Source organism: Taudactylus pleione, unplaced genomic scaffold (genome assembly GCF_031769625.1).
Source record: "Taudactylus pleione unplaced genomic scaffold, aTauple2 ptg000019l, whole genome shotgun sequence".
In the NCBI taxonomy this organism is placed as follows: Eukaryota; Metazoa; Chordata; class Amphibia; order Anura; family Myobatrachidae; genus Taudactylus; species Taudactylus pleione.
In genome coordinates, this window is record NW_028284421.1 from 22,531,126 (window position 1) to 22,653,021 (window position 121,896).

General features: G+C 46.0%; 1 protein-coding gene across 2 annotated transcripts; it reads left to right on the top strand.

Annotated features, from left to right (window-relative positions):
- Positions 1–31,734: 31,734 nt before the first annotated feature.
- TRIP4 (thyroid hormone receptor interactor 4) lies at positions 31,735–121,520 on the top strand. 2 transcript variants are annotated; one of them, XM_088446053.1, is made up of 13 exons: positions 31,735–31,905; positions 36,859–37,025; positions 38,841–38,989; positions 53,719–53,937; positions 54,618–54,696; positions 65,825–65,930; positions 66,209–66,424; positions 81,172–81,292; positions 90,551–90,732; positions 107,343–107,467; positions 117,018–117,109; positions 119,307–119,409; positions 121,210–121,520. In XM_088446053.1, the coding sequence occupies exons 1-13, from the start codon at positions 31,826–31,828 to the stop codon at positions 121,323–121,325; spliced, it is 1,755 nt and encodes a 584-aa protein (XP_088302179.1). In that variant the 5' UTR covers positions 31,735–31,825; the 3' UTR covers positions 121,326–121,520. The 2 variants fall into 2 exon arrangements, with proteins under 2 accessions (XP_088302179.1, XP_088302188.1); XM_088446062.1 differs by lacking the exon at positions 31,735–31,905 and adding an exon at positions 32,522–32,625.
- Positions 121,521–121,896: the final 376 nt, after the last annotated feature.

A 121,896-nucleotide genomic window follows, 5' to 3' on the forward strand; every position in this document is an offset into this window, starting at 1 on the left:
CCCCTTCCTGTGCCCCCAGTAGTAATCCCCTTCAAGTGCCCCCAGTAGTAATCCCCCTTCAAGTGCCCCAGTAGTAATCCTCCCTTCTAGTGCCCCCTGTAATCCCCCTTCAAAGTTCCCCCAGTAGTAATCCCCCCTTCAAGTACCCCCAGTAGTAATCCCCCCTTCAAGTACCCCCAGTAGTAATCCCCCCTTCAAGTGCCCCAGTAGTAATCCCCCCTTCAAGTGCCCCCAGTAGTAATCCCCCCCTTCAAGTGCCCCCAGTAGTAATCCCCCCTTCAAGTACCCCCAGTAGTAATCCCCCCTTCAAGTGCCCCCAGTAGTAATCCCCCCTTCAAGTGCCCCCAGTAGTAATCCCCCCCTTCAAGTGCCCCCAGTAGTAATCCCCCCTTCAAGTGCCCCCAGTAGTAATCCCCCCTTGTAGCCCCCCCCAGTAGAGACACACTTTATAAAAAACAAAACAAAAAAAAACCACTTACCAGAACCCCCGGCTCCTGCTCCCGCCGCCGATATCCGCTACTCCCGACCATTCTCCAGGGCCGCTTTGCATTATGGGAGAGACATCATCATGACGACGTCTCTCCCATTACCCACTGCGGGAGCCGGAAGATGGCTCCCGCAGTGGGAGCTACAGTAGCCGATGAGAGTCTGACAGACTCTCATCAGCTGCTGAAACAAACACACAGTTGCCGGCTCCGGCGGCTGTGTGTTTGGCACTGTGTAGCGCTGACCGAACTCCGTCCGGTCAGCGCTACACGCGCGGTGCAGACTGTGTCACAGAGACACAGTCTGCACCACTGAAATCTGCATGGTCGCGGCCGCGGCGCCCTTCACTACGTGGCGCCTTACGCGGCCGCGTACCATGCGTAACCATAGAACCGGCCCTGCCTGTTCAGATAAACTCGCCTTTGAACGCCCGTTTTCCATGCAAGAAATAGAGCTAGCTATATCCTCTTCACCCACAGGCAAAAGCCCTGGTGGCCTAACAATAGCTTACTACAAGACAAATTGACCCCTATGATGTAAAACACCTCTAACAATGTATCTGCGGAATCCTGATTGTCAAAACATTTTTTGGAGGCACATATTTCAGTAATTCCCAAAGCGGGTAAGGACCCCTCCCTGTGTCCAAGCTACAGACCCATCTCATTATTAAACGTGGACCTTAAACTATATGCCAAATTAATAGCCAATAGGCTAAATTCGCTTCTTCCTCAATTGATCCACGATGATCAAGTTGGATTTGTCAAGGGTCGTGAAGCACGTGATAACACCACGAAAGTCCTCAATCTGGTACAGTTTGATACTTCCCAGGCGAAGACCTCAATTATCCTCCTCTCGACCGACGCAGAAAAAGCATTCGATAGAATCAGTTGGTCTTTTATGAGGTCTGTGCTTGTTCATATGGGACTGGGGGCCTGATTCAGACCCGCTCGCAAGCGCTCGCAAGCGGGTCAATGTTGGCCCAGTGCACATGCGCACGACGGAGGTTGCTCCTTCGTGCGCATGCGCGATACCCGGATAGCGACGGGCAAGCCGTCGCTCCGGGTCTCGCTACAAAGGGGGCGTGCTGTCGATGTTGAGTGAGGGTCAATAGCGAACTATCTGGATCCTTTTCCATAAACAATGGCACGTGACAGGGGTGCCTTTTGTCGCCATTAATTTTTGTCCTTTGCATGGAAGCACTAGCGAGATCTATTCGAGCTAACCCTTATATTTCTGGGATCCTGGTGTCACGATCTGGTGCAAGTGAGCCTCTGTGGAGAACGGTGAGCCGGGGGGGTTCGGGTGACTAGGGGAGTGACTGGACTAGGTCTCCTAGTTGCGGCCAAACCCAGGTTTGGCGAGACCTGCCCAGAGGCGCGGGGTCTAACTCGCTTGGTGGTTTTCTCCAGTGACCCCTCCAATTGGGATTTGGTTTTTGCTGCACCAAGTGAGCAGGTCGCGGCCCTCTGGACAGGTACCTGGGAACATAGGAAAGCTGCAATAGAATTAGCAGCACATATACAAAGAGACATGAAACACTGAAGTACTGTGAGAGAGCTAAAGTCTCAGACTAAGGGTTAGCATGGAAGCTAATACAGGAAACTGGAGAACTGTGAGCAGGCTGAAGCAACATGCTGAAGGAATTAGCACAGAGCAACAGTGGGAGTATCACAGGCACTGGAATAACGAAGTTGAACAGCAGTTACTTGTTCCTGGAGTCAGACTTAAATACCCCTGGGTGGCTGATCATTGGATCAGAGGATCAGCTGAGTGACCACAGGACTATCATTGGGAGAGACTAGTCAGGTGATATGAGCCAACATGGCTGCGCCCATGCCCGGCACCCCAGAAACCAGGACGCACGCATGGAAGTCCTAGCGGACCCCAGGGAGAATACTCAGTCACCACTCACCTCCACTCCCAGTGTCTGGACACCTAAACCTAAGCAGAGGTGAGTAGAGGCCGATCCCAGGCTGCATCCTGACAGTACCCCCACTTTTAGGGTGGACTCAGGACACCAAAAATGTGCACAAAATTTCCTTCCAGAAATACAAGAAAGCTTCCAAAAAACTTGAAACACCAGGACAAACTTGAAAAACTTCTAAAATCTTGACTGAACCTGTCAGATATCTTCAGGAACTTGAAACTTTGAGGACTGTAAAAGGTGCTGGAATATTGTTTCCTGAGGCGATTTGCTCATAAAATAATTCCTTGGAGAACAAGATGTCAAGTTGCCATAGAAAGGTTGGTCACCAAGAAGTCATCGATTCTTCTTCTTTTTCCTAGATTTTTTCGAACCACTTGAAGAAGACTTAAGTTAAAAAGGGTCTTCCACCGGAACTACCGAAAACCGTTTTTCATCGTGCTCAAGATCGTAGTCAGAATCTGTATTATAATCCATCATTCTAATACCTCTCTGAGTTTTCTCCTTCTGAACTGGCTGTCCTTGTGCCGGATTATTTTGGGAAAGACTCAAAGAAGTGCATCTGAGTTTAACATCTGAAGGTGCTGAAATAAATCTAGAATTTTTATCAGAAAAGGTTTCTGAAGACAGACGCATAGGAGCGAATTCTTTAAGCAGAGCTGTACTGAAAGCTATTACGTCTTGTAGAATTGGATCCTTGGACTCAATGAGTGGGTTAGCCCACTCCAAGGCTTTACCTCTAAAGTGCATAAAAAGAAACATGACGATGTTGGTGGGAGTAATACCACAAGTTGGATCGGTTCTCATTAGGGCATCATAATGCTTAAGCAATATGGTGTACTGGGACACATCATCATCGAAGGTCATGGACACTATAGCATCCTGAGTTACAGCATTCTTTTCAGGAACTGAGAAGGAACCACTTAGAGATTCTTTAACGCGATGATTAGATGATTCAGCCAAAGTTGATTGATGTTCTTTCTTAGACAGGACAGTGGAAACTTCCACCAAGAGTGTGGAACTTAAAATCTGCTCCTGGGGAACGGGACTTGAAACCCCCTCCTGGGGTATGAGACTTGGAACCCCCTCTTGGGGCATGAGACTTGGAACCCCCTCCTAGGGCATGAGACTTGGGACCCCCTCCTGGGGTGCGAAACTTGGGACCCCCTCCTGGAGTGCGAGACTTGGGACCCCCTCCTGGGGTGCGAGACTTGGGACCTCCTGCTGGGGTGCGAGACTTGAGGCCCCCTGCTGGGGTGTGAGACTTGGGACCCCCTGCTGGGGTGCGAGACTTGGGACCCCCTGCTGGGGTGCGAGACTTGAAACACTCACTTGGGGTAAGGAAGTTGGGACCCCTTCTGGGGCTACTGACTGGAGTCCCGTATTGGGAAAACAATCCGGGCTGGGACCGGAACAGGCAGAATCCGGGCTGGGACCGGAACAGGCAGAATCCGGGCTGGGACCGGAACAGGCAAAATCTGGGCTGGGACCGGAACAGGCAGAGTCCGGGCTGGGACCGGAACAAGCAAGAGTCCGGGCTGGGACCGGAACGAGCAGAATCCGGGCTGGGACCAGTAGAAATGGAATGAGTAGTGTCCCTGACTTTAGAAGGTTGAAATATCCTCCCAATATTTCTTAGACGAGGGTTGAAGCATCTTGTAACAGGACCCCAATCGAAAACTTGAACTTTCTTTTGCTTAGTGGACATCACCTCCTTATCTGTAACTGAAGAAACGGAAATCACTGATGGATGATGGGGAGAATTGAAAGCGCAGATGTTGGGAGTCACACACTTGCCACCACTTCTCGGTGGGCGCAGAGGGCCTGATTCAGACCCGGACGCTATTTGCGGACGGTCGTTCCAAAAAGGGGGCCGGCTATTTAAATTGAGCGCTCGCTCTTTGCGGTTTGTTGATGCCTCTATGTCTGAGCGAGCGAATGAAAAATGCACTCGCTATTTTGTAAAGACGCCCCTTTGCCGTTCACATCACACGTCATCTCCGGTATTTATTAGATTAATCGGGAACATCGAAAGGCATCTGAACTGCTCGCAGTGCTTGTGGTAGCTTTTTCCTACCGCTATCACTGCAAGCAGTTCAGGCTAAAGGACAACCAAGTGACATGGTCGATGACGCTCCTTTACTAATTATGCACTCCCATTAAATGCTCTTTTGAACGTTAGGCACGCCTGCGCTCGGATCTCCACTCCCCCGTTTTCAAGCACCTTCCCCTGTTACCACCCACAAATGGTACATTCTGTCAATCAAATTAGCAGCCCCTCGCTGTTTTGCGAGTGCACGATTTCCGACCGCAATGACTAGTTTGCGCATGCGCATTACGACCCATATGCATGCACAGATGTGCGAACATCACTCAGAGCGAACGAGCGGCCGCTTATGAGCGGCTCTGAATCAGGCCCAGAGTACAGCCTTAAGAAAGTGATCGTCATAACCGCAATATAAACACAGATGCAGTTCCCGGCGTCACTGACGTTCAACCTCAGTAAGTTTAGGGCGCAGGAAACTTTGATGCTTTACTGTAGTTTGCTTGGAAGGGCTGTTAGTTAAGTCAGGAGTAACACTAGGAAGCTTGGGAATAACTTGAAAAATTTTGGGACGAAGACTTTGTAGTTGTTCTAGAAGCCAGTAGAAACTCTTGAAAGGTTCAGGGTCACAAATACCAGATAATTGGGGAACCAGAGGACACTTGAGAGGTTTACTAGCATACACAGAAAATTTTTCATTAGTAGGGGTAATAGGAACTTCAGAACGAAACCCTGGAACCCAGCGGCTTGCATATTTTTTGGCTGTTCAAACTGTCACGATCCGGTGCAAGTGTTCCTCTGTGGAGGACGGTGAGCCGGGGGGTTCGAGTGACTAGGGGAGTGACTGGACTAGGTCTCCTAGTTGCAGCCAAGCCCAGGTTTGGCGAGTCCTGCCAAGAGGCGCGGAGTCTAACTCACTTGGTAGTTTTCTCCAGTGACCCCTCCAATTGGGATTTGGTTTTTGCTGCACCAAGTGAGCAGGTCGCGGCCCTCTGGACAGGTACCTGGGAATGGCAGAAGACCGAGACCGACACTGGAGGTGAATGGAATGAATGGACTCTGGAGATCGATCTGAATGCTAGAAAACGGGAAGAATCTGGATGCTAGAACACAGCATGGACTGGAAACAGTTAAATATCTAGGTGCTGATTAGTGCAGAAAAACACAGAGTAGCATGGACAAAGGCTAATACTGGGAAAGCTAGAAATGCTGGTACTGATTGTGCTGGCTACACAGGCAAGCACAGAGCAGACTGGACACATGCATATACTGGGAATAATTACATATGCAGGTGCAAATTGCACAGACAAGACACAGAGAAAAGACAGACATTTACTGGGAAAGCTAGAAATGCTGGCACTGGACAAAGGTAAATACTGGGAGAGTGCTGGGAGGTCCAGCTGTGAGCTAATTAGTACTAGCAGGTAATCTGACACCTCAGTGACACGGTAATAGCTACAGGAAATCTGCAATAGAATTAGCAGCACATATACCAAGACACACAGGAAAGAGACATGAAACACTGAAGTACTGTGAGAGAGCTAAAGTCTCAGACTAAGGGTTAGCATGTAAGCTAATACAGGAAACTGGAGAACTGTGAGCAGGCTGAAGCAACACGCTGAAGGAATTAGCACAGAGCAACAGTGGGAGTATCAAAGGCACTAGAATAATGAAGTTGAACAGCAGTTACTTGTTCCTGGAGTCAGACTTAAATACCCCTGGGTGGCTGATCATTGGATCAGAGGATCAGTTGAGTGACCACAGGACTATCATTGGGAGAGACTAGTCAGATGATATGAGCCAACATGGCTGCGCCCATGCCCGGAAACCAGGACGCACGCATGGAAGCCCTAGCGGACCCCAGGGAGAATACTCAGTCACCACTCACCTCCACTCCCAGCGTCTGGACACCTAAGCCCAAAGACACCAGCGCAGAGGTGAGTAGCGGCCGATCCCAGGCCGCATCCTGACACCTGGCAGGCGATAAAGAACATAAACTGGCCCTTTTCGCAGACGACCTACTAGCTATTGTTTCCCACCCAGTGACATCCCTGCCTCATTTAATGCATGAATTTAAATATTTTGGACAACTGTCCAATTTCAAGATTAATTTTTCAAAATCTTGGGCCTTGAATTTATCCGCTCAAACTTCTGTAATTTCAGGACTACAGTCTGCATTCCCTTTCTTTTGGCACCCCTCTTATATCACTTACTTAGGGGTCAAAATCACTAAAAACATGTCAACTTTTTTCCACTAATTTTTCTTCCCTCCTCTCATCTATTCGGACAGATTATTCCCATTGGCATTTAAAACATCTTTCGTGGTTGGGGAGAGTTAATGTAGTGAAAATGAATATGCCCAAATTGCTTTACCTCTTTCAGTCCCTGTCCATTCAGGTTCCAGACTCTTGGTTTCGTTCGCTGAATTCTTTAATCCTTCAATTTATCTGGTCCTGGAAACAGACTCGGATTAGACGTGATATTTTAGTGCGACCTAAACATTTGGGTGGTCTCCAACTTCCTGATATCAAATCATGCTATACATCTTAATAGAGTCCTTGAGTGGACTAGATACAAAGAGGTCAAGCAATGGGTTGCACTGTAAAGTCGCTTCATGAAACTTCCCCCTGAAATCGTACCTTGGCTTTCTTCTATTCTTAAACTAGACACTCCTCATCCGACAATTTCTCCCTCTCTCTTTATTTGGAAGTCCTTAAGACAAATGCCCCACATTTCCTCACGCTTTGGCCCCCTTACTTCTTTTTTAGCTAACCCAGATTTCCATCCTGGTATTAATCTTTCACATTTCCCTAACTGGTACGAGAAGGCCTTTTTAGAGCTGGCCAGATGGTGAACAAGTCGGGTGCTAAATCCTTTACTGAACTCCAGGGAAATGGGCAATCCCACATCCTGACTTCTGGAGATATTTACAGGTTCGTCACTTTCTGACTACCACAGATAGATTAACAGCTTCTAAAAGAGACCTAATTCCGTTCGAGAAAATGTGTGTATCACCAACTACCCCTTCCCATACAATCTCTGCCATATACCAGCTGCTCTTATCCAATCCTTCCTCTCCAATTCCTCCATGGGCTAAAAAATGGGAACTAGATTTGGGTATTTCTCTAACAGAACAAGAATGGCAAACTATATTCCTTAAAACAGTCTGTAGCTCAGTTTGCACAACGTTAAAGGAAACTCAATATAAGATTTTAATGAGATGGTACAGACACCCTACTCTACTACATGCCATGTTCCCAACGATATCCAGCTCTTGCTGGAGATGTCTTAAAGCACCTGGGTCCCTGCGACATATATGGTGGGATTGCCCCCAGTTATCTAAATTTTGGTCAGAAGTTATCTCCACGTCGCGACAAATACTAGACTCCCCTGTCCCTACTGACCCGGCATTGTGGTTACTTAACCATTCTCCTACCCCATTGGGAAGCTACAAAAAATCTTTACTGCCCGTCTCAGTAATGCAGCAAGGGCTGTGTCGAAGCCAGATAATTGGCTGAGACAGAATCTGTTTAAAATTAAATCTGCACGATGCCATTTTGCGAATGGCAACAAGACGCCATTTTGCGACTGGCCACCTAGCTCCATTTTAGCGAATCTCACCCATTATAAGTACATACGGCGATGCTATTATTTAGCGTTGTACGATTCCTACGCAATAGAAAGATGTTAAAAGTCCTCATTATATAAATACAGACAGTTACTAAAACATATAATTGATCAACCCTGCAAAACACGTACCACGGTGTACTCCACAAAACATGTAGTTGCACAACACTAACTAGCGTCTTTTCTCAATACCCCAATACTTACACTCTGCAAACTTACATAAAAAGGTTCCCTAGGATTAAGGTTAATATTTAAGGTTTTATTCATAATCAGTAATGTTGTGAAATACATGTTATTTGATATCTAAGGTTTAGTGTATGATAAGGAGACCGTGTTTGGTGTCATTCTAAACTACTGTGTCTTTGCAGATTTCCGGTTCCATCGGGGAAGAAGTCGCAACATGTGTCTGCAAGTTATGGATCATAGAGATTTGGCATTAAAATTTATCCTGTAATGCAGCCAGTCTAATTTGTTATACAGCGGGAAAATGGACACAAAGAGGTGTTGGAGGCTGGAATGTGACCATACGAATTGACCTATGAACTGTACTGTATCAGAAGAACCAGGAAGAAGAACCAATGGAATCATGCCAAACTGTTCTATTGTATTGCCTACCCCTGTAAGAGTTTATATGCAGGCTCTCTGAAACTAGATGCTAGTCTTCTTGCTTTGCTGTTGACGGAGGTTTCATCTTTGATGCCGGGATCTGGACCCAGATCACGTGTGTATGTAACGACTGTACCGTGTGTCTGTATAATTTGTTTGCACTAATTGTATTTAGATCACAGCATGTAACTATCTGTTTTATGGTGAATAAAAACTTTTTGTGCTTTGGAACCACAATCAAAGTCTGAAAGCAATTATTTCTTGTGCGACTCATAACGCTAAACAACGACAATTTTAGAGTGGAGTGTATAGATAGGTAGGAATCCATAGTCGGGGGCTTCATCGAGTGAGATCACGCTACTACTCACACGATAGACACACGGTTAATGATCTCTCACCAAAAAGGTGGAAAGGTGCCATAAGCAGGGAATAACGCTTTGCATTTTAAAATCTGCTACCACTTGGTTGCTGAGAGACTGCTATCCGTATATTGTGTGAGTTCAAGGAGCGCTGATTAGAATCCAGGGACAAGGGAGGAAAAAGTTTGTTTTCCTTCGTTGATACAATTCCATGTTAAAAGGGGAAGTCGCACAATAGCATAAGGGTAATAATACGTTTTGTGTAGCAATCGCATTATTGTGTATACGACTAGTCGCACAATAGCGTATATGTATTTCCTTTATTGCTGCCACGTGTTTTAAACAAAGCCGTTGAGATTGCATTGTGATATTGATAGAGTGATACCATTGTTGTAAATATATTAGTCGATGTTGCCGAAATCTGGGAGAACGTTTATTTTTCTGCGCAGGAAAAGAGTGTGTAACAGTGAACGTGTGTTGGTAGGGGTAACATGTTCCCTAGTTAAGGGTATCGTAGGACCCTTAAGTGCTAGGTGCCTGGTGTCGGCCTAGTGGCTCGGTAGTAGATACCGCAGTCTATACACATAAGCAGGTGTAGTTGTTGTCTTTGTTGTAGGTATTGGCTCTCAGTGTGATTGCAGCATTCAGTGATCAGTTAGGGTTATTGAGCATTGTAATTGAACAGTTGTGGCAAATTGTGATTGTGAACTGAGAAGAGGGTGGACGAAAGCACTGAAAAGGGTAGGTGTTATTGGAATACCTAAATGCTAGCAGTGAAAGGTATTCAAAAAGGGATTAGTTGCGTGGAAGCAGCCTGGTTATTCTTCCATAGGTGTGTGGGCGCATCCTGTTAATATCATCCACAGGTAAGTGAAAGTAGCCTTGACATTCTTTCACCAGTCTAAATCTCTATTGAAAAGTTTGGCGTTCTTTTCCCAAAGATGGGAGCCAACCAAACAGTAGAGATGTTAGATGATGTGCTGCTGTTGGAAGCGCCGCTTGGGTCGGCACGGCATATTATGCATACTAGGTACGGTGCTTATGCAACTAGGTACTGTTATGTATGGTTTAAAATGACGAGGGAGAGTGTGAAACCGTGTCCCAGAATTGGTAGCTTTGATAAGGAGGTATTGAACAATGTCCAAGATAGCATCTGTATGGTGCACTCTCGAATGAAAAAGATAAAGTATAACGATTGTTTAAAACTATGGCAGCATGAAGGAGATACGTGGCTTAAGGGTGTGCATGTGACGCAAACCAGCATCGCGTGCACGATACAGGGGAGAGAGCACGCAGCGCTAAACTGTGGTACTTGCGTGCCGCGAAATAGCGCGCACGCGCAGCAAGGTAGCGTTGCGGAAGGTAATGTCAGTGGTTCACGCGCACCATCACCGCCCTGTGCAGATGGGGGTGGAGGTGTAGTCAATATAAAAACTCATAAAAATGTAACAGGTAACTTGTACCCTCTCTTGAGTAATCACAAGGAAAATGTTTCTGATGCGGATGATGAACCTGTTGTTATGTCTGCCATTTCCCATGCTGTATACATGTTAGATGCTCCATCACAACAAGCACGAGTGGTGGCCCCATCTTCATCAATGGTAGTACAGGAAGTGTTAACATCCACTGCACCCATAGAGGAATTTTTTTAACCCTATATGTAGCAGTAATAGGCTAAATCCCCAGCCAGGTAACAAGGTCAAAGGTAACAGTGTGGCTGGTATCCATCCCATCTGGACAATAACTGTTCCAAATGGGAATGCGGATGCGAATGATGTAGTGCCCACAAGGGATGTAGCAATGCATTGTCCTTGAACAAGAGCTGAGCTAAATTCCATAATGAATGATTTCCCTGACCCTAAGAAGGGAATTAGCAAAATGCCAAAGATTTTTGAAAAATTTGGGTAATGCTCACGAGCCAACCAATAAGGATTGGCGAGTGGTATTAAGGGCTTGTCTTCCACACAATACCGACGTGAAAAAGTTTATCACGGATTGCGTATTGGATGGAGATGGTCCCTTAACAGACAAGGGTAACCAAGGTAACATAATAACTCAATTGGGTGTATATTTTCCAGTAGTAGTTAACTGGAATAAAATTTTCACCATAAAACAAAAGGAGAGTGAATCTGCAGAGGATTACTGTACCTGAGCTCTGCAGGCTATCACCCAGTACACTGGGATAGAAGATATTAAAGATAGCACTCACCATAGGGAAATGATCATCACGGTGCTTATGGATGGTCTTAAAGACAATCTAAAAACACGAGTCCAGACCTCGTTACCTGGCTGGAGAGGAGGTACTGTAGACATACTTAGGAAGTCCGCTATTGAGCATGATAAAAACATCCACAAGAAGAGAGAGACCCAGAGCGAGAAGCTAATGGCTGTTAGTATTCAAGCTCTAGAAGGAATGAATGTAACATCACAGTCACCAGACACACATGCACCTGCACAGCTACACGCCCTCACCAATCCTGCACCACCACAAACACAACCCTACCCCACTTATCACACACAGCCACAAAACCCATACTATCCACAGCCACCATATTACCCTCAAAATTCCTATCCACACCCACAGTCTTTCCCTACCGCTTAGAGCAAAAAAAGAAAAGATACTCAATCTTTTTCAAGAGATGAAAAGGTCCTCGTACAAATCACTTTCTGTGGATAGTCCTTAGGGTCTCCAGGGATTAGTCCAGTTGGACGTCATTGGTCCCGGGACCCACCCTGCACGGAGAGAGGTTACACCATATGGGGCTAAATCCCAAGAATCTTCCGGGGGACTATTGAAAGAAACCCTTATACGCAGAACATTACGTCTGTAATACGTAAGTAGGGTATGCATTATTCTACTGCCTTTACCAATGACGTGTGATTATAGGAGACTTATTTGGAATCACTGAGTGGGCGGGAAGAATAAAGAAACCTTGTTGGGATTTCTATTATATGTTCTGATGTGAGTTGGGGTACGCACTGACTGAATTTGACTAATTGACGGAATTATGCCATCTGCCCTTATGTTTGATACATAATTATTATTTGGAATATTATGTTAGACCATTAAGACGGTCTCTCCCGTTTTTGTATTTTTTCCTTTATATGTGCCAACTGGACTAATCCCTGGAGACCCTAAGGACTATCCACAGAAAGTGATTTGTGCGAGGACCTTTTCATCTCTTGAAAAAGATTGAGTATCTTTTCTTCTTTTTTTGTATATCCAGCGCCACCTGGCAACACAATAATCTTCTTGTTACAATTGTATATTGGAATATAGTGAGTTTCCATTTTTTGTGTTATACCGGAGGCAGCAGGTTTTGCGCACCATTTATAATAGTACCTTTTTGTTCCTTTCCCTACCGCTTAACCCACACAGAAACCCTTTCACCCACCCCACTCATGAAGGTGCTTTAACTGCAACCAAGTGACATGTAAGTAGGAACTGTAAGGTGAAGAAGGTAGGACCCCCTAACCAGGGAGTACCTGGATATCCACATAAGGGATATATACAGAGTGCAGGAAATTTCCAACAGTCACCAGCTCCAATTGTGGCCTTAAATGCTGTACTGGAGAGTGAGAGTCAACGCTAGGGGTAAGGTCATACCTGTAGTCTACAGATAGTCAGATTAACGGGAAGTACTAGTGAAGAACCGGTGGTGACGGTCGATGTAGCTGGTACTAAATATCCTTTTCTTGTAGACACAGGGGCGACCAGATCAGTGATAAAATCTCCAGCTAATTTACAGGTGACCAGCGAGACAGTACTAACAATGGGTGTAACGGGTAAAGTGCAACATTATCCTTTAACCAAATCCACAGAGGTTACTATCGGGCCATTGTATACCAGGCATTCTTTTCTCCTGGCAGCAGCGGCTCCTACTAACCTACTGGGAAGGGATTTGTTATGTAAGATGGGATGTGTCATATATTGTACCCCTGATGGTATATTCTTAGATATCCAAGAGAGAGTTGTGCACAAGGTGAGGGATATGTTGGATACTCCCCAAAGGTTAATGTATCACTCTACTGGTTCAGGTAAAAATCCATCTCAGGTAGACCAAATGTTATCCCAAATACCAGATTCACTTTGGACCAAGGATGGACAGGACACTGGATTAATGGCAAATGTAGCTCCCGTAATGGTAAATCTAAAAAGCGGTAGGCAAGCTCCAAAAATTCCCCAGTAACCATTAAAACAGGAGGTAGAGATAGGGGTTTACCCCATAATTGAGTGGTTATTACAGCAGGGAATTTTAGTCCGTACAGCAAGTGTAGCTAACAGTCCCATCTTCCCTGTGAAGAAAAGTGGTGGGAGGGGTTACAGGCTGGTACGAGACCTTAGAGGGGTTAATAAGGTAGTAGAGAGCCAATTTCCTGTAGTGCCGAATCCAGCTGTCATTCTTATGCAGATCCCACCAAATGCAACCCATTTCACTGTCATTGACCTCTGCTCTGCTTTCTTCTCTGTACCTCTTCATCCTGACTGTCTGTACCTATTCGCTTTTACATACAGGGGTGTACAATACATATGGACACGATTGCCCCAGGGCTTCATAGACAGCCCCAGTATCTTCTCCCAGGCCTTACATGACTGTTTACAATCTCTTCAACCTGCCAATGGATCTGTTCTAATACAATATGTGGACGATTTATTGTTATGTTCTGATTTGTTTATGTCATGTTTAAATGATACTAAACTTTTGTTGCTTCATCTCTCGCAAACAGGACACAAGGTTGCTAAGGACAAACTATAGCCATGCCAGTCCAGGCTTAAATACTTGGGACATTGCCTAACTCAGGGGTTACAACATCTGACAAATGACAGAATCCAAGCCATACAGACCATGACACTGCCGCAGAACTAACAGGAAATCCGTTCCTTCTTGGGAATGTGTGGATACTGCAAAACGTGGATCCCAGGTTTTTCTATTTTGGCCTTGCCATTACAGGACTTAGGGGGTCATTCAGACCCAGTCGTTAGTGCCGATGCGCTCGGACCAGGTCGATGGCCCCCACAGAGCATGCGCACGACGGCGCCGTCGTGCACATGCGTGAGACCCGCTACGACCGACAGCGCCGGTCGTAGCGGGTCTCGATCCAAAGGGGGCGAGCTGTCGATGTTGATTGACAGCTCGCCCTGTTTGGAAGGCGGGCCAGGGGGGTGCCAGCCCAAATGGGGGCGTTCCCATGGGAACGCCTACCATTTGGGGGCGGCTCCACTGACATCACCAGTGATGTCAGTGGAGAGCTTCCGGCTCAGACAGAGCCGAAAGCTTTCTGGGGCTTACGACAAGGGAGACCCTACCCTAGGGTCTCGTCGTAAGCCCCGATGGTCGCGATGGTCTTGACCATCGTGACCATCACCTTAGGCGGTCGTAAGGCTGTGGGTGTTAACCCACAGCCTTACCACCGCAAAGGAGGATGTCTTGAAAATTCAAGACGTCCTCCCCTCATTCAGACCGACCGCACGCTCTGTGCGACCGGCTCTGAATGAGGTCAGTCTCTTCCTCAAAGCCAGAAGAAACAGAGCAGGCTTTCCTTAACCTTAAAGATAGTCTGACAAGAGCACCTGCATTGGGAATACCTGATTATGAAAAACCTTTCGATTTGTATTGTACGGAAGCTGATGGTTGTGCAGCAGGTGTCCTCACACAAAAACATGATGATGCCAGTAAGCCCGTAGCATACTACAGTGCACAATTGGACACTATGGCAAGATCACTCCCAATGTGTTTAAGAAGTGTAGCAGCAACTGCTCTATTGGTCAGTAAGAGTGAGGATGTGGTATTAGGCCATGATATGATTCTCTATACTCCCCATGCTGTATCTGCTTTGCTAAACTCTGCCCAAATCAGACATGTATCCTAGCTAGATTCACAAAATGGGAACAAGCCCTAATAGCACCTGCAAACATCACCATCAAAAGGTGCAGTACGTTAAATTCAGCAACGTATTTACCATATGTGCAACATGATGCACAAAGGGCGGAGAGAGGTGAGTCGCTGGCAAAAGGTGAGTTCTGCAGGTATATTGATGCACATGATTGTATGGAATATCTGAATCAAACCTTTACTGCAAGACCTGACATACGGGATACTCCTTTAGAAAATGTAGATGTGACATTTTACACGGATGGGAGTTGTCATAGACAAACTGACACTGGAGAGTTATGTACATGTTATGCTGTGGGAAATGACGAAGATATCATAGAGGCCGAACCTTTAGGTCCACCTCATTCAGATCAAGTGGCAGAGCTGGTGGCATTAAGGAGAGCGTGTGAATTAGCAGAAGGTAAATCTGCTAATATCTACACTGACTCTAGGTACGCCTTCGGGGTGGTACATGATTTCGGGGCTCTATGGCGTCTGAGAAATTTTATGACAGCAGCAGGCACACCAATCGCACATTCCAGACATATAAAAGGACTACTGACAGCAATCCAATTGCCTAAGACAGTGACGGTCATTAAGTGTAAAGCCCATACATGTGAGGATGATCTGGTGTCACTGGGCAACAACAGGGCAGAAGAAAGCTGCCAAATGGGCGGCAGGGTTAAAAGTAAATGTGTCAATTAACCAAATGATGTTTCAAACAATTGACATGCTGAAATTAATTGAGATGCAAAATTTGTGTTCCATTCAGGAAAAGGCAGTCTGGAAGTCCAAGGGAGGTGGGCAAGAGTCCTCTGGACTCTGGAGAGATGGACAAGGTAAGCCAGTGGCTCCCAAGGCGTACTACCCAAGCCAGGCTGAGGCAGCACACGGTCTGACTCACTTGGGAAAGCAAGGTATGTGCAAATTGGTGAGAGCATACTGGTGTTCACTAGGTTTTTCTTCTCAAGCAGAAAAGAGAGCAATGTCCTGTCTGACCTGCTTCAGGTAAAACATTGTGAAAACGATCCCTACCGAACCATCCCACATTCCTCCGACCGACGGACCTTTTCAGGTAATACAAATTGATTTTATCCAATTACCACCCTGCAGGAATCTCAAGTATGTATTAGTGTGCACTGATGTGTTTTATACCCAGTTGCCACTAATACTGCTGCGTTTACTGCTAAGAAAATTGTTCAGGAGTTTGTATGCAGATACGGTATCCCTAGAATTATTGAAAGTGATAGGGGTACTTATTTAACAGGTGATGTCTTCCAAAACATGTGTAAGTTGATGGGTATTAATAGTAGACTTCACACCACCTACCGACCGCAAGCCAGTGCCAAGGTGGAGAGGTTGAATGGTACTGTTAAAAATAAATTAAGTAAAATCATGGCGGAAACTGGACTGGGTTGCCAGAGGCACTACCACTTGTCCTTCATAGTATCAGGACAACTCCTAGACCCTCTCTCAATCTGTCCCCCTTTGAAATACTGTTTGGTAGACAACCTCATTTCACTATAAGTCCGCAGGAAGATTTGAAAAGTAACAACGAGGTAACTGTAAGGTATCTTATAACAATGAGTAAACAGTTAAAACAGCAACAGCAGAAACTGAAATTGTTGTCACATGATATGCCAGAAACAAACTGTCATGATGTTGAACCTGGAGAATTTGTTATGATCAGAAATTTCTTGCATTCAGGTTGTTTGACAGATCGGTGGGATGGTCCGTATCTGGTGTTGCTGACGAGTACAACTTCATTGAAAGTGGCGGAGAGAGATACCTGGGTCCATTCCACTCACTGTAAGAAGGTCAATCAACCGGTGGAGAGACAAGGCGGAATCGAGACAGATAACGTAGACCTGTCAATTGAAAGCCTGTTCCGGGAGGATTAAAGGTTACAATGAGATACCTGATCTAAAGAAATTTGTAGATCCTTGTTTTCAGTAATGGATTGGTCTGCTGTGGTTATCTTTGTGTTTTCTCCCAGAGTTCTCATAATCTTGGGGTGTTTCGGGATCTTTGGTTTCTGTGATGGAGGACAGAGGATGGAGAGGGGAGCAGATGGTGATATCAATGGAGTGGAGTCGGGAGAAGGAGTGCTAAACCAACCGGGGGAGTATCTGAACAAACTCAGTACAGTAATTGTTAAGAGATCTGCTATTGTAGAAACTCGGAGACAGTGTGAAGGTCTATCGTCTGAAGATTATTGTATGTGCGTGTTTTGTGGGTCCTCAGTTGATGAGAATTGCATCCAGCAGTGCCAACCTAAGTATAACCAGTATTAGGGTGGGTATCCTTTAGAGGATTATCATACCATGGTGGGCAAAGTTTTAAACCAAACCGACTGTTGGGTGTGCTCCACATGCCTCAAGGACAGCATAATGTAGGGTTAGTGCCATTCCCATTGAATGTTTCTGAAATGTTCAAATCGCAAAGAGGGCATGTACTGGATGGAAAATTTCTTAAGTCCAAACCACCTCATTTCAAACTCCACCAGTACCAAGTAAATAAATCACTGTTATGTTTAAACATCACCAACTACAATGACCCAGGAAGTTGGGAGGTGACTGGGAATAACCAGACGATGACCTTCTCACTAAGAGCTGATCATGAGCCTATAAATTATGAACTGTTACGCACAATTAGGTCGGGTGGAAGACACTTCCGGTATAAATATACACTAAGATCCACCGAAGAAATGGTTGGCAGAGTACCAGAAGGGTATTGTGCCAGGGTGATACAACCAGAAACGTGTATTAGCCAGATGGGAGAACCTGAGATAGGGTCATTTGTTAGGGAAATGTGTTGGATGATCATTATGCATTATATTTCTTATGTTCTCCCCGATTATGTATATTTTATATGTGGAAGGAAAGCGTATAAGTGGCTCTCCGAGTTCCGAAGGCTTGTGTTACCTGGGAAGAGTAGTCCCAGAGGTTATGACCCTTACACATGGTGAAATGCTTGGTATTCCTATAAACACACCATCGCCATATCTTCACAAACAGTATGAACACAGAGACAAAATAAATATGATACCTGGTGATGTACATACAGCCACACAGTTGATTAGTGAAACAACTGGCTTTGAAGTTTTAGTAGCATTTGATCCCACCAGGATCGCTCGGGGTACTTTAAATTTTAGATACATCCAAGATCTTGCTAAATTAATAGATAATATCACGAGATGTATGATGACACGTTTAGGTACACAGGTAAGGAGTTACAGGCCTACAAAAAAGAACTTGTGCAACATAGACTAGTGTTAAATTATTTAACAGCTGTCACTGGAGGGTACTGTGTGACCTTGGCCACCCAATTTGGTGTAAAGTGTTGCACGTACATCACAAATAATACTGTAACCCCAAGGAGGTGATAGACCGGAAGATGGATGAAATTCTGCAGCTGAAATGGGAATTTCGGAAGAACCATAGTGCTTCAGTAGCTGAAGTAGAGGAAAAGGTAGAAGAGTGGTTCTCAAGGTTGAACCCTGTAAAATGGTTCTCCGGTCTAGGAGAGTGGGTCCAGGAAATGGTTGCTAGTGTAGGTAAACTTCTGATCCTCATATTGGTTGACATCTTAGTAATTGGCTTATGTGCCAGATGTGTTCCTGTAGTGTTGAAGTGTGGAAAATGTAATGCTAAGGTAAACTGAGAGAATGAAATTATGATGGTGGTTAGTAGTAATAATATGCATACTAAGGTAAATGAAGAACTGCATTACAATCCTGAACTAGAATGTGCAATCAGATGATGTATAGATTGAGCCGTGCATGAAATTTATTATTAAATGTTATTCTAAACATCCTAAATAATGTAAGTCCCTATCCCCTTCAAGACTTCCTTTATAGGTTAGATGCAACCTCACATCTTTCCCATGATCTTCCAAGATCCGCAGTGTGCGTATAAGGGTAGTTTTATGTCCCTCCCAGGGACACATTATTGATGGTTTAATGACCACATTGTGCCATCCCATAACATAACATTAGATAATACTTCATAGTGTAAGACTAAAAATAAATTTAAGACCAGAGTGTGATAGCATGTTGTTTCCTATAAAAGGGTGGACTGTTGAAGCCGGATGGTTGGCTGAGACCTAAATTGTAAAAATAATATCTGCACGATGCCGTTTTGCGTTGTCTGCATGACGCCATTTTGCGTTTTCTGCACGATGCTATCTTGCGGCACCTACATGATACCTCCGTGTACGGCGCTATATTATGATTATTAGCATTGTGCGTCTGCCACTGCCCTACATTAAAAGTCCTCATGATACCATACGTACATTTATTATACACATAATATGAACAACTCCGCAAAGAAAGCACCATAGTGTACTCCACAAACATGTAGATGCACTAAGCATACTAGTGTCTTTACTTAATATCCCTACACCCACACATTGCACACTTACACTGAAAGGTTCCCTAGCATTAAGGTTAATATTAGAGGTTTTATTCATTATCAATTATGTTGTGAATTGAATGTATTTGATATCTAAGGTTTAGTACATGATAAGCAGACCATGTTTGGTGCCATTCTAAACCACTGTTTATTTACAGATCTCCGGTTCCATCGGCAAGGAGATCGCAACATGCGTCTGCAAGTTATGAATTATAGAGGATTAGGTGATAGAATGTACTTTGTATGTAGTGTCTATTGATTAGTTATTCGGCGGGAAAACACGCACAAAGTGCCATTGTAGGGCTGAACCACTACTGTACAAATTGACCTATGAACTGTATCATAACAGAAGAACCAAGAGGAAGAACCAATGGGATTATGCCAACTCATTTCTATTGTATTGCCTACTCTCTGTAAGGGTATATATTCATGCGCTCTATATTCAGTAGTTATGGAGCATACACACGGTCAGATTTGTCAGACTTGTCAGATTTGTCAGATGAACGACTGAACGATTGAAGGATTTGAACGATTTGAACGATTTTACCAAAGTTTTGAACGATTTGAACGATTGAACGATTTTTGACTGCATTAAAATGAATGGAATCGTCCAAGTCTGACTGCAAACCCATCAGATGTCAGATATCGTTATCTGACAAACAGGAACGCGCATCGTTGATCGTCCATCGTTCAGGCATGTCAGATATGAACGATTTTCCTTCAGATATGAACGACTGAATGATTTTTAAATCGTTATCGTTCATATCTGAAGGAAAAATCTGATCGTGTGTATGCACCATAAGTCATCATATTCTTTCTTTTGACGGAGGCTTCACCTTTGATGCCGGAAAATCTGGATCCAAAGCACCTGTGTATGTATTGACTGTACCTTGTGAATGTATAATCTTTTGCGCTAAACTGTATTTAGATCACAGCGTGTAACTGAATGCTTTTAATGTGAATAATAACTTTTTGTGCTTTGGAACCACACTCAAAGTCTGGAAAGCAATTATTTCTTGTGCGACTTACAACGCTAAATAGTGACATTAGGGTATAAAGATTATTAGGTATCCATACTAAGATGTGTGCCCCTTGTGCCTGTTTACCCAGAAAAGGAGGTAGGAGTACCTTGGTTACAGTAAGGGCAGGGCCATAACTAGGGTGGTGCATTCTATGCCATGGCACAGAGCACCTCAGGGCAGGGGGCGCTGTTTGAGCCTGTCAATTTTCCTGTCTATAATAATTCTCACTTATAGCTTCCTCTTCTTTTATCCCCAGCATCTCCTGGCCTCCCCATCTCTTCCCTGGCCCTTCCCCATGAGGCCATGGCCCTTTTTCAGGTGCACTATATTATGTCCCTATTTAAAAAATGGGGGGGGGCACCAATGCTCTCTCTGGCACAGGGCACCAAAAAGTCTAGTTACGGCTCTGAGTAAGGACATGTATAGGATAAGACTAGCATGCTCCTGAAATGCAACCTAGACTTGGCATCATGCACCAAATGTCAGCCACTTACCTCCTGTCTATCCTGCTGCCACCCATGCCATTACTTAATTAATATCTTTAGAAATATGGCGCCGTCATCATATTTCGGAAGTAATCACAGAAATATTGCACTGGCATCATATTTTCGAAGATTATGCCGAATTACTGCACACGCACAGACGACTCTATCACAGCACCATGCATGTGCCATCGCCATTTTATATTCCACCTACACACAGACCCCCTCCTTTCTTAAACTGTCCTTGTGCCAGAAGTCTGAATTAAAGATATGTGCCGACGATGATGACACCAGCAGGTCTATCTAGGGCAGTGATTTTCAACCTTTTTCAACTCGTGGCACACCGAACTCTATTTTTAAATTGCCAAGGCACACCATCAGTCCCCCATAGGGAAAAACACGCACATTGGGACCCATAGGGGGACAGGACAGGACGACACATACACTGGCCCCAGCAAAAGAAAATAATCACATTGGTTCCCACAGAATTCAAAATAAAACACATTGGGAGCATACACACTAGACGATATGCTCCCTGAGTGAAATCGTATAGTGTGTACCTGGCAGGGTATGCTGCTCAATGTCGTTCACGGCATTGAGCACACCCGCTGCATGATATCATTAACGATATCGTTCAGCGCCGTGCTCTCTCCCCCATTCCAATATCGTCAGGTTGGCTTGCATGTTTGCCCGATGAGCGATAAAGACGAACGACCTGTGGGAGCGCGCATCGTTATCGTTCATCATTTAGGTAAAAAAATAGACGATGAAGTGGACGACTGAACGATAGCTATATCGTTATCGTTCAATTGTCCACTTTAATCGCCCAGTGTGTACGCACCTATTGGCATTCATTGAAAACAAAATAAACATATTGGCCCCAAAGAAAACAAAAATAAAACACATTGCCCACTACTCAAAAAAATAAAATAAAAATCACTCTGGCCCCCATAGAAAGCAACACATTATATTAGCCCCCACATAAAAAAAAAACAATCACACTGGCCCCCTCAGAAAGTAAAGTATTATAAATTGTCCCCACAAAAGGAAAAATAATACATTGTCCCCACATAAAAAAAAAAAAAACATTGCAGTGTTACCACAGAAGGTAAAACAATTAATTCTCCCCACATAAAAAACATCTACAGAAAATAAAATATTTTTCTATTGGCCCTACCTGTCCGTGGAAGAGAAAGGTGCTCCCTGCTCCTCGGCAGCGCCAGCCTATCAAACTTACGGTTGTTGCTAGATCCAATGGAGCACCTCTCAATGCTCAGCAGTGAGCACTGTGCAGACGGGACTGCGACGAGGCATGTGTGACCTATGATATCATGCTGCAGTGTCTCCATTGGTCACAGCCCAGGCAGCGGCTGAGCCACCCGGAAGAGCCCAGCGCTGCCCGGACACAAAGTTAGGAGTTTATTGCGGGCACAGGATCTCTGGCGCCGCTTCTCCAGCAGCACACCTGGAATCCGCTCATGGCTCACTAGGGGAAAAAGATTAAGGAAAATGATTAAAGGGTGGAGGAAAATAGTGTTAAATCATCGCATAAAATAAATAAGGGGGGAGGAGAGGGACAGAAAATGGGACAAAATCACTAATATAATATATAAGGGTGTGTATAAGAATATGGGACAAATAATAAATGTAAACTTTAAAAGCGATGTAGCCCATGTACTTGTCCTTGTGTGGCCCTTATGGCTTCAAACCTTTGAGACCACTGATCTACCTGTTTCAGATTGGATTTTTGAATATTGACCGTTTCAGGTAACAGCAATTAATTCATTAGCATAAGCACATTAGCTAATTGTAGTTCCCTGTCTGATTTATTTGTCATTTCTATTTGGTCTACTGCAGGACTCAGAATTGCGTGGAGCTTTAGATACTCAACCACTACACTCCCATGGCACTACCACAAGTCATAGCGGTTCCATGCACTTGCATTGTTGATGCCCTGAAACGTTCAATTTCATGGAAAGACATATCCAGCCAAGGGCCTGATTCAGAGGCGCACTCTATTTGCGTGCACTCGCTCTGATCAGGGCGTCCCTATTTTTTTAAAATTCCGGCCTCCAGGCTGCTAGCACAGCTTTGGTTGTCCACCCACAGCTTGTGCGAGCGGCCTGGCGATGGTCGCGATTATCGCGACGATTGGCATTGCGAGGAGACCCTTGTACTAGGGTCTCAGCACCGCAATGCCAAGTGGACTTCCAGCTCTAATAGAGCCGGAAGCCCACTACTGACATCACGAGTGATGTCAGTAGGGCCACCCACAAACGGCAGGCGTTCCTTTGGGAACACCTCCGTTTGTTCAGCCACCCCCCCTACCCGCCTACAAAACGGGGCGAGCTGTCGATCAACATCGACGGCCACCCCGTTTTGCTGCGAGCTCCAGAGCGAGTGAAGGGCTCACTCGCTCCGGGGCTCACGCACGCGCATTGCTCATGCCACACATGCGCGCTGGCCCACCATCGACCCGCTTGCGAGCGCTATGCGCTCGCTCGCGGGTCTGAATCAGGCCCCAAGTTCCATACAAATAGGAAGAAGATAAACAAATATTTGTAAATTTGCATCTGGGAAACCATGTGGACTTCTCCAAGCAGAGTCCTGTGCATGAGAAAAAACATCAGGTCTCCCCTCTCTGCTACCACTACTGGAGCCACATAAACTGAATTAATGATGCATACACACGGTATGATCATAGGCGAAACTAAGGGATAGTCCGGGGGTGCACCGGATAACCCATTAGCCTCTGCCATCGATTTGCAGTGTTTTTTAATTACCACTCAGTCAGACTGTTACATAGCCCGCACCTGACCAGGCTATGGGCCTGATTCAGACCCGCTCGCGAGCGCTATGTGCTCACAAGCGGGTCGATGGTGGGCCATTGCGCACGTGCGTGCGGGAGAAATCACTCGCTCCAGGGCTCGCTACAAGACGGGGCGGCTGTCGATGTTGATTGACGGCTCGCCACGTTTTATAGGCGGGGAGGGGGGGTGGCTGCACAAACGGAGGCGTTTGTGGTCAGGTCCAGAACTGCTGCTGCTGTGTGCTGACCAGAACTGCGGAGGGAAAGGGAGGGGAAGGGGAGTTACTGCGCTGCTGTGAGGATGAAGAAGCCTCTTTCTACTCAGACCCTCCCGTCTGAGACTCCGCCCCTTCATCCCCTTTAAGCCCCGCCCCTTTTCCACTCTAACCTGTGATTAGCCTTCTCCTCCCCTAGCCTCCACCCACCACCCAGTCCTCTCTCATCGAGTCCCCTGTCTGTGTAAGTGCAGCCTGTCTCTCTCCTCCTCCGGAGCCCTGCAGTGAGACCAGGAAACCATCTACCTACTGAGGTAAGTACACGGTGTAAAAGGTGTAGGGGCATATTAATGCAGTCTGGGGGTGGGGTGCATTAATGTTATCTGTGGGGGATGTGTTAATGGGATGGGGGATGTATTAATATTATGAGGTGTATATTATGGGGTATATGCATTAATGTTATCTGTGGGGGGTAGTGTTAATGGGATGGGGGTGTATTAATATGAAGGGGGGTACAGTACTTATATTATGGGGGGGTGTATGCATTAATGTTATCTGGGGGGTATTTTTAATGGGATGGGGTGTATTAATATGAAGGGGGGTACATTACTTATTTTATGGGTTTATGCATTAATGTTATCTGTGGGGGGTAGTGTTAATGGGGATCGGTATGATTTACTGCCGGCCGCATCCCGACAGAGGAAGCCCGGCAGAGGTGAAGATCCCGACTGCTCTACAGGTAAGTATAAAGTAACCTACCCCCTTACTCCTCCCTTGGAGGGGAGGTTAGGGTTAGGCACCCCTAAGTACCCAACAATAACCCCCCTCTAAGTGCCTAAACCTAACCCCCCTTTCCCTGCTGCCTAAACCTAAGTCTCCCGGGGGGGTGCCTAACCCTAACCTCCCCTTGGGGGTTCCTAACCCTAACCCCCCTTCCCCTAGCCTAAACCTAACCCTCTCGTGGTGCCTAACCATAAGTCCCCCCCGGGAGCCCCTAACCTAACCTTCCCCCCCGCCGCTGTCCGCGCCCGGCGCCTGGTTAACCTTCGATCGGAAAGCCAGGCGACGGTCTCCCGACGTAGGTAAAATGACAGGCGTCGGTATCTCGACACCTGTCATTTAACCCTTGCCGGGATTAGACATCGGGAAGTAGCCGGGCGGGATTCCGTCCGTCGGCTTCCCGACTGCTTCTCGTGTTAATGGGATGGGGGGTGTATTAATATGATGGGGGTATATTACTGCCATCTGGGTGGTCGGGTGGAGGCTGTAGTAATACTGGGCCTGATTCAGAAGTGTACGGATCTGCAGTAGCAGCTGCAATAAAGTCGCAGCCATTACTGCATCTTTATGCTAATGCCGCGGTCAGTTGGCATCTTATTGAGATACCCACCGGCCGCAACGCAAATCCGCCGATATGCGCATGAAGACGCACCATCAACCGAACATCGACTTCACCATCAGACAATATGTCTGCTGTCGGTGCAGGTGAAACTGCGTCTTTCGACGCAGCACTGACACCAGCACGCCCATTGCCATTAAACCAAACATCGACTTCACCATCAGACAGAATGTCTGCTGTCGGTGCCAGTGAAACTGCGTCTATCGACGCAGCACTGACACCAGTACGCCCATCGCCATTAAAGTGCCCGCCTAGGAACACCTATCGAAATTGCATAGATCTCTGCAAGTCCAATATGCGTCCCCTGGCGGTAACCATAGCTGCGTCCACCTCAGAAACAGGCTCACTATGTGGGGTAAGGGGTATAGTAATACCATCTGGGAGCAGATAAGGCAGGCACACATTATATAAATTATATACACATATTGTAAAAAATACATATTTTTTATATATAGAGAATTTCATCTACCTAGCTCTGTAATAGGGCCCCCCTGTCTGAAGTGGCCTAGGGCCCCCATAGCCTTACTCCAGCCCTGATTCAAGCTGCTGGTGCACGAGAGCGCACGGCCTGGTGGCATTTCGTCACCACGCACTCGTGCACCAGTAGGATGAATCCGATTGTGCGTTGTGTTCTAGTGCGGAGCTGAGGTGCTGTGAGATACATCCGAAGGAGGAGGCCTCACCCACGCTGACTACAGCAGTGAGCTGCCCAGCCTGTCTGCAGAAGAAGAGGAGAGGGGGCCGGAAAGTTTTTAAAAAAGCAATTTATATTGCTTTGCTTTTCTCCATGTAAGGCATTTATTAATTTGTGGCTGCAGCTTGAGGGGTTGGAGGAGGGAGGGGGTGCAATGCATGTAGACTGTATTTATTAAAGTGCAGATTTTTAGAGGTGGAGATGTTGCCCATAGCAACCAATCAGATTCTACTTAACATTTATTTAGCACCATTTAGAAGTTTATAGATAGAATCTGATTGGTTGCAATAAACAACATCTCCACTTCTAAAAACCCGCACTTTAGTAAATATACCCCTGTAAATTACAGACTGTTTTGGCAGTAACTGCTCTATTTAATCATTGTTTCTTATTATTACTAATTTCTTCTCATAAAAGGCTATCTATTGTGTGTGTATATAAATACATATATATATATATAGTCCACAATCTGCCGGCACTCCCAACACAGCTGCCTTCGGTGCACAATCAAATCCATCCACAGAAATCCAATAAAAAGATCGGCACTCAGAGTGATTAAAGATGCAAATAGAAATGTATTAAATACGGTCTACAGCCGTTTCTGGGCCGAAGCCCCGTCTTCAGGACCACAATACAGACAGAAATTGTGGTCCTGTCTGTATTGTGGTCCTGAAGACGGGGCTTCGGCCCAGAAACGGCTGTAGACTGTATTTAATACATTTCTATTTGCATCTTTAATCACTCTGAGTGCCGATCTTTTTATTGGATTTCTATATATATATATATATATATATATATATATATATTTTATCATCTGTTCATACAGCAAGTGGAGCTAGCTATCTGGGGGCGATTAAATTAATTCATCAGTCGCCTTAACTAATGTTTGCCCGACGGAGTAATTCAATTTGTTTGTTCAGACGCCTGTATGGGCATGATGACAACGGGTTTAGCCACGCTCTCTGGAAATTACTGCGCAATAATAGCGTTTTGTTCAGCCACAGCAAAATAAAAGTTTGTGTGGCATAATGTGTTATAATCGGAACTACTACTATGTGGCATAGGGCCTGATTCAGAGCCACTCGTAAGCGGCAGCTCGTTCGCTCCGAGCGATGTTTGCCCAGCTGCGCATGCGTACGGATCGTTATACGCATGCGCGATCAGTCAGTGCGGCCGAAATTCATGTGCTCGCAAAATAGCGAATGCCTGCTAATTTGAGTGACAGGATGAGGCGTATGTGGGTGGTAACAGGGGAAGGTGCTTGAAAACGGGGAGTGGAGATCCGATTGCAGGCGTGCTTAAAGGTCAAAACGGGCGTTTTATGGGTGTGCATATTTAAAACAGAGCGTCATTGACCACGTCACTGGGTTTTTTTTTAGTCAGAACTGCTCGCAAAGTTGTGGTAGCAAAAACCAACCACAAGAATAGCGAGCAGTTCATACCCTGTTCGATGTACTCGATTAATCTAATAAATAGCGGACATGACGTAGGATGCGAGCGGCCAGGGGGCGTAGTTTCCCAAAAAACGACCGCAAGTTTTGTTCGCTCGTTCAGACCTAGAGGCGTGAACAGACCGCAAACAGCGAACGGTTGATTTGAATAGCCAACCCTATTTTCAGGACGAGCGAGCGCTAATTGCGTCCGGCTCTGAATCAGGCCCATAGTGTGTTATAATGGGAATTACTACTGTATGACGTAACGTGAATAAGGGACACTACTGTACGGTGTAATGTGACGAAGAGGCACTACTGTGTTGCATAATTTGAATTGAGGGTACTATTTTTTGGTCATGCCCCTTCCCAGTAAGATCATGATTGTTTTTCTTCAGCGCATTCTTTCGGTGCGCGCTTTCCCTGCTTCAGTTGTGGATGGGGGCATCAATGCTCTTTATGTACTCATATCACATGTAGGATTCCCCTCAGTATCTCTGACGTCAACCAGCCCTGTAACTTCACCTTAGTGTCTCTGCATTATACCTTCCTGTAACTGTAAGTACTCCTCAGTGTCCCTGCCCTCACCATCCCTGTAACTCCCCCACAGTGTCCCTACCCTCACCCTCCTTATAACTTATGTGTAGGTTCCAGAATTATAGCTACCAATTTACCATCTAGTAATGATTTATCAGTTTTTGAAATATGTTATATGATGTAAATATAGAATTAGTGGGATTAGAAAAAGATAAAAGATTTCACACCTCAATGTCATAATATATGGTAAATGTAAAGTTTTATTATGTTCTGTTTAATAGAGATAATCCATCCTTGATATGAATGGGTTAATGTGTATATGGTAGTGATATACTAGTCTCCACAAAGAGCCAAAGTGGATAATAAATGAGACAACCTGTCCAAAATTTGATTAATTAGCAGCCCTCATATGAGGTATTTAAGGAGGCTATGACTGCTGTAAGATCATCCCTCTGAAGAAACCGCCGGTCTTGTGGGCGGAGAAACGCGTCAGATGATCGGCTGTCGGTGACACGCAGGTGGAACGCGGAAACAGGAAGTCCATATAGCAGCATTCGGAATACAGCAACACGAGGAAGCGGTGGATTACATCCGCATCACCCCCATTCCAGGCTTGCGGAGGGGCAGCGTCACAGGAGCGGAGGTCCCTTTGCTTTGGGACTCGGAGGCTGTGTGAGCAGCCGCCAGATATACCAGCGGGACACATCAGGTATCAAATGTACCATTCACAACCACGTTGGCTTTGAATGCCAGAATAATTGCATTGGCACATTTGCTAAGACACGCCAAGCACGGATTGCTTAGCTATATCCTCCCTTAATAAAGGTAGAGGATTCTAACTAATACATGCATGAACTTTGTCCATAATAAGTTGCTGGTTTTTACAATCCCTCGGCTTACTAACCATCTGCTGTACCGCACTTCCTGATATTAACCTGCTCATACTAACAAACTTCAATGCTGCTATCTTATTTTTTAAATTCCACTAATCCGAATGGGTCATATTAGGAAGGATTAATTCCAGTTGATGACCAGGAACTAAATATTATTTTAGAATTAGCATATGCTATTATTACTGTTATTAATATAATTTGGAGGAATTGGCATTTTTATGTGTATTTTTTTGAATTGAGTAAATATTTTAAATCAGCAGCTTGTCACAGGCGCCTTTATTCATTTTAAAGTTATATACCTTATTTCTGTGGAGTATCCAGACCCACATTTTAAGGGCAGCCTAGACTAGCCCATACTATGTACACATCCCATTGTACTAATTGATAGCGCTCACCATATATCTTCTTTTTTCTTTTTCAACTCATTGTCCCTGCCCTCACCCTCCCTGTAATCCCCCTCATGGTGCGTACACACGTAGAGATCTGCCAGTGATGCTATGTCGCTGGTAGGTCGTACTGCACCCTCCCTGGTGTGTTGGATGATCTATATAGATCATTAAACACACCACCAACTTACCAGCGACTTTAGCGACCCGCAAACAGCAATCGCGGGTCCCTATAGTAACCTGCTCGATATCGAGCAGGTTGGCCAGCATGCACGGGTGATGCCCGTGCATCGCTGGTCGATTTGCGGTTGGATGGTGAAACTATACGATTTTTGCGATAACGATGATTGATATTATCGTGCAAATCGTGTAGTTATATCGCTACATGTGTATGCACCATCAGTGTCCCTGCCCTTACTCTCCCTGTAACTTCACCTGTGTCTCTGCCTTCACCATCCCTGTAAGTACCCCTCAGTGTCCTTGCCCTCACCCTCCCTGTAACTCCCCCTTAGTGTCCCTGCCCTCATCCTCCCTCCAACTCCCCCACAGGGTCCCTATCCTCACCTTCCTTGTAACTCCCCCACAGTGTCCCTACCCTCACCCTCCTTGTAATTCCAGCTTAGTGTTTCTGCACTTACCCTACCTGTAACTCCACCTTTAGCGCTGTGCCTTCACCCTCTTTGTAACTCCACCTGTTTCTCTGCCCTCAGCAGTGCCGAATTGGCGGTGTCACAAGGCCACGCCTCCTCCTGGTTGGCTACGCCCCCTTTCAGGAACATGCGCGCCTTCGGCGCGCATATAAAGGCTCAGTCCGCACCTCACTGCCCTGCCCTACTCCCAGTCTGGCATGGACACTAATAGGAATAACGATAACGAGTTGCAGGGAGGATGAGGGCAGGGACACTAAGGGGGAGTTACAGGGAGGGTGAGGGCAGGGACACTCAGGTGTACTTACAGGGATGGTGAAGGCAGAGACACTGAGGTGAAGTTACAGGGAGAGTATCGTACATGCAGGCCAACTTGCACGATATCGTCAACTTTGCGTGTTCAGAGATGTGGCAGGATGACTTCACTGAAAGATATCTTTCAAGTAGTTGGTGGTACAGATCGTACCATGTGTATGCAGCTTAATGTAAGTTGCTCTTTAATACCTCTTTTTCACCAAAAACCCGTTTCCGACCTGGGTTTTCAGACATGGTTCCAACCCAGGTCAGACACCATTTACACAGCACCATCGATCTGGGTTATTCTCCGGTCAGCCCCATTCACACTGAACCTGGGTCTGCCCTGATAAACTTGTGAGCTCATAAAAAGTGTGATGTGACTGCTCCACAACCACCAATCAGCTAATTTCAGGCATGACCCAAGTCGGATAACCTGGGTTGCACTGTTTACACTGCACCATTACCCAGGTCCATCCTGGGTCAGACCCTGTTAGCTATCTGGGTTGGATTGCCGGGTCACTTGACCCGGGTTATTTTTCAGGGACTCTTTTACACTGAGCTGCGACCTGGGTAGACCCAGCAAAACCCCAGGTTTTTGCTCTGGTGTAAAAGGGGAATTAGATAAAATTTACACTGGGGGATAGATTTACTAAGCAGCGGCTTTGTAAATTGCAAATGTTAATAACATTAAATGCAAAACACACCGCTTTTGCATTTAATATTATTGCCATTTCAAATTTCAGAGGTCAAAACAAGCTTAGTAAATCTAGCCCTGAATCCTCTTGTACTGGCAAAATGGTTATCCAACAAACTGGAACCTCTCCAGTTTAAAAATAATCTCCCTCCAAACAAGAGGCAGCGATTCTGATATGGTTCGTGTCTTGTATGAAATATATCAACAAGCAACTCAACAACTCTTTCGAGAACCATGCAATTTGGACCCAATGGTTCGCTGTTTATTACCAGTTATTTATATAGCACACACATATTCCAGATCGCTTTTCAGAGAATATTTAATGTGTCCATTCACATGCTGTTTCATTACCTGGTACCCACTAACTAGCCAAGTTTACCCATCTCTCCTTCCCTCCACCGTTGCTTGCCCTCCTCCCTCTCCCTCCCACCCCTGACCTCACATTCCTTACTGCCTCTCCCCCAGCCCTCATTCAACTTTTTCCTACCACATCCTACAAAACCTCCTCCACCCCCATCATGTTATACACTAAAGTTACACTATTTTCTTTTTTTCTTGTACTCTAAAGGTTGAACTGTTTTTACTATTGCTGAACATATTTTTCTCATCACTTGTCTGTTCTTGTTACACGTTATCATGAAAATACGTTTCAAATAATTAAATAAATCGAAATGATTGAAAATATTGATAGCCTAAATAATATAAAAAATTTATTTTTTTAAAAACCAGCTTGTATTGCAGCGCTGTATGACCATCGGATAATGTAGTGATTGAGGGACGGCCATCAAACAAAGGTAACATCAATGGCATTGGATACAAGTTATTACAGCACTATATTACAGCGGAGCCCCGCCCCCCACACGCTACCAATAAGCCACGTGGTGCACCGTGACCAAGGTGCGCGTAGTTCCGGTCACATGACTGTTGATGTCATCATGTAGTTGCTGCCCCTTTGCCGCTGTCATTATACCGTTCCCCGCAGCGGCATCATGTCCGCGGTCCTAGTGCGGTGGTGTGTCACGGAGCTGGAGAGCAGCTTTGGGCTGAATGTCAGTGAAGACGTAGTAAAGTGAGTCGCTCTTACTAGCAGTCACTACACTATTGGATGACGTCAGGGTACATGTACTGAAGGGGATCTAATCACAACCGACACAATTGGCAGGGAGACGGTCATCGCTAGGAGATGGGCGGCTGATACATGACATGTGTCACTGTGTTTGTAGCATGATGTGTCTAATAGGATTGTAGTCTGCCTGCCTGGGGTGCACCTGTAGCTGTGCTGTCAGAGGATGTTGCCCACAATGGTTTTATAGTTTGCATACAGAGCACTTTCATTTTCCATTTGTGTTTAAGCCTTGGGTTTTCTTGTGTCCAGTGCTGACGTGAAGTTATGAATGGGTTTGCATTGTACAGTATTATGAGTTAGTTAAGCGTTTTTGGCTTCAGATGAACTAAGAAATATATTTTTTGTTGCAACAACAAATGCTGTTCTCTCCAGATTTGCAGTGTACGGTAAATGGTGTTTTAGAGGTAATGTGGTTCTGCCATGGGCCAGTATCTATTTTTCCTATGCTCATAACTGAACGTTCTTTGGATCATATGAGGGTAGGAATGCACCTAACAAATTGTGTTATTAGAGAAGGTGTGGTTTCAGAACCAGTTTGAAGTGGATATGATAGAAGACCACTTTATATATTACTAGCTGTCGTACCCGGCGTTGCCCGGGCAAGTCCATGACCAAACATCATTAGAATGAAATTAATATGGGAATATGTATGCTGACATCAGAGTGAGTGACGTTTAAAGTAATTATTATGAAGAACAAACAATAGTAGTGAAGTTCATCGCAGGACAGTTTTGTCGACAACATTTAATGTTTTTCATTCTGGCGCTAATATATACAGATTGCCACTGCTTGAAACTAGTGAGCAAGCAACATAAAGCTGTCTATGAGACAAGCCAGATGTCTCCAAGTGTATATCTGCTTCATTCATAGTTTGGCCCTGTGATTTGTTGAATGACATGACAAACGCTTACTTCAGGGGGGATTGGAGACTTAAATTGAAATGGTAGATCTGTAGGTATTATGGGAATCCTGTGTATGAGCAAATTTTCTCCCTTTGGTGATCCTGTGAAAATGATATCTCCGATATTTTTTCGAGGCTCGTAATACGTAATCTCGTACCGTTACATCGTTTGCACTCCTCCTCCATCCTTCCGATTGTTGTTAGAGGTTGAGCACTGTATTCATTGAAAGGATCATAGTGAAATGCCGCCTCTAGCATAGAAGCCCACGTTGCTGTGCGCTGCTATTTTACTTAATTCAAATCTCCTTTTGTGTGTGCAGTGTGATAGCCTTGAGAAAACATTAAAGCGAAATGTGCTCTGGCATTCACTGCTGCACTGCTAATCTATGTATATACTGTGATATCAAGTGTGTGTGTGTGTGTGTGTGTGTGTGTGTGTGTGTGTAGGGAAAGCTCTCTAAATGATAGAATGCCGCTGAGTAACCACTATACAGAAATGTGCAATTGACGTATAACATGACAGTGGCTGCATGTGTGAATATTTGCACAAGATCGATGTCTGTATTATGCTGGGTACCACTAGACGATATGTCTGATCCCGCGAATCGGAGCAACATATTGGGTACATCGTCTAGTGTGTGTCCATAATATGTGCGCTCCCGCAGATTGTTAGCGACATCACCCGGCGGCCCTACTGCAAAATGCAGCATGACATGTCCCTCCCCCCTGTCTGACTGTGTGTGCACTTGCCACATGCCAGGTCCCTTGTCTGGCGATGTTGCGCTGGGTACACTTCGTCTAATGTGTTCCCAGCTTTTATTTAGAAATAACACTTTAATGTGAAGATACAATTGTGAGATGTTATAACATGTAAAATATGTATGGTAGCGGCAGAAACTTTGAGACACAAGCCAATACTGTTAAGCTGGCCATACACCTGCACGATTTCGGGCCGATTGCCTGATTTTCGACGAGTCATATGATGGATCTTGTGAAAATCGTGTTTTTTTTTTTTTTTGTTTTAAGTAAGACATGATCCGATGCGCGCTCCCGCAGCTCCTATAATTGGATCTTATGATCAGATGTGCAGCACATATGCTCCATCCTATCGTGTGCAGATCGTGCCGTTTTTTTGTTCATGCAATCCATCGTGCGGCAATTCAAGTCATTTCAATGTTTCCCTAATGAGCGCGTGAGGCTCAGGATCGATCATACGACAGATCCTGTGCTAAGAAAAACAACAAATATGCTGCCGGGGCTGCCAGGGAGCTCCGGGGAGTCGGATGGTGAATCGGAGCATATGCTGGTCGTGCAGGTGTATGGGCTAGCTTTAGGCAGTTAGATGTTGCCTAAATACTGTGCTTCACCATAGAGGCATTGTGCCTGACCATTACAGTGCTGGGTGAGCGTCTCAATAATCTAAACTTTATATTGGGACAACTGTGCATAGCTCAAATATGTTGTCATAGAGCTTATTTTTATTGTAACCTATAGGCTTGGCACTGTGTAATCTTGCAGATACTCTATGCAAGCTAAAGGTCTTTACAAATCCTGTGTAGGATTACAAAAATGGCATTCATAATTGAGAACACAAGTACTGTGCCCCATTACTGTAATACTGTGCAATATTGCAAATATATAATGTAAAACTAATAGCACATGTATTGATGGGTCTCAAGACTGCAGTACCCTACTGATGTCAGACTGAGAGCACTATAATATAACCTAGAAGTTTAGAACTGTGCAATCTTGCAGATAACCTATGCAAGATGAAGATACAATAAATATCATATAGGAAGCAAAGCTTTTCAGAGTTTAGCCCTGGTAGTTTACACCATCTTCAGATGTTGTAAACTGGTTTGAGCCTATGGAGACTCCAGGGGCAGGAGAGAGATAATAATTGCTTATTAGTACATAGACCCGTAAATCTTTTATATATTGGTAATAAATTCCCTTTATAATCCATCATAATTCTCACACATGAATTAAATTGGATTAAATACAGTTTAGAACCATCTAGATCTTACAATAACTTGCAACTTTGTTTTCCAGCCTGCAACCTGACAGCATTGCATGAAAGAGATACATTATTTTCCAAATATAAGTGTCAAACTGGCTGAATCAGCACAGAAAATTCTGCCCTGCACAGACTGACACTGCACACACACAAAAGGAGATTTTAATCAAGTTAAATAGCAGTGCACAGCAATTTTATTCATTTAATTTCTTTCTCATTCTTCTCTATCATTTTAATATTTTGTTTGTATTGTGTATTTTATCATTACCTGACACCTCTACATAATTTTAATGTATAGCTAATAAAGTTGTCATTTTATATTCTGAAAGGGATGAGTGCACCATAATGAAACTGACATATTTCTTTGTTTTTGTACTATATACTGGAAAGTGCACGGCACCCTCTGCTGGGGAAAGACAGTAATGCTATACATATTTTTAATTGTTTTTGTGCTTTGCAGTGGGAGTTATGGCAAACCATATAGGGCCATATTCAATTTGGAGCGAAAAGGCCGTTGCTGTATTCAAGGTCGAAAAAGTATTGCGCTCGTCCCATCGATTTCCCCGTAATCAATTTCAAATCGGCGAAACCGGGACCCGAAAAAAAGGAAATCTGCGAAAAGTTCTTTCATTTTTGGGCACATCAGCCTGACACCCCCCCAAAAGATGTTCTGACATGGGGGTTCACTATGGGTACCTCCGAATAGCCCTGCTGAAGTATTTGGGGTCTTTAAATGGTCTCAATAGGTGTTTGTTTTGCATTTTTTTAGAAAGTGGTGAATAGCATTTTGCAACTTTTTTTTGCTAAAAATAAGTAGTCCCATCAAATTTGGGGTACGTGAAAATGGGTGCAAGCATATTTGGAAGTGACTAATGTGAACTTTTAAAAATCGTGAAAAATCCACCTGCTGCAAGCACCTGCAATCAAAAAAACACCTGGGGCATACACCTTTGGGACCCCCCCTAGTCTATTTCGCTAGTTTAAAAATTTGTCCCCCCAACTTTTTTTTTCGCCCCAAAATGAAAGTACCTTTTTTGGGGTGTCCTGTGGTACTTTTTAAAAAATTTTTTTGACATAGATTACTTTTGGGGGACTGTCCAAGAGGTGCAGGTTGGTTTTTGGAATTTTGCATCACAAAACCTATACTTTTTTTGCCACCTATTCATTAGTGATACTTTTTCGCAGGGTCTGATGCATTGGCTTTTCGCTGCGGTGAAAAGTTTGGAAAATTGAATACGGTGAGAAGTCAAACCTGCGAAAATTTCGCATCCTTATTGAATATGGCCCATAGCCTATATTCTAATCCAGCTTCAAAACTATTCTTATGCCAACTTTCAAGTTAATTGTTGGAAAAGTTTGGTCATGATTAAGCAACAAACATACAACATTTAATTTATAGATATTAGCAGGGATGGTAATTGAAAGTACTGCTCTCCACAAATATTTCCAAAACACAGTATTTATTTAAGCATAATGGAAGCAGCAATGCTGTGGGCAGTATGTGTAGTTCTTTATCAAGCAAGCTACATACTGCCTGAAACATTGCTGCTGTTACTACCGTATCACAGTATGTTTAAATAAATACTTTTTGTGTTTGAAATACTCGTGAAGTGCTGTGCCCTCAATTACTTATATGTACGCTTACCTCTGATACCCAACCTACTGCAATGTATATCTGAAGTGTCCAACCTCCTAACTGAGAAATATACTATACACCCATCAGCTATAACATGAAAACTACCTGCCTAAATTTGTGTCTGTCCCCCTCATGCCTCCAAAACTTCAAGAACTGACTTTCCGTCATATATAACCCACTACGTGACAGGTGCCATTGTACGGGATAATCAATGTTATTCACTTCACCTGTCAGTGGTTTTAATGTTATGGCTTATATCTATCTATCTAGGAATCTACTTCAGTGAAATGGATTGCAGTTTTTATTAATTTGCTTTTGAAACCATTCTATTGTAACCCACAGGTACATTCTGTCAATTGACACCGAGGAAGAAATTGAAGAGTACATTGGCGACCTTGTTCAAAGCTCTGAAGAAAAGAAGCAAGATTTCATAAATGAGCTAAAGATAAGATGGCACAAGCTTAGGCAGCCTTATAGCTCTTCAGTAGCACAGAACATTAAGAAAGATGGTCAGTGCATAAAGTTACACTACTCCAAGGCTATGCTAAATGGTCGCTTGTTGCGTTCTGAAAGTGTATACAGTTTCTACTGTATGACTGTGTTTATCCCAGCAACAATTGTATATTTTTAACCCAACAGTTAAAAATGACCAGTGAGTTACCAACAATTTCACATGCTAATATCTAGGCATGTTGGTTAATGTCTGAGGCAGAGACAAGAGTGCCAGGGAGATGTATTGAGGAAAAGAAGGGCTATCTCATTGGTATCCAAATGGAAGATCAAATTATATAGTCAGTCAATAGCTCGATCGTTAAAAGGTTTACACACGAATGGTCGACACATTGCTTTTTATGGATTTTTTTTACATTGGTGTTCCCGGTAGGCTGTTTTAGCGGGGAGCCACTCCCTGCCTGACTTTGACTTTGAAAGGGAGAAATGTGCCCTGCCCTTTTAGCGGTGCCTGCTAAAACAGCCTGCCCTGAGCTTTCCCTCACCCGCAGGCCACAGTGTCCCATGGGTGGGAAAAGTTGCGGTGCACAATCACCACCGGGTGAATAGACGCCATGCGCACAGCATATATTCACCGTGAGTGGAGAGCTTGGGTGAAGCCCAGCACCACCGTAAGTGCAGGATACGCCCTCAAGTTTGACAAATTGTGGGCGTGTCACAAGTACCCTCCACCATTGGCCACGCCCATTTTCAGGAGCGCTCACGTCTTTTGGCACGCAGCAGATGCCCTGCCCTACCAGCTTTCTAGCAGGAACACTATTCCATTTTTAGGGTTAGACACTTGGCTGAGGGTTACAGTTAAGCTGCAGAAGGGAGAGGGTTAGGTTTAGGCACAGGTACCAAGGGGGAAGGTTTAGGGTTGGACAATAGGATGAGTGTTAGTGTGAGGATTAGGGTTAAAATAAAACCATGTGTTTGACCTATTGCCCATTTGGTGTTGACCTATTGACTGCTTATCTATACACTGTCAATCTTTTATACCACACCCATCTCATTGTAGATGTGTAATAATCCTCTGACCAGAAGGGCTCTTACATTGTTACCCCAGTGTCTCTCCACTAGCTCTGCATAACCTGCAATTCCATTGACACACCCTCTGTGAACTTATCTGAGGACACATTATTGCATTCCAGTTTTATTTTTGTTGTCTTTAACATTGTATGTAATTGATAATTTTTATGTTAAGTGGTTATTTGAACAGTGTTGTACGGATGTGCCGCATGAACACTTAAAAAAAAAAAAAAAAAGGGTAAATCTTTAGAATAAACATAAATCAAAACATAACTTTGTAAAGGTGGGAACACACTTGAAAGATAAATCAGCAGATGATGGTTGTTCATACTCACTGAACAACCATCATCTGTCTGCAGGTCCCGCTGGACGAGGACCTCTGCAGCACGGGTACGGGCGGTCGGCTGACTGCCTGTACGCACAACATGATGAGCAGATATATCTGCCATTGGCTGTGCTGCACAGCCGATGTGATATGTCTGAACAATGTTGTATATCATCTGTACACACTCGCCGACGTGCACACAATATATCGACCATTATTTCGGCCAGTGTGTCCCCAGCATATGATTTTATATTGCTAAAATAGCAAGAATATTAACATTTCATTCAGAATAAAAATGTATTCACGTGTGCGTGCGTGCGTGTGTGCGTGAATATCACATAAATAAGAAGATTGATCCATTTACTCACTGTTTAATTATTGCTGACGATCATCAATCTGTCATCCATTAGCTGGTGTGTTAATCTTTCTCATGTTGGTGGTGGTAACTCTGTTGTACCTGTTTCCTTCTTGTATAAAGGTGCAGCTTCATCCATGCAGGGAGCATTTTCTGCAGACCAGTCGAAAAGAGGTAGGCGTAAAGGAAGGAACAAGCTAGATCCTATCCCAACTTATGCTGTGGCTGATACTGCTACTGAAGAGGTGAAGACCCCTATGGATTTGGCTAAGGTCAGTGCACTTAAAATATAAAAAAGGTATAAAAAATTTGTTAAACCTTTTTTGGCTTGCACTGAAAATCTTTATCATTGATAAATCCAAATTGAATGTACTGTCCGCTAAAACATGTCACCCACCTTTTTTTGTTTCATTTTTGGGGCGAGCAGCTGGGGCATTACATGTTACATACACACATTCAAGCCATTCACCTTGCTGAGGAACTGACACAAATATTTCTGCACACGATTTGCACTATGACAGTATTGTGATGGCTCTTTTCAGCTTCAGTAATGGTGTAGCAGACACAGTGCTAACACTTTCTCAGTGCTAATATTGCCTGTTGCTATCCGGCATGCAACTGGCCATCTTTTCTCTCTGTCGCAGCAGAGGAGCTGGTGTTGGACCACGTAGAGCAGATGTTATTTTTACAAAATTGTGCATTGGGAAGGGGCCATGGGGTAGGACAAGTGTGAAATACAAGATGGAAGTACAAAGATATACAGTAGGTCATGTGATAAGAATTGTGGGGAGCAGATTGAAAGACATCACATTAGAAGTATCTGGGATTGTATTGGTGGTGTTGGCACAGGAAGTATAAAGTGCTTAGTGCTGCAGTTTGTTACTGGATGGAAATGGAGTAGTCTGAAATAATAACTACACAGATATGTATACAGTATATCTTTATATTTTTCTGTGCTTGGTATGTGTGTGTGTATATAAGACATTGGGTTGCTGGATTTGCATGTATAACATTCTGGTTGATGCATGTATAAAGTTGTAGGGTTGGTGCCATTCACCCATATAACAACAATTTATGTATGTACATTCTCCTCCCATCCGATATGATATTCTGGCATTGTTTTTTAATTTTTTATTTATAAAAGGAAACCATAGCAATGGATGACATCATAGAAACAAATAACATCATTTTGTTTTCTGTAATTTTGAGAAAAGAAAAAAGTGAATAAAGAAAAGGAGGGAAGGGGGGGGCGGGGCACAGGTACATAGCTGGCCTATATCAGTAGGCAAAAAAGAAAATACAAAGATAAAAAATACAGTAGATTCAATATTCCCCCCCCCCCCCCCCCAAAAAAAAATAGGATCTTCATGGTCCAGAGGTGGGAGAGAGGTGACGGCCTTCTCTATGAAACCAAGGAGCCCATATAAGATCAAATTTATGAGGTGTATCATGCAGATAGTGAGTAATACTTTCAATGCTTGCAATAAATCAGACATACTTTCTCGGCCTGAAGTGTAGGAGGAGCAGAGGTTTTCCAATTACGGGCGATTAGAGATTTAGCCGCAGCCCAAATATGGGAAAACAATTTGTTGGATTACGAACTCACATCTGGGAAAGGAAGCGAGAGAAGGAAAGACCATGGGTCCAGGGTAAATCGCTGCTCAGAGCATTAATAATACAAAAAACCGGAGTCCAAAACGGGGTAATATGAGGGCAGGTCCACCAGATGTGGAAAAGAGTGCCTCTTTGACCACAGTTCCTCCAACTACTTGGATTGGAGGTAGGGAACATTTTGGAGAGTCTGTCCAATGTGTAATATCACCTATAATAAAGTTTGTATGCAGTTTCTTTAATTTGCGTGGAGATGGAGCTCGCGGCAATCCTCCTCCCAACAGAACTCATCTGGGTGTGGTCCCAAATCCCTTTCCCATTCTCGTTCATGACTGCTCTGAGACTCACAAATCGTATCAATCAATATATTATAAGTAGTAGAAATCAAACCTTTACAGAGAGGGGAACTATGGCAAAGTCTTTCAAAAGGGGTAGGGGAGTGTAAAGCAGCTGTCTGAGGGAGGGACAAAAGGAAATGACGGATCTGAAAAAATTTAAGTAAGAGGAGATGGAAGGAGGGGAATTTTTGCTGGATATCAGCCATGGAGGCCCAAGTATTACAAATTTTAAGGTTGTGTATCGGTCTAATCCCCGCTTGCACCCAAAGCTTAAAGTGGTGAGAGGAAATCCCAGGCGAGAAATCTGGATTATTCCACAACTGGACCAGGGAAGGGGATGAAGATGGGGGATTCGGCATGACTCCCAGATAGACAGAGGGATAGGAAGGAATTAAGTGAGGGAGGCCTGCTGAAACTAGATAAACCCCATAGAAGCCAAAAAGTGGACCCCGGTATAGCATGTCTCCAAGTCTACCCAAGCCAGGGTATCACGTGGGGCAAAGGTAGCTGTCACTTGGCTCAAATGACTTGCCAAATAATAGAACTTAGTGTCAGGGAATCCCTTACCACCTCTGAGTCTGGGTTGTTTTAGAACATTCAGAGAGATTCTAGGGGTCTTGCTGTTCCAAACAAATTTCAGAAAAGAGGATCACAGATCTTTAAAGACCACCTCTGGAACCTTAACAGGGAGAGTTTGGAACAGCTAAAGGAGTTTGGGAATCAAATTCATTTTAATAGCAATGATCTTTCCCAGCCACAAAACGATATACCCCCTCCAGACAGCAAGGTCTTGCTTTATGCTGGAAAGAAGCCGGGGAGGTTCTCTTGGTACAGGTCTTTTATAGTGGGAAGTGATAAATACCCCTAAATATTGTATTCTACGGTCTTGCCATTTAAAGGAATAGGATGACTGTAAACTTGTCTTCAATTGAGATGGGAAATGCAATAACATAGTGTCAGACTTGGAAACATTATTTTTTAGCCTGAGATGGTACTATATTCGGCCATCAGTTGATGATGGGATGGTAAAGAGGACTGGGGTTGGGTAAGGGAAAGAAGAACATCATCTGCAAACAGACATTTTAAATTCATGGGAACCCACCTCCACACCACATAAAGAAGTAGAATGCCTAATCAAGGAAGCCAGGGGTTCAGTTATCAAAGCGAAGACCAGGGGAGACAGTGGGCAGCCCTGTCTAGCTTCGTTAAACAGGAGGAAGCACTCAGAGATGGAGCAATTAGTGAGTACTCTTGCTGTGGGAGAAGAGCAAAGAGCGGAAATACCTGTAAGGAATTCCTCAGAGATACCATGTTCTCAGGGCATTAAACATAAAAGACCAAGAGATTCGGTCAAATGCCTTTTCAGCATTCAAGGATAAAATAATCGCTGGAGACCGTCTATGGTATATAATTTGGATAAGGTCAGTCGTCGCCCTAGTGTTGTCTCTGGCCTGCCGCCCTGGTATAAACCCTACTTGGTCATAATGCACAAGGGCAGGAAGAACCCCGTTGAGGTGGTCAGCCAGAATCTTTGCATAAAGTTTAAGATCAGTGTTGAGCAAAGATATAGGTCTGTAGCTGGCACAGTCACTAAGGGTCCCTCCCATCCTTATGAATCACTACAATCCTAGCCTCCAGCATAGTTTTAGGAAAAGGTGTGCCATGTAACACTGCAATAAACAAGGTGTGGAGGTGGGGGACCAGAAGGGAGGAAAATTTCTTATAGGTTGTGGAAAAACCATCTGGAGCTTTAGAAGATTTCTGGGCCTTAATAACTGCCTCTGTTTTTTCATAGGAAATATCTAGATTCAACTTTTCGGCCGCCTGGGGTGAGAGTGTAGGGAGATGGGCACGGGTAAGGAAATCGTTAATGGCATCCTCTGACTGGCCAGGACCTACACATTGGCTGTCCAGATGATACAATTTGGAGTAAAATAATTGGAACTCTTTACTAATGAGGTCAGGACTATAGGAAAGAATACCCGAGGTCATTTTAAGAGCTAGAATAATATTCTTTGATATAGAAGCCCTCAGCCTAGAGGCCTAGAGCCTGTCCGCCTTGTCACCTTTCTCATAAAATGTCTGCTTCAATCATTTTAAAGGCCAAGCAGTGCGTTCAGAGAGAGAGGTCCAGATCTTATCTGGCCTTAAGTTCTTCTAGGATGGTTGTAGTGGGAGAGAGCTTATGTTGCCGTTCCAGAGTCTGGAGTCTAACGGGCATATTCAATTAGACACGAAAAGTCCCGTACTTTTCACATGCCGGACTTTTCGCCGACATCACTGGTTTTCCATGCGAAAAACTATTGCGCGCGTCCCCGCTTATCCCCGAATTCAATCGAAATTGGCGAAAACGGCACCCGGCGAAATGCAAACAGGCAAAGTGCTGTCAGATTTGGGAAAATCAGCCTGACACCCCCCAAAAGATGCACTGACATTGGGGATCACTATAGAGTACTTAAATGATCTCAATAGGTGCTAATTAGCGTCTTTGCAGAAGTGGTGAAGAATAGCATTTAGAAGGGTTTTGTTTTTTGTGAAAATAACTAGCCCCGGGGCGTGGCCACGGCGGATCTGGTGTAGGCAGCTGGTCCTGTAGGCTCCCCAGTGCTGTATCCTGCATATCTATCCTGAGCACAGCTACCCGGATAAAATTGCTCGCCATCGAGTACTTGCCCTCCCGGGATGCTGCGGTGCTGGTCCTGAGCTCCGAGGCCGAGTACGGCGCCCGGCGGGGTCGCCGAGAGTTTGGGCCCTGCCGCCGCCATTGCTGGACTGTAGAGCCTCGGCTGTTGTTTGGCGCTTCCGCTGAGGCGCGGCTGTGCTGGCCGGGAGTGGCCTCCACATCCGGACTGACCCTTCTCGTGGTCGGGCAGTCGAGAAGACTCCGGTGAGTGCGGCTCTCTGTCCCCTGTACCTCGTGCTGGCCTGATGCTTGACTGGGCCTCCCAGCCACGTGACGCCGCCGGAGCTTGTGCTGGGCGTCATTGCTGTTATCTGCTCCTGATTATATCAGAGGAGGCATTCGGAGTGTGGTGCCCTGCGTGATCTATACTCCCTGCAACTTTTGTGAGTCAGTATCATCACCTAATATATTATACTAATTAAACCTAGCTGGATATTTCTGTGACTGAGCTCTCTTGGATCTTTCTTTCAGCCTAGTCTTTATAGCATTCCTATTACAAATACCATTCTTTCAAGATATTGTTTATTGTGCAGTGGACTGCTACTGAGGGACCTGCTATTACATTATTGTCTGGCGTTATAATGGGAAAGTCCGGACATGGTGCGGTGGCTGCGGCTAAACTAGAGCACTTTGTCCGCTCATCAACGCCACCTTTGCCTCCGAGCGTTGCCCCCCTAGGGACATCCGGACAACCAACTGTCACACCTAACACTGGAGTGGGTTCCACTACATCTTCGGAGGCGACCCTACAACAGGTGCTGGAGGCAGTCACCTCCTGCGAAGCTAGACTAGCTGACAAAATCGAAAGTGTTCAGTCTGATCTGTCTCTACTACGACATGATGTACAACGGGTGTGGGAACGTATTTCTAATCTAGAGGATTCGCACACCCCATTATAATCACAAGTTGCTTCTCTGACTACACAAATGGCTACTCTGCAGAACAAAATATCTGATATTGAAGGCAGACTCCGTCGTAATAATGTGAGAATTGTGGGGCTTCCCGAGAGAGGAGGGTTCCGCCCCTGAAGCTTTCCTTGAAAAGTGGCTCATCGATTTCTATGGCAGAGATTCTTTTTCAGCCCAATTTGCAGTGGAGCGGGCACACCGTGTCCCTCCTAGACCCTTGCCTCCCGGTGCTCCTCCACGCACATTTATTGCTAGACTCCTACATTACCAAGATCGAGACACTATTCTCAAGTTAGCACGTATTAAAGGTCCATTGGAACGGAATGGAGTTAAAACTTCTGTCTTTCCAGACTTTGTGGTGGAGTTACAAAAGGACAGAGCAACATTTCTCCCTATTAAACGTCGCTTCCGTGACCTTAATCTATCATATGCAATGCTTTTCCCCTCTAAGCTACGGGTGGTGGCAGATGGGGAGACCAAGTTCTTTGCTTCCCCAAAAGAGGCGGCGGCTTGGCTGGATCGTAGATCACCTGGTCTTCGGCAATTGGAACCAGAGTGATTATGAATAATATATAATTTTGTGAATATATATCTATATTGCTGTTGGAATCGATGTTCTTAGATATAATATGTTACTTCATCGATTGCAATATATACACTAAGTAGGTACTGGATATAAATAATAGTTTACGGAGGATAGTATTCACTATATAATACTTTTGCTATAAAATCACTCTACAATATGTCAGTTCATATAAGTATAAGTGAATATGGTACTGTTGCTTTAATATTATTTCTATACTGGGGAGCCCATCATGTTCTTTGGTGGTCATTAGAATCCATTGCTCCTAATACTCTCAGCTTGTTTTTGGCTATCAGAGTAATTGTTTGGCTGGGTGGGTTGTGCTACTATTAGTTTGTAGGGAGGGAGAGTTTAATGTTTAGGGATCTAAGTATGCCTTGGTTGGGTTGGTGTACAGGGTGGGGGGGATTTGAGAGAGATTTATTTCCTCTTTTTTTATTTTTATTTGATATTATTTTTATATTTGGTAAAGTGATGTACTGTATTGCGTATTGAATATATATATCCGCTCTGTCAGTCTGCATAATGTTTCTAGTAGATTGCTGGGGGATATCCTGAAACTCTTTTTACTTCCCTATATATGACTAAAATATTGACTTGGAATGTGAGGGGCATTAATGATAGGATAAAACGTTCCTTAGTACTTAGACAGCTGCGACACTATGGATCAGAGATTACCTGTCTTACAGAAACGCACCTGGTGGGTGGGAAACTTTTATCACTTAAGAGACCGTGGGTGGGTTGGGCGTTTCATTCCCCATTTACCTCCTCTTCAAGGGGAGTGTCTATTCTTATAAGTAAAACCGTCCCATTTGTCTGCAATACCGTTAAAATTGACCCTGGAGGGCGATATGTTTTCTTAGATTGTAGCATTTATTCATTTAATATATTTATTTTAGCAGTATATATTCCTCCACCCTTCTCGTATGAGGTTTTGAAGCGTGCAGCTGAATTTGTAGCTTCCTCTCCTGATACCCCAATTATGTGTCTTGGGGACTTCAGCAATGTACTAAATCCTGCTATGGATAGGTGGCGTGAATCCTCTGCCTGTCACGTCCCATCAGGTAGAGGGCTGGCGAATTTTGTGACTGATATTGGCTGGATTGACCCCTGGCGGGAAAAACATCCAAATACACACCAATATTCTTGTTTTTCCCATTCCCATCATTCTTTTTCCAGAATAGACTAGGCCCTGGTCTCCAGAAACCTATTGCCCTGCATCTCTGGTATAGAGTACAAGGCTAGGGGCATATCTGACCATTCCCCGCTAATCTTGCAGTTAGATATTAAAATAGATAAGGGTCAGCATTTTTGGAAGCTACATCCCTCCTGGTTATTGCAAATGGGGGCGGGGTCTGAACTGGAGGCGGCATGGCAGGGCTACTTTGCTGATAACATGGGTTCTGCTCCTATTGATATGATATGGAATGCATTCAAGGCCTTTATGCGAGGATCACTGATAAAGAGGATGGCAGAGCTGAAACTATTCTATAGGAAAAGGGAATTTGAATTGGAAACCGGATGCCGAGCTTTAGAGTTGTCATATCTGGTGGATAATCTAGAATCCTCCAGGGTATCATGGTTACATGCTCAAAAAGAATGGACTACTCATTTACAGGACCGAACTAGCCGTCGATTATTATTTACTTCACATTCCAGATATTTTCAAAGTGACAGGTCAGGAAGCTATCTAGTGTACTTGGTTAACTCAGACAGACCTAATAACACTATTGCTAAATTGAGATCAGCTGATGGCTTGGTAGTTGATACAACCCCTGAAATAGCGGATGTGTTCCTGAAATTTTTTAAGAATGTCTACTCATCTGATTTAGAATGTAGCCAGGCAGAACTGCGGAATTATGTAAATAATGCCAAGCTTCCTATCCTTACTACTGAGGCCAGCGACATATTGGAGTCCCCTATCACTACTGAAGAGATTAACACAGCTATTAAATCATTTCCGAGTGGCAAAGCTCCCGGAATTGATGGTATTCCCCTTGAAGTTTATAGAAAACATGTTATTTTTTGCTCCCATATTATTGGACATATTTAATGCTTTGTTTGAGGAAGGGATCTTCCCTGCCTCCATGTCTGAGGCGGTGATAGTGGTACTTCCGAAGCCTGGAAAAGATCCCCTATTTCCAGAGTCATATAGACCGATATCCCTGATATCCACTGACGCTAAAATTCTAGCCAAACTCCTGTCTATGCGACTTAATAGAGTTATTGCTACTATAGTTCATCCAGACCAGACAGGATTTATGCCCGGGAAATCAACTTCTGAGAATCTGAGGAGGTTATTTACACATCTACAGATCTCCCATGGTGATGAATCATCTTCAGTTGTAGTGTCATTAGAGGCTAAAGCCTTCGATTCCATAGAATGGCAGTTCTTATGGGAAGTTATGCAAAGCATTCGGGATAGGTCCACGCTTCATTAAATGGGTCCAGTTGCTATATATGGTCCCTAGTGCACGGATCTCAATAAATGGTTATGTTTCACCCTCCTTCCATTTATCTAGGGGAACGAGACAGGGTTGCCCCTTGTCTCCAGCCCTATTTGCTTTGGCAATGGAACCGCTGGCATGTGTACTGCGATCCCATCCTGATGTAGTGGGTCTTCGGGTTGACAATGGAAATTACACTGTGGCCTTATACACAGATTACCTTTTATTGTTTTTGGCTGACTATGCTCTCTCCATGCCGGCGGTGCTCCAGGTTATTACAGCCTTCGGTGTATATACTCTGGACTAAAGATTAATTTTGGGAAATCCCACATACTTCCACTTAGGGGGTCCCCTCCCGCACCTCCCAGTATACCTCTTCCCCTTCAGTGGGTAGACCGCTTTAAATATTTGGGAATCTGGGTTACTAATTCTCTGCAGGATTATATCTCTCTGAATATCCAACCATTATTGGAATATCTCCGAATGAAATCTCGCATCTGGGTTAAACTTCCTTTGACACTGACTGGTAGAATTAATTTGGTAAAAATGATCATGCAGCCTAAATTCCTATATGTATTCCAACAATCTCCTTTTTATATACCACTATCCATATTTAGGAAACTAAACAGTTAGATCTCATCTCTGGTCTGGATGAACAAGCGTCCCAGGATTCAATTGAATACTCTTAACTAGATCCCGGAATTTGCGTGGACTCGCTCTCCCTCATTTTAGATTATATTATCTTGCGTCTCAATTGGCGCATTTGAGAATATGGCTGCAGGGTGGCCCGGTGGGTGACTTGATATCTGTAATGGTCTCCCAGGCATCGCCGGGACACTCCCCTTTACAGGCATTACTTGCAGAGGGATACTCTAAAAATGATCTTCCTGTTTTTTATCAAGCTATTTACATCTGGAGGCTAATTCCAAAAATGGTCAAGTATGAAGGTGTAGACCCAGACACTTCACTGTGGAACTCAAAAACATTAGATGAGTTGTCTTATTTACAAACAGATAGAGTATGGGGTTCTAAAGGGTTGTTCTCTTTGGGACAATTGTATGATAATGGTATTCTTAAATCCTTTACTCAGTTAAGGGATGAATTTTGTCTACCTAGCTCCTATTTTTACCGATATCTTCAATTGCAAAATTTATTAGACTCTCCTATTAAAAAGTTATTGTTGTCTACGGGGTCCCGTAAAATTATATCTAGTATATACTCTTATCTTATGTCCGCTCATCATTGTTCGGACCTTCCTGGTCTTCGGGAATGTTGGATGTCTGATGTGGGTCCTATGAGTGATGAGTCCTGGAGCCTTGCCATGGGGTCTCCGAGATGCTCTACTGCATCAATTAGATTTCAACAGATACAGCTATTCATTCTGCATAGGACTTATCTCACACCCGTTAGGCTTATGAAGTTTGCTGGAAGGATAAACGATATCTGTCCTAAGTGTGCTTTACTCAGTGGTACTTTCTGGCATTTGATTTGGGAGTGCTCCGTCATAAGTACATTCTGGAACAGAATTCTACAAACTATGGCCACTACTGGTGTCCCTATCTCTATACTAACACCTAGTGCATGTGTTCTAGGAATAATATCTTGTGATATTTTGGATAAACATACTACCCAATACGTTATTAATCTGTGTACATTGGCAAAAGTTGTCATAGCTAGATCATGGTTGGCTTCTACGGGACCTGAATATGCGACATGGAAATCACTTGTTAATTCTACGGTGATGCATGAGAAATATATTTATATCTCACGAAAGTCTGAGTCTAAGTTTGAGAAGATATGAAATAGATGGCTCCAATCTAGTTTCTATGAGACACCCAGTGACTCATAATTGGCTCTAATGTTCTATTGGGAAGTTTTTCTATTATGCGGCAATATCAGTATCAACAATAACAACATAACACTGTTTTTTAAGTGTGCTAAGTACATCACAGTTGTAAACTGTTATTAGTTAGTATGTATGTTTAAGAAAATTACATATGTTTATATGCATATCTATATTCTGTTCTTTTTTGTAATCACTCAAGTCAGTGGGAAGAGATATCTACTCTAACTATTTGTATATGCCTGTTACTACTGATGTTATTTCATATGTATGCATGTTATGTACATGTTAATCTGTATGTAATTTATGCTTGTATGGTATGTTTTAAAACTAAAATAAAAAAATTTACTCAATTTAAAAAAAAAAGAAAATAACTAGCCCCAGCAATTTGGGGTACATGAAAATGGGTACAAGCATGGTTAAAAATCGCAAAGTGGAGTTTTAAAAAATGCACCTTCAGCAAGCACCTACAATAATAAAAAAAAAACTCCCCCATACTTGCAGATCCCCCCCCTCCAAAGTTTATTTTGCTAGTTTTTAAGTTTGTACCCCAACTTGAACTTTTTCTCCCCCTTTTTCAAAGTAAATTTTTGGGATGTTCTTCTTTTTATTTTATTATTTTAGGATTTTTTTTACGCAGTTTACCTTTTGGGGACCTGTCCTAAGGGTGCAGGGTAGTTTCCCCACCTTTGCACCCCAAAACCGCAATTCTGCACTTTTTTTCGACAGCTATTAATAGGCGAACCTTTTCTGCCGTGTACATTGCATTGCGTTTCCGCACCGGCGAAAACTCGCCACAATTGAATACGGGGATAAGTTTCCGCTGGCGAAATGACGTCACCGGCAAAACTTTGTCGCCGAAAACGGCTTTTCGCCGCTAATTGATTACGGCCCTAACAGTTAAAGACAGGTGTCTCGAGTCGTTGGTCTTTTTGTATTAGGAAGCCATGCTAATCAATCAAATGCCTTATGGGCTTCCCATAGCGTCGTGGGGGAGATATCGGAAAGGTCATTATGGAGGAAATAGTCAGTCTGGAGTTGTCGGACATAGGGTTATGCAGGAGGGACTCGTTAAGCCGCCATGTAGAAGAGCAGGGAGGAGAAGCAAGATCGCTCTATAGATTGTAAGCTTGCAAGCAGGGCCCTCTTACCTCTATGTCTGTCTGTTATTACCCTGTTTTGTTCTATCAATGTTTCCAATTGTAAAGCGCAACGGAATATGCTGCGCTATATAAGAAACTGTTAATAAATAAATAAAATAAATAAGATCGGAGAGATTGGCAGTAATCGGACAGTGGTCCGACCAGACCATCGGGTGGATACTGGCTGACCGAAGTTTAAATGTCAGATCGTGGAAGAAGAATCTTATCTATCCTACAGTATGTATTATGGACCGGGGAGTAAAATTGGGTAATCTTTTGCGGTGGGGTTCATGGTTTGCCAGGTGTCAAATAGGAGATGGTGGTGAAAGAGAGTGAGTAAAGCTGCAGATTTACGGAGCTCGGATCTACCAGCGGACGAAGTGGGAGGTGAGGACCTATCTAGGTTGCCATCTGCCACTACATTAAAATCACCTTCCATAATTAACGCTCCCTTGTGAAAGTACAGAGCTAATCATGGCAAAGAAGGCTTTCTGATTAGGGGCGAAGACATTGACTAGAGTACAGAGGGTATGATTAAGCCTGCCCTCTAGGGTCAGGTACCTGCCATCCTTATCAATATAAGAGTTTAGTAAATCAAAAGTTGTGTGTGAGGCTATGAGGATTGCCACTCCCCATTTTTTCTGTCTTGAGTCGCAAGTATGGAATGTAAGGGGATATCATTTGGATTTTAATTCAGGATGAAGGTGCTGTACAAAGTGGGTTTCCTGGAGGAACACTAGATCACCTCGGTGTTGTTTAATTATAAGGAAAAGCTTAGTGCACTTTTCTGGGCTGTTCAAACCTTTGACATTCTGCGAGAAAATTTGAAAAGTCATGGAAGATGTCCAGGGTAGCCGCTTCGGGTCCAATAACAAGGGCCACCTTATCTAGATAAAATAAAATAAGTGGGACACAAATATTGACACAATAGTCAAGAGTTACCAGAACCCAAAAATATATTAGAAGATATAACTACCTCCTCCTACACAGAAACACTGTAATAAATGTGTAATTGGGAATATAAACAAAAAGCAAACCTGGTTATAGAAAAGTACTAGGCTATAGTATTGGTTAAGAAACCGAGAGAATTATAGGAGCTTAGGTACTAAAACATGGGAAACAGTATTATAGTAACAATACTTAGAATGTTAATCAACATGGCAAAATAGATCAAATGCAGTCACCATGGAGCAACAAAAAGTAGACAAAAGTTAACTATAAAATACAGACCAAGTCGGGGGCTCTGAAGCAGACGATTTCTTTGCACTCTTCAACGTCATCCATTCCGTCCTTGGTGAACGCATAGGGAGTGGTGTTGGGGGCGCTAGAATCCTGCTCCGAGGCGCTCAGGGATGGAGCAGAGGTGGGAAGTCCCAGAGACTCAAGGAGGCAGTGGGCCTCCTCCAGGGTCTTAGCGGAGTGAAATCTGTTTTGATGCGAAAAGGAAAACCCAATCTGTACCGTATGTTATTGTCCCTGAGTAGCATCGTGATGGGTTTGAATTCTTTTCTCTTGAGGAGTGTGACAGGAGCAATGTCCTGGAAGATTTGCAGAGAAGCCCCTTCAAATGATACCAAGTCATGTTTTCTGGATTTGTGTAGGATTGCCCCCTTAGCGGTATAATAATGACAACGGAGGATAACATCCTGAGGCTGAGAGGAAGCTTGGGAAGATGATTCTCAGGGGTAGCAGGGGATTAATAAGACAAGAGCCTTTTCAGGTAGTCATCCAGAGAAGGAAATTCAACTTCTTCAGGGATACTTCTAATGCTTAGATTATTACGACAGGATCTATTCTGGTTCTTCCTAAAGGAGGAGCACATCCTGCTGCAAGCGTCGTCGTTCCATTTCTGCGGAGTGTTGGGAAGAAATCACTTCATCCATTTTAGATTCAAGATGATCAGTCCTATCGCCAAGGTCATTCAATTTGGCCATGTTTGCTTTTTGAAGAGAATTTACAGCTTTTGTGGACCTCCCGCTTGGACCGATTGCACTGATCGTCTCGTTTCTTGAACTTCACGGAAGAGAGATTGCAGGTCTCTACGAGTTAGCGGAGAATGATCGGAGTCCTTTGAATCGGAATGGTCCTGCCATCTTAGCATCAGTGTAGGCAAACTTCTTGAGCATAGGCATAGCCCACAGGTGGAGAGATGCAGAGGGGCATCTCTAGGGACAATTAGTAAAGTAGCGTTGAGTAGGAGCAGTAGAAATTGAACCTCACTGGAACATTAAAAGCTTTGACTCAAAGTCCAGGTTTTTAGGGAAGCGCTGAAAAATGACATCATTAAACGAGCACACAGTCCAAGGAATAACTGAGAACAGGTGTAAGAAGGCACAGGTCCAGAGCAAAGCAGGGCACCTATGTGAGTAATTGCGAACAGATAAGGTGAATATAGGAAAGGATTCCAATGATGAAGTAAATGATTGGGGGACACAGGAGGAAGGCATGCACCAGGTCTCACAGGGGCTCCTCCACCATCCAGAAAGCTTCGTAGTACAGAAGCTGGTTATGTAGGATTCCACTGCAGGCTTAGGTGGAGGGGGGGGACCAGTGGGTAGAATACAAAATGGCTGCCACTAAGATGTCGGAGAAAGATTTATGGGAGAGCCAGGGAGAGTTGAAATAACTTGCCTGAGGTGGTAGTGCAGGTGGGAGGTACAGAGAGGCCAGACTCCAAGGACGCAGTGTACTGGGAGTGTGTCAGGATGGGAAGCAGGGAGCTCCGGTAGCCTGTAGTGTGAGTCGGGCGATAGTTGTAGCAGCAGCGTCTCCCCGCCGTGAGCGGCTGCAGCTCACAGCAGGGCGTCCGGAAGCTCCGTTAGCCTGCAGTATGAGACGGGCGGCAGCTCCAGCGTCACCCCGCCGTCAGCGGCAACACGTAGGGAGTCCGGGAGAGAAGCCCCGCAGAGAAGACCATGGCAGTGACTGAGGTAACAGGTGGGTGGCAGAGGTGGAAGTTAGGGCATCGTGCATGAGTCCAGCGATGATCGTGGCGGATGAGGCCTGACAGTGGCCGCCAGGCATGTGGTCTTCCCGAGTCTGTGGAGGTGCCTGTCCAGCTGGGGAGAAGTCTAGCTCTGCCTCTGCGAGGTCAGGCACTCTCCAGGAACTTGGTGACCCGGTACAGGGTAGGGGGATCTCCGTAAAAGGGAGTGATAGCTTGGAGAACCGGGAATGTGCGACTGCGCAGTATGGTGTCTTAGCCACTCCCCCGATATTCTGCCATTTATCACAACCAAGTCACTTAAGTCTATTGTCAAGTTACTTATGCCTTATAAGTTATTACTGGGAGCTAAGGACATGATGATATGCTTTAGCATAAAACAATTGTAGCCATGGACTTATATAAATGTATTTATTGTTGTTGAGTTCTAGTAAAACCCCTGGCAGATTTCCTCCTGCAGCATGATCTATATGTCGGTGTAATTATTGGCCTCTTTGCACAGGCTCAGGAATCAACTGCTCTGTCATCTTCCAAGAAAAAGCAGAAGTTTGTCAGCCTGTACACCAAAGAGGGACAGGACCGACTGGCTGTATTGATCCCCGGGCGCTATCCCTGTGAGTGCCTGGCTCAGAAACATAAGCTCATAAACAACTGTATGACATGTGGACGAATTGTCTGTGAGCAGGAGGGATCTGGACCTTGTTTCTTTTGCGGCAAACTGGTAAGAGGCCTGGCAGTTTCTCTGTAATTTAAAATATCTTTAATCCCTAATACCTGCAAATAATTTATCTTGCTTTAATCTCACTGGAAATGCTGGAGAGGTTTGCTTTCTTTATGACTGACAATGGTGCATACTATATGAAATATGGCTTATATGTAGGTGCATATTACTAGCAAACAAATGAATTTTACCACCTTTATGCAGACACTTTCCATATGTACATACAGTGATCAGTGCTTTACAGAAAGTCTCTCTTTCGCGGCCTACTTTCATTGCTGGCACTTTCTGCCATTAATCAAAGCGCTTTCATTGCTTTTTTCAGCTTTCTGCCATTAATCAGAACGGTTTTCCTTACCAATAAACAAGTAAGACTTTTCCACCCAACCCCTGGATTATTTTTTTTGCAATAATTCCGTTTTTATCTGTCATTTCATAGATTATATATCTGATAGCACTGGCAAATGTCGCTAAATGTTTTGAAACCCAATGGTGTTGGGAAAATGACAAATGAGTTAGATAAGGACTTCTGTAGAAGGGACTATGCGGTTTAGATACGTATGTATTTATGAAAGTGTACCTACTCTTTAAAGTAATGGTGCTTGCATTGCTCTATGATCCAGAATACAAATGTGTATATAATAACTAAGCCAATAATCCTTACCTTATTTAACTGGAAATAGGTTTGCACAAGAGAAGAGCAGGATATCTTACTGAGAGACTCAAACAAAAGTCAGAAATTGCGTAAGAAACTTTTGGGAGGTAAGACAATCCATCTTCATAATTAAATTGGAGATTAAGGTGTGCAGAACAACTTCTTTTATTTTTTATTTAAAGCCAGTAAATTTCTATACTTGTATCGGGGTGCTTGGGAGGTTTTTCTGTAATATGTAGCACTATGCCTTAAATATATGAACTTACATTATATAATTTTAGTGAAATTCTCCATAGTTTCTTAGAGTGACTAAATTATCATATACTGTATGTGTGTCTGACAGAATCTGCCGAGCTGCTGACATTTAATTTAGGTTCATGGATTTAAAGAAAAAGAGGGGAGATGTATCAAGTCTTGGAGAGAGATAAAAGGGGGTATATATGAAAGCTTGGAGGGAGATTCATTTGTGAGAGATAAAGGTTGGTTGGTACTTTATCTCTCCAAGGGGTACATTTACTGAGATGGGAGTTCTATTTAAGAAGTGATGTTGCCCATAGCAAACCAATCAGATTCTACTTCTCTTTTATCTAGCACCTTCTAGAAGATCATACCTGGAATCTGATTGGTTGCTATGAGCAACATCACTTCTTAATAGAACTCCCATCTTAGTAGATTTAGCCCCCAAGGCTTGGTACCGCTACCTTTAAAAAAACGTAATTTTCCCCTCAATTATTGATATCCTGCACATAATGTCTCTACCTTTTATCTTTAATGGGTAGGATAGCTACTATTAAAAGCGTTATGTTTTGGGGCGTGGCTTGGAGGTCCTTCGGAGCAGTCTTATCCACCGTGAGCTCCGCGTGACAAGGAGATTTATACCTGCCCTATCCCTGCACTGGGTTTCCATTTACATCTTTAGGGACCCTAATAGCCCCCATACCCTCCCGTCGGGGCTCCGACATCTGGCAGTGCCCACCAGCTCGCTTTCCCTTCCAGAGGCCTACTCACGACTCCCGATCCCCGGCCTCGAGTGATTACCTGAGCTCTGGCCCGGCTAACAGCGGACTCCGGCTGCCGCGACATACTTGTGGGACGCCCCCGTGCTTGCTCCTCCATGTAACTCCCTAGACTCCTGGCTACACAAGGGCCCTGGAACGCCCGTTATTGAGCTCCGACTCCCACGGCACGCCTGGCGGAGCTTCCGGGATGTACCGCGATTAGCAATGGCCTGCTGCCGCACGTGGTCCTCCTGCAGTGCCGGACTAAGGTGAGCTTTAGGGCCCATGCTTTTCTCCCTTAATAAGCCCCAACAGCATTCCTGCGGGGCTCTGGAGCGTGCTATCAAGTAGCTGCAGCCTGCTCATCTGGAAGGCCTACTAGTGACACCTGGCCCTGTGACAGGTTCCCTATCAGAGTACCTCACATTTAGTGGCCGTCACATTTCTCAATCTGCGCAACGGCCTGCAGCCATCCTCGTGGACCAGGAGGAACTGTGATACCTGTGCTAAGTAGCTGTGTCACAATACAATCCTGTGATTACACTCTCTACAAAGTGATGATTCACTCCCCAGTTACTTTTACTAGTTCCTACTGAGGTGTTTTTGTTACCGATGGGGCATTGATTCCCTCCGTCCCTGGTCTGAAAGTCATATATTGGACTTCCTGCTTTAATTATACTAAAGGTGATGCGACACCCCACCTGCCGCTATTCCTATCCCGGAGCTACTAGCATGACCAATTGTTTTTTCTTTTTCTTTTTTTGGTGTTTTTCCCTATACTGGTATATTTTTTTTTTATAAGATATTCTGAGCAGAGTGAATAAAAGAGCCAACAAAGGTGGCACGCAAGATATTACGCAGCACGTCTCCCGACGAGACAAACAACCCTCTGTCACATCGCCCATTTCTTGTACACCACCTCTTGTGATGGATCCCGGATCAGCCCCTTCCACCACAGAAGATTATCTTCAAGCTATGATTTTAGACCTTAAATCATCTTTTACATCTGCCCTTCAATCGGCCATTGGAGAACTCAAATCTGATATAGTGGCCTTGGACACTCGTACCTCATCATTGGAATCTCATGCGGATATAAACATCAGGAATTTCAAGAGCTGTTCGGTCGAGATATGGACTATTTGCATAATGAACTGAACTTCCTTCGTGATAAAACGGAGGATCTCGAGTATCGGGAGAGGCGGAATAATCTGCGCATTCGCAATGTCCTTGAATCTATTAAGATATGAATCCAGGTCAAATGTATTAAGAGATTATTTGTCTCACTGGTACCCTCACTAACAGAGGACTCCATCCAGCTAGAACGGGCTCATCGTGCGTTGCGTCCTAAACCTAAGGATTCTGATTCTCCCTGTGATGTGGTTCTTAAATTTCTATCTTTTTTAAGATCAAAAACCAAATTACAATGGCGACCAGAACGACTACCTCGACTCTGTTTGAAGGCTCTCAGTTACAGATTTATCAGGACCTGGCACCTTCCACCATTGCAAAAAGATGTGACTTTCGTGTGGTTACCACTGTACTCGGACAATGGTTATAAATACAGATGGGGATTCCCCTTCCGTTTATCAGTGAACATTGAAGGTCGTTTTCACACTATTCGTTCTGTGGAAGAAGGGATGCAATTACTCCGTAAACTTCGCCTCGCCCCCTCCTCTGGTTCTTGTCCTGACAGATCGAATACCTCTTCTCACACCTGAGGAGTCCCTGATTTGGGTTTGATAAGTAATCCATGCTTTATATGTTTCTGTTATAATGGTATTACTGTTGTTCCTTATATACCTCCGGTAAATTCTTTGCCTATTTTATTAATGTTTTATTATGGCTGTTTTTTGTGTCCATTTCCAGTTTTTTATTATTTCATTATTTACATATTATCTAATATGTACCATAATGTTTTTTGATTTATTTTACTGTTTTATGGTATTTTATTATATATGCATTTTTTTTCTCATTATTTATATTTAATTTCTCTTGTGGTCTTAATATTGTTCATTATTATGTAATTGATTTTGTTTTGGATTCAGCTCTGGGTGGGTTTCGGTGGGTTTTCCTCCGGCCACCTTACCCCCCCAAATTTAGGGATTATTGTAATTTAGCTTTGTAGAGGACTCATAATGAGCCCATAGTCAATTATTCGTTTCAATCCCGCCAGTGAGATCCTTTTGCGGAGCTAAACCTCAGTTGCAGATCTCCCGGTACATTGGGTGATTCTTGTCACTTATTAGTACTCTAGTTTTGTTAAGCTTTTTTTTTTTCTCTTTAAGGCAGCAGAGTCTGTAGTGTTGCTTCACTGTATAGGAGCCCCATATTACTAGTCATAATGCCCATCACTTGCCTTTCTATCAGTGCCAAAGGCCTAAACACCCCCCAGAAACGTTCACATCTCCATCTGACCCTCAAGAAATTAAGTGGAGATGTGATATTTTTGCAAGAAACTCCCTTAAAAAAAAAGATTCCCATCCCTCACTCTCCTCAAAAATGTTTCCTATTGTTTGGTACTCTAATCATGTTTCCAAACGTAACGGGGTGGCAATTCTCATTTGAAGTTCCCTCCTGTTCCATTGTTGGACACAAAATCCGATACTGATGTTAGATATATTATGATACGTGGTAAGATTTGACATGAGGAGGTCACGCTGGCTAATCTGTATGCCCCTAATACTGACCAATCCCATTTGTTTTCGTAAATTCTTCCGCGAACTTTCTCTTTACAGACGAGGAAAAACACTAGTAGGTGGCGACTTTAACTCAGTCATCGCCCCACATCTGGATAGATCAGGCCTTCTCTCACATAGTGGTGCGGCACTGAACTCCTCTGCACTCCAGAGACGTATGGCAGAGACTGGTCTGTTTGATGTTTGGAGCACCCTTCATCCCACCACCCAAGACTATACTTTCTATTCGCATCCTCACGATGTTTATTCTCATATAGACCTTTTCTTGTGTTGTGCCCCCCTATCGCAAACAGCTCACCGCTCTTCTATTGTGCCGAACACATGGTCAGACCACTCTATTTAAATAGCGTCCTTTAACCTCTTGGAAGCGACAGGGGGTAGACCTTCTTGGAGATTAAATGAAACATTGTTGAAAATTCCTCAGTTCCAGGAAAGTATTAAAAGCAGTATTCAGGATTATTTTGCTTTGAATTCCCCTGGTGAATGTAACATGTCCACGGTCTGGGAGGCCCATAAGGCCGTCATGTGAGGAGCTATAATTCAATACGCTTCCCGTAGAAAAAGAGAGCAGGAGCACTGTATTCTCTGACGACTACTATAGCGAATTTAGATAGGGAACACAAATGCACCCTTTTCAAAAAAAGTTCTCTCTTGACTATCTCAGGTTCGCGCTGAACTACAATCTATTCAGGCTGAGAAAGTAGAACGTTCTCTGCGTTGCACCAACCAGAAGTTCTTTGACAAAGGTAGTAAAGCCCATACCTTATGGCTAACAAACTCCATGCGAAACGAGCTTCTCAAGCTATTTCCTCCATCAGAGCTCTTTCTGGTAAAAGGAATTACGACCCCAAATGTATTAATGATGCTTTTTTCAAATACTATGAAGCTCTATACAATTTACCCCCTGCTTCCGACCCACTTGTTCATATACAAGAGTGTCAGGACTATTTAGACTCTTGTAACCTGCCAAAAATTGATTTAATGTCTTGTCAAATGTTTAATGATATCTCGCTAGATGAGTTAGAATCCACTATTAAATCTCAAAAACCTTCTAAAGCCCCGGGCCCGGATGGGTTCCCAATGGCATACTTCAAATCATTTGCCCCTCAACTTAAGCCCTACATGATTCATTTATTTAACAAAATTATGCACGGAGCCCCATTTCACTCTGAAACGATGGCTTCCCTGATTATAGTCATCCCGAAACCAGATAAGGATCCTCCCCTCTGCACTAATTACAGGCCTATATCCTTACTAAACACCGACCTAAAACAAAATTTTGGCTAACAGATTGAATGGCATTTTGGCCTGTCTTGTGGATCCTGACCAGGTGGGCTTTGTTCCGTGTCGACAGGCCTCGGACAACACGAGAAGGACAATTGACATTCACCATATCAACTCTACGAAACTTTCTTCGGTTGTCCTGGCCCTCGACGCGGAAAAGGCATTTGATCGCATCTCCTGGCCTTTTTTATTTTCAACATTTATCTTCATTCAGTTTCCAGGGTCATTTTTTGTCTTCAATCAAGTCTCTATATTCTAACCCCTCGTCAGCAGTTATGACCAATGGCCTCTGCTCCCCAAGGTTTACTCTGTCTAACGGCACACGACAAGGTTAACCCACTATCTCCATTAATATTGCTTTATGTATTGAACCATTGGTAGCACACTTTAGGACAAATATGAACATTGGAGGGATCACAATGGGTCGAAACCAATACAAACTGTCGTCATTCGCGGATGATCTTTTAAACTATCTAATCCATTAGTATCTCTCCCCAACCTCCAAACAGAACTGTTAATGGTACCCTCTCGGGTTACAAAGTAAATCATTCCAAATCTGAAGCTCCTGCTTTAAATGCCCCCCCCCCCCCCCCCCCTACCCGAATTCAGTCAACTCTGACTTCCAAATTTCAATTCCTTTGGAGACCTTTTATCCATAAGATATTTAGGAGTGTCTATTACTAAAACTTATTCTTCCCTCTATAAAGCAAAGTATGTTCCCATGATTAAGCAGTCTATTTACTAAGCAGTGTTAGGAGAAGTGAAGAGTGAAAAGTAATAAGGTGCCAGCCAGTCAGCTCCCAACTGTCATTTTTCAAACACAGCCTGTGAGATGGCAGTTGGGAGCTGATTGGCTGGCACCTTATCACTCTTCACTTTTCACTTCTAACACTGCTTAGTAAATAGACCCCTAAGACACTTACACAAGACCTAGACAGGTGGACTGATATGTATATTTCGTGGATAGGCAGGATTAATACAATCAAAATGAATTTCCTCCCTCGTTTATTGTATTTATTCCAAACCCTCCCGGTAGCTGTTCTGTGCTCGGCACTTGCTTCCCTGCAGAAACTATGTAACAAGTTCATATGGGCTGGACATAAACCCCGCATTCGTAGGTCTATCCTAGCTAAGAGTACAGTCTCGGGTGGTCTGGGTCTCCCCATTTTGCAAACCTAATATTCACATGTCAACTCAATCATATTGTATCATGGCACTCTGCAACAGGGTTTAAGAATTGGATAGACATAGAAAACTCCTTAATTCAGGGAGGATCTGTTAGCTCTCTGGTATGGCTTCCTGGATTGTGCAGACCAGCCTCAGCCTTTTCGGTTCCAACGGTATACTTTACTATCTGATTATGGGATAGGCTCCTCCGCTCTTATGAATTAGCTTCCTACCTGTCGCGCCTGACCCCGATTTGGAATCATCCTTTGTTTACCCCGGGCTGTGACAATAAATTAATTTGCTGCTTTGTGGCGTAATTGTGGCATTGAACACTTCACCCATATTAAAGGGGCATTTGCTCCTTCCAGTTTCTCAGACTTCCAGGATCGCTATGGCCTGCCCTCCTCATGTCACTTCCAGTAACTTCAAATTTGTAGCTTTGATTGTTCTCAAACCAACTTTACGCTCGCCTACTCCTTTTGAACGGTTACATTTATTCTCAATTGACCGGAAGGGTAACATTTCACTATTTTATCACTCAATTTTAACCCCTGAATCCCCGGCTCGTGAACCCCATGAATTGGCTTGGGAATCTGACTTGTCTAAAGTTTTGGAGGATGATCAATGGAAAGACAGCGAAGGCCTCCATTAGTGTATCAATCGGAGAAACTTGCTACAAAGTGTATTCCCGATGGTATCTAGTACCCACCAAACTCCACGCATTTTCCCGGCTACATCCAGTTTATGCTGGAGACTGTGGAAAGGGAGGCACCTTCCTTCACACCTAGTGGTCCTGTCCCTCTATACTTCCTTTTTCGTTCGTTCATTGATTTGCCGTGTTCTTGGGATTGGGGTAACTTTAGATCCTGTAGTGGCTCTATTGAATGCTCCTATACCTGGGATCTACAAATCCCAGGACAAACTGCTCGTACACATATGTAATGCAGCCAAATCCCTAATTGCCAAACATTGGAAAGACCAAAGCCCACCTCCGTTACCTGCCCTTGTAGCAAAAATTGACATATCGTTCAGTGTAGGCACTGTAGGGGAAGAGGAACGACTGTACGATTACATTGTTGTAATCGTACTGTTGTTCCACTATCTGCTAGTGGATATGGTTGGGAGTGTTATGACTTACATCCTAGCTATGAAAAGTTCTGGTGTTGGACTGACCATGTGACTCCTGCAAGTGTGTGCTTTATGGGAAAATAACCAGGATGGAAGACCTACCTACAGTTTGATGTCAAGATTTGTGCATTGGATAATCTCCTTGATTGCTAGTACTGCTGTAGTGTATCACTGAAATTACAAAGGTGTAATGAAAAAAAACAAAAACTTTTACTAAATAAAATAGAAATTCATCATCCTTTTACATTAATTTGAAATCCGCTGGTATAACAGGGTGGACATAATAGTGTTTATCCCTGATTGTTCACAGTAGGATGGGTGGATAAAACAATGTCAATGTGCTGCTAGCTGGCAGTGTCAGTAATACCCCTTTCAGACTAACAGCCAAAACCTGGGTTATTGCAGGATTAACCCGGGTTGCTGCTAGGTGTGAAAGGGGAAAGGATTGGATTCCTGGGGCAAATGACCTTGCAATTCAACCAGGGTAGCTTGCAGGTTTGAACACTGGAACGAACCGTGTAACTCTGCAGTGTAAAACTGGTAACCCGGGTCGTCCGACCCTGGTCTCGTTTACAGCATGGTGCTTGGAAATGATGTCATCTCCAAGCTCCGGCAGGCCAGTTCCACTGCACCCGCTGTCTGAATGGGGTATGTCTCTGGTCCGACTCTGTTTGCAACCTTGTTCCACATACCGGGTCGGACCTGGATCATTAGTGTAAAAGGTCCCTCTGGTCTCGCTCATCCCCCATTCTCAAGGAAGGCCAGGAGGATGCTACGTGTTGGATACACAGAGCAATCTCGGGCTGTACACCCGTTTAGAGACACATTCAGGGACAAACACTATTATCTCCACCCTGTTATACCATTGGATTTCAAATAATGTAAATGATGATGAATTTGTATTTTCTTTAGTAAAAGTTTTTGTTTTTTTTCCATTACACCTGTGTCATTTAAGTGATACACTATAGCAGTACTAGCAATCAAGGAGATCATCCAATGCACAAATCTTGGCATCAACCTGGTTGTTTTCAAAGAAAGCACAAACTTGCAGGAGTCACATGGTCAGTCCACCACCAGGACTCGCATAGAAGGTGTAAGTCATAAAACTTAGCTCCCAGCCTTAACTAAATTAGACACCTTGCAGCAGAGCGCACATCAATCTGTCTGTAATCTCCTATCTTTGTGTAGTTCTATGCAGTATGTTGCACATGTTTACATTATGTTTTGCTACCTTTATTCAGAATAAAACTTGCTTCTTTTAAAAAAAACAAGAACATTTAATTTATGCTTTTCATTCTTGGCCCATATATTTCTATATCTATTATTTTTTTTTTAATAAATCCAAATATATATATAAATAATATAATTTTTGTCTATCATTCACTAGCGCCCCGGCTTCGCACAGGAGCAATTTCTTAATAACTTCAGCTAGTGTGTGTGTAAGGCTCCTTCTCTCTCGATATAGATCTAAGTATGTATATATATGTGTATGTGTGTGTGTATATATATTTTTATTTTTTTTTTTCTAAGAGATTTCCTTATTTGCTAAAAAAAAAAAAAAAAAAAAAAAAAGTTCTAAATCTTCTCCAAAATAGTTTTACACAAGCAAGTGTAATGAAAAAAGTGAGTCGCACAAAATTATTGCACACCCTCCTATACATTAGTTCTGCATTTGTGTGTTTTTTTTTTTTTTTTTAACAAAGGTGATTATATTTGTAGTCACTTTTTTTTTCACAGTATGATGGATATGGCATATGCATTCTGCTGAAAATGTATCTTATGTGCTTTTGCTCTGACACACAACTTCTCACATACCTCTATATATCTGTAAAGAACCTGTTCCAGTATGAGCATTTTTAGAGCTGCTCCTGACCTTTCTTGCAATAATATTTACATTGGTAAATCATGGTAAATCTTTCGATCATATTCTTTCAGACTTCTGTATTACATATACAGCATGGGTGTGGTTCAGTATTCAGATGTCGACACAAGAATGTTAACATGGTCTGAATGTCGATAGATCTCCAATGCCAACATTTGACATGTCAACATAAACTCAGCCAATAGATACTTGTGGAGTGCCTGCCACCAACTCCTCCTGAAGAGTGAATTGACACAGAGCTGTGCTGTGGTGAATGCAGCACCCCAGACAAAAAATGGCTGGGAACAAAAGCTGGGCTTCCTCACAATAATATATCCAGGTGAGTGCTGCTTGCACTGATCCACCACTCCGATACAGTTCCGTGTCAATTCACTTCACAGAAAGTGGTGGTAGGCACTCAACAGGTGTCTACGGTAGGGCTCACTGTTTCCTTTTCCAGCTTTGCATACTTCACGAGCAGACAGCGAGCTAAGTACCCTGCAGCGGCACTGCAGCTACGCTCCTTGTCCCCGCCTGACTGGTTGAGCACTCAGCTCAGGGTCACACTCATTCTACCTCCTGTAGCCTTAAACTCACTCTGCCGACCAACTGGCTGACACAGGGATACTGGTTGTACACCACCTTACGTTTCCGTTTCTCACCCTGCAGCGCTCTCATTTCATGGTCCAACAGCATACCATTAATCAAGGGTTTGGACCTTCACTGAGGTAAAATTGGCACACACAACCTACATGAGTTTGGACTTTAACTGCCTTAATGTTGTCTCAACATATACTGCTCTAATCTAATTAATAAATACCAGTGTAAGGGCATATATGTATTATCAAGGAATAGTATCCTTCTTAAATATGTGTATGGTCCCCAATTTTATGTTTTAAATGTGTGTTTATAACATAGATACAAATATAATGTTATAGAAGTGGTTTATCCATATCCATATTATCTTTTTATTTATTTTGTGCATTACATTTTTTTTTAGTACATCTTCTGCATCCGACATATATTTAGGGCTACACTGTAGCAATAACCTTTATGTGTAGAGGTATTTTGTTTTTTTGAATGAAACATTTTATAGTGATACAGGAAGAGTTCTCATCATTAGAACTACACAGTAAGCAAGACGTGTCATGTGAAGTGGACTAGATATGCAAAATATACCACACAAAAACTAGAGGAGATATTTGGCCAGAAGCAGACAAACAGTAAAATAACATATACTATATACATTTATGCTTTTGGGGGAATAAGTAGAGCAGTCGATGTATTTAGAGAAATTGGGATAGATTAATTGAGAGATGCAGATAGAAGTCAGTGGTGGCTCGGCCTCAAATTTAGGTCCAAGGCATCCAAATCTGCATAATGTGCTCCAGGCTCCCTGTAAGGTTCAGTTATACATTCCATACCGAATACTGTCCAGAAGGTGTTAATAGTAGCTGGTGCAGAAGATGGGGGGGGGGGCAGGCAAAATAATTTTACAGTGGAAGGCAATTTGACACTTGGCTTCATTTAAGATATGTCTAAGTTTCTGCATTGTGTGCGAGACTTGGGTCAGAGGTTGGAAATGTAAGGAATAAAGGGTAGTCTCAGGGGTCTGTAATGGCTTTGAGATTGTGAATGTTCTTCCAATATTCTTTAACTTTTGGATAGGTCCTCCATGTGTGCAGCAGGGTGCCTTGCTGGCCCCATAAGCTCCATCATAACTCGGAGGTGGCAGAGAAAATAGTGCAGAGATGACTGGGGTCCAAATATCAACTGAAAACATTTTTTTAAAGGAGTTTTCTTTGTTCTCTATGAAGTAGAGCTCTGTAGCTCTGTTAATGTTTGACCAATTCTTGGGCCTCAGGGTCTCAGAACTGTTTGTGTGATAACAGAGGTTGGTATAAAGCTGAAATAAGGCTTTTGGGTGATTGCGACAACTAAAATGAGCAATAACCCTAATGTTATAGGACCTTGCTAACCCTACAATACCCACATGTCAGCTCTGCAAATGTTGAGTTAAATAGAAATTTCTGAGAATGAATTTGAACCATTTTATTCATTTAGGAAAGTGTTTTTTCCCTTTTTGTCATTCCATGTTCAGACACTTCTGCTATGGACCTTCTCCCCCGTCAAGAGATGAGGATTAAGGAAGGATTTGAAAAGGCCCTGCAACATCGTGACAAGCTCTTGGAATATGACCAGACTAGGTATGAGAGGAAGCTATATTTCAAGCTCTTTGTTGAAGTAAATGTGTTATATTGAATGTACAGTCCTTGAGCTGGTGCACAAGAAAAATGTACAGTATTAAAAAAAAATAAAGTAAATTTACATTAGGGTTTGTAAACATAAGTATCCTGTTTTTTTAATGTGCTCACTTTTGTACCCTTTTCCTTTTCTCTAAGGCTTGTTACATTTCATGTGCTTCTCCCATATTTCATTGCTTAACTTTTTTTTTTTTTTTTAATTTTGCATATTTACTATACAGTGTGCGGCGCACTCATGTAATTGATGACGAGTCCGATTATTTCTCAACGGATTCCAACCAGTGGTTGTCTCAGGCAGAGCGTGAGGTTCTTCGTAAGAAGGAACAGGAGCTGCAAGAGCTACGTCACACTTCCAGACTCACTCGCAAAGTGACTATAGACTTTGCTGGTCGCAAAGTTGTAGAAGATGGAGGAGACCTGGCTGAATATCATAAGCGGTAAGGAGAAAATATTGTCTGTTATGCTTCACGTAGATCCCAAACAGTGTAAAGATTATTCTCTTTTCATGCTGGAGAAGCTGAAGCCCTGACTTAGATGGGGAATATTATTTCATGCAATCAAGGGATCGATGCTCAGACATTTAGTTTAAATTCAAAACTTCTATTTTAATGAGGAAATATTTCTACTCTACTGGTATAGGATCTATTATACAGGATGTTTGGGACTTGGGATTTCCAGGCTAAGGGGTTATTCTGTCATTTGTTGTACCATGCTTAATATCTAGTAAAACACATTGTAAAAAACCATATGGAGGTTTGGTTCTTGGAGGGGAACATCCCTACACATTAGGTGGAAGTGTCTAGTGATATGCTCATAACGAAACTCCGTCAATAAGATCAAATAACTGAGGATACCTATCCCTCCTGATCCTGCTTTTTGTCTCCTCCATCACAATGAGTCCCTGGCCAAGCTGTGGAAACCTTCCCTCTTAAGTCGCACATCCACTAGGTCAGGGGTGGCCAAGCAGTCGGAGACAAAGAGCAAAAAAATATATGCAGACAAGCGAAAGAGCCGATAGCATGCATGCGGGCAAAAATGGGGCGTGGCCTAGCTGTCACAAGGTCACACCCCAATTGATGACCACTAGATGTTTGTTTTAATACTTTATCCTTTTTTTTTCTCCTTCATCCACTAGGGGACACTGGAGTTCAAGACAGTGGGTATAGACGGTGGTAGAGTAGAGCCTGGCACTTTAAATAATTTAGAAGTGTGACTGGCTCCTCCCCCTCTATGCCCCATCAGCCCCAGTTTTAAGAATGTGCCCGAGAGAGCCGGTCACATAGGGCTGAGCTCCAGCCCACACTTAGTAATTTTATCTTATTTTCACTTTATTTTATTTTATAGCTTTCACAAAGCATTGAGGACAGGCTGACAGAGAACTGCATCTGTCAGCCTGCTACATGGAGGCATCAGGAGACCCGCCACCACTAATAAAGAGTGTGTGTCCGGGTCCCAGGCACCCTGGCAGTAGCTCAGGGAGGGACACGCCACAGCTTAATATAGAAGCTGTGTCCGTGCTTCCATATGCTTAGCCGCAGCCCTGATGCCAGCAGTGGTAAGTATAATCTCTTCCCCCGACTAGCGAGGGACTGAGGTAGATCTGCGGCCCCTCCGCCCCATATAGCTGAACTAAACAGCTCAGCATGCTAATGCTCCAACTGGGTCCTTATTTTAGAAGTTCCCCGTTCTATGCCCGGCATTTGATATGCCAGAGCTAACTAGGGGGCGGAGCTACCGCGCATAGAGTTGCGCATCCGAGCCGACATCCCCCTCTATGAGGAGAGCGGTAACAGCATCCCTGCAGTCTCCGTGTAGGAACACAGCTATCCCGCATTTGTGACAGCGCGGTGCCTTGCCGCGGCTGTTATTTACAGGCGCTGTGCTGACGGATGGGGAGCGATCTCCCCTCTCCCTGCAGTAGACAGGCAGTGTTATGAGGGGGCAGCTCGGCCTCTATTGCGGCTCCTTACAGAGCAGCCCTATAACGGATCGAGTCTGTGACGGGGACTCTGTTCCCGGCGGTAAAGGGGCAGGGCTTAGCTCCGACGGCCATGCTCTGCCTGGGAGAGCAGCGTGCCTCCCTTCTCCATAGCAGGGAGAGGTCTGGGCCCACAAAGAGGCTGCATCCACCGCGAGAGGCTCAGTGATGAAATACAGCGCGGACCAGTGCCTGCAAGAGCAGTAGCAACTACCTGCATAAACGCAGTTTAGTTCAGTGTACACCTGCTGCACTGCTGGTGATGTCCAGCTATTGCTGCACCCTCCCCCATCCTCGCGCGGTTGCGCATGCTGAGTGATTCAGGATCTCCGCTTATGTGGTTCTGTTGAGGGGGCAGCTTGTTTCAGTCGGTGCTAGTCAGGTGGAACCATTTATACAGGTTTCCCTCTTAAAAGGAAAAGCCTTATACAGCCTCCGACTCAGCGGAGCCCGCCGCAGCTGAAACCGGCTGAGTCCGGGTCTCCCGCCCTGCCAAGCTGCATATTGCTCCTCTCCTGTCTAGCAGCGGAGGTGTTATTTTAATGGGGATTTGTGACAGGCGGTGCTGCCACACTGTCACTGTTGTGAAGCAAGATTATCATAGGAGGAGAGGCCGTGGTGTCCATCCCCAGTTTCCCCCCCCCCCCCCCCTTCCCTTGCTCCAAGAACAGCGCTGTGCAACCATAGCGTTCAGCTGCCAATTCCCAGTAAGGCTTTCCTTTAGTTATATAAGGAAAGGGACCTATGTGTGGTGCATCCTGCACTCCAGCAGTGACATAGTATTGTGTTTCTCCTCTGCCTCACATGAGGGTGAGCTTCCCGAGGACGCGCTCTGCATTGTAGCTAGTGGCGCGGCTCTCGGTAATTGTATTCTGCGCCAAATATACAATTCCGACTAAAAGCGCTGTGCTGACGTGACATGGTCCCGCCATTTGAAGGGGAGGAGCCACATTTTGCAGCGCCAGGTATTACGCCTGTCAAGCATCCCCTTGGATCTATAACAAAGGGCACCTAGCTGACTTCTGGACTTGCTCTCCGGTTGGCGCGCACTCCACACGCGGAATGAGCTTGAATAGCTCAACCAGCTAATGCAGCGGAATGGTGAGCCATACACAGTGGGTTCTAGTCCCATCTGAGGGAATTTATTTATCATAGCCTGTGAAGGCTACCTTAAGGTACACTAGTTACCCTGCCTAGATGAACATACATTTATGTGGCAGCACATATACTATATTATAAGCTGGTTTTAAAACCTTCCAACCAGCCTTCTGCGCTTCCCTTAAAAGGTATGCATATGTGCATCTATATAGATTTATATCTTATGTGCTCCTTTGACAGCACGCACAAGAATAAGTTAGTGACGCACTGCCGGGGCAGTGGTTGGCATTGCTGTCTCACAGCACTGAGGTTGTCTTTGCATTCCCACTTCTAAAACCTGGTGCATCTGGAGCTAAAATGGCTCACCTGATAAGGCGGGTACACCAGTAACAGAAGGGTCCCAGGATCGAAACCAGTCTGGGACAGCGTGCTGCTAACATATCCTACGCCGTAGCAGAATGACGGCCACACGCGGCACATGAGCAGTCTCCCTGCTTGGAAGTAGCCACATGTATGTATGTATGTATGTATGTAGGTAATATATTTGTATTTTATACTAAGCCCTGCTTTAGAACATATACATGTCTGGAATTAATTTTGTCCTGAGGCTCAGTTTCTTCCACTGCTCGAACTATGCTCATGTTTTATTAAAAATAATAAAATCTTGTAGTAGGTACGAGTAAGCATATGTGGATATATATGTATCACTTCTTATCCTCATAAGCAGGGGTAGGATCTGTTATTAGTTTTATATCTGATACCTAGCACTCCTGACGCGGTAGTTGGCACAAGAACTCCGCTTTACACTATCTCTTCCTAAGTGTGTACATATCTGTATGGATGGATATGTTTGTGTGTGTGTGTGTATGTATGTATATATCCTATCTATCTATCTATCTATCTATCTATCTATCTATCTATCTATCTATCTATCTATCTATCTATCTATCTATCTATCTATCTATCTATCTATCTAAGTATGCCTATACTTTCACAATCATTAGGTTACCTATAATGTCACAGATGGGAAGCTGCCTGAGATTACCAGAAGCTGTAGGCTATATCAGTATATATTAAATTGTGGCTCTATAGACAAGTCATGTTCTGCAGCTTACATAGGGATAGTCACAATTTCCTAAGGCATTGCTTCTAGTATGGACCTGATACAGGTCCTGGGGCCTTCTTGTATCTACACACATGTAATAACGATATGTACTCGAGGGGTTATAGTTCTGTTTCTGTCAGGCTATGGCGCCCCTTTTCGGGGGACCTATTATTGTTTACATCTACACTCCAGTGGCGCACTTGGTAGTGAACTGATTTGACACCAGGAGTGCAGGATATATATATATATATATATATATTTCTACTTCAGGGTCCATAGGGATCCACAGGGTGACCTTGGGGTATAGCTGGATCCTGGATCCTCGGGCACCACGGAGTTAAAGCTTTTAGCTGCTCCCAGGATGCACTTGGGTCCAACTTCCCCTATACCCCGCCCCCGAGCCACAGGCACCTCAGTTTTAGATGGTGCCCGGCCGGAGTCGGGTCACCCTGCGGGGGGGGCTGCAGGAGCAGCCCCCTAAAGCTTTTTATTTAACTAGGTTAAATTTATTTTTACACTAGTTTTGTTCTCTAGAGCAGCAGCGCTGGGCTGTCTGTACAGACGCCCACGCTGCCGCTCCTTCTCCCTGCTGGCGCCGCGACGCCAGCACTGAACTGGGGATCGCGGCGGGGGAAGCCAGAGTCTGTACTAGCCGGACTCTGGTTTCCCCCGGGACTGCTGCCGGAAGACGCCGGGGAGATCAGGTAAGCCGCGCACCGCTGATTAGCGGCGGTGCGCGGGTTCCTTTTAAATGCAGTCCCATGCCCCCGGTCTAGGGGACAGACCGGGGGCGCTAGCGGTGGCGGCGGGCACCCCCTCCAGCGGAGGCATACCCCGCCAGACCACTAGACCACCAGGGTTAATATCGCGGCAAGCGGGATGCCGGCAACCCGGGGGTTAATATGCTAGCCAGGGGAGGAAGCCTTCCCTGTCAGCGGCTCCTCCCCTCAGCTCAGCGCGCCTTTCAGCTCGGAGTCTGGCGTCGCTGAGCTGCAGCTACTCGGGCCACTCCTCCTCTGAGGTCTCCAGCGGCCATTTTCTTACTGGCAGCGTGGATGCTCTCAGGGAGCACGCGGACCGGTCCCCCTGTGTACCTCTCCCCCGACAAGGACAGTGTACACAGCGCTATAGCCCTCCCAGACACTGAATCTGGGAGGTTGATTGTAGTGGAAAGGTGCAGTGAGTATATCTTCCTGCATGGTATGTGACTTTTGCTAGTGCTGCCTGTCTGTGTCTTTTTTCTACTTACTGTCAGCCTGTACCTATCCCTTTCCTTCTCCTACAAGCCCTAAAGGTGTGCGGGGGAAGGGTGTTTCTACTGACCTCACCTATATAGATCACGTATTTGTGAGGTCCGTCACATACAGTTGTGTGCTACACGGTGCCATATTGTGGGCTGTTGTTCAGCACACTGGTGAGTGTGCACGTTTTCTTCCTGTCATGTCTGAGGAGGAGATTGAGCACTCCGGGGCTCCGGTATTGTTCTCCTGCAGGCGCTGTTCTGCAGGAGTGGATAGGGAGGATTTGTCACAGGACGGCCTGTGCGGACGGTGCCAGGCGGTCCCTGGTACGTCTAAACCTCCCATTTCGCAGGAGCCACCATGGGCGATGTTTTCCCAGGTGCTGGTGTCCATCGCGGACCGTCTGTCGGTCCCGACTGCCGCCCCTACTAGGGCGTTGCCCCAGCCTGCCATCCCCCATTCCCCGGGTGTCCCACAATTATTGCAGACTCCCCCGGGGTCTCAGCCTGTTGGTCCCTATGCGGGGTTGCCAATGTATATTCAGTCCACCCCTGTGGCACAGCCGGCTGTGGTGCCGTTTCAGGCTCCTGTGACAGCTCCTCCACCCTGGGTGGATGCGCTTTCCCACACTGTCCAAGATTTGGCGGCAGCATCTTCGGCTTTTCAGTCGATGTTGCGCAGTGACGTGCCCTCCAGGGCGTCTAAACGCTCAGTCATGGCACAGGCTGCGCATCTTTCGGATTCTGAGGGGTTCTCGGATGATGGTGAGGTACAGGATGACTCAGCCTCAGATGCCTCAGTCCAGGAGGTAGACACTAAGTCTTCCATCAATGTGCGGGCTCTGGTTAAGGCGGTGCGGGCTATTCTTCTGATTGAGGATGAGGCACCCGCTCCCAAGTCAAGGTATCCTAGTTTTAAAAAGGCTAAGGTTACTTCTACAGCGTTCCCCTTGTCTGATCAGTTGACTGATCACATGGCGGTGGCCTGGCAGACGCCCAGTAAGCGTTTCCTGCCACAGAAACGCTTGGCGTCCAATTATCCATTCCCGGAAGCGCATTGTAAGAAATGGGAAACTCCGCCTGCAGTCGATTCCCATGTAACACGCCTCATCAGGAGTGCTACTTTGCCATTGCCGTCTATATCCTCGCTGAAGGATCCTACGGACAGGAAGGTGGAGACTTGTCTAAAGTCTATTTATTCTCTCTCAGGGGCTGTAGCCCGGCCGTCCATGGCCATCTCCTGGGTGGCCAAGGCCATTGAGGGGTGGGCCAACGCCTTGGAGGACACGTTTACGGATGAATCTCCGGACGTCCAGAGGGCGTTGTTAGGACAGATGAGAGATGCCGCCTCCTACATTGGAGAAGCATCTTTGGATGCTAGCCTGTTGACCTCTAGGGTTTCGTCGGCAGCAGTGTCTGCTCGTAGATCCTTGTGGTTGCGGTCTTGGAGAGCAGACGCGGATTCAAAGAAAGGCTTGGAGGCCTTACCTTTTAATGGGGAATTACTATTTGGTCCGGACCTGGACAAAATAGTAGATACCCTGGCAAAATCCAAGTCAGCCTTCCTCCCTTCAGCTGCTACACCTGCTAAGGTCCGGAGCTCGGCGTTTCGTTCCTTTCGGGTTCAGGGCAAGGCAAAGGGTCAGTCCTTCCCGAGGCAGTCCGCACCCAAGACCGCCTCAAAGCCAAAGAAGCAAGCCTGGAGTGCTAGGCGCCCTTCTTCCAAGCCAGAAGATAAGCCTTCTGCGTAATGGGACGGGCCTCCCTCTGGGGGACCCCAGAGTGGGAGGCCGACTTCTTCAATTCGCCCAGTGCTGGCACAATACCACCACGGATGCCTGGGTGCGAGAAGTGGTCTCCCAGGGGTACGCCCTGTCTTTTCGGCACAGGCCGCCTTGCCAGTTTTTTTGCACAAGTCCTTCTCAGGACAAAACCAAGGCCTTGCAGGTTCAGGAAACCATAGAGGCCTTGCTGACGGCGGGGGTCGTTATACCCGTACCACAGTCTCAACGTGGGATGGGGTATTACTCTACGCTGTTTCTGGTGCAGAAACCCAATGGCTCTCATCGCCCCATCCTCAATTTGAAGTCCCTGAACAGGTTTCTCAGGGTTCCCAAATTCAGGATGGAAACTTTGCGTTCCATCATACTGGCGATGGAACCGGGGGATTATATGGTCTCCCTGGATATCCAGGACGCCTACCTCCATGTGCCTATAGCAACATCGCACCAACGGTTTCTGCGGTTTGCTATTCTCCACAACCACTACCAATTCAGGGCTCTACCCTTTGGTCTCTCCACGGCACCAAGGGTATTTACCAAGGTGATGGCGGTCATGGCGGCTCACCTTCGGAGCCAGGGGATACGGTTGCTACCGTATCTAGACGACCTCCTCTTGCTGGCAAGCTCCCCGGAGGTACTGATCCAGCATCTCCACCTGACGGTCGCTTGTCTACAGGCGCACGGCTGGTTGATCAACTGGAAGAAATCCTCCCTCATCCCATCACAACGGATGGTTCATTTGGGGGCCCTGCTGGACTCTCGTCAGCAACGGATTTTTCTGACTCCAGAGAAGGTCTCCTCCTTACAGCTGCGGATTCACAGTTGTCTGAGCAGTGGCAGAGTGTCGGTGCACTCAGCGATGAGAGTTTTGGGGTCCATGGTGTCGGCATTCGACATGGTGGAGTTTGCCCAGTTCCATTCCAGGCCCCTGCAGGGGCTGATTCTTTCAGAATGGAACGGATTGCCACACAGGATCCGCTCTCAGATGCTGGTGTTGTCCTCGGAGGTGCGTCTGTCCCTAGCCTGGTGGCTGCAGACAGCGCATCTCCTGGAGGGGCGCCCCTTTTGGATCCCGGAATGGGTTCTGCTCACGACAGATGCCAGTCTCCGGGGTTGGGGGGCGGTGACAGGCTCCTTGTCACTTCAGGGTCGTTGGTCGGCGGAGGAAGCGATTCTTCCCATCAACATCCTGGAACTGCGGGCAGTATACAGAGCCCTGCAGTCGTCCGGCACCGCTCTTCACGGAAGGGCCGTTCAGGTGCAGTCAGACAACGCCACCACGGTGGCGTACATCAATCACCAGGGAGGGACTCGCAGTCGAGCTGCGATGTCGGAGGTGTCCCGCGTCCTGGCTTGGGCGGAGCGGTATCTTCCAGCTCTCTCGGCAGTTTTCATCCCAGGAGTCCTCAATTGGGAGGCAGACTTCCTCAGCCGTTACGATGTGCATCCCGGGGAATGGTCGCTTCATCCAGAGGTATTCCAACTACTCGTGGACAAGTGGGGGCTGCCAGAACTGGACCTGATGGCGTCCCGTTACAATCACAAGCTGCCTGTGTACGGGTCAAGGACAAGGGACGCAGGCGCAAGTCTGATAGACGCGCTGTCGGTGAAATGGCTGTTTCAACTGGCTTACTTGTTCCCTCCGATATCTCTGCTGCCTCGGGTCCTGCACAAGTTCAAACAGGACGGAGGCACACTGATCCTGGTGGCCCCAGCGTGGCCCAGAAGGCCGTGGTACTCCGATCTGCGGAGCCTGTCCATCGACGCTCCGTACCTCCTACCTCAACGGCGGGACCTGTTGTCTCAGGGACCCTGTCTTCACCCGGATCTGGGTCGACTATCTTTGACGGCGTGGCTCTTGAGACAGCCGTCCTAAGGTCTCGGGGCTTTTCTAGCTCCGTTATTACCACCATGCTGAGGGCGCGCAAGCCTGCTTCCGCGAGGATCTATCACAGAGTGTGGCACACTTACTTTCAGTGGTGCGAGGCCAGAAACTATGATCCCCAGGTGTTCCGAGTTTCGCGTATTCTGGCTTTCCTTCAGTCCGGTTTGGACTTAGGATTACGTCTTTCTTCACTGAAGGTACACGTGTCTGGTCTGTCGGTGTGGTTCCAGCGCAGGATCGCTGCTATGCCGGACGTACACATCTTTTTCCAGGGTGTTTTGAGAATCCAGCCTCCCTTTGTGCCACCTGTGGCCCCGTGGGATTTGGCGGTGGTTCTTAGGGCCTTACAGGGTCCTCCTTTTGAGCCCTTGGAGTCAGTGGAGCTCAAGTGGCTAACTTTTAAAACTGTTTTCCTCTTGGCAATTGCTTCTGCCAGGAGGGTTTCAGATTTGGGGGCGCTTTCTTGTCGTCCCCCTTTTCTGATTTTTCATCAGGACAGAGCGGTGCTTCGCACTCGTCCTGATTTCCTGCCTAAGGTGGTTTCCAGGTTCCACATTAATCAGGAAATTGTTGTACCAGCCTTTCAGTCACCTGATCTTTCGGCTGGGGAGACTTCCTTAGACGTTGTCCGGGCACTCCAGGTTTATGTGGACCGGACTGGTTCTGTGAGGAAGTCGGATTCTTTGTTTATCCTCTTTGGTTTTCACAAGAGGGGTTGGCCTGCCAACAAACAGACTCTAGCCCGTTGGCTTCGTTCTGTTATTATTGAGGCTTATATGCAGGAGGGTTTACCTGTTCCAGCCTCTGTTAAGGCTCATTCCACTCGGTCCGTGGGCCCTTCTTGGGCTGCTAGCCGTGGCGCCTCTGCTGTTCAGCTCTGTAAGGCGGCCACCTGGTCTTCCATTCAGACCTTTTTGAGGTTCTATGCGTTTGACACCTTTGCCTCTCAGGATGCATCCTTTGGGCGCCGGGTTCTCCCATCAGCACAGGAGCGTCCCCGCCCTTAGTTGGACTGCTTTGGGACATCCCCAAGGTCACCCTGTGGACCCCTATGGACCATGAAGTAGAAAACAAGAGATATGGTAAGAACTTACCTTTGTTATCTCTGTTTCTACGAAGTCCATAGGGTCCACAGGGCACCCGCCCTGACGCACCTGGCTTCATATGGGCTCTGTGACTGGTCACCGGTTTTCCGTCTCCCATTTCTGTGAGTATGGTTCTTGTGTGTTCCAGTCTTCCTTCTCTCTGTTCCGTCTCCTCCTCCGGCCTGGGCTGCTTACCAACTGAGGTGCCTGTGGCTCGGGGGCGGGGTATAGGGGAGGTTGGACCCAAGTGCATCCTGGGAGCAGCTAAAAGCTTTAACTCCGTGGTGCCCGAGGATCCAGGATCCAGCTATACCCCAAGGTCACCCTGTGGACCCTATGGACTTCGTAGAAACAGAGATAACAAAGGTAAGTTCTTACCATATCTCTTGATATATATATATATAATATATAATATATATATATATATATATATATATATATATATATATATATAGCATGCTGATCTACTGGTCCAGGAGTCTGAAAAGTAAACTTACTATGTTGGCATTAACTCTTCCTTTCAAAGAGTTTGCCTTTTCATGCAACTATGTTTATGAATATTTCTTAATAATTGGGAAATCCTGTTTTTTAACCCTAACTGGGGTTATCACTACAGATATATCCCTTCTTTACTTGGGATAACTAACGCATTCTATGTACAGGTACCTGTCTCATCATAGATTCCGGTACTCCATATTATTGTCATGTCGCATATCTCAATTAAATGAGTCTCTGAAGGGCCCCTACGTACATTTCCTATCAGTTTATAAAGAATCCAGGTTCTCTACCTTCCTCCAGGCTTACTTAGTTAATTTACATGAAGGCCCAGGGGCCACCCGCCGATATAGGCAGGGTTCAGGCCTGGATTGTATTAGTTTGGTGGGCGTAATACGCACTTCACCATTATCAGTGTTAATGTAAGGATGTTATGCTAGCAGACCAATTTTGGGTTATATGTATGATCTCTATATGGATAAACATCCCTTATGGAACACGCTCCGGTATAGAGTCCTGTTGTACAACCTTCTTGTCTCCACTAACCTTTTGCTAGTTTTCTACAGTATTTTCTACTGCAACATCGCCAGACTAAAGTCTGTGCTGTAGAGCATTGGTCTTAACCTACTGAAGCTACACTCTATACCTGACGTGGCTGGTTGCTGTGAGATGGAAAAGGTCAGTGACATTCTACATAGCGTCCAGAGGGCTTCTGGTCGCTCACAGGTAAGCGGGCTTACTCCACTAAATGCCTTGGAAGAGGCTCCTATTTCAGGCAACCTGACATTACATAGCCGTTATTCTCCCTTACGCACCCTAGCTGCTGTCCTAGCAGCCATCCGCTCTTTTAATCAGTTGGCTCTACGTTTTAGAGCTTTCCTGGTGTGTGGGTACATTGTTCCAACATTGAGCTTAGTTACACTATTCTACTAGAATCTGTTGGGATTATGGACTGAATTGCACATCTTTCTATTAAAGTGAGACAGTCACTATGTTCCACGCAGGGGGCCTGGTGGGTTTTTCCGTTCAGCATCTGTTGCTATTTCATCACATTGACAAGTACCTGACGGGTACCTTCATGGTTGTCTAAAGTGCTCTAGCCTTGGTGTATGGGATGCTTCCCTATATTGGTAGCGGTCCCTGGCTGGCTGTTGCATCCGTGCTCTTTAACTGCTAGGGTGTTCTGGTTGTTTCAGACTATGTTTGGGCCAGCAGTTGGTACTGACTACGCACTTCCATCTTGTTGGAAGAGGTCTGTTGTTTAGGGTTTGTTGATGTGGTTTCTTTTCTACTGCAGGGTTTCAGTTGCTGCTTATCCCTCTGTTTCCAGATTGGGTTGTACTACTGTCTGACCCTCTGAAGGGATGGTAGTCTCAATCTTCTCGAAGCCACCTCTGCCTCATTCCCAGTGGGATCTCCACTCGTTTTAGACTTCTATGGTCTAGCCCTTTTGTTGGTTAAGAACCTTGTAGTAGTTGGACCTCAAGACTGTTTCATGGTGACTGTTCGGTCTTGCCTTTTGGCTCCCTGTATACTCTTTGTTAGGAGTCTGTGGACAGGATCAGCTTTGTATCTGTAGATTGGTATCGTTACACTTACATCTATATGAGTTATGTCCAGCAGTGCTGGGATTCTGCTGTCTGCAACTGCGGCAGCTTACGGTTTCCGAATCTGGTACGGTTTTCTCGAGTTTTGTTCTTGGGTTACTGCCCTTCTCCTATGGATTCTGGTTGGGGTTCTCTGCTCCCAACGGTCCGGCTTGGTCTGTTTTCCGATGAGTTTACAGTGTTCTGATGCTTCTCATCTGCAAATGTTTTCTCACTAGCTGCTTTATTCCATTCGATTTACGTTGTAAGTTGTGGAATTTCTGTGACTGTTCAGCAAGGAGTTCTAATTGTCTCCTATGCTCTACGACACTTGATCCTCGGCTCTTGCCTTCCGTTGGGCCTCCGGTTCTGGGAGGTTCCTGTTTCATTTGGCTGAAGGGTCTGCAAGTTCTCCGCGCTTCCCACCCGGGAGGTTGGCTTTGGGACGTCCCCACTGTCTTGAACTCCAGTGTCCCCTAGTGGATGAAGGAGAAAACAGGATTTTGGTGCTTACTGATAAATCCCTTTCTCCGATTCCACAGGGGACACTGGACGCCCGCCCAGCGCTGCGTACATGCCATTTTGTTGGGTCCTTATATGGTAGTGTGACTGCATGTGTTCCCTGCAGTGGTCCTCTGTTCTTCAGTCGGTCTTGTTCCGTTCTGTGGACTTTCTCCTTCTCCTGGTCTTCCTATTGTCCTCCGTCTCCTCTCGGGCTCAGTTCTTAAACTGGGGCTGATGGGGCATAGAGGGGGAGGAGCCAGTCACACTTCTGAATTATTTAAAGTGCCAGGCTCTACTCTACCACCGTCTATACCCACTGTCTTGAACTCCAGTGTCCCCTGTGGAATCGGAGAAAGGGATTTATCGGTAAGTACCAAAATCCTGTTTTTTTTGTACAACTATTCCATCAATATCTAAATAAACACTTTGCACTTGGACAAAACTATGTTGTAATGCAAGGGGTTCAAATACATGTATTATTTTTGCATGCAGGGAAAATACTGACTGCTTTTGCATGTATCCCACAAATACTGATGAGATTTATTTTTATACTGCAATTTAGATTTGAGGATGGACACAACCCTCTTAAATTTAAATATCTTTGCACATTTTACATCTCCCCCACTTTCAGTGCAACATGGTTTTTGCCCAGGTGCAAAGTTACTTACAACTCATAATAAGGGCCTGTGCCTGTAGGAAGTGGGTACACTAATGGACAGCCATACAAATGTTACATAAATAAAGATACATTAAACAAATTATATTTTATTTTTACTTCTGTTTTTATTTATTACTACAGTAAGACCTAAAAGGAATTGCTATAATACAAATCCATCCAACTTGTGTACTGTTAAATGTCATTGTTTTTATTATCATTATTTATAACACCACCTTACAGTGAAGCCTAACCTTTTCCACAAATCCTCCTAATTACAAAGACTACAAGACATTGGCTTGATGTTAAGAGGGTGTCTGACATAATTAAAAGTAGTATAGCCTATTAGGTGTTTGGGTGCCTTATTTGTAGCATAAAGTGAATGAAATGAGGGTAAGGCAGCTGCTTAAGTTACTATACCTCGATGTACTGTATCATACAGACCATTTCAACACTTACACTAGGGCACAGATTCATGTTTGGACAACGGGCTTGAGTGCCAGCAAATAAAGAATTACATAGTATTTCTATCTTTGAGGCATTTATGCAGTATTATACAGGGATGCAGTGTTTGACTAATAACATCCCTGTGACTTCCTCAGTAGTCTTTTAAATCTTACTACGTGCAAACAAGGGCGGTCGTGGTTTTGTAGTTACTCCGAAAACCATAGATTATTACCTTTTCCCTCCCTGCTTTTTTTTTTTTTTTTTTATAATTCAATATTTTTTTTTATTTATTTTAAGAGTAGAAACATACATAACAGAAATACCCAATAAATGTGGTAGATAAGAAGACAAGTAAATGCGGCATTGATAATGGCATATATCATTGCAACATATTGAAGAATATATATGAGCAAACAGGATATAATTACAATCCCCATCAAATAATTTGATAAAACTGGTACCCGAAGGTGCCATTCGGATACCCGCATCTTGAACCACTGACGGGAAGTATAAATCCAGTAAGTAATCACAACTCCTTTAGGTAGTCGCGGGAGTCAGGACAGACTCGCCTGGTCTGGGTATAGAGGAGTGCCCTGCTTCACCGATAACCGAGGAGCATACCGGAATATATCCAGCGGAGAGTCTCATACAAAGCAGGCAGGAGAGATTACCCCACGGTAGGAGGCAATCCGGAGAGAAGACAACCAAATACAGGATATTTTATCAGGATTTCAGCGGGAGAGCCGGTGTTGCCTACTCCAAGCTACTCCCAGGCCATACCCCCAACAACTTCCCTCCTGCTTCTTAACTCATTCACTGCTATGTGTGAGTGACTCACACATAGCAGTGAATGAGTGAATAGTCAGTCACTCGGACCCCGGGAACTTGGTGAGGCCATGAATTCCTACCCCTTCCAGTGGCAAAACTGCATACATTTTTACAAGCCAAAGAATAGCCCATTAAAAATGCGCATTCTTCCCCATCCAGGGACCCACAGAATCTGGAGTGCAAAGTTATTCTCAGGTGATAATGTGTGATCACCAGATATGTTCCAGAAATAATGATCAAATCCAGGGATGGTGTAATATCTTTTCCATCCTGCCCCATGACACGTCTCCTTTTCTTATCGGAGGCTTGTGCTGATCTCCTTTCCCACTCAGCACACGCTAGAACTCCACGAGCTGCAAGGTTTCTCCTTACAGTGTTTGGATTGCTATGGCAACCTTCCCTCTGATCTCTCCGGTTCAGGAATACAGCGGTTTCTTACTGCATCCACGCCTCCAACTACAATATGATTTTTTTATTTTATTTTCTTCTCCTGATAGGTTTGAAGAAACTGTGCATGCCATTAACTCTGGTACAGTAGTGAAGCCATTGAAAAATACAGGGGAGACTGGGAGAGATTCCCATCTTTTGAATCCCAGCTTGTTTTCGGCTCCACCAATGGTAAGCCACTTCATGTAGCATGCTAAAACAATGTTTACCCCTCAGAGAATAAAGAAATATTATTGAAATATATATGTATGAACGTTACATTGTTTGGCATTTTGTTTAGCTCTTGAGGTAGAGAGTGGTTAATTGTTTATCCAGATGTTAATAGTGATTGAGAAAAGGGTTGGGAATGTTTTCTTCCTAAACTAAATTTGCAGCGCGTGAGGCACACAATCGATCGTACGACAGATTTGTGCAAAGAAAAACAACAAATCGTGCTGCCGGGGAGCTTCAGGGAATCGTATGTGAATCTCATCTTAAGCTGGTCGTGCAGGTGTATGGCCAGCATTAGTCAGATGTAGATGATCCACATGCTACTCTAGTCTTTATCAAAGTAGGTATCTACAGCAATAGAGTACATTGATTTATCCACTATGTGCAGCCTAGGGATGCTTCTTCTCTGCTAGAAGGTGAGCGTGGTCTCCTTACACAGGTACAAAATGTGGCCACAGGATTTGCAAGCAATATATTTCTGCTGGTGTCCCCTTTTCTACTTCAGGGTCCATAGGGTATCCACAGGATACCTTGGGGTATAGGTGTGACGTCAGTCGCAGGGCACCAAAGAGTTAAGCTTTCAGCCTCCCAGGATGCACTAGGTCCCCCTCCTATACCCCGCCCCCGGGCCAAGGCACCTCAGTTTAGTTTGGTGCCCGGCCGGCGTCGGGTGCACCTGTCGGAGTGGGGGCTAGAAGAGCCCCTGAAGCTTTCTTCAGTGCAGCTGTGGCTGCACATCTGGATGTACAGCATGGACAGTCAGTCCTGACGTCCATGCTGTCTTCCCTACACCCCCGCCGGTACCAGAACGCCGGTACCGATCCGGGGATGCTGGTGAGCATCTGGGGTCACAGCTAGCGGTGACCCCAGATGTTCCGGACCATGGCCGGATCCAAGGGGGACAAAGGTAAGCAGCGGGGTCCCGCGGTGGGTCCCCGCTGGTCACATGGTCCTAAGTCCCCAGGCAGGGGGCTCCCTGGGGACTGGCTGCAGCGTGGAGCCAGGTACTGAACCTGCGCTTTCAACTACCCCCTGGGACAGCGGACTGCAGCAGAGCGGTAGCGCTGCGGCGTCCCAGGGGTTAAATGCATGCCAGGGGAGCGCGCCTTCCCTGTCTCACAGCCGACGCCTCCCCCGCTGCACACAGCCCTCTCTGCACTGTGCTGACTGGTCCTGTGTCAGCGCTCCTCCCCCAGGCCAGCTTCTCTCTGCTCCTCGGCGGCCATCTTCTCGGCAACGCATGGTGAACGCTGCTGGAAGCCTGGAAGGAAGCATCGTGGTCTGGGTCCCCCCGCATACCTCTCCTCCGCTGTGGCTCAGGTCTGTGTATGCAGCGCTGTGTCCTACCAGGCCCTGTGTCTGCGTAGTTGAGTGATCAGCGCTGTTAGTGCAGGAATTGTTATTTCTCTGCATTGTATGTGACTGTGCTAGCGCTGCTGCCTGTAACTTTATCTTCTCAAAACTGTCAGCTTTATTACTGTCCCTGTTCTTTCTGCTAAAGCCCTTGCAGTGCGGTGCTGCAGGGTGGTCTCTCGCCTATTTAATACTTAATTGGTGAGAGAGGTCACATACGTGGTGCCATCATGTCTGAAAGTGATTTTCCCCTCCGGCTACAGTGTACCACGTGCAAAGTACCGTTAGCGGAGGGGGAGGGTAGCCCGGAGGGCCTTTGCCGGCAGTGTTTGTCCATGGCGCGGCCTATTACGGTTACAGCACCGGTACAGGAGCCGCCCTGGGCTTGTTTCGCTCAGGCGTTAACAGCTTTAGTGGGCCAGTTAGCTCCGCAGCCCGCGTTTACTCCGATGGGTTTGTCCCAGCAGTCGTCACCCATGCAGGGGTTCCCACGACAATTGGTGGTACCCCACAGTCTCCCTATTTCCCCACTCCCGGGTTCTCAGGAGCCAGCGTGGGTTAACTCCCTGACGAGTTCTGTACAGCACTTGTCGGATGTGTTGCAAGGGGAGTCTGTGATGCGGCCTCATAAAAGGCCGGTGGCGTCTCTGTCCGCTCCTTATGAGGATGACGAAGGGACGTCTGATGATGGGGAGATTCTGGATCCTTACGATCAGGAACCTCTCCATACTAAGGACGCTGATGCTAAGTCCAAAGTATATATTCCTGGACTTATTCGGGCGGTCCGCACAGCCTTGGTGATTGAGGACGAAGTATCCCCAGCGGCTAAATCTAAGTATGCCTTTTTCAAAGATGTGAAGGGCGATGCCACAGTCTTTCCTCTTTCGGGTCAGTTGGTGGACCGTTTAGAGGAGGTGTGGAAACAACCTGGCAAAAGATACCAGCCGCAGAGACGCCTGGCGGTGGCTTATCCGTTCGCGGATAATTATTTTGCTAAGTGGGAATCCCCTCCACAGGTGGATTCTCACGTGACCCGTCTTGTCCGTAGTGCCACATTGCCGATGCCATCCATGTCCTCCCTTAAGGATGCTACGGACCGCAAGGTAGAAATCTGCCTGAAGTCCGCTTATTCCCTTGCAGGGGGGGCAGCACGGCCGGCTATGGCCATTTGCTGGGTTGCCAGAGCGATGGAGCGCTGGGCGGATTCCTTAGAGGCTTCTTTTGAATCCGACTGTCCGGCCGAACAGGCGGAGTTGATTGGCAATCTCCGTGATTCGGCCACCTACATCAACGAGGCGGCTCTAGACATTAGTACTCTGGTGTCTAGAATTTCTTCAGCAGCGGTAGCTGCTCGTCGCACCTTGTGGCTGCGATCCTGGAAGGCGGACGCAGATTCCAAGAAAGGTCTGGAAGCGTTGCCGTTTACCGGAGAAGTTCTCTTCGGTCCGGATCTGGATAAGATTGTGGCCACGCTGGCGGCAGCCAAATCTGCTTGTCTCCCGTCGGCCGCTGCTCCTTCTGGTTCTGGACCATCGTCCTTTCGGTCATCTAGGGCCCAGGGCAGGCCCAAACCACAGTCGTTTCCTTGACAGGCTGGCCCTAAGAAATCGGCCAAGCCCCGGAAACAGGCATGGAGTACCAGACGTCCGGCCCCCAAGCCAGATGACAAGCCTGCGGCCTGACGGTCCGGGCCTCCCTTTGGGGGATCCCAGGGTGGGAGGCCGCCTGCTGCAGTTCTCCCGGTGTTGGTCGTTCACTATGACAGACACTTGGGTTCTGGAGGTGGTCTCCCACGGGTACGCCCTCTCCTTCCGGCACAGACCCCCGGCTCGATTCTTCACCACGGGTCTACCATCAGACCGGAACAAGGCTATGGAGCTGCGGAAGGTATTGCACACTATGCTCCAGGCTGGAGTTATAGTGCCTGTTCCATTCTCCCAGAGGGGCCAGGGTTTCTATTCAAATCTATTTTTGGTACAGAAACCCAATGGGTCATATCGTCTGATTCTCAACCTCAAAGCACTCAACAAGTCTTTGCGGGTCCCGAAGTTTCGGATGGAGACCCTACGGTCCATCATTCTGGCGCTGGAACCTGGGGACTACATGGTGTCACTGGACATACAGGACGCTTACCTGCATGTCCCTATTCTTTTGCGCCATCAAGAGTTCCTTCGGTTTGCAATCCGCAGCGACCACTTCCAGTTTCGGGCGTTACCTTTTGGCCTGGCGACAGCACCACGTGTTTTCACCAAGGTGATGGCGGTCATGGCGGCTTCTCTGCGGCTGCAAGGAGTCCGCATGTTGCCGTACTTGGACGACCTGTTATTGGTGGCAGGATCTCCAGAGCTCCTGTTACACCACTTGGACCTGACCATTGCACTGCTGCAACGGCACGGCTGGCTAATCAACTGGCAGAAGTCCACTCTAATCCCGTCCCGGAGGATTCTGCATCTTGGAGCCTTATTGGACTCGGGACAGCAAAGGATCTTCGTGACGGAGGACAAGATCTCTGCTTTACAGTCTGCACAACCGCCGGGTGTCCTTACACTCGGCGATGAGGTTACTGGGCTCCATGGTGTCGGTGTTCGACATGGTGGAATACGCCCAGTTTCACTCCAGACCTCTGCAGCACCTGATCCTGTCCAAGTGGAACGGGCTGCCTCAGTCTCTGGAACTTCAGACGATTGTGCTCACCCCGGAGGTTCGCCTGTCCTTTGCGTGGTGGTTAAAGACGACCCACCTCAACAAGGGACGTCCGTTCTGGGTTCCAAATTGGGTCCTGTTGACAACGGACGCCAGTCTTCGGGGCTGGGGAGCAGTTTCGGGTCCACACTTGTTCCAGGGCAGGTGGACGCCGACAGAAGCTGAGCTTCCAATAAATATCTTGGAACTCCGTGCGGTCTTCAATGCTCTCCTGCAGGCACAGCGGTTTCTCCAGGGTCACCCGGTGCAGGTCCAGTCGGACAACGCTACCACCGTGGCCTACATAGACAGGCAAGGAGGAACTCGCAGTCGGGCGGCTCTCGTAGAGGTCTCTCGGATCCTGGTTTGGGCGGAGCGCAATCTTCCGGCCATATCAGCAGTCTTCATCCCGGGAGTGCTAAATTGGGAGGCGGACTTTCTAAGTCGCCAGGACGTTCATCCAGGGGAATGGTCCCTGCACCCGGACGTTTTTCAACTACTGGTGGACAGGTGGGGTCTTCCAGAAATCGACCTCATGGCGTCCCGGCACAACAACAAGTTTCCGGTGTACGGGTCTCGCACAAGAGACGAAGGGGTGTCTCTGGTGGATTCTCTGTCCGTCCGGTGGACGTTCCGGTTCGCATACCTGTTCCCTCCGGTCTCCCTTCTTCCACGGGTAATCCGGAAATTCAACAGGAAGGAGGGACGCTCCTGTTGATAGCTCCCGCGTGGCCCAGATGGCACTGGTTCTCAGACCTTCAGGGTCTGTCCGTGGACAGTCCTCTGCGGTTGCCGCTACGACCGGACCTTCTGTCTCAGGGTCCTTGCCTTCACCCGGACCTGACTCTGCTGTCTTTGACGGCGTGGCTGTTGAGACGGCCATGCTGAGGTCCCGGGGGTTTTCCAGCTCTGTGGTGCGTACCATGTTACGAGCTCGGAAACCGTCTTCCGCGAGGATATACCATCGCGTGTGGCATACGTTCTTCCAGTGGTGTCGACCGAGAGGTTATGCACCGCGGGAGTTTCGTCTGTCTCGGATTCTCGCCTTCCTGCAAGCGAGACTAGATCATGGGCTTCGCCTTGCTTCTTTGAAGGTACAGGTTTCGGCCCTATCTGTCTGGTTTCACCGTAGGATTGCTACAATCCCGGATGTGCGCACCTTTATGCAAGGTGTTCTCCGTATTCAGCCGCCCTTTGTTCCACCTGTGGCGCCTTGGGATTTGGCTGTGGTCCTGAGGGCTCTCCAAGGACCGCCGTTTGAACCACTGGGCTCAGTGGATCTTAAATGGCTAACGGCTAAGACTGTTTTCCTTCTGGCCATTGCTTCGGCCAGACGTGTTTCTGAGTTAGGGGCTCTTTCTTGTAGACCCCCTTTCTTGGTTTTTCATGGGAACAGGGCAGTGCTCCGCACTCGGCCCGAGTTTCTTCCCAAAGTTGTTTCCCAGTTTCATGTTAATGAGGAAATAGTTGTTCCGGCCTTTAACTCACCGGGTCTTTCCGTGGGTGAGACCTCTTTGGATGTTGTGCGGGCCTTAAGGACTTATGTTGACCGCACTTCTTCGTTTAGGAAGTCGGACGCTTTGTTTGTCCTCTATGGCTTCCGTAAAAAGGGTTGGCCTGCTTCAAAGCAAACTTTGGCAGCCTGGATCCGTATGGCTATTTCTGAAGCTTATCTTCATGAAGGCCTACCGGTCCCTCCTTCTGTGAAGGCTCATTCCACTAGGTCTATGGGTCCTTCGTGGGCAGCTCGACGTGGTGCCTCTGCAGTTCAGATCTGCAAGGCTGCTACGTGGTCTTCTGTCCATACCTTCGTGAGGTATTACAGGTTTGACACCTTCGCCTCTCAGGATGCTTCCTTCGGGCGGCGGATTCTCCTTTCTGCACAGGAGCGTCCCCACCCTTAAAGGATACTGCTTTGGGACATCCCCAAGGTATCCTGTGGATACCCTATGGACCCTGAAGTAGAAAATATGAGATATGGTAAGAACTTACCCTTGTTATCTCTATTTCTACGAAGTCCATAGGGTTCCACAGGACTCCCGCCCTGTCGCACCTGTGCTGCAGATGGGCTTTGCTCTGGTCACCGGTTTTCCGTCTCCCTCTGGTGAGAATGTGATTCTTGTATGTGTCCAGATCTTTGTTCTCTCTCTTCCTTCTCCTCCTCCGGCCTATGGCTTGGTAACTAACTGAGGTGCCTTGGCCCGGGGGCGGGGTATAGGAGGGGGACCTAGTGCATCCTGGGAGGCTGAAAGCTTAACTCTTTGGTCCCCTGCGACTGACGTCACACCTATACCCCAAGGTATCCTGTGGAACCCTATGGACTTCGTAGAAATAGAGATAACAAGGGTAAGTTCTTACCATATCTCATATTTTTTATTTGAATCCATTTTAATGTTATTGTTTTAAAGAGATCTAATTTCTTTGCTCATTTATTTCTTCAGGGTCCATAGGGTCCACAGGATCTACCTTGGGGTATGTAGTTGGAGTGATCCATTGCACCAAACAGCTTACAGCTTTGAAGCGCCCAGCATGCATAAGGCCTCCACCCTATATACCCAACCACAGACATTCAGTTTTTTGTTTGGTGCTTGGCAAGTTTAGAAGCGCCAGTTATAACCGCAGGACTGCTTAGGCAGTCCCAGGCTTTTTTCTTTCTTTGATTTACCTTAGCTGGGAGACATTGGTTCGCATATCTGACATGTCTATTCATAGACTGTCTACTTCCATTGCCTCTACGACCGGATTTGCTAGTGCAGGGTCCCTGCCTATATCCAGATTTACCTCAGCTGGCTTTGACGGCATGGCTCTTGAGGCTTCCGTCTTAAAAGCCAAAGGTTTCTCTACGTCTGTGATCCAGACGATGCTGAGGGCAAGGAAGCCTGCTTCGGCCCGCACCTGTCACATGATTTGGCATTCATTGTTTCTTTGGTGTTCCCACAGATAATATTACCCTAAGGTTTTCAAGGTCTCGCGAGTGCTTGCTTTTCTTCAGGTGGGAATAGAGTTAGGTTTTCGCCTGGTTACCTTGAGAGTTCAGGTTTCTGCATTGTCTGTGGTTACAGCGCAGAATTGCTCCCCTGCCAGATGTTTGAACATTTTTTCAGGGGGTTCTGAATCTGCAACCTCCGTTTGTCCCTCCAGTGGTACCGTGGGATTTATCTTTTGGTTCTCAGGGCACTGCAAGCTTCTCCTTTTGATCCTTGGATAAGGTGGACCTTAGATGGTTGACAGCGAAGACGCTTTTTTTCCTCGCTATTTCCTCAGCTCGCAGAGTTTCTGATTTGGCAGCACTGTCATAAATAATGCTGTCCTCCGTACTAAGGTGGGTTACCTTATCAAAAGGTGGTATCCAGTTTCATATGAATGAGGAAATTGTAGTCCCGGCCTTTCAGTCTTCAGACCTTTCCCTGGATGTGGTTCGAGCATTACGTATCTACGTGGATCGTACCAACTCCATCAGGAAATCTGATGCGCTCTTTCTGTTATGAGTTTCACAAACAAGGCTGGCTAGCTAACAAAGGGGGTCATTCAGACCCGTTCGCGAGCGCGTGACGCTCGCAAGCTGGTCGATGTTCCCCCACTGCGCATGCGCGAGACCCGGCGAGCGACGGGCTCTCCATCGCTCCCGGTCTCGCACCAAAGGGGGCGTGCTGTCGATGTTGATTGACAGCACGCCCCCTTTGGTGGGCGTGCCTGCCAGACGGAGGCGTTCCCATGGGAACGCCTACTGTCTGAAGCCGGCCCCACTGACATAACTAGTGATGTCAGTGGGAGTGATTTTGGCTCTGATAGAGGCAAAATCACTCCAGGGCTTGCGGCAGCGAGACCCTACCGCAGGGTCTCCGTCGCAAGCCCGATGGTCAAGACCATTGCAACCATCATCATGGACGCTCGCATATGCTGTGGGTGGTCACCCATAGCTATGCGAGCGGCCAGGAGGCCGCTCCATTTTCATGGTGGAGGGCACTGATTCAGAGCGAGCGATCTGGTCAGAGCGTTCGGCTCTGAATCAGGCCCAAAGACTTTGGCTCGCTGGCTGCGTATGACTATTTCTCAGGTCTATACACAGGCTGATCTCCCTGTCCTAAACAAGGTGACCGCATATTCTACTCGGTCTGTGGGACCATCGTGGGTGGTTAGACATGGTGCCTCGGCTGAACAGCTGTGAAGGCAGCCACTTGGTCTTCCGTCCATACCTTTATCAAATTCTATGCATTTGATACTATTGCCTCCCAGGATGCTTCCTTTGGGCGGCGGATTCTCCTCTCTACTCAGGATCGTCCCCACCCTTAAGGTAACTGCTTTAGGACATCCCCATGGTAGATCATGTAGTCCCTATGGACCCTGAAGAAGAAAATAAGAGTTATGATATGACATACCTCAGTTAACTGTTTTTCGAGGTCCACAGGGCACCCACCCTGACGCACCTGGCCTCAGTTGGGAACTGTTCCTTTCTTTTTTTGTATCACTGATTCCCTCTTCGTGTTTTGAGAGTGTTTCTTGTGTACATTGTACTTCCTTCTCCACTTTCCATCTCTTGCCGTTAGGCTTGGTTACAAACTGAATGCCTGTAACTGGGGGGTGGGGTATATATATTGAGGAGGCCCTATGCAAGCTGGGAGCTTCAAAGCTGTAAGCTGTTTGGTGCGATGGATCACTACAACTACATACCCCAAGGTAGATCCTGTGGACCCTATGGATCTCGAAGAAAGAGTTAACTGAGGTATGTTATACCATAACTTTCTTTTTTCACGCATTTGTTATTGTAGTCTCTTTAGCTGGAGTGACACGAATTGAAGCAATGTTTTGTTTTGTTGTTTTGGTTTTTTTACAGCTGTTTAAGAATTCATAATATGTCTAAACATGAATCCTTTTGGAAATGCGGGTTCAGTATGTTAAGTAGATATTAATAATGTTGACATGGTCGTTATGTCAACATTAAACATGTCGACATGTTCATAATGTTTACATTGGGCATGTCGACATGTCAATGTCAACACTGATTTTAATATCAGTACGACGCTTTTTCAATGTCTGCACTTCTGATGTCAACACTCGGCTCATGTCGGTACTTCTGTTGGTATTTCTTGTGTCAACGCTATCCATTTCGACTTTGACTGCAACCTGTAAATGCAGAATTAGTTTGGTTGTTGAGCTAAAATGTTCTGTGTTCTTTTGTCCCAGTGGGTGGATCAGGTGAGCTCAGGCCCAAACAGACGAAAGGCCCCTGCATCTGCTGCAGATGATCTCAAACAGCGGAACCAGCTTCGAATACAGGACCGTGAATTGCAAGAGATCAGTGACCAGGGCATGTGTCTTAGTATGCATCAGCCATGGGCCTCTCTTCTTGTTGCTGGTATAAAAAGGTGAGACGGTACCTACATTCTCTAGTTGTGAATCTGTCTCGCCATTGTTTTCTGTGTCTGTTCAATTAAATATATGTATTATTTTAGATATCTAGGTAATATCATTTAGTCACCATTAGAATAAATTCTGTTAATGCTTTCAGGAAAACTTTCAGACCAGGGTTTCTAATGATATTGCTACACAGCATTTAAGTACATTGGGGAATGTCTTCTATCTTTGCGTAGGCTCACAGGAATTCTTAGCAAACCATTAGCAAGAAGCTTTCATCTATCTAAACATAATATGATCAAGCTGCTGCTATTTAATACACATGTACCTTTAAGCTGTGTTCATAAATATTCATTAATTACGCTGGTGTGTACTTAGAAATGTGATTAAAATCACAAGGACAGCTCTCCTTATAAGAAATGTCCTTTGCGATAGCTAGATGCTAGAGCGACTTCCGGGTTTATTACCCAGACGTTCCCATGCGCAGAACGGCGCGCGCTGCCTTGGGGGAAACTGGGTGGGAGCCAGTTGGATCCCTCTCAGAAGAAACCTGATAACAAGCCAATATGCTTCTATTGGGCTCTAAAGATGGCGTTACCCACCAGGTCCAAGCTCCGGAATTTATAGCATTCCGGAGCTTGATACATATACGGAAATGTAGTCTAAACTCCGAAAACTGCATTTTCTGAATTTTGGACACATTTTCATGCATAGAAAGAAAAAGGTACATTAATTTCCAGAGTAAGATAATTTTAAAGGCAGCTACATGTCTCAACCTCATAAGCAAACCAAGCCTTAGTAAGAGCAGTGGAGTCAAGTTGATATCAAACACGTGTTTAAGTAGGGCAGGAATTTGTAAAGCTACAGACTTTGATATATTTAATTTGTATTAAGAGGCCTCACTAAATTTGTCTAAAATGCCATGCAGAGCAGGTAGGGAGGTCGTAGGGCGAGTGACAAAATATGGGATTTCTACTTCAGGGTCCATAGGGGTCCACAGGGTGACCTTGGGTATAGCTGGATCCTGGATCCTCGGGCACCACGGAGTTAAAGCTTTTAGCTGCTCCCAGGATGCACTTGGGTCCAACCTCCCCTATACCCCGCCCCCGAGCCACAGGCACCTCAGTTTAAGATGGTGCCCGGCCGGAGTCGGGTCACCCTGCGGGGGGGGGTCTGCAGGAGCAGCCCCCTAAAGCTTTTTTAACTTAGTTAAATTTATTTATTTTTTGACTACAGTTTTTTCTTTTTCTCCAGAGCGGCAGCGATGGGCTGTCTGTACAGACGCCCACGCTGCCGCTCCTTCTCCCTGCTGGCGCCGCGACGCCAGCACTGAACTGGGGATCGCGGCGGGGGAAGCCAGAGTCTGTACTAGCCGGACTCTGGCTTCCCCCGGGACTGCTGCCGGAAGACGCCGGGGAGATCAGGTAAGCCGCGCACCGCTGATTAGCGGCGGTGCGCGGGTAATGCCTTTCATATGCAGTCCCATGCCCCCGGTCTAGGGGACGGACCGGGGGCGCTAGCGGTGGCGGCAGGCCCCCCCTCCATCGGAGGCATACCCCGCCAGACCACTAGACCACCAGGGTAATTAAGCGGCAAGCGGGATGCCGCAACCTTGGGGGTTAAATATGCTAGCCAGGGGAGGAAGCCTTCCCTGTCAGCGGCTCCTCCCCTCAGCTCAGCGCGCCTTTCAGCTCGGAGTCTGGCGTCGCTGAGCTGCAGCTACTCGGGCCACTCCTCCTCTGAGGTCTCGAGCGGCATTTTCTTACTGGCAGCGTGGATACTCTCAGGGAGCACGCGGACCGGTCCCCCTGTGTACCTCTCCCCCGACAAGGACAGTGTACACAGCGCTATAGCCCTCCCAGACACTGAATCTGGGAGGTTGATTGTAGTGGAAAGGTGCAGTGAGTATATCTTCCTGCATGGTATGTGACTTTTGCTAGTGCTGCCTGTCTGTGTCTTTTTTCTACTTACTGTCAGCCTGTACCTATCCCTTTCCTTCTCCTACAAGCCCTACAGGTGTGCGGGGGAAGGGTGTTTCTACTGACCTCACCTATATAGATCACGTATTTGTGAGGTCCGTCACATACAGTTGTGTGCTACACGGTGCCATATTGTGGGCTGTTGTTCAGCACACTGGTGAGTGCGCACGTTTTCTTCCTAAGTCATGTCTGAGGAGGAGATTGAGCACTCCGGGGCTCCAGCATTGTTCTCCTGCAGGCGCTGTTCTGCAGGAGTGGATAGGGAGGATTTGTCACAGGACGGCCTGTGCGGACGGTGCCAGGCGGTCCCTGGTACGTCTAAACCTCCCATTTCGCAGGAGCCACCATGGGCGATGTTTTCCCAGGTGCTGGTGTCCATCGCGGACCGTCTGTCGGTCCCGACTGCCGTCCCTACTAGGGCGTTGCCCCAGCCTGCCATCCCCCATTCCCCGGGTGTCCCACAATTATTGCTGACTCCCCCGGGGTCTCAGCCTGTTGGTCCCTATGCGGGGTTGCCAATGTATATTCAGTCCACCCCTGTGGCACAGCCGGCTGTGGTGCCGTTTCAGGCTCCTGTGACAGCTCCTCCACCCTGGGTGGATGCGCTTTCCCACACTGTCCAAGATTTGGCGGCAGCATCTTCGGCTTTTCAGTCGATGTTGCGCAGTGACGTGCCATCCAGGGCGTCTAAACGCTCAGTCATGGCACAGGCTGCGCATCTTTCGGATTCTGAGGGGTTCTCGGATGATGGTGAGGTACAGGATGACTCAGCCTCAGATGCCTCAGTCCAGGAGGTAGACACTAAGTCTTCCATCAATGTGCGGGCTCTGGTTAAGGCGGTGCGGGCTATTCTTCTGATTGAGGATGAGGCACCCGCTCCCAAGTCAAGGTATCCTAGTTTTAAAAAAGCTAAGGTTACTTCTACAGCGTTCCCCTTGTCTGATCAGTTGACTGATCACATGGCGGTGGCCTGGCAGACGCCCAGTAAGCGTTTCCTGCCACAGAAACGCTTGGCGTCCAATTATCCATTCCCGGAAGCGCATTGTAAGAAATGGGAAACTCCGCCTGCAGTCGATTCCCATGTAACACGCCTCATCAGGAGTGCTACTTTGCCATTGCCGTCTATATCCTCGCTGAAGGATCCTACGGACAGGAAGGTGGAGACTTGTCTAAAGTCTATTTATTCTCTCTCAGGGGCTGTAGCCCGGCCGTCCATGGCCATCTCCTGGGTGGCCAAGGCCATTGAGGGGTGGGCCAACGCCTTGGAGGACACGTTTACGGATGAATCTCCGGACGTCCAGAGGGCGTTGTTAGGACAGATGAGAGATGCCGCCTCCTACATTGGAGAAGCATCTTTGGATGCTAGCCTGTTGACCTCTAGGGTTTCGTCGGCAGCAGTGTCTGCTCGTAGATCCTTGTGGTTGCGGTCTTGGAGAGCAGACGCGGATTCAAAGAAAGGCTTGGAGGCCTTACCTTTTAATGGGGAATTACTATTTGGTCCGGACCTGGACAAAATAGTAGATACCCTGGCAAAATCCAAGTCAGCCTTCCTCCCTTCAGCTACTACACCTGCTAAGGTCCGGAGCTCGGCGTTTCGTTCCTTTCGGGTTCAGGGCAAGGCAAAGGGTCAGTCCTTCCCGAGGCAGTCCGCACCCAAGACCGCCTCAAAGCCAAAGAAGCAAGCCTGGAGTGCTAGGCGCCCTTCTTCCAAGCCAGAAGATAAGCCTTCTGCGTGATGGGACGGGCCTCCCTCTGGGGGACCCCAGAGTGGGAGGCCGACTTCTTCAATTCGCCCAGTGCTGGCACAATACCACCACGGATGCCTGGGTGCGAGAAGTGGTCTCCCAGGGGTACGCCCTGTCTTTTCGGCACAGGCCGCCTTGCCAGTTTTTTTGCACAAGTCCTTCTCAGGACAAAACCAAGGCCTTGCAGGTTCAGGAAACCATAGAGGCCTTGCTGACGGCGGGGGTCGTTATACCCGTACCACAGTCTCAACGTGGGATGGGGTATTACTCTACGCTGTTTCTGGTGCAGAAACCCAATGGCTCTCATCGCCCCATCCTCAATTTGAAGTCCCTGAACAGGTTTCTCAGGGTTCCCAAATTCAGGATGGAAACTTTGCGTTCCATCATACTGGCGATGGAACCGGGGGATTATATGGTCTCCCTGGATATCCAGGACGCCTACCTCCATGTGCCTATAGCAACATCGCACCAACGGTTTCTGCGGTTTGCTATTCTCCACAACCACTACCAATTCAGGGCTCTACCCTTTGGTCTCTCCACGGCACCAAGGGTATTTACCAAGGTGATGGCGGTCATGGCGGCTCACCTTCGGAGCCAGGGGATACGGTTGCTACCGTATCTAGACGACCTCCTCTTGCTGGCAAGCTCCCCGGAGGTACTGATCCAGCATCTCCACCTGACGGTCGCTTGTCTACAGGCGCACGGCTGGTTGATCAACTGGAAGAAATCCTCCCTCATCCCATCACAACGGATGGTTCATTTGGGGGCCCTGCTCGACTCTCGTCAGCAACGGATTTTTCTGACTCCAGAGAAGGTCTCCTCCTTACAGCTGCGGATTCACAGTTGTCTGAGCAGTGGCAGAGTGTCGGTGCACTCTGCGATGAGGGTTTTGGGGTCCATGGTGTCGGCATTCGACATGGTGGAGTTTGCCCAGTTCCATTCCAGGCCCCTGCAGGGGCTGATTCTTTCAGAATGGAACGGATTGCCACACAGGATCCGCTCTCAGATGCTGGTGTTGTCCTCGGAGGTGCGTCTGTCCCTAGCCTGGTGGCTGCAGACAGCGCATCTCCTGGAGGGGCGCCCCTTTTGGATCCCGGAATGGGTTCTGCTCACGACAGATGCCAGTCTCCGGGGTTGGGGGGCGGTGACAGGCTCCTTGTCACTTCAGGGTCGTTGGTCGGCGGAGGAAGCGATTCTTCCCATCAACATCCTGGAACTGCGGGCAGTATACAGAGCCCTGCAGTCGTCCGGCACCGCTCTTCACGGAAGGGCCGTTCAGGTGCAGTCAGACAACGCCACCACGGTGGCATACATCAATCACCAGGGAGGGACTCGCAGTCGAGCTGCGATGTCGGAGGTGTCCCGCGTCCTGGCTTGGGCGGAGCGCTATCTTCCAGCTCTCTCGGCAGTTTTCATCCCAGGAGTCCTCAATTGGGAGGCAGACTTCCTCAGCCGTTACGATGTGCATCCCGGGGAATGGTCGCTTCATCCAGAGGTATTCCAACTACTCGTGGACAAGTGGGGGCTGCCAGAGCTGGACCTGATGGCGTCCCGTTACAATCACAAGCTGCCTGTGTACGGGTCAAGGACAAGGGACGCAGGCGCAAGTCTGATAGACGCGCTGTCGGTGAAATGGCTGTTTCAACTGGCTTACTTGTTCCCTCCGATATCTCTGCTGCCTCGGGTCCTGCGCAAGTTCAAACAGGACGGAGGCACACTGATCCTGGTGGCCCCAGCGTGGCCCAGAAGGCCGTGGTACTCCGATCTGCGGAGCCTGTCCATCGACGCTCCGTACCTCCTACCTCAACGGCGGGACCTGTTGTCTCAGGGGCCCTGTCTTCACCCGGATCTGGGTCGACTATCTTTGACGGCGTGGCTCTTGAGACAGCCGTCCTGAGGTCTCGGGGCTTTTCTAGCTCCGTTATTACCACCATGCTGAGGGCGCGCAAGCCTGCTTCCGCGAGGATCTATCACAGAGTGTGGCACACTTACTTTCAGTGGTGCGAGGCCAGAAACTATGATCCCCAGGTGTTCCGAGTTTCGCGTATTCTGGCTTTCCTTCAGTCCGGTTTGGACTTAGGATTACGTCTTTCTTCACTGAAGGTACACGTGTCTGGTCTGTCGGTGTGGTTCCAGCGCAGGATCGCTGCTATGCCGGACGTACACACCTTTTTCCAGGGTGTTTTGAGAATCCAGCCTCCCTTTGTGCCACCTGTGGCCCCGTGGGATTTGGCGGTGGTTCTTAGGGCCTTACAGGGTCCTCCTTTTGAGCCCTTGGAGTCAGTGGAGCTCAAGTGGCTAACTTTTAAAACTGTTTTCCTCTTGGCAATTGCTTCTGCCAGGAGGGTTTCAGATTTGGGGGCGCTTTCTTGTCGTCCCCCTTTTCTGATTTTTCATCAGGACAGAGCGGTGCTTCGCACTCGTCCTGATTTCCTGCCTAAGGTGGTTTCCAGGTTCCACATTAATCAGGAAATTGTTGTACCAGCCTTTCAGTCACCTTATCTTTCGGCTGGGGAGACTTCCTTAGACGTTGTCCGGGCACTCCCGGTTTATGTGGACCGGACTAGTTCTGTGAGGAAGTCGGATTCTTTGTTTATCCTCTTTGGTTTTCACAAGAGGGGTTGGCCTGCCAACAAACAGACTCTAGACCGTTGGCTTCGTTCTGTTATTATTGAGGCTTATATGCAGGAGGGTTTACCTGTTCCAGCCTCTGTTAAGGCTCATTCCACTCGGTCCGTGGGCCCTTCTTGGGCTGCTAGCCGTGGCGCCTCTGCTGTTCAGCTCTGTAAGGCGGCCACCTGGTCTTCCATTCAGACCTTTTTGAGGTTCTATGCGTTTGACACCTTTGCCTCTCAGGATGCATCCTTTGGGCGCCGGGTTCTCCTATCAGCACAGGAGCGTCCCCGCCCTTAGTTGGACTGCTTTGGGACATCCCCAAGGTCACCCTGTGGACCCCTATGGACCCTGAAGTAGAAAACAAGAGATATGGTAAGAACTTACCTTTGTTATCTCTGTTTCTACGAAGTCCATAGGGTCCACAGGGCACCCGCCCTGACGCACCTGGCTTCATATGGGCTCTGTGACTGGTCACCGGTTTTCCGTCTCCCATTTCTGTGAGTATGGTTCTTGTGTGTTCCAGTCTTCCTTCTCTCTGTTTCGTCTCCTCCTCCGGCCTAGGCTGCTTACCAACTGAGGTGCCTGTGGCTCGGGGGCGGGGTATAGGGGAGGTTGGACCCAAGTGCATCCTGGGAGCAGCTAAAAGCTTTAACTCCGTGGTGCCCGAGGATCCAGGATCCAGCTATACCCAAGGTCACCCTGTGGACCCTATGGACTTCGTAGAAACAGAGATAACAAAGGTAAGTTCTTACCATATCTCTTGTTTTTGGTACCTACCGGTAAATCCTTTTCTCTGCTTCCAGAGGGGACACTGGAGGTGCTTACGCTGGGGTATAGAGGCGTGGATAACTGGAGCTGGCACTTTAAAATAATTTAGAAGAGTGAAGCTCCTCCCCCTCTATGCCCCATCAACCACCAGTTTAGAAAATGGAGACCGAGAGGAGATGGAGAACAAGCGGAGTAAAAGGGAGAGAAGAACACACAATAATCAAAACATACAACATACGGAACAAACCGAACAGGCAGGCGAAGAGCGCTGAGGTGGGCGTCCAGTGTCCCCTGTGGAATCAGAGATAAGGATTTACCGGTAGGTACCAAAATCCCATTTTCTCTTTCATCCACTAGGGGACACTGGAGGTGCTTACGCTGGGGACGTCCCAAAGTTTTCCCCATGGGCGGGAGCGCTCTGCGGCACCTGCAGAACTAGTTGGCCAAAACGGTATGCCGAAACAGCGAACGTATCAATTTTGTAAAACTTGACAAACGTGTGAACTGAAGACCAAGTGGCCGCACGGCACAATTGTGACGTGGATGCTCCCCTACCGGCCGCCCATGACGCACCCACAGAACGTGTGGGATGAGCCGAAATGGGCGAAGGAGGCCGGCGGTCGGCATTAACATAAGCCTGATGAATGTCAGCCGGATCCAACGTGCCAAAGTCTGCTTAGACGCTGGCCAACCTCTCTGAACCGCATCATAGAGGACAAAAAGCTACTCAGACTTACGGAGGGAAGCAGTCCTGTCAACATAGATGCAGAGAGCTTCAACCACATCCAAGGTAGAAGAACCACCAGAGTCCTCCACCCAAGATGGTACCACAATAGGCTGATTAATATGAAAAGCCGACACTACCTTGGGAAGGAAGGCGGCTACTGTCTGGAGTTCCGCCCTATCAGCATGAAACAGAGGGTAAGGTGACTTAAAGGACAGAGCACTCAATTCTTAAACTCTACAAGCCGATGCTAGAGCCGGGAGGAGGACCGTCTTCCAAGACAAGTACTTAATATCAACCTCTTCCAAAGGTTCAAACATGGACGACTGAAGAAACAGAAGCACTAAGTTCAAGTCCCAGGGAGCTATCGGAGGTACAAAAAGGAGGCTGCAAACGCAAGACTCCCTGAAGAAATGTCTGCACCTCATTAATGAGGGCCAATTTCCGTTGAAAGAAAATGGAAAGGGCAGAAACCTGCACCTTTAAAATTCCAAGACGAAGGCCAGAATCCAGACCAGTCTGAAGAAAAAACAGAAACTGGGACACCGAAAAGTCCTAGAGGGAAGATCCCGACAGGAACACAACGAGATATAAGAACGCCAGAGGCGACGATGATGCGCAGCCGAAACTGGTTTCCTGGCACGAAGCATGGTGGGAATAACAGAGTCTGTGATTCCTCTTTATTTTAGAGACACCCTGTTAAACGCAGTTGCGCTAGGTTGGAGTGTATGAAAGGACCCTGCTGCAGCAGATCCGGGCGCAGAGGAAGGGGCCACGGATCGTCTGCCAATAGGGACCGAAGGTCCGAGAACCAACTTCTCCAAGGCCAGTGCGGAGCCACGAGAATGACAGAGGCTGACTCGTGTCTTATCCTTTTTAGCAGTCGAGGAAGAAGTGGAATCGGAGGAAGAAGGCAACGAAGTCTTAGATCCACGGAACTGTCAGAGCGTCTACTGCCACTGCCTGCGGATCTCAAGTTCTTGACACGTATACCGGGAGCTGACGATTCAATCGTGACGCCATGAGGTCCACCTGAGGACATCCCCATCGACGTATCAGTGCATTGAACACGTCTGGATGAAGCTTCCATTCCCCGGGATGGATATCCTGGCGTCTTAGGTAATCTGCTTCCCAGTTGTCCACACCAGGGATGAATACCGCCGACAGGATTACTGACTGGCTCTCGGCCCACCTGAGAACCTGAAGTCTATTCGGTACCCCAGGGAAATTAGTCTGCGGATCCACGGTTCTGGAGACGTCTGGTTCCAAACTTGTTGAAATCTTTGCAGGCGGGCTCCCACTGTAGGTGGTCCCAGGTGGGACGGAAGACCGTTATGCCACCTGTTTCTCAGCTGGCTTAGGCTCCTGTCTATGTGCAACCGTGTGTGGGTGGCCTCTACCTCTGTCGCCTCTTGCTTGGGAGGGAGCCCCTCTGGCTCTCCCACGAAAGGAATAAAATGAAGGTCCAGCGTAAGCTCTTCTGGGAGCCGGTGCAGTTGACGGGAGGAAGGAAGACTTAGCCCCCCGTGGCCTGGGATATCCATTAGTCTAATTCCGGGCCAAACAGCATGTCGCCATTGAATGGTAAACCCTCCACCGCACGCTTGGATTCTGCGTCCGCCTGCCAGGCGCGCAACCAGAGGGCTCTGCGGCCCGAAATAGCAGAAGCAGATAAGCGAGCACTAATCTAACTAATGTCTTTTGACGTTTCTCCCAGGAAAACTGCAGACTCACGGATGTGTTCTGCTAGTAGGCGTAACTCTGCTCTGGAAGTACCAGAGTCCAAACCTGTAATCAACTGGTCAGCCCAGCAAACCACAGCCTTGTTAACCCAAGCAGTAACAAGGGTGGGCCTAAGCTGAGCACCCGCTGCAGTATAAATAGATCTTAGCGTTGTCTCCAATTTACGATCCGAAGGATCTTTTAGTACTGTGGCTCCCGGTACTGGGAGTGCTGTTTTCTTAGAGAGACGGGAGACGGACGCATCAACTGGAGGGAGCGTTTCCCACTTCTCCATCATGGATGATGGAAAAGGGTAGCTAGAAGGAAACCGGCGCGGAATTTGGAACCGTTTATCCGGTTGTTTCCAGGCCACTGAGAGCTGCTGTTGAAGATGCAGTGAGAACGGAAAAACCGCAGAGCTCTTTGGTTGTTCATGAAATAATTCACACTCCTGGAATGCAGAAATAACATCTTCGGGTAATTTAAGGATTTTTCTGACCGCCAAAATTAGAGATTCCACCCCGGGAGAGGTGGAAACTAACTCTAGAGGGGTATCGTCCTGTAACACTTCCTCCAATTCCCCTTCCTCTTCCGTAGCGAGGAATTCCTCGTCAGACTCTTCTGACTGGAGAACAGTCGATAAAGGACGCTTTTGTGTCGGTCCTTGTAAGGAAGTGGAGGGAGCGGACACAGCTGTACCCATAACCTGTACCAGAGTGTCAAGAGACTTGGTTAGCCCAGCAACCCAGGGAGGCTGAGACTTACATGCCTCAGCTAACTCAGACGTTACATCCGTCATTACTCCTACCATGTCAGCGGCCCATGGAGGAGCAGGTGAGGCAGTATTAGCCATAGGTGGATCAATTGCTATACAAGCATCACATAACGTGGACCCAGCAGCATGCGGCTTGGTTAGTTTGTTGTTACACCTAGAACAAAAACCTCTTTTGAGATGCCTTTGTTCTGTTTGACATGGATACACACAGTCACCACACACAGAGGGACAGAGTATATACAGAAGTAAAGAAAAACAAGGCTGGCTTGGGACACAGAGGAGGAGATACACCCCACTCCCTTCCCACAGCTCAGATTCCCTGCACCCCCAGTGTATTATGCACAGCCTCTGTACCAGAGCCTTCTGTGCTTAACTTGTAGCTTTGTAGCCAGGAATGGGGAGCAAAAGAATCCAGCCTTCAGTTCTGCTGCACTCTTCCTGTATAAGGGAGAGATACAGGCATGAAACAGTTAACAAACTGCAGCCAGGCTGTTATCTACAGCCGCTTGCCGGGTATAGTGGAGAGACAGCCCGCGCTGCTTGGGCTCCGCCCCCTTCTTCATGCTCTAAGGGCTCCATTATGGCTGCTATGTGGCCCATCCCCCCCTCCCCTCCGCGCTACCCGTGTGTATCAGCGGGGAGAGGGAAGAAGCAGGTAGCCACGTGTATCAGCGGGGAGAGGGAAGAAGCAGGGAGCCGCGCGTGTAGCGCTGTGTACACACAGCTTCCCTTAGAGCAGGGCAGCGCCGACAGCGGGCTTCCCTTACACAGCGCACAGGTGTAGCGCTGCTTAACTGCGCTATGCACACATATCACAGCGCAGCATGCTGTGTCAGCGCCGGACAGCGGGGCAGGAGCCAGGGGATGCGCAGCTTGTTACTCACTGCGTGTCCCCTGTAGTCTCTCTCTGGCAGGTCAGCAGTCTTCTCTTCTTGTTGTGAAGACTTGCTGTGGCGATAAGGAGCTGTCAGAAGCTCTTGTAATGAGCCCTGTGCACTCCTTCCTGGTGTTTGCTAAAACACCAGGGCTCCAGATACCCGGACCCCACCTTTTAGATAGGTGGCGAAGGGTACCTACTGGACTGTAAAAGATGCTTTAAATAAATAAAATAGATGTGTTGCTGGAGCACAGCATAATGTGACCAGCTCCTAAGGCACATTTTCTAAACTGAGGGCTGATGGGGCATAGAGGGGGAGGAGCTTCACACTTCTAGATTATTTTAAAGTGCCAGCTCCAGTTAACCACGCCTATACCCCAGCGTAAGCACCTCCAGTGTCCCCTAGTGGATGAAAGAGAAAGTAGGATGTTATCAGCAAGTTGATATAGCTTATGAGTGCCACTTTAGTCAAGGAACCAGGAAACTCCACAGGGGATTAAAGGTTTTTTTTTCAAGAGGTTTCATGGTGAGAACAACAACCAGAGGGCCGAGGGGACACCCCTGTCTAGTTCAGTTGAAGATGGGTAATTCACTGGACACAAAGCCTCTTGCTAAAGACCCTCTCGGAGGGACCCTTTATATAGAGCCAAAATGGAGTTAAGAATTGCACCTTGAAAGCCAAAAAAGGGCCAAACACATTGTATATAATACCAATTTAACCTAATTTTCTCAGTTTTAGTATTCGGTAGATACGGCCTAAGACCCTTGGGTAGGACTGAAGTGCACAAAAAACGTGTAGGCTTGATGATACTCTGACTTATGAGTTTACACAGGAGAATAGGCACACTAGTGTCTATGTAGGAACAACTGACTGTTGATATGCATGGATACAGAACTGGAACCGTAGTAAACAGTCCAGATCCTCTGGGTGGCCCCTAGCCTAGTGACCTGAGAAGGCCAGCAAGACCAGGGACAAGGGTGACTTCCGGAACTCAGAACAATATATTATGGGCAGAGCCGAACTCAGGCAAGGAATCTGAGTCTTATGTAATCAGGGTAGAGCTTGAGGAAGCTAAAACCCTGATACTGCTCTGACGCAAGACCTGGAACTGGAACCCAGTGAGGAACGCCGGTACTGAGAGTCATGATAGGTAATACAGCTTACTGGACACCTCAGTGTACAGACCGTATGCTGCACACTGAACCATAGCCCTGGAGCCTGCATCTTACTCAGAACCAGCCTAAGACAATAGCACACAGCACAGGGAAACCAATACAAGGTGAGCCCAATAGTATAGCCGTTTACCCTGAAGTAAACCACAGAGCATGGAGTTATCAGAATACAGGTAACTTACATGCACTGTCCCAATGGTAGCAGCCAGCGGAACCGACGTAGAGCTGGATCCACGGAGATGATACAAGTGGTGATACACAGCAGCAGATGGGATGAGCCGCAGATGCACATGCCAGCTCGTTAACTGAGCAGCAGTAGGGCAAGTCTGTTTGCAGTGTGGAAGCTGCAGCACTGCTAGATGACTGTGATACACAGCAACAGGTGGATAGCTGGCAAACAGCGAGTAGCCCACGATGTAACAAATATATAAGTCACTGGAGACACGACAACAGGACACGGGGAGTGAGACCTTAAGCTTAGATCTATCCTGGGAAGGAACATGTTGTTCAGGCAATGGGTTGAATCCAGGGGCTGGATTAAATAGGGAATGGTGAAATGTCACTGGCCTGGCTGACCAAGTGTGCATCAGGCAATTACAGAGAAACGTCTCAGGTGTTTTGAACACAGAATTGAATGGTAAAAAGTTGCACGAAAAGACGCATTGGCACTACCGATTTGCACGGCACTCGCGTTATGTTTAACGCCACTTGTAGCGCACAGAGGTAAAATGCATGTGGACACATCTGTACTGCTGTTTATTTATTAATTAGCGTTCCCACTAGGCTGCTTCAACAGGGCACCGCGCCCTTCCCAATTTGAAGTAGCTGTAATACACCCTGCCCTTTTAGCGGCACCCCGCTGAAACAGCTGTCACCACCCGCGGGCCGCAGTCTTCCTCTGGGTGGGAAGTTCCGGTGCAATTACCATAGACTTGGACGAGTGAATATATGCCATGCACATGCACATATTCACTCGTCTTGGCTATATATGGAGCCACAGGTGCTGGCACATCACACGGTGCGCACTATCTGGCTGCTACCAGGATAAGGAGAGCAATAACTGCTCAGAGGCCGGGGCAAAATTGAGAAGAGCAGAGCACATGCGCACGGCATCTATTCACTCTACAGGCAGAGCTTGGGGGCAGCCCAGCATCTCCATGAGTGCTGGACACGCCCCCAACAGTGATGGAAAAGGGGGGATGTCTCAAGGAAACTCCTCCTTTTTCAGTAACCACTAACCTTTTTCGGTCGGCCGCACGAACAGCAGTGCCCAACTTTGGTAAGTGCCCTGCTCCCTCCACATCCTAGAAGGAACACTATTAATTATAAGGAGCGAAAAGTCAGGGAATAATTGGAGGCTTCCTAGGGTGTCAGAGTCAGTGTCCGCCATGGCGGTCTGTAGGATTACCTCTTTCACACGGAAGAAATGGATCCGTAATAGCTTATCCGTGATGATAAAGCAGGAGAATAACGGGATTTTGGAAAGACGGTGTATCTGAGCTATAAGGAGATCCTTATCGCTTAGAGGAGGTAAATGTTTCCAAAAGAGAGAGATCCCGTACTCCTGAAGTGCTGAGTTAGGTACTGAGACCGGGATCCCCCTGGTTTTAATGTTATTGCGTCTGATCCTCCAGATCTGCCAACTTGTCCTTTTTGAGAAGAGACTTCCACTAGAGTAGATTCATGTAATAAGATCATTATAGGAAGCAACTAATTCTTGCATTTTTATTCTCAAGTTGATCAGTGCCGTCTACCAGACCCGCAATTTCGTGTTTAACATCCTGCAGTGCTGAATGCATATCAGAAGTTAGATCTGCCCAAAGAGCTTTGAGCATATGTTGCATCACCCAAGCAGTGAGCAGGGCATCTAAATCCACTATAGCATCCGATGGCCGAGAATAATCTTGCACAACAGGAGGGGCTGTAGTGGGGGATCGCTGGTCTACTGCCAGCCGGGCCAACTGAAGGGGATTTTCCCACATTGGAGAGACCACATGGTTGAAAACAAATTGGAGGGGTCAGGGAGGCCAATTTGGTATATTTCTTTGGGGCCACAGTAACACTAAAATGTTGGACAGGTGTCAACAGCATGAAGTAGACCTGAAGTAGGGAAGTGAAACAACAGAGCACTAAGTTTTACATAAGAGCATGTTGCATGGGTAGGTAAATTGTGTCACACAAAAGGCATTAGTACAGCTAACCGGACAACACATGGCCGGGAAAAGTAGGGCAAGGCCCAGGGTGCGGGGACAGCAACTGAAGTAATGCAGCATAACATTGGGACAGTAGCAGGATGCGAGAGATATGGAGAATGAGGAAGTCCATTACAGTACCCACAGGCAGGTTAAGACTTCAATATGGAGAGATGTTACACTCGCCAAGGTGTCCAGAGTCTACAGTGACCCAGCAGGATGATCACGATGAACGGTCACCATACAAAGATGAGGAGGTCCACTGACTGCAATGGGTGCCCGTGGAGTGTAACTAACTAGAAATCTTGAGGCTGAAAGATGCAGGGGATATCACCCACAGCCCCTCAGGTGGTCCCAGCAGGAGGATATGTGAGTCAGCTGTGCCTGCAGAAAGACTCTGTATGGAAACACAGGTGCTGGTGCATCTCAGGGTGCGCACTCCCTGGTTGCTGCCTGGATAAGGAGAGCAATAGTGGCTCAGAGGCCGTCGCACCATTGGGAGGAGCAGGGCACAGGTGCAGAGCCTTCCTGTCGTAAAAGAACCGAATACACCATAGGATTGGCAGAGGATAAGGGAGGTAGGAGGCGATCGTAGAGGGTTCAGGCAGTTGAGATGAGGGCCACGTCACAGGGGCTCCAGGTGGATCAAGGAGAGTAGGCCGCAGGGAGGTGGGGAAGTAGAGTATGCAGGGGCGGGGAGGTCCCAATGTGTCAGACCTGGCTCAAAAAGGCTTCAGAGTGTTCAATGGTCCCAGGGTGGTCGGGCCAAGTGTCAGAAGGGTGCAGGGAACAAAAGAGGGAAGTCTGTTAGGGTAATGATAGCGGAGCTCACCTCATACGCGTGTGGCTATGATAGCCCCCAATGTTTACTTTCATGACTTAAAGAATTTTGACAAAATGTGTTGGTGACATTAGTGGCAGGGTTAACTAAGTAAGGGGTCAAGATTAGTCAGTCTAAGGTAACTCTATCTAAAGCTACCAAATGGCCTTCAGGTTGTTTTTCTTTTTTTTTAACAAGATGCACGTAAAGGTCTTGCTTAATTTACAATCAAAGTACAATTCTCAGCATTAAGTGTTTTCTTGAATGCTAAGTTGACTGCAAATGAATTCATCATTTGTTTCCTTTACAAGCAGTGAAGAGAATTTTCCCCTCGATTAGGTCCTTTGTGGGCTCATGGAACTTCAACTTAGTACTTATTGCTCTGATGGGTGCCCTGTTTCAACCAAGACACGAAGCCTCCTTGAGGTGGTTGACACTGAATGCTAGTAGCATGTGCTTTTGCCAGAAGGGTTGTAGAATGACAGTAATAAGGTAGAAATAACCCTTTATAAATATCTTCAAGGATAAAGTGGCTCTAAGAACAATACATTTTTTTTTTACCAGAAGGATTATCTACATTTCATATTAACCTAGAGATAGTTTTATCATCATTCTCACAGTCTGTGGATAACAAACAAAAGAAAATGCATTTAGTGAGAGTGAATACTGTGTATTTATGCCGGACAAAGAATCTTCATAATGTGTGGTAATGGGTTAAAAATGTAACTGTAAACATTAAAGTAGTTTTAATGGAGCCTCTTCTGCAAATTAGGTGTCATCCTTAATATATTTGCATGATCTATATCTGGCATTGTTCAGGCATACCTTGGTTAGATCTATGTTACATCCATAGACTTGCACACCAACGGAACAACTGTTTAAACACGTCCTTGTTCCTCTACGTTTTTCTTTTTTTCTCTCCTGTTTTCCTCCCCTCTGGTTGTGATAAAATCTAGGGGTAGCACATAACATGTTGTCCTTGGTTGGCAGGGAGATGTGATTTCAGTGTTCTGCTTACTGAACTTTGTCTATATAACTAATTTGCCAGCTGGATTGAGAATTGTCTGGCTGGAACTGCACGGTCTTTACATCCTCCCCTACTGACAAGCAGTGTAACAACGTGAGGTTGTCTCTGTGTGATTCCAGCTACTTTATTTTGATATGTGACTGTGGAGTTCAATACTTCCTGATCAGACTGCTCATCATGGCTCTCACTTCTCTCCCATGCAGGGTGGAGGGCAGGACGTGGTACAGTGCTCATCGAGGGCGGCTATGGATAGCAGCTGCGGCTAAAAGGCCTTCCCCGCAGGAGATCTCCGAGTTAGAGGCTTCATACCGAGTGCTACTTCACAAAGGTTGGGCTGCCAAACCTTATGAACACTGAAACAAAGGCAACAGTCATGCAATTAAATGGGGAATGACACTTGGGAGCGGTAAATGTAGGGGTTATTCACAAAGTTGTTGTTAAATGCAGAGGTCTGGGATGAGGTGTTACATGTATGCTCTCCCTGGTGGCTCTAGTTATCCTGGGCTGAGCAGGCCTGCTTGAGCAATCCCCCCCCAGCCAAATAGGAGACTCATCACATACCAGCTAAGCTGAAATATGTATTTAATCAAAACTTTATGAACTCTACACAAATATCAGACTTGTTGGGTTCACTAAAGCTCATAGTGAAATTTTGGTTAAATGCGAACAAGACTTTTAATTGGTAGGATCCCATGCAGGTGAAACAGCAGTGAATTTAGCATTTGGTATTGCGGTGATATTGCTGGCCTGGCCCAGTGTAAAAATCATTCCTCCACAGTCAGTTATTAAAACTCTGATATGTCACCTCCTTCTCAGCATGGCAGTAAGGAGTATGTACTCCAGTTACTTGTGTTTTATACAGCTCTGTCATTCACAGCTTTGGATATTTAGTCTAATAGTGGCTTTACTTGCTTTGTAGGTTTTGGGTGGTGTAACCTTTAGTTGTGCATAATGTAATAGTGAGAGGAGTTTGAAGATTTCAAAATGGTTCACTGCAAAGTGACTCCTATTTTGTGGTTTGCTATTTACAACTCATTCAGAGATGTGGTATCTTTTAAAACTAGTGGTTTTAAATATTTATATTTTAAACACTACTTAAATAAAAAAAGTAAACAAATTTAAACTGTGAATACTATTGTAATCATAGCTTGCTATTATAAACTTAACATGCTTCAATTTAAGTATTCACATATGAGACCCTATTTGACTTTCTCCAACTCATTGATCTGCTGCAACCAGTGGCGTAACTATTAATTTTGCTCCCCCCTGCCCATAACCCCCCCAAAAAACCCAAAGACAGTTTTCTATACGCGCACTCCCTAACCCACACACACCTTTTGTGTGTGGGTTCGTGATACAGTAATGCCCTTTACACATTGTGCCACACTAAGTAATGCCCTTTATAACACATTATGGCACACCGTAATGTCCCTTAGAACACATTATGTCACACAATAATGCCCCTTACACATTATGTCACACAGTAATGCCCATTACATCCCACCCTGAAAGATCTACCTCACAAACCCTCCTCTCTGCTCCTGCCAGTCTGTCACCTCAGCTGAAGACAGGTTGTACAGTTTCTATGTCCATGTAGAACCAGATTATTGAAAACATAGGTTATAACCTGTAAACTGTGTGTATCAGGTTGGTGCCCCCTGTAGTTGCACCCCTTATGCAGTGCCTCCTATAGTTGTCCCATATGCAGTGCTTCCTGTAGTAGTGCACGTTATGCAGTGCTTCCTGTAGTTGTGCCCCTAATGCAGTGCCTGCCTGTAGTTGTGCCCGATATGCAGTGCTTCCTGTAGTTGTGCCCACCTGTGGTAGTGCCCCCTCTTAGTACAGAACAGCTCCCAGTGGCCCCCCACACCCGTATGCAGTAGTTACCCTACCACGCTGGGCACCGCTGGCTCCACGCCGCCAGTATCGCTGCCATTGCCTGGTTCTAACTGGATCCAGCAGACGTGCAGGTTCCGCACATCACGGACTGCATCACTGGGAACGCTGGCCTCTGTAGCGATCAGAGCCTTATTTAGCCTCTGATTGCTTCAGAGGCCACTGTTCAGTTGCTGGATCGCGATCAATGTTTTGTGGCATAGCAACGCCCCCCTGTTAAGCCGGCCACCGTGGGCTTTGTGGGGGTCGTTGTTATGCCAATGTCTGCAACTATTCTTTGGTGAATTCCAGGTAGTTTTCGTACCTGTCCGAAAGTGATTCAGGTAATTAATCATCTCCAGTAACTGTTGTTGGGATAATTGTTAACTGTTGAGACTGTTGTTACATTGTAAGTGGATGCTATTTTACATAATGCTAACACAGAAGGTTTTAGAATAGGCGTCATTGGATACTAGGATTTTGGTACTTATCGATAAATCCCTTTCTCCGATTCCACAGGGGACACTGGAGCCTCAATACAATGGGGTATAGGAGTGGGTTAACCGGGAGCTGGCACCTTTAAATAAAATCCTACTGGAAGCTAGCTCCTCCCCCTCTATACTCCTCCCCCTCTATGGCGCTCTCAGCGCTAGCGGAGTGCACAGTGGATGCCCGCCTAAAAGCTTGTCCTGGCTTCTCTGCTAATCAGAGAGCCAGGGAGCACTAACCTTAGCCTTGCCTGTGCTGCCGGTGGCGGGCATGTGCTACGGGAGCCCGCGACGTGCACTGCATGCAGCGCGTCTTTGGGCTCACCACAGACTGAGGTCTCTGTAGCAGGAGACCTCAGCGCAAACCGCATGCAGCAGCGGTGAGGTCTCCCCGGCAACTCCATCGGCGCAGACAGGCAGGGGCAGTAGGCTGTCTGTCTGTCCTCTTGCTGATAGAAGTTCTTAATAAAACTTTTCAGAGCCCTAAGGAGGCATATGTCCAGCTCCCAGGACACACTTTTTAGACTGACCTGGGGGTTGGTATAGAGGGGGAAGAGCTAGCTACAATTAGTTTTTTATTTAAAGGTGCCAGCTCCCGGTTAACACACTCCTATACCCCATTGTACTGAGGCTCCAGTGTCCCCTGGTGGATGAAGGAGAAAATCTATAATATGATGTCCTCAACCGTCCTGTCTGTGTCATGCACAGCGGGAGCTGGGGCGTCCCCCCAACAGCTCCCACTACAGCAACGGGATAGACCAGCTGAAGAGGAGGTAAAGGGGTAAGTAATACAGTGTGGTGGAAAGAGGCCTTGAGAGGCCTGGAGTAACATATGAGTCTACAGTTCTCCAGCCTGAATATCTTGTTTATCCATCCTGTGGCTACCCTGAGACTCCTCCTTACTCTTTCCACTGCTGGCCATATTCCTGCTGCCCTGGGCGTGCATCTGCCGGACTCCGTGTCTCTGTTGTGTTGGGGCCTGCATTGTCTCCAGACACCGGACTGCCGTTGTTGGGACCTTCTGCCTGCTACTCCGCAGTTTTGTGGGACTTCTCTCGGCATCTGGTGGCTTCTGGCTCTGGATTGTTCCCTGGTGTTTTTCTGGTGCCTGCTGTCCTCTGCAGGGAGCCCTGTGGATTAGATTCCTGCTGCCCTTCCCTGCCTGCCGCCATTTTGGAAGATTTGTGCTGGTCATTGTGTGGATCATGTTGAAGCTGCTGGAGTCCCTCATCGATCTGAGTTCCATGGTGCTGGACTCCTGCTGTGGTCTCCTGTTTCCGCTGCCTGGAGCGCAGCTGTCCATGTTTGCTTCCTGCAGTTGCACCTGCAGCTGAGATTGCGGTGTTGGCTTTCCTGCTTTCCTGCAATGCCCAGTACTAAGTCACTGTGGTAACCTTGCCTTTCTCCTTGTTTGCTGCTCCAGTTTTTCTACTCTGCTGTTCAAGGCTGCCCTGTGGAATTTTATTGCTCTCTCACACCTGATGCTCTGCTGACCTACTCCCATAAAAATCCTGATTCAGCAGTCATCTCTGCTCCCTTGTTTGCGCTAGTCTCCTGTTCAGTACTACCCTCTGGACTTTTGTTCGGTTGCTGATACTTAACTACTGTTACACTGCTCTCCTGCTGTGACTATTTTTTGAGTGCACCATGGAAAGACTCCGTCAGGCCATTGCTGACTCGGGCAGGAGGGTGGCAGCTCAGGTAGTGGAACTGTATTTTGATTTTAGCTCTTTTACATCAAGTTCTGTCACACAAGCGGGTGGGATAACTGATGCTAAGAGTTCTGTTTCTACCTTGGCGTTCTGTAGTAGTGCTGTAATTGCCCGGCTGATCCCCTTCAAATCACAGAGGGTGAAGTACCCAGAGGAATTTGCTGTCATTGAAAGATATTTGTTGCAAGCTCTTTTATTCTCAGCTTGCTGTTGACTGGACCTGCTGTAAATCTCCGCAGTCTTATTTGTCAAGCTGCCCTTTGACATATTTCATGCAAAAAGTCTCTTATTATGCAGATCCTGATGTTGCTCTTCGTCTTAACAGGGTATGCAGTCGGGAAGCCGGCTTCCCGATTGCTTAATCCCGGCGGGGGTTAAATGACAGGCGTCTAAATCTAGACGCGGCATCTTACCGATGCCGGGAGACCGGCGCCCGGCATCCCGATCGAAAGGATGCCGGGCAAGGACAGCCGCGGGGAGGGTTAGGTTTAGGGCTCCCGGGGGGGACTTAAGGTTAGGCACCCCCCCGGTGGACGGGTTTAGGCGGCGGGGAAGGGGGGATTACGGTTAGGCACTGGGGGCGAAGGTTAGGGTTAGGCACCCCTGAAGGAGGGTTAGGGGAGGGAATTAGGTTAGTCTATACTTACCTTAGGGACAATCCAACATACCGATTCCCTTAACAGGATTAACGGCTTGTTGGAGTTTGGCGGTCTTCCAGAATTTCTCTGGATGGACCAGCAGGGGTCAATTTACATACCCCGGGGTGGGATGATACTCCTTGACTAAATTATATGCATTTGCTATCCTATATCCTGTTTTTTGTTTCTGAGCATTTGACTTATTGTACTTATTTGTTTTTCTTTCATCTGTTTTGTAATTGCTCTGTTCTTTATGCTCTGTTATGTAATTGCTCTGTTCTATATACAGCCCCTTTGATCCTGGGCTGTATATAATGTATATATGTTTTCATAGTGTAGAGTGGTTGGGGGGAGAGTGAGGTTTTTTTTTTGTTTTGTTTTCTTAGGGGATCCAGTTGGCAGTATAGTTATACAGGGTGGGGGGACATTGGGTGTAGTTTTTTTTGTTGTTTGTTTTAATTCTGATAGCTGTGTTTGGAGATAATGTCTAGTGTATACTTTGTTAGTTTTTTGTATTAACTTGGTATCTGCTTGCTTCATGCCAACCTTCTGTAGATAGCTTAACATTATAGTGGCTCGGTTTGATGTTAGGTGCTGGGGTTTAGCTGTACTGCCCTGATCCTTTCTGCACAGCTAGGTTTATATCCCTCATACTGCTGCACATTATTCTCCTGTTATGTTGGTATGAATAGTGCATTCAGGTAAACGCTGTACTACTCTTCGCTTGTATGCAGATTTAATATCTGTATGTTTTGTGTATTACCTACCAGCTATGCATTGTCTTGAGCTACTAAATGTCATTGAGTTGCTCATTTTTGTGATTTATTTAATGTATCTTGCTACTATCTGGCCTGTCACATTTATTATCCTCTATTGGTTAGTGTGTCTCTATATCTTTCAGTGCTCTGTGTTTATCTTTCTATTATTGTACATTGACCTTGTCTCCCTGATATATTGCTTGCTTACTTTTGTGGGTGTAACTTTTCAAAACAATCAGTAAATATGCACAATTTAAAAAATATAAAAGTAATACGTACAGCGTGGAGGTGGCAGACTGAAGTGACCCAGCATATATACCGGATCCAATTTACTATTATCACATAAGCAGTAATTCCCCATATCGTTTATTAAGCGAGTACGGAAGGAAGTGGTAGGGCTTGGTTAGTTAAGGGCTTTAATGTGTTACATATGGGGGCCAATTCAATTAGCTCTCTGATCCTGATAGTAGCACAACGTGTCATGTGTCTGTGTGATGTTTATCTTGTAATCTTAACTCGTTTTTGCAGTGCAAGCTAGAATTAATATTTTTATTACTGCAATTGGTGGTGATATGTGCAGAAACCTACCTGTAAGGCTACAATGGGGATCGGCATGGAGTGAGACACAGGAAAAAGAGCTAACGCTACAAGCACTCATCTGCTGTTCTCACAGGCATTGATGTATGATAAAGGCAAATAACATATTGGCCTAAATAATATATGGTAATTTACTAAAAATCCTGATGCAAAAACAGAACTCATTATCTTTTTTTTTTCTCTACTTGGGTTTGTAGCATTTTTTCCTCATACAGTTAATCATTACTGGCTTATTTCCAGTCTTCATTGTCTTCTAAATGTAATACCCCTTTTACACCAGAGCTAAAACCCGGGTTATTGCAAGCTTAACCCGGGTAGCTCCTTGGTGTAAAAGGGGACATAGTTGGATTCCCGGGTTGAGTGACCTGGCAATCCAACCCAAGTAACTTGCAGGGTTTAACACGGGAATAACCCGTGAAACCCTGCAGTGTAAATGGCGTGATCCGGGTCACGACGACCTGGAGCGCGTTGCATCCTGGCCGATTGGCCGGCTTCAGTGGCACTTGGAGATGACTACTTCTCCAAGCGTCCACTTCCACGCTGCAAGAGCTGGGTCATTGCAGATCCGGCTCCGGCATGAATGGCGCCGACTTGGGAATTTCCTGGGTCGGCGCTGTCTAAATTCCTGGTCTGATCCGGTTTGGAACTCTGGCCCTAATTCAGACCCGCTCGCGGGCGCTGAGTGCTCGCAAGCGGGTCGATGTTGGCCAAGTGCGCATGCGCACGACTGAGGCGTCTCCGTCGTGCGCATGCGCGAAACCCAAATAACGACGGCCAAGCCGCCGTTATAGGTCTCGCACTAAAGGGGGCGTGCTGTCGATGGTGATTGACAGCACGCCCCCTTTGGTGGGCGTGCCTGCCCAGACGGAGGCGTTCCCATGGGAATGCCTACCGTCTGGGGCCGGCCCCACTGACGTCACTAGTGATGTCAGTGGGATTGCTTTTGGCTCTGATAGAGACAAAAGCACTCCAGGGCTTGCGGCAACGAGACCCTACCACAAGGGTCTCGTCGCAAGCCCGATGGTCTTGACCATCGCAACAATCATTTTGGCCACTCGCTATAACTGTGGGTGGTCCCTCTTAGATTCAGAGGGACAGCCCTGATTCAGAGCGAGCTCTCTGTCAGAGCGTCCGGCTCTGAATCAGGGCCTCTGTTCCAACCGCCGGGTCAAACCCGAAATTTAGGTATAAAAGTAGTATAACTGTCATCTTCTGCGGAGCTGGAGTCCTTGTCGGGTGTGTTGAGAACAGAATTTCGTCCTTGTTGTTGGACTTCTTGAATCCCTTTTCAATGGACTCCCAGCTAATTTTGTCTCCGGCAGATTGTACACACCGAATGCTGTTTTTTTTTTTTTTTTCTTTTTCTCCTAGTTGGTGTGAAAGCATGGTATCAAAAGCCGATAGTTGTAGGACTTTCTCAAGTGATCTTGTATAGAAATTATTTTTGTTTTCCCTTTTCTTAATGTGCACAGTATACCCATATGTTATGTTTTGTGAATGTTGCCACTATCCTAACTTGAATTGTTGGTTAGATAAGACTATGGGACCAATTTAATTACGGCCCTAAATGTGTGGAGTTTGTATATTCTCCCTGTGTTTGCGTAGGTTTCCTCCTGGTGCTCCGGTATCCTCCCACACTCCAAACATATACAGGTAGGTATTTGTGAGTATGTGGTAGGGAATATAGATTGTAAGCTCTGCTGGGGCAGGGACTGATGTGAATGGTGAAATATGCTCTGTAAAACAATGCAGTATATGTGTGCGCTATGTACATAACGAATCATAAATAAATACATTTATATGCAGTTGAAATGCTCGTAATGGCGCCACATCAAGACCACATCCACATCGTTTTTCATTTTCCCTCACCTCCCATCCTAATTCCGCATATCACTCAGAATTATAAAGGCCCCCCAAGTCCTTTTCTCCACAAATCCCTATCATGCTAAAGAGGGAGTGCGAAAATTGGTCTACTCATTAGGTTCTGATGTAGTAATGCTGCTTTCCCCAATCTTTGCTGAAGTCCAGTTTTGGATATTAGAGGATCTTTTTAACAGAAAATAAGACTGCAACACCACCTATGGAGATATGTTTTGTCACTTTATGAAAGTAAATGGTTTTAACGTTATCTGCAATTCTGGAAACTTTTTTTTTTTTTTTTTCTTCGAAAATACATTTTCCATTAGTTTCCGGGCAAAAGTACAGTCATTGAAATCAATGTAGCAGTTGTTATCAAAGAAGCAAATTGAATAATAGGAATCTAAATGATGCAGAGCTCATGGGAAGGATTTTAGAAAGCAAATAACACCTCATTTCCCCCAGTACTATTTTATAAAGTACCTGGGGACTTGCTGTATTAGCTTACTCACTCCTAATATATTCTCCCCTGCTGTCCTAATATGGCAGCTTGTGCCTTTTTCTCTATCTTAACGTAATGGTAACATATCACTTTGCCCCTTCTCCTGCTACTACGTTTTTATACTCTCTATCCCTTTTATCTCATTTTTGTATTTATTCATAAATGAAGATGCACAGTGACTTGAATACAACATTTAATATATTTAATTTATTCTGTTACTAGTTCATTCTATTCCATTGGATGTCAGTCCTACTCGTTGCAGTCTGAAATGAACATGCCCATAACACTTTCATGGCTATATACACTACATGGCCATAAGTATGTAGTTATTCCGAACATCATATCCATGGCTTTGAAAAGCTGAATATCTCCTTTCAAACCATGTCCATTCATTTGGAGTTGGTTTTCCTTTTGCTGCTATGAAAGCATCCACTATGCTGGGAAGGTTTTCCACTAGATTTGGAACATGGCTGCAGGGATTCACATCCATTCGGTGTTCTAGTTCATCCTAAATGTGAACATTGGGGTTGGGATAAGGGGCTCGATTCAGACCCGCTCGCTAGATGCATTTGCATGCACCCAGCGTATGCAAATCTGGCAAAGGCATTAGCATGCCCACTATGTATTGGCGAGCGATCGCTTTGTGTATGCAGTCGCCCACCAGCCTGTCTTAAGACGCCCACTTGCTCACGTCACCTCCAGGATGTGTATAAAACCATCAGACCCATACGCAGCACTTGTGGCTGACCATACCCTACTGCGAGCACTTCAGTGTAATATTCAACCAGGTGACGAGTACTATGACCCTGTCTCTTAAAAATGCACGCCTCTGAAACGGCATTGAGACGCTCAGGCACGCCTGCATTCGCACCTCCACTCCCCTGTTATCAATGGCCAGCCCCTGTTACCACCCACAAATGGCTTCTCCTGTCACTCATTTAGCCGGGCTGTCTATGCGCGGGGAGCTAACGTTTCCCGATCGCTCTGACTGATTCATGCACGAGCACTGCGATGCATATGCAGAATGCTGAGTGCGAATGCTTTCTAGCGAGTGGGTCTGAATCGGGCCCAAAGTTCTTTCACGCCAATCCGCAAAATATTTTTTGGGGGGGATCGACCTCATTTTCTGCATAGTGGCGTTGTCATGCAGAAACAGGAAAGGGTCTACCACAATCTATTGCAACAAATTTGGAAGCACACAATTCGCTAGAGTGTCATAGTATGATATATCATTAAGAAGTCCCTTCACTGGTACTAAAGGGTCTGGGTCAAATTAGACAAAACAACCCCAAACCATTATTCTTCCTCCACCAAACTTTGTGTGTGATACATGTAGTGTGCATTTACCAGCTTCTCTTTTATACAACTTTGATATCTGCTAATGAGGAGCCTGGGTAGATGTTTGTTTGTTTGTTTGTTTATGTATTTATTAAACATTTCTTAAATTTCAGATATTGCTTTTCCCAAGGATTACCCGACTGGCTGTCTGCTGGGCTGTGTGGAAGTGGTTGACTGCCTGTCCCATGAGCAGTTTATAGAACAGGTGAGCAGGCTAGACATTCAGCTCATGTAAGGAAAGACTATTTGAAGGGATCACAACACAGTTGTACATACTGTATAAGCCCCTCTGAGAACATGGGCACATTTTGCCCCTAGTGAATGAATTATGATAAACTGGTAACAAGCATTCTAAATGCTAACGTTTCAAAGATGCATCTTTTGGACTCTGACCCACCTGTGGTTTATTAAACAATAAAGAGGTCCTGAAAAATCAGAGTGAAGTAGTAATTATTATTAATCGGCACAGAAAAAAAAACACTTAGTTTAGGTATAAAGCAATTGTTAGTCACGTCAAAAGTATTACTACATGTAATGGTTAAAATTATCATATTATGTGTGAATTAAATGTGGTTTTTAATATCAATTTAATCATAACCTTCTTTTTGTTTGGTTCCCCGCCAACTCTAATCTTTCATATTATCATTGGCTAGATTTTAAATGTACTGTTTGACACTTTAGTGATACTGCAATGTTTGAAATGTTGGATCATTTATATTAAGAATCTGAGAAATCAAAAAATTTACGGGAACATTCTCCACTGGTATCACTAAGTGGCAGACTTGCTTTCCAAATTTAACGGAAACGAATATTTTGCGCACTCTACAGTATTCCCTCCAAACATTGACAGCTACAACTTACAGAGAAATGTTCTACAGACTATTCTATAGGGGCTATCTTTCTCCCAAAAGTTGTCACTTGATTGGTATTGCAACCTCCTCTACTTGTCCAAAATGCGCCCATGTAGAGGCATCTTTATACCACTGCCTATGTGACCGTAGGGTCATCAAGAAATTTGGGATGGAAGTGAAACAATATGTGCTAGCTGACCTAATCAATTATCTTCCATTAACACCAGAATGGGCAATATTGGGTTATATTCCAGGAACAACTAGAGTTTCTAAGGGGTGTAAAAAATTATGAATTATTTCGGCTGTAGCTAAAAAATGTATCCTGCCACAATTGATTACTCCTTTCCCTCCTTCATTAACCATGTTCAAAGAGAAATTATTTTATATTTTCAAAATGGATTGGGTCAACTCTTCTATCAATAAGGAAAAGAAAGCAGAGCAATTCTTCTTAATTTGGTAAAGCTTTATTGAGGCTTTAATCCTTAGATTAAAAGACAAATACAACAGTGTTTCAAATCAACACAATGGTATGAAACTAGAATACTGCTATAAGACCCCCCAATAACTTACACTTAAGGAAAAAAACAAAAAAAAACACATAAACAAGAGTAGAGTGATGGGGGGCTGACCCTGGGAGTGCATGTCTCATAACCCCCATCCAACTTTATTTCCTCTTCTTTTTTTTTCTTCTTGTACTTCTCCCCCCCACTTCTATTATGGTTGAAGTCACTATAATATATTACTGTTTAATTTTCTATTGATTGGTAAAAAGAGAAAATTGTGGCAAAATTATTACCTCAAACCACAAGTGGACTGTATGCTATACATTGTGACTGTCATTGTTTCTTGTCATATTTGCTTGTGTACCAGAGTGTATTTGATGACTTCAATAAAAACATTTTTGAAAAAAAAAGAATCGGAGAAATCTTGACACTAGTTCCCCATACTACTAAAGGTGCGTACACACTGTACGTTATTTAGGAACGATATGAGCAACAACGTTATCATTCAGTGATAAATCGTTCATATCATTCATTTTTATGCAGCGAACGACCAACGATGCGCGTTCCCGCATGGACGATAAAGATATCTATGGCCGTTCGTACATACAGACCAACTTGGACGATTTCATCACAATTTGCCTGTTCAGAGATGTGGCAGGATGACTTAATTGAAAGATAGTCATAGATCTATTTCAGCGTGTACACCCAATATCGTTTGTCCTGCACTACAGAAAAGTTCAAGGGAAATCGTTCAGCGATATCGGTTGAGTCCTTCCATCCAACATCTGCCAAGTAAATCCTGTAGTCCTCTGTGTCTGAATAGTACACTTTATAGTAAGTAATAGTAAGCAGTGTGTAGTGGTAGGACAATCAGATTTCAGAGATTGGTTTTCAATAAATTAACTTTCTAAACTGATCCATCTAATAAGATCAGGATGTGACCTGCTACTCCCTACTAGGTGTGTGAATGTATCTATTAGCTGAAAGTATATTCTCCATGTTTAATACATGAAACCAGTGTTCTAATTTTTCTTCATCTCCCCCACAGTGTCCATCTCTCAGCCAGGAATCTGCATCTCCCTTTGTTTTCATCTGTACAAACTTTCAAGAACTGCCTATAAAATTCCCAATTAAAGGACAACACAAGATCTGTAAGTGCAAAGACATGCATGCTGACTGCTAGATGACGAGCCTTAAAGTCAAACACCCTTAGGCGTAAATTTATTAAACAATGCTTTTCAAAGCTTCCATGGTTTCAGCCACAGGATTTAAACTGGAAATAATATTAAAATCAAAACTGGACGTGCTTGTATTGAATACGATTGACCCTTAAAATTTAGAGGCTGAAAACACGGCGACTTTGGATAGCGTTGCTTAATAAATTTTATACCCAAGACTAAATGTGTATTTGCTGACATAAGCCCCCTGTATATCTGTTCTACATTATACATATTTGCTTTGGGTCATTTCTAGAATCCTGGGTATCTTGTAGACTCCAATAAGTATTTATTCATGATTTCTCAACATCTACATAAAAGCGCAATGGAATATTCTGGCGCTATATAAATGGTACTAAATTTTACTCTATGTATTTTGAAAAGTTTTCCAGGTCCTGAATTTTTCCCATAGCATTATGCTGCCGTCATGTATCACAGGACAGATAGTGTTCTATCTGTCCTGACAGATGATGTTAAACCTAAGGCCTAAACTTGAGACCAGCAAGTTCAATAGGCATTCTCAGACCGTAGACTCTTGCTCTGCTTGGGATTTAGCTCTGGTGACCACTAGAAGAGTCGAGTACGGGATGCCCACGCTCAGGATCCCGACACCGGCATCCTGACAGGGTTAGGATACAGGCACCCCTAACCTAATCCCCCGCACCCTAAACCTAACCCTCCCCCTAACTTTAAAACAACCAGAATCACAGTTATGATCCTCAATTAGGGTGCACCTATATAGTTTTAAAGTTCTAAAGAAGTATCCTCAGAGGAAACGGTTACCTGATAGAGACGGAGAAACGCGTCAAGTGTCTTTTCCTGCTGACCTTTTTTTTGGGATTTATGGACTTGCACAATTACCGCTGTATATTCCAAGTTGCATAAAGGCGGAATACTGAACCCTGTAGATAAGTTATGTGAGTTTTCATTTTGCCAACGTGCAGATTTGTGATGTGCCTCAGCTTTTGTGTCCCTTGGACAATTTTCTTCTCATCTATGGAAGACTCCCTGATTATTGTACTCGTACTGCTGTTCCGTGAAGACTGCTGCTCCTAGACCAATTTACAATTTATCTATTTTCTCTATTAGCCAACAATGCTTTTTATATGCCTCTCTTGGTTGTTGCATTTACAAAGAAACTGTAAGAACTCGGATCCATTGTTTTTTTTTTTCTTTTCTCTTACACTTTTCTCTACTTATTCTTTATACTTTAACTTAGTTTGCAAGTGAAAATAGAGCTTTTGGGCAAGAATAACTCAATAAATCAAGCTGATTATTTTGCTCATATTCAAAATGGGATGTTGTGACACTAGATTGGATCCCTGTATGTACGAAGTTGTCATTATGTATTGTTCAGGCATTTAATGCGTTATTTTTTTGCATACCAAATGGTCCTTTTTATTTTGTAGGAGTTTTTTTTGTTTTCTTTCAACTAAAAGAAAAGAAACCCAAACTGATAGCTGAAATAACATTCTAAAAATGTAATATTAATCTTTTAAATAACAGTACGTCAATAGTAGATTGGAGATAAAATTATAAATAATACAATAGACGTGATAACAATCCAAACAAAAATTGAAATATAGAAATTAAATAATTGTACAACTAGGTAACATTTGCTGCTAATGTTACTTTGTTTCAGCAGATTCTTCATATTTGAATTCACATTATTATGATTATTTTATTTTAAAGTACATGTTTTAGGTTATAAAATATTATTCCATTTCTTTCAAGGGAAACTGGACACCAAAATTCACCAAGGAGCCAAGAAAGGATTACTGTTTAGGAAGGAGAGAACAGGACACGCTGGAGAAAACGGCAAGCAAAGTCAACCAGGAACCTGCAGATAAAGGGATTACATCAGTGTGATTAACATAAAGAAACAAACTAGAAAATGGCTTTCTGGGATTTCTTTTTATATTCATGTATACTAAATTATAGCTGCAACATAAACTAAAATGAAAATAACTACCATTTTGTTACGTACATTTAATAGACATGCACACAGCCCATGGATATTTATGTGCAATAAATCAAGACAGAAACCAGGTCTCTCCTATCAATCGATTGCATGAAGCCAGTTCTCCCCCTGGGATAAAAACATGCTAGGTGTCTTCTATAGAGTGTGTGGTATTCTCTGTCTACCACTGGTTTTGGGATCCTCCAGAACAGTGGTGCTCAACCTCATCCCTCATGTTTATCTTTCTTTCAGTGAAAGCAGTGGGATAATTACTGACCCAGCAAAATAGATTAATTCACCTGTATATCCTTAAAGAAATCCATAAAACATGATCTGTTACTAGAATAATTATCACTAATACAATGAATACACACTGTACATCCTTTTGTGGACATATTGTGAAGGAGCATTAGCTACTTGGAATAGGGATAACTGGTCACTATGGAGAACACATCCACAGT

Coding starts and splice junctions, on each gene's coding strand:
- TRIP4 (XM_088446053.1), top strand. CDS start 31,826: ATGTCCGCGGTCCTAGTGCGGTGGTGTGTCACGGAGCTGGAGAGCAGC. Junction 31,906..36,858: donor GTCAGTGAAGACGTAGTAAA/GTGAGTCGCTCT, acceptor TGTAACCCACAG/GTACATTCTGTCAATTGACA. Junction 37,026..38,840: donor ACAGAACATTAAGAAAGATG/GTCAGTGCATAA, acceptor TCTTGTATAAAG/GTGCAGCTTCATCCATGCAG.